The following is a 144,179-nucleotide window of genomic DNA, read 5'->3' on the forward strand; positions in this document are numbered from 1 at the left end:
ACAATATGGGATGTATTACATTGTCACTGGGGTCAGTACAGTGACAAGAGTTGATGCAGCCCTTTGAGTATAGCACCGAACAACAATTATTGTCTGAAGTGATGTACCATGACTATCCAGCCAGCCCTAGTATATAATCTTAATTTCTTGTGGATGTCACAGAGGATAAAGATTGTCACAGCTCGAGTCTCTTTGGGGCAGCACTGACAGGAGACTCAGCGAGCTGCTCCAAATACTTTAGTAGGTGTGGCGGTCTTTCTCTTTGCAGCCACGTGCACTGCCAGCTCCAGGGCGAAAACGGTCAATGACAGCAGCCAACCAGCGAGGAGTGCTGCGAACGCGCCTTGGGCGTGCACCAGTGACAGCGAGAAGGCGGCATCGCCTTCTGCGTTCTCATCGCCATCGGTGTCCTCGATGCCAGTCTCTGTCGTCCACCGGCGACGCGACAGGTCCGACCACCACCTGCCAAAGAGATGTGCGTGATCTTCTAACACTGGTGTACGTGTCGAGTGTACATGTGCATGTTCAGTATTATGCGAGGGCCGTGATGAAGCATTATGCACACCCGAACCGGAATTGGCGCGTAAGTCATTAAATATCATCTACACATGTTGGACAAAATAACATGAGCAGCGACCTGAGATAGTGTAGTGGCACACTTAGCTGCCTTTTAAGTAGACGTAATATACGTTTACGCCGTCTTTTGCGACTGCAATAAAAATCTTATTTAGACCAAGTGAGTTATGCTTTATTAAAAAAAAGTCATCAGTGGTCACCGTACCAAAGTGGTTTTCCCTACAAATCTCTTTGCAAAGAACGTAAAAAATTCTCTTATTCTAAATTACAGCTATTAAACAAATGAAAATTTTTGCTCACGATCTTTTGTTTCCTACTTCAATCCTAATTTTTCTCTTCTGAACATAGAAATTCGATATTAGTGCACCGCAGTTTTACCGCCAATGTGTTTTCGTTTCGATGTTGTGTAGATCCAGTTACACCATGTGTTATCTGTTTTGATGTTGTGGCATACCAGTGTCTTTTTGTTTTGTTTTTGTGGTTTTGGAAGTGTCTGCTCCTCAAAGCGGAGTGCTAATACAATAATATAATACAAAATGAAATACCTTCCCCATTATAATTAATCAGCTTTACAAAAGGAGGCAAAGATAAACATACCAAAACGACAAAGTGCTAACCTAAGACTGTACCACAAGGTATCAATAATATAACTCCAATGAAATAAAAAACTTTACTATACAGTCGCATGAGTTAATATACCGAAATAACTGCACATACAGCAATAGGAGAACACTAGGGCTGGATCTTAGACAAAGACCTTTTCACAAAGTGCACCCAACAAAGGCTGACACCTAAAGTTGACACTAGACAGACAATGTAGATAGACACAATCAACAGTAAGACATTAATGTGCAGGTGGCCCCGGCTCATAGAGGTAAGGAAACATGTTGTTGATAACTCCAAGTTGTGAAATTTTTCTTTCTCACGTGCTAGACGTTACCTGTCCACGGAACAGTTCTTGTGACTTGCACTGCGGAAATGGCCTATGTTGATGGCGAAGTGTTCTTCACACGGTTGGGGACTGCTAACAAGCTACACTTTGAGAACCTGCAGCCTGCAGCCAATGGTAATTGTACGAGGACGTCACACGTGTTTCCATAGGTTGCAGCAAGACGTGGATTTCAGTTTGGTCTCTCTGTGCCATTAGCCTCGGACCCAGCAACACACCATCTTCCTACATTCTCTCAATTCACTCCAAACTTCACAGTATTCAAATCATAATGACACTTCCAAGCAGCCAGTGCTCTGCTCATCCACCCTCGGCACATCCCATCTCACTGTGTCAATTATATCTTCACAGCTGGATTCAACAGTATCGTCACAGCTGGAGACACAGTAGGACCAGGAGTGATTTAGTCAAGGCTGGTTATGTTCGTCACTGGGAATAGGCGCACTGGCTGACACTGCACAATCCACTGCTGTGTCGGGCAAAGTCGAGCTCAGTGTGAGATTTGTCTGAGACACTGGGATTACAAAAGCTGTTGCCAATGCTGTCACGTTCACATAGCGTAAGAGTCGTGCCATGGATTCATAATGACACAGAGCAACAATGGGCGCCATCCACATGCCCAATGAGTGCAAGCAGTGCCTGCTGTGATGAACCAAGTGAATGGATTTGCTGTAAATGGTTCATGCGGCTTCCTGATAAGAGTGCCACCTCTGTTAGCTGCCTGTCGCCCATTGGCGTCGCCGCATCTGTTGAGGTCATGCTGGTTATGTTGGTACATTGCCTGCCGCTGGTCGAGCTGACCTTGCCACGGACCATGCTGTTTGCCACAGGTCATGCTGTAATCCACCTGTCGCCAACATCACGCCATTCCTGCTGGGACCACCCTGCTTCACCGCAATCTGTAGCAGTTCAGCCCATCTGTCGTCCATGTGTTGACGAAGCTGGGTACAGCTTGCTAGTCTGTACCTGCTTCATCTGAGGGTCATGGCTTCAACACTGCAGTGCCTCTTCCTTGTCGCTGATGGAGTCAGCCTGCAATTGTGGCCCACACACTGAACCTCGCCATCCTTGCAGCCAGCTATCACTCCTAGGTCCACATGGGTGCCATCTGCCTATGGACCCAGCAGCCCACATTCACCACCCATGCTGCTGATTTCACATGTCGCATCGTATCACGCTTAATGTATGTGTCGCCGCTTGCTAAAGTATTGCAGCCGACATGTCAGAAGTGAATGCTGCCCGAAGAGCAGACTATTTCTTTTACAGGAGCTTCTCAACCTGTTCTGTAAAATTTTCTGTTAGCAATTTTAACATCCATTTAAGGTTAAAAAAATGCCCACCACACAGTCAAAATTAGATAGCAGAACAGAGGGAGGAGGTAGTGAAAATCCTTTCGAGGCTTTACAGGAAAGGGTAACAAAATGGTACTCAGGAATTTCAATTTATAGTAGAGATTAAAGCAGACGTATAGGCTATTGAGGCTATTGCAGAGGAACCTACAGACTATGCTGCCGCCCCACAGCGTAACAAAGTGAACAGCTTTCCTGCTGTCACTTTTATCCCTTCCTTCTCAGGGAAGGCCACAGAGAATGCATCCACTTTCTTGCAAAATGTCCGTGATGTTGGTCTCATTTTCTAGTAGCCACAAGGTTTTCTGTCGAATGTGGCGTGCCTAAAGTTGTCGGGTGATGCATGCACTATGTGGAATCAGTAACAATATTAAGGGATACAGAAAGTCTCGGGGTATTGGCCGATGGGTTAGAAGACAGGTACTCAGATAGGAGAAGTCTGAGCTATTGCCAGGATAAATTGTGCACCCTTGGGCGAAGGCAAGGAAAAGATCTTGAAGCATTAGGTGATAGAATTCGTACAATCTTGTGTCACTCATATGCCTTGGCGAGAGACATGACACTGTACGATGTCTTGTTAGGAGCAGGCAAAGCACGAGCTGTTGATGCGTTTGTCTACAGTATAAAGTTGCAACTTGGAGCTGATGTTAAAGTGGTGTCACCTTTGCCTTTGCAAGAGCCATGTCACTCTATTGTTTGAGGAAGTTCTGCTGTTTGTTTCGATCGACTCATGCAATAAAGACGCCCCGCTGCATATTTATTAAGGAAACAAACGGTGAACAGCGCAAGTGACGCAGATACTCAGCTGACACATGTCGAGCGTCATACTGCTCCCATTGTAGGGTATTTGGCCACTTAGGTGTAGTTGCTCCCAGTTGCAACGTACATGAAACTGCAGTTGATATCAAATATACAGAGTGAACATTAATAAAACCGACTAACTGCAGGGACACATTCCTGATTGGAAATGGAGAACCTATGAAAATACGTCTAGAAATGGACAGTGTGTGTACAACGACAACAAATCGTCTGGGAACACTGTACGGAGCTGCACTGCTTCCAAGTCATGATAGAAGTTCAAAGTGGCCCCCATGGGATTCAGTGCATGCGTTCCCAAATCGCATCATGGATCGTCCCACTGACTGATCGTTCCAACCTCTCTCTGAATAGCGTCACAGGCATGGTGATCACGCTGTTGAAGAGTCTGCACATCAGGAACTGGTTCAGCATACTCAATACTTTCCAGATGCCCCCATATGTAAAAAACCAGAGGGTTTAAGTCCTGCGATCTAGCAGGCCATGCTACAAGGCCTCCATATGCCATCCAATGTTTCGGGAAGATGTTATTGAGGTGTCGGCGAAATTTAAAGCGGAAGTGGGGTCCACCATGCAGAAACCACATAACCTGTAGTATTGTCACAGGCACATTCTCAAGCAGCCCAGGCACAGTATTCCGCAGGAAGTCCAGCTACATGCCTCTGTCGAGGCGTTGTGGAATAATAACCAAAGTGTGTGGTTACCAAGAATACCACGCATTAATGCCGAACTGATGCTGATGAGAGGCCTCAACCATTTTCCAAGGATTGTCTGTATTTCAAGTTGTCTCAACACAAGGTATACAGATATATACATGCATCAAAAATTGTATCTCAACAGTAATTTGCAAAGTATTTGCAAAATTTGTAGAGAGTGGATTAGTAAACATGATCAGTTTGTAAACTCCAACTAAAACGTGATCTCTTAATTTATTACTGAAATGGAGAATACTGCCAACTATAATTGTCCGTATATTATGGTGTCCCAATACTTGATACATTGATACGTACCTGCGACAAATACTGTGTCTTGACATTAATTTGTTGAAGTATTTGGAGAATTTGCAGGGAGACGATACGATAGTACAAATGATCACTTACTCAACTTCGAGTGAAAAGTAATATTTAGTTACATTCTTATTGCAGTGGAGAGTGCTCCTAGTCGCTCCTATCCACTTTACTTATTTTGGGCATATGAAGTTGTTACTATTTTTGAGCTTCACGCAACATTCCTCAGACCACTTTGAATTTTTACGTAATTTCTTTTTTTATAAATGGATAACAACACTATTTAGATAAAATAAGCAGAGATAATAATTATTCTGTTAGTAGGTAAAGTAAGGTCTCATTTTTTATAAAACATAAACCATCACAGATTTTTTCAGAAAACTATTTTTACTTGATTCCTTAGATGTTTCTCTATTTTTCTACATAGTTTTCACACGTTGCTGTAACATTCTACAAGCTTTTGCATCCCTTAGTCAAAGACGTCGGCCACGTGTGTGGATAAACAGTCTTCAATTGCTTCCTCCACCTCATCATCTGTTGCGAAGTGCTTGCCGCCGAGAAATTTCTTTAGGTAACGGAACAAGTGAAAATCGCTCGACGCCAAGTCTGTGCTGTACGGTGGGTGGACAATCTGTTTCCATCCAAGAGATGGAATGGCAGAATGGGTCTTGGCATTGTCATGCAGCAACAAAACCCTAGACATCAGAAGGCCACGTCGCTTATTGTGTATTGTATGTCGAAATTTAGCCAGGGGAGCACAGTAAGTGGCTGCCATTGTTTTGCCCTTTGCTCCATAAACTCGACTAACAAGACTCCATCTCTGAGCCAAAACACAGTTGCCATAACCCTGTATATTGACATTGTCTGTTTGGCGTTGACTTTGATCAGTGATGTCGTGTGGCGCTATTCTGCTGACTGACGTTTAGACTGGAATCATGTGATAAACCCACGTATAGTCCCCTGTGACAATGTTTTCTAAAAACTGATCACCTTCCTTATGATATCGATACAAAAATTCAAGAGCACAAGCAGTTCTTTCCATTTTGTATTCCTCAGTAGGCAGCCTGGGAAACGAACATGGGCACAATTCGTGCAACTTTTCAGATACAATTTTGTGTAAAGTTGCTCTATCCACATTTGAAAGTTCCAATGCCGACGTTGAGATTGGGTACCACTGGGCTTCAAGAATCTTTTCGTCCATGACTTTGACCAAATATTTGAAGATTACTGATGGTCGGCCGGGTCGCGGTTCATCATGGACATTTTAACATCTGTCCTTGAAAGTTCTCATCCATTTAGGCACTTTACTGTCACTCATTGCATTGCGGCCATAAGCACACATATCTGCAGATGAATTTCCGCTGCTACAACGTTCCTCGTTGCCAAAGCAGAATCATTGTCCGTATTTCACAGTCGACGATCTAACCAGTTGTTTTAAACACTTTGAAATGATGATGTAAACAGCACACTCCGACAGCACCAATGAAACTGGCGTCGTCTGATGGACAAGGCATACCGGGAGTCGGTGCGGATGAGTGTTTCAATGTTGGAGTGAATTCGATTTGCTACGGCATTTCAGGTCTTAGTTACCGAATAACCTTCGTATTTTCCTATATATGGCATGCATAGAGAACGGTGCCTTTTTCTTTTATAATTTCCCGTATTGTGTCATTTCTGACGTGTTCAAATCTGGAGATGAGAAAACTTCTTCACTAAAACCCCCTCTCAAGGGACATCAATTTATTTTTCTCCTTTTTACTTAGCTCCGGTATTTCAACGTCATATGTGGTGATACTCTCTGTGATTGACTTGTACATTAAAAACCGCTCACTTTGTAATTTTATCAGTACATAGCAAGGAGTTGGGCAATTACTATTTTTCCTTGCCCAATTTTACTTATGATGTTTTGCGTGCTTCTTCCATTTGCTGTAAATAGACGGACATTTTTAATTTTCAAAACCCTACGTTCGAATCTTCTCAGCCATCTTCACCTACCCCGATGCACTCCGTCTTTTGTGTTTCTTGTCAGGTCCCATTTTGAGTATTCTTCTTGCAGTTCCCTAACATGTAACTGGAATCGTCTTTATCTCCCACTACCAGGACCTGGACATTAGGGAAGAGTAAGGTATACAGTATTTCAGTAATGTACTACCTATATTCCAGACAGTCTTTGTCTCATAATGTATTAATTAGCAGGACAAAAGGGATGATTGACATTATTCGAAGAAATATAAAGATGTGAGATTTTTAAACCCACCAGGAACTAAACAATCTGAAATTAGAATGCATTACTGATTAAAACTGTTGACGATGCACTACGGCATCCTGTACATTGGAACTGGAAATGACAGTGGGAGCTGTGTGCCTGACAGACCTGTCGAAGAAACCGGCGGCCATGAGCCTTCCGATGAGACTGTTGATGCGAGGCAGCAGTGGAGATCCCTTGGGCAGCAACATGACGACGTCGAACGAGCGCACCACGTCTTCCTGCAAGCAGAGGTCACCCACCACACGATCTGAAAGTCTGTTCATAGCACAGAGAGCGGACTGAGGGATGTTTATTCACAATTTTCGTCTGACCTGCTCCCAGAATTGGAGGTTCTCAGACATCACATAAGCTATGATACATATTATTAGCATAACCTATGGTAGCAGCATCATCGTCTCTCCAATTCAAAATGAATATAACGATTATAAATATATATTACTATTTAATACACAGCGTAACAAAGATAAGAATTACACTGAATGTAAAACTCTGTCTGAGGAGGCTTTGAAGGTCCAACATTACCGACCGACCACTGTGTCATCTTCAGGCCAGAGACGTCATTCGATGCGGGTATGGACAGGCCTGTGGACAGTACATTGCTCTCCCGGCTGTTGACAGATTTCGTGACTGGAGCCGCTACTTCTCCCTCAGGTAGCTCCTCATTTGGCATCACAAGGGTCTAACGTATCCCGCTTGCCAATAGCACTCGGCAGAACGGGATGATCACCCATCCAAGTACTAGCCAAGCCCAAAAGTACTCAACTTCCTTGATCTGATGGGAACCGATGTTACCACTGCAGCAAGGCCGTTGAGGTATGTATGGGATAATTTTGTAAAGGAGGCATACATATAATGTCTTGTATGTATCTCCATAAAAAGTGATCCATGGGAGTTAGGTCTGCAGATCTGGATGTCCAGGAGCAGAACACAGCGTCTTCGTGTCCAGTACGACTGATCCAACGGTTTTAAAAATGTTGATTTGTGAATAGGTGAAAATCTGTGCCCCAATGTGTTGGGTGCACAGTCAGTAAAGGAAGGCTTCACTCACGTCACCCGCCCCTGGAAACTGCAAGGATATTGGTTGGTGACGGCTTTAATGCTAATGACTGCTGGAGACACACATGACAGATTAACGCTAAGACGGAACAACTTAAGACACCATCCATATCAAACAAGCAACCTGACTCCGAACCGCCGCGAAAGATCTGTTCGGTTCTTAACGGAATTTGTACCAGCACTGGCAAGTGTGCCGGTTTTCAACAGAAGTGTAAGAAAATAGCTTCTCCAAGTTGTGACTGTGGCGCTGAAAAGCAGACTGTTCACCATGTTGCAGTAGCTACAGGTCCCCTCACTTTGACGTCAGGGCTTCTGTTCAAGCTAGAGAGAGTGTTTGGTTCACTTCATAGAAAGTACCAAAAATTAATTGTGTGTGGTGGCTTTAAATTTAATTTTATAGATGATGTGCAAAGAAAAGTATGTTGCAGATCTTCTAAATTCGTTTCATCTCATGCAGGCTGTATTCTTTCCAAATAGAGTCCAGGAGAACAGTAGCATAACTGTAGACAACAGTTTTGTTCATTCTTCGTTTGAAGAGGAGCATTCCATAAGTAAAAGTGTAAGTGGCATCCCAGACCATGATGCACGAATTTTTACAATAAGAGGAATTTGGGCATACATGCGTGCTCAATATAAATACAAACTATTTAGAAGTATTAATTAAGTGGCAATAGCGTCTTTTTTAAACCACATTATAGAAAAAGAGTCGCGGGATGTTTATTGTGGCCGGCCGTTGCGACCGAGCGGTTCTAGGCACTTCAGTCCGGAACCGCGCTGCTGCTACGGTCGCAGGTTCGATCCTGCCTCAGGCATGGATGTGTGTGATGTGCTTAGGTTAGTTAGCTTTTAGTTCTAAGTCTAGGGGACTGATGACCTCAGCTGTTAGGTCCCTAAGTGCTTAGCGCCATTTGAACATTTGTTTATTGTGCCAATAAGACAGACGATGAATACAGGGCGGTTATTGTGGTATCATGTATCGATACGACCATTTCACAATTGTTCGCAGCACTTTTCGACTGGTGGATCTAGAATGTTCAGCTGTTGTAACACAGATTGTGCACTGCTTGAAGAACGCTCATTGTATCCAGTTCACCTTGCCTTGTCTCAAGCTGACTGATTTCAGCTGTAATACATACTGATGCTTGTGTTTCAACCCTATGTCACCGTACCAATAACGGTACCTAACGGCGTGTCACGATGCTAATGCTACTGACAACGGAAATCATGCAGTGCACAGTCTGAACATAATTCATATAAATCTAGGTAATCATACAGTTAATAGTTTTTCATCAATGCTGGTTCAAGTAGCGAAAGTTTAATTATAACCACCATGTATAATAAGTTTTTGAACACATTTCTCATGCTCTTTAAAGTTGCTTTCCATTTTAATGTCTAAAACAGGACACTAACAGGCAGGCTGGGTGGCTGACTAATTGGATAGGATATCATATAGAACAAATTCGGACTTAAATCGAAACGTTAGTGATAGTAACAATCGAGTTACAATAGCTCATTACAAACACTGATGTAAACGCTGAAAAATGTCATTAGGAACGCAAAAAGCATGTAGTATCCAATCAGAATAGCTAATTCTCAGGACGAAATTAAATCCATAAGGTCAGTCGTGAAGGAAGCGTGCGGCCAACGGCGCAAGGGTAAGGATATAAAGTCAATACATGCTAAAAATGTTTTGTTACTGATAAGTCAAATATATGTGCAGTATTTAGCAATCACTTTCTCAACATAGCAGGTGAATTAAGTCTGAAATTAATTTCTGCAGAAAATCATGTAACTCTTTTAGAAAATGCGTTACCATGACTATTATCCAAAACATACCTCCGTCATAATGACAAAGGGGAGATTGAGCCAATAATTAAATCACTGAAGACTAAGGACTCTTGTAGATATAATAGGGTACCTAGCAGGATACTAAAGCACAGTGCTGCATGTGCTAGCCTGGTGCATAACCACATTTGTAATTTTTCCTTTAGAAATGGCAGGTTTACCGAACGATTAAAGTACTCAGTAATGAAACCGCTAGACAAAAAAGGAATAAGAGATAATGTAGGTAATTTTGGACCTATTTCTGGGTTATCAGTGTCTGCAAAAGTCGTTGTAAAGGCTGTCTGTATAAGAGTAATTGATCATTTCAGTTCATATAATTTGCTATGAAATGTACATTTTGGTTTCAAAAGAGGGTTAAGAACTGAAAAAGCTACTTTCTCTTTTCTCTGTGAGATAGTAGACGGATTAAAAATAAATTTACGAGTAGTAGACTTTTTTATTTGATTTAAATAAGGCTTTTGATTGTGTTGATAACAAAATATTACAACAGAAGTCAGACCATTATGGAATAAGAGACGTAGCTCACAATTGGTTCCTTTCATACTTTAAGAACAAACAGAAAAAGATCATTCTCCTCATTAATGAGAACAACTATGAGATAGTGTCTGACTGGGGCATGGTTAAATGGTGTGTGCCTCAGGGGTCATTACTGGGACCACTACTGTTTCTTACATATAGGGTGATTCTTATTATCGTTTAAAAACCCTCAAAGTGATGTAGATGACACTGAGACAATTAACATCTATCGCTACAGAATTTCACACATTTTCTAAGGATATAATAAGCTCATTTATCTTGTTTTTCAACTCTCTAATATTCTGATGAAACAAATTAATTTTATTTTCTTCAAACTGTTACGTGTATTATGGTCTGGTCCTGCTATAGTCTGTTCCACTAATCTCTCTCTGTAGCCTGGCTCTAACCCGCAAAAAATGGGCCCCTTTGATTCCAGTAATCACATGGACTTCGTTTTGTGTACTTGCCCCCACCCCCCCCCGCCCCCTCCCCACCCTTACAGATTCTGCAAGGTGCTCAGCTAATCTTTTTTTCCCCTCCTATTCAGGTTCAGGCCATGATTAGTGTATCCCACTCCCAGTCTCAGCAACAAGCTGTTTATGTTCTGTTCGTTGAGTCTGTGATGCTCGAGACGCCCCTTGATTTGGCTCGGTGTTTTGGAACTGATGAGGCCAGTAAAAGGTGCGAAAAAGCTGTATGCATACGGATTCTAAGTTACTCATGTTGGCAGCTGTTCTTGATTCGAATTCTTTAATATCTACTTCGTCTACTTTGGTAAAGGAATTTTAGTAACATTATCACTGCTATCGCACAGCGAAGGTATTGACTGTGTCTTACTGCTGGTATACTTCACATATAACAAGAATCTCTTTAGATTGTCTGCCAGATTTTGAGACAGAGTAGCACTGTTGAAACTATATTAAAAGTACCTCGCAGTGAAGTCCGCGCTAACTTTCGAGCTTCAGTAAAACGTTGTCAACCTTGGAGATTTTTCGTTTTTTAAACTTTGGCATACTTTTTTCCGTTGCGGCTACAACAGTGTTCTGGTTTGTTTTGTGTACCATGGGGTGTCAGTAACATTTCTTATTAACTTGTTTGGTATGTATCTCTCAGTTGCCGTCTGCATTGTTTCTTTGAATTCAAGCCACGTCTGGTGTACTCTTCCTTAGTTAGTTTGCTAGGAGTGGAGCCCATCTCTTACGGAGGCGTCAAGCGAATTTTATTTGATTTTTAAAATAATATTTTGCATATTCTTTTGGTAGATTTGAATATTCCATCTCGCTACGACGACCTTGTGGTCACTAATCCCTGCATCCACCATGCTACTCCCTCTTTGATCAAAATCATTTGTTGCTAAGAGGTCAAGTACGACTTCACAACCATTTACTCTTAGAGTGTGTTCCTGAACTAATTATTCAAAATAATTTTTCTGAGAAAGCATTCAGTACGAGTTTGGACTTTTTATGCCTACCACGGACTTCAGACACGTATTTTCGCCAACATATGGAGGGTGGATTGAAGTCACCGCCAACTATAATTGTATGACTATAATAGAAATGAGACTCAAGGTTTCTTTGAACTGTTCAGAAAATGTATTACCTGACTACTTCTGACAGCAATAAACAATCAACCATCAACGGTATTTAATCCATCCCTTTCGAACACGGTTATGTCCTTTGTAAAAATTTTGGCTGAACGGATGAGTAGCCCATTCTCCGCGAAGGCAGCCCATTCTCCACAGAGCACACTGTGGTACTCAGCTGTGACGGGAAAAGTGCAAGGCAAAGTTGATCATTGTCACTATTGAATAATTAATTTTTATACTGAATCTGCAATAAGGGCAGTAAGGAATTGTTTCGATGTACGCTTTGTTTGTCATAGACAGAAAATCAGCAGGAACGAATTCATTAATTACGTAACAGAGGTCGCTCAAAGTAAACAAGATTTAGGTAGGATGCTTAATGAAACTGAACGTATATTAGCCGATGGCTACACCGAACATAAACAGAAAGAAAACTAATGTGATAGTACGTGCAGCAGGTGGATGGATGATCGGTAAACTTGGGCAATACGCTTTTGAAGAGATGTTGTAAACCTGGTTTAGTGATGTATCACGTACGTGTGGGGAGGCCTCAGCAGCTGTACAGTACAGTCCCTTTCAAAGGAAGGGTATATTTTCAATTACGAGTTCATACTGAAGGCAAAACTACGAATTCAATGAAAATAATGATAGGCAGATTATGGTAGAAGACTCAATAGGAATATACCAGTAATAATACAAGTTTCTTCGACCTTCTGGACTCACAGTTGCTTTGACCAGATGCTGGACCGTTGAATGGTGAGGCAGAATCGGTTTTAACTCACTCAAAAAATTAATCTAAAATCCCCTCTCAATGCATTTTTTTGCCTTCCGTGTTCACTTAACGCGCAGAGTCCATGTATTCGCCGATCCACAGTAGCAGACGATGCGTGAGAAGTTGAAACACACTGTGGGAAACGTTCTGTGTGAATACGTCTTGCTGCAAGCGCATTGGGATTAGCAGCAGCATGACTGAGATTCACGTTTGCAAGGTCGTTAAAAGTAAATCGATTCATCGTAGTCTTGTATTACTACTACCGAGAGCACTACCTATCACATCAGATAAAGCAAGAACGAAAACAGAGTAACCTAGTGGAGCGATGTGTAGCACTGAGCCCTACGGGTGTGGGTAGGTTCAACAAGCCCAACCGCTAAACGTGCGGCGAGGTACGATATCGGGTGACGTCACGTGGGCAACATCTGTCACCCGCTTTTGGGGTATTTCCCGACATTTGAGGCCCAATACGTCTTGTATTAAATTACTTGTCTCAGAGTTGCTTTGAGGGTTTTCAAACGTTATTAAGGGTCACAATGTATATTGAAAATGAAAACACCTTTTATTCGCAGTGACTTTAATCATTTTGTAGTCGATAGAGTTCATTAGCTAACTCCACCAATCCTGATGTCAAAGCAAATCACGGCTTGTTTGTTTGAAGCGTTAAAAAATGTTATTTAGAAACAACTGAGCTGTCTTAATCGATGTAAGAGGTCAAGACACCTCGATTCAGCTAATTTCTGATGGAAGAGAAGGTTTGAATTAACCTGAATTAATTAAAACATCAATAAGAGTGCATAGATTACATTCAAAATTCACTGTCATGAAAAAATCTGACTCCAGATTTTTATTCATCGAATCAAATTATGTCGTTTAATATAAATAGCAATAAAATTCAGTTCAATTTTTATTTTACAGTTTTATGATAAATTTTTATTTAGATGTTTTTAATCCATCTTTCTTAAATGGTATGTATATAATGATTCGCCTTTGTCTGAAATTAGCCAAATTTCAGATATAAATTGAACTCTCTAAAAATGACGTCACAAAACACCACGTCAGAAATTTGAATAATGTCTTTTTATGGAAAATGCGCAGTCAAAGTTTATATTGCCTATGTTTTTAATGTTATGACCATTTTCAGAATAAGCCATAAATTTCCAGAAGCAATATGCGTACTGTGTCGTAGAATAATCGACATATTTAGATGTGAAGATGCTTCTGTGCAACCGTAATCGGTAACAACATTAGAACTGTGTGCAATCTAGATAAACAATAAAATTTGTTATCAAAAGACGCTGTCCAAGCTGAAGGGACAAGGTGCGGCAGTCAGTGTCTAGGAGAGTTTGACACACAATGGACATCACGCGTGTCTCGTCTTGTGAAAACTCTTGAAGGTTTTTAAATAAGACCAAAAGTTACTAACATTCTACATCTTTATTCTTCACATCTACGTATTTGTAGCCTTCAGGAGCTACAGGGATCCTAATCTTAGCGTGTAACGTGGCGGTGTGTAACGCAACTATGTCGGTGCGTGAGGAACAGCGCTCTGTAATCGAGTTTCGACTTCGAAGAACCGCGAGACCGCTACGGTCGCGGGTTCGAATCCTGCCTCGGGCATGGATGTGTGTGATGTCCTTAGGTTAGTTAGGTTTAAGTAGTTCTAAGTTCTAGGGGACTGATGACCTCAGCAGTTGAGTCCCATAGTGCTCAGAGCCATTTGAACCATTTTTGAACTTCGAAGAGTTCGTCTACACATCAAGCACCCTTCCTTCAGGATAACAATGCTGGATCACACACGAGTGCTGCGACATTGTAACAATCCGACGCCTGGGCATTATTGTCATGGTACGTACGCCCAATCCGGTTTTAATCGATGAATCCTACGACCGTTTCTTGATTTTTCTTCAGGCTGGCTTCCATTTTCATGCGCAACGTCAGAACTGCCTCTCTGTTGTCTTTACCTTTCCTAAAGCCAAAATGACAGTCATTTAATCGATCCTCAGTTTTCTTTTCTATTCTTCTGTATATTATTATCGTCTGCAGCTTGGATGCATGAGATGTTAAGCTGTTTGCGCGATAGTTACCGCATCAATCTTCCTTTGCTATGTTCGCAACTGTGTGGATAATATTTCTCCGAAAGTCCGATGTTACGTCACCAGTCTTATACATTCTACACACCAACCGTCGTCTCGTTGCTACTTCCCCAAATGACTTCAGAAATTCCGGTGGAATCTAATTTACTCCTTCTGTCTTACCTGACCTCATGTCTTCCGGAGCTTTTTTAAATGGTGACTCCAATACTGGATCCCTTACGTCATCTATGCCGCCTCCAATTTCTTTTTATATCACGTATAGTTGCGTACAGGATTGCAAATTTGGTAGGCAGAGGTGCCGCCTCTGACAACAAAATGGCTCTAATCACAGTGACTGGCTAGTAGTGGCGTGCTAGTCTTTCGGTAACTTATGCGACATATGTTTTTAATGGGTGAGAGATCTGCAGAACGTGGTGACCAGTCTAACGGGGACAGCATGTGGGACGTTGCGGTCTTGTGATATCTTCTTGAAATATTACGTCATAGAAAGCCCAAAGATACAGCTTAGCCACCGTCCTTAATACGTCGGAAATGTAGCACGCGCTGCCCAAATGATCGACTATGCTAGCCAGAAGAGATCATATTGTGTACCAGATGGCACCTCATATCATCACGCTTGGGGCCTGGGTCCACATGACGATGAAGGATGCAGTCTGACGGTGTTCGATCACGTCGGAGCTTCCCACAGACGGGTACATCCGTCGTGATGCTGTGCACAGAATCCGTATTCGCCTGGAAAGACGAAGAGGTGCCATTTTTGTTTCCATAGTTGCTGTGCTTCAAGGGAAGTTGCAGCAATAGTCAGTGCGTTGACAGTCGTTGGTGCTGCAGATTTCGTTACGCTGTCCGTGTAGGTACATATCTTGCTGAAAAACATGCCCATATTCCGAATCAAGATAAGTGATGAGGCTTTATGATTCTGCATGGCAGAGTGAACAATGTTGCTCCTTTCGGGCGCTAGTTGCCAGATCCGCTGAGATCCAGCATGGCGTTGAGCGTTGGCCTGTTGACCCCATTTATTCCATATTCGTAACACAGTCGTGGTATCCTGATCAGTGCGAGCATCACTACTGCAAAACGATGAACCACAGTCTCGGCAGGTCACGGTATAGTTGCTGTCGACTTTCTACACGTGTCACCTTCCTATATGAGGCATGACAGGATAGTTTCGCAAATGGCTAACATTCAAATGCGATTTGTGACTGACGAACGCGCCGCGTAATCTTTTCTTGTATACGTTACGTAGCTGGCGGGCAACGGCCCTGCGGCAGTGGATACACCGGTTCCCGTCAGATTACCGAAGTTAAGCGCTGTCGGGCGTGGCCGGTACTTGGATGTGTGACCATCCGGGCCACCATGCACTGTTGCCATTTTTCGGGGTGCACTGAGCCTCGTGATGCCAATTGAGGAGCTACTCGACCGAGTAGTAGCGGCTCCGGTCACAGAAAACCATCATAACGACCGGGAGAGCGGTGTGCTGACCACACGCCCCTCCTATCCGCATCGTCAACTGAGGATGACACGGCGGTCGGATGGTCCCGATGGGCCACTTGTGGCCTGAAGACGGAGTGCTTACGTAGCTGGCGTTACTCCTATCTACGTATTTTGAACACTTGTGCTGAAATGTTAATTATTTGTGCACTATCTGATTGAAAGTATCCGAGTACCTCTCTGTAATGCAGAATTGACTAGTAGATGTAATGAGAGGCAGACTCACGAGTGTAAAAGAAGTCGATGTATACCGTGTTGTCAGTAGAGAAGCTGTAACAGCAGAAAGGGTTGATCAGGAGGGATCTGTGACTTCGAACGTGGACTAGTCATTGGATGTCACCTGAGTAAAAGGTCCATCAGGGACATTTAAACCACCCTAAAACTGCTAAATTCGACTGCTGATAATGTGACTATGAAGTGGAAACGCGAGGGAACAACCACAACTAAACCAAGATCAGGCAGAGCCCATGTACTGATGGACAGTGCTCGTCAAGCGTTGTGGACGATGGTTGCAGTCCAGCAAGCACAAGCACTATGCGTAGAGAGTTAAATGTACAGATTCAGAGGGCTTGCTGAAAAGTAATGCCTCCGTACTTTTATATGCAAACTCTTGAAGTTTTTTAAATGACACAACATTTATTAACATCCTGTATCTTTATTTTTCATGTCTACATATTTATATCTCACCATAGTCACTCTGGCGATGAAAAGATTTCTTCCAACGAGGGATCAGGCTGTTGATACCATCACTTTCGAATATTTGACTTTGCTCATAGATCCACAACTTCACCTCCGCTCGCACAGCTTCATCGCTATCAAAGTGCAATCTTGTTTTCGGGTTTGAAATTGTGAACGCAGCTTCCACCACCTGTCGTAATGTTTCTATGGAACTCATCGCTCTAACTCTCAAAACGCAAAGGAAATCGTTGATGGTTGGTTGGTTGGTAGATTTGGAGTGAGGGAACCGAACAGCGAGGTCATCATTCACTTCGGATTAGGGAAGGATGGGGAAGGAAGTCGGCCGTGCCCTTTCAAAGGAAGCTACGCCGCATTTTCCTGAAGCGATTTAGGGGAATCAAGGAAAACCTAAATCAGGATGGTCGGAGGTGAGTTTTAACCGTCGTCTTCCCAAATGCGAGTCCAGTGTGCTAACCACTGCGGCACTTCGCTCAGTCGAAATTGTTGACAGATGTCCCATATCCTCTGTTTCATGCAAGGGGTGAGTATTCGAGGCATGCACCATTCACACAGTTTTGTGTTCTGCAGTGATGCTGCACTTTCCTGACACACCTCAGATTTAGTAGTAAAATGGCCATCAAAAACAGAATCCAGGTCAAGCATGACAATAGGAATTAGGTGTACTGAACTGTGGTAAAAGAAGCAAAATAGAAACACCGAACGGTCCAAGCTCAAGATGTGCAACATCGAGCGACGTGCAAGAATCACGGTGTCGTGGTTATGTGCTCGCGGTGTTGGGCTGCAAAGCATGAGATCCACGTTCAAATCTCCCTCCTGCCCCTTTTTTCCACAAAATCATGAGCTTTCCATCCGGTAATTGACATGTTGTTCTCCTTCTGTGGTCTTGGCCATTGCCACACTATACATTGGTTATACAATATGACTCATGTGGTAAGAACATGTTACCGTCGCAAGTAAACGTGATAAAATGTAAATGTCGTGTGATTAGGGCCTCCCGTCGGGTAGACCGTTCACTGGGTGTAAGTCTTTCGATTTGACGCCACTTCGGCGACTTGGGCCTCGATGGGGATGAAATGATGATGATCAGGACAACACAACACCCAGTCCCTGAGCAGAGAAAGCCTCCGACCCAGCCGAGAATCGAATCCGGGCCCTTAGGATTGACATTCTGTCCCGCTGACCACTCAGTTACCGGGGGCGGACGGTATACGTGATGAACAGTAAGAGCAAGCGGGACACTGCATAGATCTCTCACACAAATAAAAACAACAAATAAAAGGGTGTGAACTATGTTAGAAATGTCAAAACCTCTAAAACGGAATGCAAGAGTCATAATACTATATGTGGTACCTGTGTAGAACAAATACGAAGTACATACGTCTGGAGGTTCACATGGTTCAAATGGCTCTAAGCACTATGGGACTTAACATCTGAGGTCATCAGTCCCCTAGACTTAGAACTGCTTAAACCTAACTAACCTAAGGACATCACACACATTCATGCCCGAGGCAGAATTCGAACCTGCGACCGTAGCAGTAGCGCGGTTCCGGACTGATGCGCCTAGAACCGCTCGGCCACAGCGGCCGGCCGTCTGGAGATTCCTTCCTTACACCTCTCTGTTGCAGACGGACGTTACACCACGGCACAGACACAGATTTGAATATTGCGAGCAGACACGTCAGCGACAGGATGGTATGATCATAATTTTGTATATAAAAAAATTTGGGCATGAGAGAGATCTGAACTCGGATCTCCCTACTCGTAATCCAATGCCCACGACACCATGCATACTGAAATTCGCTCGATGTTGCACATATTCTGCTAGTTTTCTCACAGTTCAGCACTCCTTCTTCCTGTTTTCATGCTCGATTTTGTTTTCTTTTGGCAGACTATCCACTGGGCCATCTCACCACTAAATCTGAGCAGGGTGCGATGAGGCGTTTCCCTTGTGAGAACTGTGTCTATGTTTTCCGACGATTGTCTCTGATGATTTCGTCAACCCGAGCGCTAAGATTCTCCCTGTTTCCTTCATTACGAAGACGAACTATCCAGCGTCGCACGTTACTGACGTTGGGAGCGTACACAGCTTTCATTCTTGTATGGATTTTAATTGGAGGCTCTCCAGTGCTGTAATAAACTCGGTTACAGCAAGCTGTTTCTCACGCACCGACATAGTTAGTTTTCCACGATGTCACACCCTCTAGCGGCTGAGTGTTGCAGTCTGCGTCAGCGTAGCGAGAAAGTCGACCGAGTAATATGCATGACATGTAATACCTCAACCGATACTGAGATCAGAATAAAATGTTCGGGGACTCCTGAAGTGGTCAAGCAGCTCCTCATAAGCCACATATTTCTGTGGTCAATGCTAAGCGACGCATGGGGTGGTGTAAAGAGTGAAGCTACTTGACACTGAATGACTGGAAACGAGTGATTTGCACTGATGAGTCACGTTGTACCTTGTGTCAATCTGATGACAGCGTTTGGTTTTATGACGCCTGGAAAACATTACCTCCCACCATTTGTAGTGCCGGCATTGAACTAATGTTTCGCTGTGGAGCTGTTTATCGTGGTTAGGGTGTGGTTCCCTCATTGTGTTTAGAAACCGCTAAATACGGAAGGGCATGATCACATAATACAGCATTCTGTACAAAGCACAGTAGAGGATCAGTTTGGAGACCATTATTGTTCATATCAATATCGCACAGCACCTCGCCATTAAGTAGCATCTGTGAGGGAATGGTTTATGGACAATAACTAGTGGCGGCCGGTTATCATGTACTGATGGGCTACAGCACACTGTAAATATCGCACTAAAATTATCCCATATCTCTTTGAATGTGAGCCTTTTTTTCGAATGCAAGCTGTATACAAATAAAATGGAAGAAAACATCTTTTGTAGCACTCTCTCCATGATCACTGTAAACCAGCGTCGAGAGCTGGAATGATGGTTAGCTGCGCTACGATCGAATCAGAGACTGGGCGCAGCTGTCCATTTTCGGCTGTGCATGCTCTAATGTGACGTCATCCCTTCAGGCACTATGAGTACTACGCAGCTCACAGTACCAGGTCAGTATTTATCTTCGAAAATGCGTGGAACATGTTTGTGCAAGTGCAGAGTTTGAGAGACTTCGGAAGAGCAGTTGATGTAACGGTGCTTTGGCAGAGTAGTCATACACACTGACTGGCAATTCGATGGCTCGGTTTTGATTCCTGTTGTTATTATAGTTTTTTTTTCATTTTATTTCTCGCAGTATTCACGATTAATTATAAAATGTAAATATTTTCTAAGTCAAAAGGCTATAGGAAATCACATTGTAACACATTAGTAAAATTCCTTAAATGGACTAGCCTTCCCAGAGTACTGACCAATGATAGCATTTAGGATGAGTTAGAGCGTCACCTTCGTTCCAGATTCCAGCGTCCAACATCACTGCCTTCTCTGGTTTGGTTCTGGAAAAAGAATGGGCTGCAATTTTCCCACAGACGTTCATACACCTCACTTAATGCGTCTCAAGCAGAGTTCAGGTCGTCAAAAAAGACAAGGGGTGGATACATTCCTTGGTAATGTCCACTAACAGGTGTTCAATACCTTTGATTGCATAGTGTACGTCCAAGCATGTAGTACACGGGACTCCAATTTGACGATTATTCCATGGCGTTGAAATGTTCATGGGCAGAACGTGCCGTAAAGGAAGTTCGTGCATTTTTGAATGTGCGTGGGACGCTTTGTTCACTTGACTAGTAAACGCGATGTGGACCTCACAGTGATTAACACAGGGTGAATCCGCGGCCCACCTGGAGACGTCTGAGCTTTCGGTGTCCGGCGCCCATGGTGTAGTCGGCAAAGGCGTCGGCGGCGGCGACGGCGGCGTCGCGACGGGAGGCGGTCGCGAGCAGACTGCCCCTCACGTCGTCTGACAGGCGTGCTCGCCGCACCAGCCGCCGGTATCTCTCGTCCTCCATATTCTGCAGCACGCTTCCTACTTCAGCTCCTCCCTCTCGAGTAACACTGCGACAGCTTTATTGCAGACAGCTCCACATGAAATCATAAGAATAATGAAGTGGCCGAATCGTAGCAGGAGTGTGGAACACGTGATATGGCAGTATTAGTTCTACATCGGAACATGTGTGAGCCAAGCTTCCTTATGGACGTGACGGAGGCTACAGGGTGGTTTCGCTATTTGAGCCATTGCAGACGGAAAACTACACGATCCTGTCACATTAATATGACCATCGCCAATGTTTGTCAACGTGCAGTAACCGCTCTCAACGGCTTGTGTTAGCAGTAGCAGTGATGACGATGAGGTCCCTTACTCCGAGGAGCATAGGGAACTACGCACCGCTGACTAGGCAAGGTCCTGGCGGAGGTGGTTTGTCATTGCCTTCCTCCGACCGTAATGGGGATGAATGATGATCATGAAGACGACACAGCAACACCCAGTCATCTCGAGGCAGGGAAAATCCCTGACCCCGCCGGGAATCGAACCCGGGACCCCGTGCGCGGGAAGCGAGAACGCTACCGCAAGTACATGAGCTGCGGACAGCAATAGCAGTGCAGGGATATAAAGCGTGTCCGGGGACGCGGAAAACGGTGCTCTCTTTGTCGTAATAGGGAAACGGAGCAATTTATCTATGGCCCAAAAGGGCATGATCGTTGACTTTAGGGCCAAGAGTGGAAGCATTTCCGAAACGGCTAAGTTTGTAAACTGTTCGCGTGCCCCCATGGTTAAAGTACTCTGTGCATTGCAAACTGGCGCTATCCAAAACCGGCGCCGATGTAACAGGGGTGAACAACGGCTGCGGACATGTGTACGGGCGAACAGACGTGCAACTGTTGAGTAACTGACCGCCCAGATGCACGACTTGGCTACCAACAGTGTCTCCTCAATAACTGTTCAGCGAACGTTGCTGCACTGGGCTTCCTCAGCAGGTGCCTGGTTGATGCACCCATGCTGACTGCTGTTCACAGCCGACCTGTGTGGCCCAGCGGTTCTAGGCGCTTCAGTCTGGAACAGCGCGACCGCTAAGGTCGCAGGTTCGAATCCTGCCTCAGGCATGAATGTGTGTGATGTCCTTAGGTTAGTTAGGTTTAAGTAGTTTTAATTTCTAGGGGACTGATGACCTCAGATGTTAAGTCCCATAGTGCTGAGACCCATTTGAACCATTTTTGAACTGATGTTCACAGGCGACGAAGGCTGTAATGTGCACGCCAATAGCCGAACTGGACCTCCACTGAGTGGCGACAGGTGTTCTGTTCAGATATAGTCCATCGGACAGATGGCCGTTAGCGTATACGGCGTGAAACGTCCGAAAGCAAACATCCTTCAACAGTCGTAAGGATTCAGGCCGGAGGCGGGAGATTTATCGTCTGAGGAATGTTTTCACAGCGTTCCCTGTCTGATTTCGTCATTCTGGAAGGCACAACGGATCAACACAGGTATACATTTATCCTTGGGGACAATGTCCATTCCTTCATGGACTTCGTTTTTTCTCGACACAATGTCATCTACCCGCACGACAGTTCAACGTGTTATACAGCTCGCAGTGTACGTGTGGTTCTAAGAACACCACGACGAGTTTACTGTACTCCCCTGGCAACCAGACTCCCTAGTTTTAAAGCCAATGAGGATCTGTAGGACCCCCTCGATCGAGCTGTAAGGGCCATGGATCCACATCCGAGAAATGTAGAGCAGATGACCACGGGACTGGAGTCCGCACGGTTCCACATCCCTGTTGATACCTTCCAGAACCTAATTCACTCTCTAACTGCACGTCTCTCACTGGTCCGCACTGTAAAAGCTGGCCGTTTTTGGCTTTTGACAGGTGGTTACATTAATGTGACCGGACAGAGTAATTGTCGCATGAGTACACAAGTTTATAGACGTGATGTTCAGACTGTGAGCTGCAGGATTTGCGTTTTTCTACACCTACATCTACATGGATACTCTGAAAATCGCATTTAAGTGCCTGGCAGAGGGTTCATCGAACCACCTTCACAATTCTCTATTATTCCAATCTCGTATAGCGCGCGGGAGATGAATACACTAAGCAGATTCAGAAGGATGTAGGTTGCAGTAGGTACTGGGAGATGAAGAAGCTTGCACAGGATAGAGTAGCATGGAGAGCTGCATCAAACCAGTCTCAGGACTGAAGACCACAATAACAACAACAACATAGCGCGCGGAAAGAATGAACACCTATATCTTTCCGAACGATCTCCGACTTCCCTTATTTTATCGTTGTGATCGTTCCTCCATATGTAGGCTGGTGTCAACAAAATATTTTCGCATTCGGAGAAGATAGTTGGTGACTGGAATTTCGTGAGAAGATTCCGTCGCCTCGAAATACGCCTTTCCTTTAATGATGTCCAGCCCAAATCCTGTATCATTTCTGCGACACTCTCTCCCATCTTTTGCGATAATCCAAAACGTGCTGCCTTTCTTTGAACTTTTTCGATGTAGTCCGTCAGTGCTATCTGGTAAGGATCCCACACCGCGCAGCAGTATTCTAAGAGATGACGGACAAGCGTAGTGTAGGCAGTCTCCTTAACAGGTCTGTTGCATTTTCTAAGTGTCCTACCAATAAAACGCAGTCTTTGGTTTGCCTTCCCCAAAACATTTTCTATGTGTTCCTTCCAATTTAAGTTGTTCGTTATTGTAATACCTAGATATTTAGTGGAACTTACGGCCTTAATATTTGACTGATTTATCGTGTAACCGAAGTTTAACGGATTCCTTTTAGCACTCATGTGGATGACCTCACACTTTTCGTTATTTATGGTCAACTGCCAATTTTCGTACCATTCAGATATCTTTCCTAAATCGTTTTGGAGTTTGTTTTGGTCTTCTGATGACTTTATTAGTCGATAAACGACAGCGTCATCTGCAAACAACCGAAGACGGCTGCTCAGATTGTCTCCAAAATCGTTTATATAGAGAAGGAGCAGCAAAGGGCCTATAACACTACTTGAGGAACGCCAGAAATCACTTCTGCTTTACTCGATGACTTTCCGTCAGTTACTACGAGCTGTGACCTCTCTGACAGGAAATCACAAATCCAGTCACATAACTGAGACGATATTCCATAAGCACGCAATTTCACTACGAGCCGCTTGTGTGGTACAGTGTCAAAAGCCTTCCGGAAATCCAGAAATACGGAATCGATCTGAAATCCCTTGTCAATAGCACTCAACACTTCATGTGAATGAAGAGATAGTTGTGTTTCACAGGAACGATGTTTTCTGAACCTATGTTGAGTGTGTGTCAATAGACCGTTTTCTTCGAGGTAATTCATAATGATCGAACACAATATATGTTCTAAAATCTTACTGCATATCGACGTTAACGATATGGGCCTGTAATTTAGTGGGTTACTCCTACTACCTTTCTTGAATATTGGTGTGACCTGTGCAACTTTCCAGTCTTTGGGTACGGATCTTTCGTCGAGCGAACGGTTGTATACGATTGTTACGTATGGAGCTAATGCATCAGCATACTCCGAAAGGAACCTAATTGGTATACAGTCTGGACCAGAAGACTTGCGTTTATTAAGTGATTAATGTTGTTTCACTACTCCGAGGATATTTACTTCTACGTTACTCATGTTGGCAGCTGTTGTCGATTCAAATTGTGGGATATTTACTTCGTCTTCTTTTGTGAAGGCATTTCGGAAGGCTGTGTTTAGTAACTCTGCTTTGGCAGCACTGTCTTCGATAGTATGTCCACTGCTATCGCACAGAGAAGGCTTTGATTGTTTCTTGCCGCTAACGTACTTCACATACGACCAGAATCTCTTTGGGTTTTCTGCCGGGTTTCGAGACAAAGTTTCGTTGTGGAAACTGTTATAAGCATCTCGCATTGAAGTTTGTGCTAAATTTAGAGTATCTGTAAAAGATCGCCAGTCTAGGGGATTTTGCGTCTGTTTAAATTTGGCATGTTTGTTTCGTTGTTTCTGCAACAGTGTTCAGTCATGGACTGTGTGGCTGGTCTGGGCGGAGGTTCGAGTCCTCCCTCGGGCATGGGTGTGAGTATTTGTCCTTAGGATAATTCAGGTTAACTAGTGTGTAAGCTTAGTGTAAAGGATGAGCCAGACAATAAGGGATTTTACTTTATTATATGAGCCTCCAACCGGTAACTTCATTTCTCCATTACGGCCAAGCCACGGCCGGCAGTGTTAGCTGCCTGTAAATTCTTTCGTCCCACGGTCTAGTAACAGGAAGTCAGCACCGAGAAAGGGCACCTTGTTCACGCGCCTCTCTCGTGTGCTGACGAGGTAACGCCGTCCCAGGCGTCGCTTAGCAGGCAACGCTCTGGAAAGTTCCATGCCGCCCGCACGGTTTGCTCGGTCCTGACCAATCAGGGTGGAGGAAGCCGCGTGGTGCGTCGAATATACCCGGCCGCCCGTCGCCGGGCCCTCGCTCTTGGATTCTTGCTCACCCGCGAGTCGGATGCGCGCCCTGTAGCATTGATCATCTGCCGCTTCTCCCGGTGCTGCGGCACTGTGGACTTAGTTTTGGCAGACAACCACTTTCGGTAGCTTCGCGAACAATGTTCGCCAAATTGCAAGCTCTGGCTCACCCTCACCTCCCTAGGCCTATGTAGCCCCTTTCATCATGCTTTAGCCAATAAATGGCCTTTCTCTAAAAATTACACTATTATTCCATAACGCCCACCGCCTGCCCATACCCGCCATCCTGTACATTAGGCACTAATGACCTTAGCAGTTAAGTCCCATAAAAATTCACACACACACAATAAGATCAAAGATCAAAAACAACAAGAAGTTTTAGCTCTCTTGATGTTCGAGGTGGACACAGCTACCTAATGAAAGGCGTGCTAAAAAACATTTTTAAGAAGATGTTAAGACTCCGTGAAGTACTAAAGCTGAGTGAGCGGTAGCAGATGTCGAACTAGCCGTCCATCTGGCGGCTAAAATGTAGCAGTTGGCGACTCTTGTCCGCCGCCCGGCAACAACAGGGTCTTAACGATGAAGGCTTCAGAGAAGAGTACACAGTCCATTCTGAAGGATGAAATTCGCAACTTGATTTGCGGCCCTGACATAATCAGCAAGGTCTTCAGGGAGTAGGTCTGTTGCGCACCTTGCCGTGTTGCAGCGACGCTAGGGCACTCCAGCGGGATATGGTGGACCGTCAGGAGAGAGAGACAATTAAACAGGGTGCGCCACCTTGTCGCAGGATGTAGCCATGGACCAGATTACTGTAATCAATACGGAGGGGGCAGAAGATTGCGGGTTCACGGTGAGATTGTCGAAGAGAATACAGCTACACAGTTGTAGAGTGTTTTTATAACGTGCAACTTATTGGTTGTGAATGTCACACTCCATTCTCTGTTAGATACCACTAAAGACTAGATGATACATTATTATCCACATGTGGCATCTCTAATTCCTTGATACATATTGCACAAAAGCTTTATGAGGTGTGGTAGTCATATTCTACACTTCTAATAAAATTCTCGTCTTGACAACAAATATTTAATTTCCTTCATATGAAATAAGTAAAATAAATGTTTGTGATCAAGACGAGAGTTTTATTATCTTTATTTGCAGAACATTTTTCCAGATAGCATCATAGGCCAGCCGATCCACGAGTTAGTTCCCAGGAGTCTGAACATGACTGGGGGACTGGAGAAATACCACCGTGTTACTGTTGTCAATGAGATCTAAGAGCAGATATTTTATTTCCCAATTGATGCCGGGAAAAATAGTAGCCTACAACATATCAGCTGAGAAAGAAAATTTCAAATGAAACTTGGGAGGGAATCACAGAAACCTCGTCCAGGTAAGGTGGTGAGGATATGGTGGCACCATGTGGTACCATTGGATTTACGTGAGTCAAAGAATATTGAACAGTTGCTGAAAACACTTTCTGTTGGTATACTCCAGGGGAGAGTACATAGTCACGGGTAGAAGTAATAGACCGGATCTCCTGAAACTCACAATGCGTGGTAGAAAAGAGGCTTTTTCTCGAGGGTCCAAAACAGTTGTCAGCTTACCATGCAACCATTGTAAAAGATATTGGCAAGACAAGTTGGTCGGTAGCTGTTCGCTTCCTGCAGGGTCCTTCCTACTTTCAAAACCTAGATAATCTTAGTTTCCTTCCACTGCGGAAGGAACACTCCCTCAAGCAAAAAATGGTAAGGAAGTGTTGCATACATTTTATTCGCTACTTTGCTCTCACTTTCATATGGCTGAAGTATTGCACACATCTCCACTTCCCTCCCCCCCCCCTTCCTCCCACATTCACTATGTCCATCTCTCCCCATCCCTTCTCTCTGTCCACCTCCGCCTTCTCCCTCTCTCTGTCAAGCTCCTCTTCTCCATCTCTCTGTCTGTCTTCTCTTCACTCCTCTCACTATCTATCTACTCCTCACTCGTCCATGTCGCTCTTTCCCTTTCGCCATCCGTCTCATCCTCCCCCCTCTCACTCCATCTCCTCCTCTCGCCCTCTCTCTGTCAATCACATCCTCCACCTCTCTATCTCCCCCATCTTTTCCTCCCTTCTCTCTCTTTCTCTGTCAATCTCCTCTTCTCCCTCTCTGTATCCATCTCCTCCTCCCTGACTATCTCATTCACCCACTGCTCCCTGTCACCTCCTCCCTTATTTCTGCCTGTTTATTCCCCTTCCCCTTTCTCTTGATCCATCTCCTGCTCCCACCTCTATCTGTCCATCTCCTCCTCCTCCGTCTCACTACCCATCTTTCTGCCCCTGGTGGCTCGATCAGTGCATATAAATAATGTCCAGGCGACAGTTTGTTTCTCTATCTGGCCGTGAAGGCACGCATCACCGCAATGCTGGATTGACTGCAGTGATCTATAGTGTGTTCAAGTGTGGTTAACTAACAGAGTTTTGTTTTTGTTTATACAGGATGAACCTAAATACCATCAACATAATTTTTGAGGTTGTTGATAGTATTTCACGTGTCTTTTCATATTAGGCACCTGCAGTCTCTGGTGGCTCTTTGCAGAATAAAAATGTAATTGTAATTTAAAAGGTTTGTTATGCCAATTATCTGTGTTTCTGTGGAAACACATTAACAAAACTGAAAAAGCCCCTAATATGCAGTTGAGTCAGAGCACAGTACAGTACTTAATAAATGCAGAACTTGCAGATACTGAGGACTACCTTGCTCACTGCAGAGGATGCAGCGAGGCCCCAACAGCTGTCTTATTCACTAAGAATCCCAGGAGTTTGGTGATCTGGTTCCACTGCTGCGACAATCTTAGCAGTCAGGTCTATGTATTGACCGAAGTCTGGTAAACTATGCTCTTCATATGCTCATGAGAAGACGAAGTGAATTCGTGTTATTTCCGAAGATCAAGTTGGCCACAGGAAAGGACGACGGCGACCAATCCATCAGTCAATTTCCTAACATGGAGCGAAAACTGTGCCGACGCTCCGTCATATTGAGACCACATAATCTGACGAATTCTCAGCGGCGCAACTTCTAGAAACTGTGGGAAGACTTGGTGAAGCAACATTTTTGCATGCTACCCCTTTTAACTTATCGGGAGGTACGTAAGGTTCCCGCATGATTGTTGACAGTACCACTCCACACTTTCGCAGCGAACTCATATTGATAAGTTCGTCACACCAGTGCATATCGATTTTCGTCATCCCAAACGTGTCTGTTCATTCTGTTGAACAAGCTGTCTGTCGTAAAGACAGCTTCATCTGTAAAAATTACGAAAGCAGGAAAATTGTGTTTCTGCATATTTCTGTGGGAGTCAATTAAAAAACTCCGTTCGACACAGAAAGTCCGCTGGCGGCAATGACTGCACCTTCTGTGTTTGATACGGATGCAAATGGTGTTCTTGTAAAGAGTCTGAGAACAGTGTTTCGCTTCTATTCAGAGCACGTGCAAACAGTGGCGCGATTGTCACCAATGACGTGGAACATATCGTCTTCCGGATGGGGAGTTCTGATATATATCGCAGGTCTTCATATCTTCCATTCTAACACGGTATGATCCGGTTCCTCGTAGGCACTTATTCTGTATGCAGGCGCAAAGGTACTGTGCGGAAACAAATCCCGCACAATGTCATGGTGTTCTTCTTTGCATTCGGTGAACCCATACACGAGGTGAATGTCGTCAAATTCTTCATCAGTAAATCAGTCCGCATCCCAGTGTATAACTGTTATTATCATTAACATTGAAGAAACACAAACGTGACCAATACTGAATGTAAGCTTGAGGGCGAAGAGTGGTGTGGGAGTTATAGGTGTCAGCAGCAAATACAGTGACTGAATGTTTCCAAACAAGACGTAGAGGATACTGTGACATTTAGACTGTCGTGAATATGTTTTGAGATAGCTAATTAGTTAGTTTTATGTGCCATGTATCGTATGCACGATTAATTGTTATGATGTGGAGCGAATCATTTTACATTCACATTACTCGTTCATTTGTGACTACAGCTGCATGCTGACCATTTACAAGACCGTTTTTTTTTGTTTTTTTGTTTTAATGCAAGTGTGAGTTAGTAATTACTATCCACCGAACGTTTACAGATTATGAAATGGAAGGAGTGGCAACGAGTAAGTTTTTAATTTTTTTTTCAAATTCAACTTTGGCGCCTGTCAGACATTTTATATAACTGGATAAGTGGCCAAAGATTTTGCTTGTAGCGTTGTACACCTCTTTTTGTGCTAAAGACAAACTTAATGAAGAGTAATGAATTCACTTTTTCTTATGGAATTGTACCTGAGTACATCTTTGTTGCTTTTGAACTGCAGTGGATCATTTACAACAAACTTCATTAGAGAATAAATAAACTGGGAAGTTGTAGTCAAAAAGCAGAATTCCTTAAACTGACGTCTACAAGAAGATCGTGTGTGAGCACCACACATTATTCTTATGGCACAGTTTTCAGCAACGAAAACATTCTTTCTTAAAGATGAGCTATCCCAGAACACTATTATATTTGACACTATTGAATGAAAATACACGTTTTTGAAAGGAAACATTTCAGCTTACTTATTTTTCTTTCCCCAAGATCAGCAATGATTCGAAGTGCAAACGTAGCTGAACCAAGTTGTTTTACGAGTTCCAAAATGTTCACAGCCGGGAAAAACTTAGTACACACTTTTAGAGGCCTCCAATTCTCTCAAAGTTTATTGTTGTAACAGAGCATATGGAGCACATGCAATGATTACATTTACAGATGAATAGCACAAGTGGTTCTAAGGTACCAGGTATCAACCATCGCTAAAACACCCATATTAACATGTGGTGCAGCTCCACGGCGGCAATGCAAGCGCTGACTCTGGCATCCAGTAGATCATGCAGATGGCGAATACTGACATGGGATACGTTGTGCCACACCTGCTCGACCTGTTCACGTAGCTTTGAAGAGTTGTCGGTAGACGAGTCGCACGAGTCACTTCTCGTCCCACCATATTCCACACGTGCTTGATTGGAGATTGTGCTGGCCCGGGAAGTTGCTGCTTGTCTTCCAAAGCACATTGAGTGTCATGGTCAGTGTGTGGGCGAGCATTATCCTGCTGGACAACACATCACCTCCCTGTTGCAAGAACGGCAAAAGAATGGGTGTAACAATGTTCCATACGTACCGAGTTCTGATCAGCGTCTGCTCCAGAAACACCAAAGGTGAACAACAGTAGTAGGTTATCGGGTCCGAGACCATATGGCCTGGAATGTGGCCAGTGTACCCTGAACGAATACTCTCTACAAGACAGTGCTCACCAGGCATACGCCGTATGTGCAGACGACCATCACTTACTTGCAGATCGAATCTGCTTTCATAAATGAAGACCACAGCGCATCATTCCATTTTCCATGTGATCTTCTGACGGCTCCAGTCAAGACGGGCTAGAGGTGTGCATGCCCATAGTCCCACTGCTAATAACTGGTTCGCAACAATTCATGTTGAGACCCCCGGCTTACAAGCCCTTTTATCTGTACCGTGGTTACTGTACAATCTGCCACTGCTGCTCTTACAACACATCGATCCTGATAGGTGTCTACGCTGCGTGGACGTTCGGACCTTGTCTATGAGAACCTTGTCTACGTGTGTGAGAATGTTCAAGTGACCACTGATATGACTATCATTGCACAATGGACGTAGCACATGTAAATTGTGTGGCAGTTCTCTGAAAGGACCATCTCGCTATTGCGAAAGATCTCACTGAGCCTTCTGGCCGAGAGCATTCCCTATTAAAGGGTGGACACAGATGGCATGCTGGAGCTATGGCACTACGCTATCTGTTGGCGGACGACGTTGAAGCCATTATCAGCACATCTAGTACCTGGCAGGTGACATATGCCACCATCGGATCAAAATCGACATCGTCTTCCCAGGTGTACTAATATTTTTCGACAGTATACTTTTTCGTTTAAATTCACCTCAATATACAAAATCTAAAAATTTTGATGTTCCCTCTCTGATCATTGTTTCCTCATGATGTGTTACACTTATCATTGATGTAGTAGCTCTAGATGTGCAAAACTGAATGTGTTGTGTCTTTTAGAATTTGAGAGCGAGACCATTCGCAGGAAGCCACTCAAGAATAGTTTTAAGAACATTGTTTACCATTTCTTCTGTTGTAGTACATCTAGTTGGAGGGATTACGACACTAGAGACATTTGCAGAAAGAAGTAATTTTGCTCATTATATATTACAGAGAACACCATTTACTTACATGAAGAACAATAGTGGACTTGAGACTGAGCGTTATGAAACCCCATAACCCACTTATCCCCAGTCAAAAGAAGAACCCCTGCTTACAGGGCTCGAATTATGAAGCATAAATTTCTGCATTCTTTTGGTTAGATATGACATTACCGGTTTGTCGGCTATGCCATCAGTTCCATAAAACCTGAGTTTATCTGCTAGAATATTGCGATTTGTACAGTCCAATGCCGCAGAAAATATCAACCAGTGCTGTTTTGTTATTTACTGCTTATAAAATTTGATGAGTGCAGTACAGATACAAAGATCATTGGGCGTAAAGAATCGGGGTAAAAGCAGCTACTCTGTATCGAGCCACTCGAGATCACGGGCCATTTATACCAAAATAATGAGAAAATATCCCTGGAAAATTTACGAAATTTTGCTAGTGGAGTTCGGATTGACTCTGAATAGAGAACAAAGAGGCCCGTGGATAACTATGGGACTCGCGAGTAGATACAGAAACAGGAGCATGACCGGTGGCAGCAGTTACCTGGAAATAGACCTTCCAGAAGGCGGGGAAGACGAAGGAGAGCCCTCTGGACAAGGCCTGCTCCAGGCTGGCGACAGGCCGCTCCCAGCCCGGATGCGCAAGCCGGCTCACAAGGCCCGCCTGGTATGCTGTGTTCACCTGTGGGCAGTAATCATCGTTTAGGGATCCCATACACAGATCGAGCAGTTTGCCGACTCCTCTGCCGAGTGGGTCCGTCGCGACCAGTCTGCCTATGTGTGGGCAGTGGGCTCATGGTCGGGTCCATGGTCTAAGTCTGTTAGTTCCACTAGTGAACCTTAACCTGCTAGCCCTGGCCCCCACCTGTCAGCCCACACTCCGCCAGTGCAGGCAGGTAAGGTCTGTCAAGCAGCTGACAATGTCCACACACAGTATGACAGGTTGGCGGTTGAGTCAGAGAACCAGTCAGGTTGTGAATAGATGCCTTTATGCTGATGTCACGACTTGCTATCTTGGCTTTGTGGGCTGTATGTGATATCAGCAATGGAACCATTAAAATCATTTTACAGTCTGTCTGAAATTTTATCCATAACTTTTCCAGAAGAAGGGCATCTTCAACCTCTAGAGATTTACTGGCAAGGCAGTCAAACATCTCTGTGACAAATTAGTAATATGTTTGTGCCAATTATGGACCAAAGAGCATTTTGACTTAAAAATTCCAGGACTCACACCAAGAATCTAATGTTGCAGCTTTTTCCAACCAAAACATCACATTGGCCTATATCGAAAAAACCAAATTCTTATTTTCTCATTTGAATATTTTCAAATATAATAAATTTTCTTTATAAATAAGACCTATCAACTCATTTGCCTACATTTAAAGAATCAAATTCTCATTTTCACATTTAAAAATTTTCTTAAATAAGAACTATCAAATGTCATTTGCTTATATTGAAAAAAGAAACAAATTCTCATTTAAAAACTTACAAAGCTAATAAATTTCATTTCTTATAAATAATAACAATCAAATGTTGAATATATTTCATTGATTGAAATTGAAATACAAAAACTCAAAGGTATATTTTAACAAAAAACGTTTTAACAAATTAAAAATCAAATTTCATTCTATATAAAAACAATAAAAACAAAATGAGCAACAAAGCTGAGTTATTTAAAAACTTAGAAAATCATAGCAAACGAAAGTAGGGCTTGTGTTATAGAGACTTAGAAAATTATTGTAAAGGAAATGGTTATTCAAATGTAACTGGAGAAGATTTTATTGGTTATTTTAATAGGAAAAAAATGAATAAAGAAATGGAGAAGAGAGAACTAAAATATAAAAATATAAAGGAACTTACATCAAATGGTAAAGCATAAAATTTACAGAATTATACCAAACTTAACAAACAAAAATTAATCACCCTTATTGTAAATCCTGTTGACAATATTATTAATAAAAATGATAATGATAATGAATTTAATAAAAAATATTAAAAGAAGTTCATAAAATCTCTAAAACGAAAAAGTAAAAAATTATTCTAAACTTGGAAAAAGTAAATTAATTGATTTCATCAACAAATCTGAAGTTAAAATTAATAACAATAACGATTTGAGTAAAAATCGCAAAGTGATCTTCATAAAGCCTGTAAAACGTAAATTTAAAAAAAATATTCTATTCTTAATAAACGACAATTAACCGATCTTATCAGTAGAACTTAGAAAAATATTAATACTAATGATAATGAGAATTATTTTCAAAAACTTCTAGTAGATAAATATCAAGAAATTAAAGAAAAATGTATCAGAAAAATTTACCAGGTTTCCATTTTGTAGATGAAGATTTTTTCAAACCAGATGCTACAATGCAGATTTTCATGGTAAGTACTTACATCTTTGGCGATTCCTGATTTATAGTGATTAGACCATGGGCTAAGGCATGTTTCCATGCTTAACTTTTCGAGTTTATTATCCTCTGAACAAGGTGACTCAGGTTTAAATCAATTATAAATCTGGAAGGCGTCGTAAAAATTAGGCTGCGATCGAAAATAAATGAGAAAACTTACGACTACTAAATGTCACAAAAATCACATTTATTTTGATTTATTCTGAGAGAAAGACAGACAGTGGCAACATTAATATAATAAGGCCTGAGCGTATCTGACATGCAGTTGCCAGGGGGAGGGAGAGGGGGAAAGTGCTAATAATTGCAGAAGTGAATTAACTGTAATCGCAAAGTGTCCAGTGAATGTAGTGTTGTTGATTGAAAACAGATAATACTACAGAAGAGAATATGTCACACCTGTGGTTGTAGCTGAAAGTAGACTGTTCGTTGATTTAGAATACAAGTCTTGAAAGCTTGAAGTGATCAAAATATTGTAAAAGATTATATTTTCCCTACACATCATCTGGTCGTTGTGGCTTGATCTCATCACAGTGTTGCAGATGGCTGGACGCAGAACTGGTTGCAGTTCTTGGTAGAACCAATGAGTTTGTCAGTGGCAAAGTGCAAATCAGCCCGAGATTCCCCTAAGTCCCTCAGCACATCAGCCGTGGTGGTAACACTAGCAGCAAGCATGCCAAAGATAGAGGCTCAGATGAAATTGATCACGAAGGAGAAGGTGGAGCCAAAGATGACGTCCAGGAAGAAGTCGAAGTTCGGAATGGAGTAGACGCTGAAGTGATTTCTGTCAAATGTGTATTACAAGAAGACCATGCATTGCTGCATTTTGCGTTTCTTACTAAATTCAGATTGTCTGGGCTCCAGATCTTCTGAGTGCTGACCTGTAAAAATGTTCCTTAGAACATGCTAGTCCCCATCCTAGGGCTCTCCTCTATTTGGTTCACCAGTAACGTTTGTCCTACCATCTTACATAGAAAAAGTCAGTTCACTCTGTCTTTTTCTGTGTCTAAGGAGGTGTTTGTCGTAAACATAGCTGAACTTCTCTGTCAAACTTGTGAGCCAATCTCTGTATTCTTATGTCGCATATACATTTGTTTTTTGCTGAGTCAACACATCCACTGGTCCCACATCTTCGGAGGTCCAAAACTGTGTGCCTCATTCCATTTTCGAGCTGTTTATCTGTGGTATCCTGTGCTGTCTGGGGAACAACTCTGATCTCTGCTTTTCTCACAACAGTACTTTCTGTTACAATATTTCTTTCGTTTAGGGTTGTAAAATGTTAGTGGTGGGAGCTTTCATAACAGGAGCTGCCATCTAAGTGTTCACAAAGCTTTAGATGCCCCAGGGCAGAGTCACGAAGTTGTGCCTGCCTTGGGGAAGCCTTCTGCGAAATGGCTCTGAGGGTGGCGGCCGACTCTTACTGTCCTTGCACCATCCAGAATACTTTCAACGTTGTCTCACTTCTACAAGGCATGAAAATCCAAATCAAAATAAATGAAGGGTAAAATTAAATTAATTTGTTACCAAGATTCGCTATATAGCTTTTTCCTCAGCATCACTTAAATACTCTGATCAAATGGGTCTTTCTTCATGAATCTGCATATGTTATGTGACTGCTTCTGGAAAAACGGTCACATAAGATCTGATGATGTCCCACTGTTACGAGATGAGTCGTTAGGTACAGAAACACGCCTCTCACCATAACTGTATGCCTGTAAAGCAAAACTTCCACGAGATCTGCTCGATGAGACACCAAACTGCAAGAAGAAAACTGAAAAGCAGGGCAGTGAAAATCATTTGTGGCATCTCCTTCAGTACTTTTCCAAGAAATCTGTGTTCAACTACAGACACCTACCACTCATTTTATGGATTAAATGTATTTTTCTATTAAATCGAAGCTCTCTTCATACAAGTTAAACTGATATGAATGTCTATATGGTGATGTATATGTAAATTCGAATACGTGACAGTGCTGTTCAGTAAAGTAAATCAAATTGTGACTAGCTGCCGTTGGGCATTACAAAAACTCTGTACCACGTAACAGCCCAATTATCCAGCAATGACATTATTTGACAAAGTGATATACTAACTTTATGAAAGAGTCAGTGGCATATTACTAGAGTTGCAATGCTATGTGGTTTTATTTGCGGTTCAGGCACATTACTTAGCAACTGGACACCACAACTTTAAAGAAATGGCCAGTTCAGGATGACATATTACAGTGCTTGTATCCTACACAGAAATAATTAATTCACATCCTCAACACACAACTGAGATGATACAGGAAGTGTAACAGTGGACTTCATATTAATCTTTCTGGCATACTGTTAGTGATTTATTTCTTTCAATTACAAAGACAACAAATCATTATACACAATCTATGCCTTTATTACTGTGTCCATCCACATTTTGTCATGTAAAATTAAACTGGTTTACCCAAGGCATGCCTAATACAGTGACAGAAATTGATAATGTTACCAGTACAATATTTGTCAAACTTTATGGTTATGTCAATTTCATGATGTGTATTACACAGTTAAACTTTCATTCCATTCTGAACTGTCCATCATCAACATCAGTAAGAGGTCTTACTACAAGGAGTATGAATATACTCTTGTACTCATTGTGTCATGGAAGCAAACAGTCTTCGAATGTCATATTAAGAAATTGCTTGGCATGTCTCAAAAGCATGGTGTGTCACTTTATGAAGGTTGTTGGCTAATTGCTGATATGAAAATATATGTCTTCCCATCGCATCTCAACATGCTCTGTGGATAACAAATTAGGGGCTGGGCTCTTGGGTCAATGATCCACACATTTCTCAAGCCTTTTGTGGAGTAAACTGCAGTGAGGGATATTGCATTACCTTACTGGACTATGCCGTTTGGAGCACTGGTCACGAAGGGTATGGCAACAGGTTTTCAACTCTCCTGCCACATATTGGCGAAGTCAGTTTTTCTTCTACAATTACTGAGTCAGTTCTGCTGTTATTTGGAGTAGCTCTCCACTGCAAGATTGCAGGAGTTGCAGATCTAACTAATAAATCAGTTGGAAATTTTTATCTCTTTGAAGTAGCAGTTGCCTAATGAAATTATAAACCTTTATTAATCTGTTGTATAAATGAAACAGAGTGTACATGTATATGTCTGGGATTTCCTGCTAAACTTCTGGATCGATTTCAACCAAATTTGGCACAGAAACAGGAGGCCTCCCGAGTATCAGCACTGCAGGTTTATAATTTTCTTGCTCCAGTTGGAACAGAGATACGGGGTAATCATGTCTTTCCAGTCCCTACGTGACAGACTTGTTGATTTGTAGGCATGTTGATTTGCAAGTAGTCTATATATCAGGTGCAAGAAACAGTTTTCTGGGCTCCAATATGTAGGGTGCCCTGCAAGACACGCATGTTGTGTAGGAGTAGTATCAGCCTACTTTATCGAGCTCCTTTGCATTATGGCCTTCCTGTCAGAGGCAAATAAATGCCTGATGTGTAGCCTGTGCTGAATGACAAATGTGTTGTTGGAGTAACATTGGCCTGCTTTATTGAACTGTGGTGCAGGGGATATGTGTGTCAATAAGCTTGGCTGGGAACAGGTTGAGATGGATAGAGAGAGGATGGACTCAGTAAGCTAGAGGATGAGAGGGACAGAGACAGGTTGAGGAGTAGATGCATGAGGCAGGTGGAAGCTATGGAGGGGTAGTGGGCAGGAGGAAAATGAAGAGGGGAAGATGGACATGGAGAGAGAGAGAGAGAGATGGGCAGGAGGATATGGTCAGAGAGAGGGGGAGGAAGGTATGGTTAGAGAGAGGGGGTGGAGGGAACTGACAAAGAGAGGGGGAGGTGGAGACAGAGAGAGTGTGGAGACGAGATAGACAGATAGAACTCTGAAGATGACGTGGGCAGACAGAGGGAGGAAGAGGTGGAACAAAGAGGAGGAGGAGGAGTAGATGTATTCGATGTATGTGTCGAATGCTTACAAGGGCGAAGCCACGGGGAAAAGGCTAGTAGACAATAAAAAAGTACAGCCTGCTTTAATTCCTAGGTAGTAGACCCATGTGGCAAACAGCTACAAATAAATAGTGGTAAGGATTTTGAGTAACTTTACTTCCTGTGATCTTGTACCATCTTGTCCACGGACACCCTGGAGTCGATCTGTCCATCACAAAGAGAAGCCACACTCATCACTGAACTCCACGGAATGCAACTGAATGTCCCAGGTGTCTCTGGCTTTACTCCATGGAAGCCTCTATTGTCTGCATTTTGGTGTTAGCAGTAAACGATGCATGGCAATTCGAGATCTCAACTCAGCTTCAACTAATTTGTTCCAGAGGGCTAGTGGCGACACTTCGCCTGTAAACTCTGCCCAGATATCACATGTTGTCATTCATTCTATCTGTCAGAGTCAGGCGATCAATCCTACGATCTTCTCGTGGTGTAGTCCTTCTAGAGGCAACTGTACTTGCTCTCCTTGACACACCATAGTCTTCAGTCCAACTCGTCAGCCCCTGCTCTGTAGTCTTTGCTCAACTGTCTGTATAATGTGTCTCTGTAACGCCCCAAAGTCCTCCATACCAATGATTCGAACTTATGCAGAGTGCTAAAGGTGTCGATAGGCTACATGTGCACGACTTTTCGGCATGTCCTGTTGCTATCTCCAGGATGTCAGGAAAAATGTGGGAAAAATAATACATTCTTAAATCTGAAAAAAATATCCTTCTACAATTTGCATTTATGTAAAACTATGTGATACTTATAATACTCACTCGCATGTCACACTTTGCATTTATGCAAAACCGTGTGAAATTTAGACCGTTAATAAACGTTTCGTAGGTATAAAACCACAGTTTTAAACAATTGCGATTGAATTAATGGCTCTTTCGAAAAGGAATGGATGGCACGTGTCTTTAGAAACTATGTATTGCAAGAAAGCAGTTTTTATCTATATTTAAAAATAAGTTTACTTTCCGCTTCCCACGCATGACAAAGGTATAGTTTTTGCAGTTAGGGAGTTCGCACATTGCTTCCATTCCACACTGGCCGATGATTGTAGGGATATAATCTTATATGCTCTGGAGGTAACGATAATCCCTTATATTTAAGCCTGTGGATCTCTGTTGGATCTGGGCTAGCTCATACATCTCGCTTTTTTGTTCCATGTCCAATCCGACCTAGAGTTTGAACCAATGCTAATCTAAACTACTTCTGGTTCATCGAAATTTCTGTAGTTCTTTTTTCAGTGTGTGGCCTTCTGTAGAGAATCCATAAATTTTTTACAGTTAAATCAATCATATGCATCGTTTGGATGTAATTTTTATACGACATCTGACCATGCTGCTATCTAATAAATTTACATTTTCCATATGTGAGTTGTACAGCAGCACGACAGGGTACCATTGTGTGTTCTATCTTCTTTCTAAAAATTTTTTCGCTTCAGATTCTGGCACCTCGCCGACAAAATTAGACATAAAACATACAAACTATCTCGTGTCTCATTCCATGTAGGCTTTCACGGCCGGCGTCTTTATCAGTAAACTCTTCCGGGCTAAGTTGCCGTGGTCGATCTGTAGAACTTCTTCTCCCTGACGTTTCGTTCTCAACTGCGGAGAACATCTTCCGAGGTGTCTGTTGATCCGTCATGGACTGGGAACATAAGCTGGTCAAGTAATTATCAATGAAGTTTTTCCAACAGCTGTGTAGTTGAGATATTATTTTATTTTATTCTGACTACCAGTTTCGGCATTCCACTATGCCATCTTCAGGTCCATGCATAATAAAAGAGTATACTTGTAGTATATATCAGGGTGTACTATACAAGCTAAACAGAAAGTGACGGGCACTCATACACCTGAGCCTAAGAAACTGGTTCATCTGCCTAGTATAATGTAGGGCCCCCACGTGCACGCAGAAGTGCCGCAACACGACGTGGCTTGGACTCGACTAACGTCTGAAGTAGTGCAGGAGGTATCTGACAACATGAATCCTGCAGGGTTGTTTATAAATCCGTAAGGGCACGAGGTGGTGGAGAACACCTCTAAACACCACGTTGCAAGGCGTCCCACACATGCTTAATAATGCTTATGTCTGGGGAGTGTGGATGGCAGCGGAAGTGTTTAAACTCGAAGAGCGTTTCTGGAGGCGCTCTGTAGCAGTTCTGGACGTGTGGCGTGTCGCATTGTCCTGCTGGAATTGCCCAAGCCCGTCGGAATGCACAATGGACATGAATGGATGCATGTGATCCCATATCCATCCAACTGCACACACCCCACACCATTACAGAGCCTTCACCAGATTGACCAATCCCCTGTTGACATGAAGGTACGTGGATTCATGAGGTTCTCTCCAACGCTGTATACGTCCATCAGCTGGATACTCGTCCGAACAAAAAAACATGTTTCAAGTCATCAACAGTCCAATGTCGGTGTTTACAGTTCCAGGTGAGGCGTAAAGCCTTGCGTCGTGCAGTTATCAAGGTGCACGAGTGGGCCTCCGTCTCCGAAAGCCTATATCGATGATTTTCCATTGAATGGTTCGCATGGTGACACCTGTTGATGGTGCAGCATTGAAAAATGCAGCAATTTGCAGAAGGGTTGCACTTCTGTCACGCTGAACGATTCTCTTCAGTCGTCGTTGGTCCCGTTCTTCCAGGATCTTTTTCTGGCCGCAGCGATGTAAGAGATTTGATGTTCCTCCGGATTCCTGATGTTTACGGTACACTCGTGAAATGGTCATTCGGGAAAATCATCACTAACTCGGAGGTGCTGTGTCCCATCGCTCGTGCGCCGACTTAACACCACTTTCAAACTTACCATTGTAGCAGCAGTAACCTATCTAACAACTGCGCCAGACACTTTCTGCGTTACACGGGCGTTGCTGACCGCAGCGCCGTATTCTGCCTGTTTACATATCTCTGTTCAAAAATGTTCAAATGTGTGTGAAATCTTATGGGACTTAACTGCTAAGGTAATCAGTCCCTAAGCTTACACACTACGTAACCTAAATTATCCTAAGGACAAACACACACACCCATGCTTGGAGGAGGACTCGAACCTCCTCCGGGACCAGCCGCACAGTCCATGTCTGCAGCGCCTAAGACCGCTCGGCTAATCCCGCGCGGCCATATCTCTGAATACGAATGCCTACACCAGTTTCTTTGGCGCTTCAGTGTATAAGCACTTAAAGCTACAAAATGACAGTAGCGGAGTTAGAACAAACATCTGGGTACATCCAGCACAATAGAATAAAACATATGTACAAATTTGTTAGTCATGAAGCTACTAAACATCACAGATTTACAAGATAACACGCAAAAACATTAAAAGGGTCAGAACTAGACAGTATACAATCGGGAGGTCCGTCTAACAAAGGTTGTAAACTTTTTAAAAGTATAAAATTCTATATAATTCTTATAGCTGAGGAAACCTCTAATATAAATGAGGACCTATCATCATTTAAAAAATCAAATGTCACACTGTAATTTATGAAGTGCAATAATGTGGAGATTTACGGCTTTGGTATTATCACATCTGGTCATATAATTGGTTGTCACGGCATCAAAAATGCAACTTGACGCAGACGATATATTAAGAAAAAAACGGAATGCAAAGAGCTCGCTTAGGTTATTCACAAATACCTTGTGAACCTATATTACACAATAAATGGAAATAAAAAGATATGATTTGATGTCCTTTATATCGCTTAACAGGTAGGCGCTGAAAAAAACCAATAACGATCTCAAATCCAACTTAACTAAGGGGAGACCTACAAGTTCTCAGCCGATAATGTAATACTATTTCCGTGGGCGTATAAGGCATTACCCTAACGACCTATTAATAAAATGACGAAACCATCTAAATAGTAACAGTTAATTGATAGGTCGTTAGGGTAACGCCTTTCCCATTACCGTCATAAAGGAACATTTCCCATCTGCAAGGTTATTTCCAGTGATTAACTTAAAAAGGATGGTGTAAAAATATGCGAAAATTTGCTCTGCACATCTACAAAGCAGCGCAGTGAAGGGTTGAATACATGCAACGTGTACGCAGGCAGGACGAGGCGGTGCTGAGGCCTGACCTGCATGCAGAAGACCACGTAGGACAGGAGGAGCAGGCGCAGGGCGTGTCCGGCCGTGGGCAGCGGAGTGCTGCAACCCAACAGCACGGCCCACGACTTCAGCAGCGGCGCCGACATCAGCCGCCGGCCAGATCTGAAACCTGAGAAGAGGCTCAGGCCCATCAGTCCGTCTCTGTACATTGGGCCACCATGACTTGCAAAACACCTGTGTCCCAGCTGTGTGTGTGTGTGTGTGTGTGTGTGTGTGTGTTTGTGTGTGCGACTACTTCTGTTTCTACGTACACAGTCATGTACAAAGTTTTCGAATACCAGTTAGACACTAACCCTTTCGGAGACGAATATTCTCTGGAAGAAGGAAAATTTTTCTTTATGCGATAATTCTCTTAGGTGATTTTAGATTCAAGATTTATAGAAAAATATGTACCTGTTTTCAAACATACTTCTACCCTTGGTGTCATTTTATGGCGTAAAATAACTAATTACGAAATATTCTCCATTGTAATGAACAGTAAAATGATCATTGAATATTTACCTTGCAAAAAAAAACAAAAAAAAAAAAACAATATTGAATTGTACAGTGGAATGTAGCGAACCAGCCACATCCGTGTATTCTGGCGGTCACGATCTGCTGTGCACTGTTACACTGACTTGCTGATATTTTCATAGTGAATCCCGACAGTTGGCAGCACTTGCCCGTGATGAAAAGGTTGAATATTCACAAATGTGTACCTCAGACTTCCATTGGGAAAAAGATACTTCTGTTGTACCTAAGCCACAGTAAAACTTGATGTGCACAATAATAGCCAGAGGCCCACCCTTCGCCTTTATGACGTCTTGATCTCTGATGGGGATAATTCCTGAGATGTGTGAATGTCTGTGTAGGAATGTCAGCCCTTCCTTCCCCAGGAGCCGAAACCAGAGAAGGTAGTGATTTTGGACGCTAGGGTCTCGAGCGAAGTTGTAACTCATCTGAAAGGCCAAAGGCCTTCCGTTGGCTTCACGTCTTAGTTTTAGTTACTTCATGTTCTGTAGATCATTTTCCCGAGTATTTTATCGATATGATGTGGAATTTTTTTTACCATTTCTGAAACAGAAACTCGTCCATAGAGTAGAAGGAGTTGTTCAAAAGAAATGATTTTAAGCTAGATTAAAAACTTGATCTGATACCTGCCAGACACTTTATGTTGTTGGGCAAATGATCAAAGATTTTTGTTGCTGAATAATGCACTCCTTTTTGAGCAACTGACAGCTTCAATAACGGATAGGAAAGGTCATTTTTCCCTCTAGTGTTGTACGTATGAACATCACTGTTCTTCGCGAATTGAGATGGATTATTTGTAACGAATTTCATTAGCGAATATATGTACTCTGACGGAGCAGTTAAAATACTTAACCCCTTGAAAAGGTGCCTACATGACGCCCTTGGGTGAACACCACTAATTATTCTCACTGCTGTCTTGTGCAATCAATACTTTATGTCTAAGTGGTGAGTTACCGCAGAAAACTATTCCATAAGACATTACTGAGTGGAAATATGCAAAGTACGTTAGGAGGCTGATCTGTGTATTACCAAGACTACCGATTATACAAAGAGCGAAAGAAGCTGAACTTAGTTGTTTGAGAAGCTCAGTAATACGCTTCTTCCGGTTCAAGTTGTCGTCGATGTGAACACCCAGAAGTTTGGAGAAATTTACCCTGTTAACTGAGCCCTGTCCATATGCTACATCAATTGTCAGTATGACTCTATTCGATGCACAGAACTGGAAATAATGAGTTTTTTCAAAATTAAGGGAGAGTCCATTTTCTGAGACCCACTTAATAATTCTTTGAAAGACATCCTTAATAATATCTTGAGCTGCTTTTTCTGGAATGCGATTTATTATAAAACTCGCGTAATCTGCAAAAAGTATTAGTTCCGCTTGCTGAACGTTAAGTGGGAGGCCATTCACATGAATAAGGAACAGGAGAGAACTTAAAATTGAACCCTATGAGACTCCCTTTGTGATAACTCCCCATTCACTAGAATTTACCACCCTCCCAACATTATTTGTGCTATTCGGCACAGCTTTTTGCTTTCTGTTCATTAAGTATGATTCAAACCAGCTGTGTGTACAGCCTTCAATTCCGGGACTCTTGGTAGGCCAGATCATTGCAGGAATGTTATTGTTGTTGTGTCTAGGCAAGACAGCCTAGACACAATGAGAGGAAGCCGAAAGGCACGCGCTTAAACTCACGCAGGCTGGCGTGAGGTCTGAAACAGGACACGTAATGAATGCTATAAAGAAAAGTACGTAGCTTCTGGAATACTTAACTTTAATCCATAATTGTAGAACATCGCTCTTGATGATACATGCTTCATAATATTAATTAGCAATTGAATACGGCGCCTTGCTAGGTCGTAGCAAATGTAGCTAAAGGCTAGGCTAACTATCGTCTCGGCAATTGAGAGCGTAATTGTCAGTGATCCCCTTCTGGCAAAGTCGTCTGTACAACTGGGGCGAGTGCTAGTACGTCTCTCTAGACCTGCCGTGTGGTGGCGCTCGGTCTGCTATCAGTGACAGTGGCGACACGCGGGTCCGACGTATACTAATGGACCGCGGCCGATTTAAAAGCTACCACCTAGCAAGTGTGGTGTCTGGCGGTGACACCACATTCCTCCCCCGCAAATCGGCGAACGGTTGTGTTATAAGGCTTCCGCCCGCCGTGGGGAGGACCCCATGTTGACGTATGCGACGAGGTGGGGAGCCTAACAACAGGCGAGGCTGTGCCACCCGCACCCGGCCATTCGGTCCGAGGGGAGCTAGGAAACGCCTAAAAACCTAGTCCAGGGTGCACGCCAACATGCGGTGTATGCGCCCGGAAAGAGACAGGAGGGGCCGAATATTCGACCTCCATCTCGTCGGGGTACCCGACGGGCGAAGACGACATCTGGTCCGGAGCGGGCAAGAGTTCCATGTCGGAGGACAGCTGGTCACGGGAAGCGATCGGCTGCGCGTGACCCAGGGAGGCGCCTGGCGGGTGCAGCGAAGCGTCCACTGCGGGCGGCGCCGGCTGGAGAACAGGCGGCGGCGGCGGCGGCGGCGGCGGCGGCGGCGGCGGCGCGTCGCCATGGGGCAAAATAGAAGGCAGCGTCGGTAACACCTGGGTATGAGGCGAGCCAGTAGATGGGTCCCCAGGGCGCTGACCGGACGGCACCGTCGCTGAAAGCAGACGGGGAGCGGCAGAACCCGTGCGATGACAGAGGCACAGCTGATTGAGATGCCGACGCACCTCACCAGAGGCCCCCAAAACCAGATACATAGCGCGGCCGAGGCAGCGAAGAATGCGCCCTGCGAGCCAACGCCGTGAACCTCGATAGTTGCGATAGTATACAACGTCGCCTGGAGCAAAAGCAGGTGGCTGCCGCTGCACAGGAACCTGATGCGGCGGATGCAGCAAAGACATCAAGGTTTGATGAGGACGACCGTGGAGCAACTCAGCCGGCGAGCGACCATCTCGGGGCTGAGAGCGATACGATGACAAAAAGAGCAACAACGCGTCCTCCCGAGAATGCGACTGTTTCAACTTCAACATCTGTGACTTGAAAGTCCGGACAAAACGTTCAGCGGCACCGTTTGACTGAGGCGAAAACGGCGCGGATGGCAGATGTTGAATACCATTGGCCTTGCAGAGTGACTGAAATTCTGCGGACATGAATTGTGGGCCATTGTCGGAAACAATAGTCTGTGGAAGACCTTCAATGCAAAATATAGCCGATAACGCTTGGATGGTGGCAGATGACGTCGTGGAAGACATCCGTACAACAAAAGGAAAATTACTGAATGAATCGACCAGAACCAACCATCGAGCATTCCAGAATGGACCAGCAAAATCGACGTGTAAACGTTGCCAAGGGGAAGTGGCTTTCGGCCATGCAAAGAATTTCCGCGGCGGTGCGGATTGTTGTTCGGCACACGCCATGCAAGAAGAGCACATATTCGTAATCGCAGCATCGATTCCGAACCAAGTACAGTGCTGACGAGCAAGTTGTTTCGTTCGCACTATACCCCAATGTCCTTGGCGGAGAAGCTGTAAGACAGAGGACTGTAACGAACGTGGAACCACGACTCTGGACTGATCATTATCAGAACGCAACAACAAAACACCACGTCGTACAAAAAGTCTCTCCTTGTGTGCAAAAAATCGGCGAACCAACGGATCCTCGATCCGTGACTTTGACAAGGGCCATTGAGTAGCAACAAAACGCAAAACGGTAACAAGGACAGGGTCAGCAGCTGTGGCTGTAGCTACACGACGAAAATCAATCGGAAACGATTCGACCACGTCATCGGTTTCCGCATCAATGAACATGCAAGCAAGTTCGGAAGAATCGAATGCTCTATCCTCAGCAACAGGCAAACGGGACAACGCATCGGCGTTTCCGTGCTTAGCAGTGGACCGATACAAGATGTCGTAGCGGTACTGCGAGAGGAAAATAGACCAGCGAATGAATTTCTGCGCTGTACGTGGAGGTACAGGCTTGTTTGTATGAAAAAACGATGTCAAAGGTTTGTGGTCCGTGATGATGGTAAAGTGACGACCATACAAGAAATCATGAAACTTAGTAACACCAAATACGAGAGCCAAAGCTTCTTTCTCTATCTGGGAATAATTTCTTTGCGCAGACGAGAGCAATTTGGACGCAAAGGCAATAGGGCGACCATGCGATCCATCTTTGTGCGCAAGCACAGCACCGATCCCGAAATCCGATGCATCTACCATCAACAAAAGGGGTTTCTGGGGATCGAATGGCGTAAGGCAAGTATTGGAAAGCAACGCCGATTTCAACTGGCGAAAGGCGCGTTCGCAGTCCGTCGTCCAGACGAACGAAACACCTTTACGGCGTAAGCGATGAAGCGGAGCTGAAATGGAAGAGGCATGCGGGATATATCTGTTATAGTAATTTATTTTTCCCAGCACACTCTGTAGCTGCTTTAAATTCTGCGGCGAAGGCAAGTCTTGTATGGCACGGAGGTGCTCTGGACTAAGATGTATGCCTTGGGCATTGATTACATGTCCCAGATATGGTAAATCACGAGCAAAAAACACACATTTGTCCTTCCGCAAGCGAAGACCATTTTGTCGCAAGACCTGAAATAATGTCCTGAGATTGGCTAAATGTTTTTCTTCCGTCTTTCCGGAGATCACAATATCGTCCAGATAGTTTGCTGCAGTAGGGACCGACGCACAAATAGTTTGCAGATATTGCTGAAACAATGCAGGGGCGGATGCACACCCGAATGGTAGTCTTTTGAATCGATACAAACCAAGATGCGTGTTAACCACCAAAACGCGATGAGATTCGTCGTCCACCGGTATTTGCAAGTACGCAACTGCCAGGTCCAACTTCGAAAAATATTTACCCGGGCACAGTTTGTCAAAAAGATCTTCCGGGCGGGGTAAAGGAAAAGTTGCAATCACTAGTTGTGGATTCACTGTAGCTTTGAAGTCCACACAAAGTCTCAATTTTCCGGAAGGTTTTGGCAAAATTACTAAGGGTGACGCCCAGAGAGAAGCCTGCAAACGTTCTATCACACCTTGTGATTCCAAATCGTGTAATGTTCTTGCTACCTCATCACGCAATGCGTGGGGAACATTGCGCGCTCTGAAAAATTTTGGTTGCGCGTTTACTTTCAGTTCCAAATGTCCTTTATAGTTCTTAGCGCAACCAAGGCCCGGTGCAAAAATGTCTGCAAATTCTTCACATAGACTAGAAACATTGGCTGAAGGCACAGTCTGGTTCACTGATAGGACGTGATGGACTATAGACAAGTTAAACAACTGAAATAAATCTAAACCAAACAAGTTCACAGCAGAAGAAGAACGAAGGACGTAAAAAGACACAAGTTTTGTTTGTTCCTTGTATGTTGCAAGAAGGCTGCACTGTCCTAACACTGGGATATGCTGTCCTGAATAACTAGTTAGCTTAACATTTGCGGCACGCAAGGGAGGTGTGCCCAGTTCTTTGTATGTGTCTTTATTGATCAATGAAACTGCAGCTCCGGTATCGAGCTGGAATGGTATCACGTGGACAAGAATGTCCAAGTCTACAAAAAGTTTATTGTCCTGCTGACGACAAGAGCGACTGTCTCGTGCAATTTGAACAGACACTGGTACAGAATCACTTGCTAATTGACATGATTTCCGGCGACGTCGACGCACACTTTTTGTGGGACGCACACAGTCACGTTTAGAGAGAGTAGCACTGGGCGGAGTGGAATTAACTACATGAATGTCCATGGGCGAAGGTTCACGAGCCTGAGTATTCTTGGTTCGATTCCGATTCCGGCGTGAAGCAAAGGGCCTGGAATGGTTGTGAATGTCCGATCTGAGCTTTTTCTGGCAAACACACTGAACATGTCCTTTTTTATTACAGAAAATGCAAATAGCTTGGCGTGACGGGCAATTCTCACGCGAATGTCTGGTTGCACACCGCGGGCATGATTTTAGCACCGCATTTGCTTGCTGCCGCGGGACACGTGGTTGAGAGCTTGGCGGCAGCTGCGCGGACGAGCGCGAGGGCTGTTTACAGTTCCGTGCAGCTCGCCCGGCGGGCAGGTTAATGTGACACACAGCTGGCGAAGTTTCAAATGATTCCTGAGCAAAGTCAAGTGTGTCTTGCCTATCCAATATGTCTATCACTTGTTGAAGGGAGGGATTGACTAGTTTCAAAATCTGTTCCCTTATACGAACATCAGAAACGTTCTGTGCAATTGCATCACGTACCATAGTATCTGAATAAGGGAGTCCACATTCACACTCAAAAGCACAATCCCTAGTAAGGCCTTGCAAAGTTGCAACCCACTCCTGATTAGTTTGACCGGCCGTACGTTTTGTATGAAACAACGTATACCGGTTTGCAACTACATTGACTGATTCCTTGAAATATGCATCCAATGCCGACAAAATTTCTTCGTAGGACAGAGTTGCTACGTCGCGTCGGGGAAACAATTTCACTATCACACGGTACGTCTGGACGCCGACACATGACAATAAGTGAGGCTGCCGCTCATTACCTTGAATTCTGTAGGCGTCGAGATGGAATCCAAATTGGCGTGACCACTCCGTCCAGCTTTCCAAGGCCGCTTCAAATTGACGAAAAGGTGGTGCAACTGCGAGTTGTGGCTGCGGTAGCGGTGGAGCGGCGGCGGCCGCATCATTTTGCATTGCACGTTGACCCTGGACGAGCTGTCCAAGGGCATCCAATAACGCCTGCGTCTGCTGATTCTGCAAGCGATAAAATTCGGACAGTACATATGGAGATTGTGGCGAAGCCATGACACAAGTAAATTAGAGCAATACGACCGTTTGTATCCGAGTCGCCAAAAATGTTGTGTCTAGGCAAGACAGCCTAGACACAATGAGAGGAAGCCGAAAGGCACGCGCTTAAACTCACGCAGGCTGGCGTGAGGTCTGAAACAGGACACGTAATGAATGCTATAAAGAAAAGTACGTAGCTTCTGGAATACTTAACTTTAATCCATAATTGTAGAACATCGCTCTTGATGATACATGCTTCATAATATTAATTAGCAATTGAATAAGGCGCCTTGCTAGGTCGTAGCAAATGTAGCTGAAGGCTAGGCTAACTATCGTCTCGGCAATTGAGAGCGTAATTGTCAGTGATCCCCTTCTGGAAAAGTCGTCTGTACAACTGGGGCGAGTGCTAGTACGTCTCTCTAGACCTGCCGTGTGGTGGCGCTCGGTCTGCTATCACTGACAGTGGCGACACGCGGGTCCGACGTATACTAATGGACCGCGGCCGATTTAAAAGCTACCACCTAGCAAGTGTGGTGTCTGGCGGTGACACCACAATTGTTCACAAACCATTACCTCAGAGATGCTGTTTTACGATTGACTGCATTATCACGCAGATACAGTCATCGTGTCCATGTAATTCTCCTACTATAAGCAGTACACAATGCTGCAAAGTGAATTCATACCCTTCACCATACAGCCCAATAACGGGAGCAAACCCTAATCTCCTCCATACTGTAACACCAACTCCTCCATACTTCACTGCCACGGAAGCAACGTGATTCATCACTCCAAATCGCTCGTTTCCAATCATCCACTGTCCAGTGACGTTGCTCTTGGCACCACCTGAACCCTTGCTTAGCATTCATTGACTGCAGAAATGTAAGGCCCATAAAGAGCTGTTCGACCATTGTACCCCATTGCTTTAGATTTCCTAAGCACAGATGTTATGCTAAATCGACTGCTAGTAGGACTTGAGAACTCGAGACTGTTTCCTTCCGCTGAATTCATGCTACTTTTTCTCTCATCCAAATTCCATAATTCTCGACGGTCCGTTTCTGCCAATATGAGGCCTGCCATCGTTAGGTTAGCTGCGGTCGTTCCTTCGCATTTCCACGTCAAAGTCACCAATGGTCGACTCGAGCATCTTTAGAAATATTCAAATGTTCTTGATGTATCTGTTACCCAGGTGATTTCCAATGGGTATTATAGGTTTGAAGACACTGAGGTCCCCTGACCGAGCCATTCTGCTGTTACTGCTTCTGTACTGGCAACACTCTCCACCTCCTTTTATACTGGCGAGTCCGCCTGTCGAGACATGTAGTGCTCAAAACTGCATTACGCAGAGGTGTCTCGACACTTCTCATCAGACAGTGAAGTATCTGCGCTAGCAGAATAGAAATGCGGAAAACACAAGTCCGAAAACAGTTTATTGGACTCACCAAAACGAAACAATAATACAATCTCCAAAAGAACAAAGGACTCGATCCCAGCTGAGAATCGTCACAAATAGAAAATAGAAAATAATACTAGAAAAGCCCCGTCTCTTCACGGGGAGAGAACACAATGAAACAATTCTACAATGTCAAGAGGTTTGTCGACTATACCAAGTCCATCTGCAAGAGATCGGTCAGCTAGAAGAGGCGTCTGGCCGTGGCTGCCGGGGTGGGAGTTCTGTAGACGTCCAAGTGGTGCGTCGAACTGCACTTTGCCAGCAGTGCGCCGCCCTATAAGGCCTATTTGGTAGAAGTATCTGCCGGATCTATTTGCGATCACGTGCCTGGCGTATCAAAGTAGATCCTGGGCTAGCTGTGGCCTCTGGTGAAGGTGTTCGGCAGGCTCCGCGAACGGATAGCAATCCCTGGCGGCCTTTGGTGGAGACCTGGTGTTGTGGCTGCCGGTAAATACACTCCTGGAAATGGAAAAAAGAACACATTGACACCGGTGTGTCAGACCCACCATACTTGCTCCGGACACTGCGAGAGGGCTGTACAAGCAATGATCACACGCACGGCACAGCGGACACACCAGGAACCGCGGTGTTGGCCGTCGAATGGCGCTAGCTGCGCAGCATTTGTGCACCGCCGCCGTCAGTGTCAGCCAGTTTGCCGTGGCATACGGAGCTCCATCGCAGTCTTGAACACTGGTAGCATGCCGCGACAGCGTGGACGTGAACCGTATGTGCAGTTGACGGACTTTGAGCGAGGGCGTATAGTGGGCATGCGGGAGGCCGGGTGGACGTACCGCCGAATTGCTCAACACGTGGGGCGTGAGGTCTCCACAGTACATCGATGTTGTCGCCAGTGGTCGGCGGAAGGTGCACGTGCCCGTCGACCTGGGACCGGACCGCAGCGACGCACGGATGCAAGCCAAGACCGTAGGATCATACGCAGTGCCGTAGGGGACCGCACCGCCACATCCCAGCAAATTAGGGACACTGTTGCTCCTGGGGTATCGGCGAGGACCATTCGCAACCGTCTCCATGAAGCTGGGCTACGGTCCCGCACACCTTTAGGCCGTCTTCCGCTCACGCCCCAACATCGTGCAGCCTGCCTCCAGTGGTGTCGCGACAGGCGTGAATGGAGGGACGAATGGAGACGTGTCGTCTTCAGCGATGAGAGTCGCTTCTGCCTTGGTGCCAATGATGGTCGTATGCGTGTTTGGCGCCGTGCAGGTGAGCGCCACAATCAGGACTGCATACGACCGAGGCACACAGGGCCAACACCCGGCGTCATGGTGTGGGGAGCGATCTCCTACACTGGCCGTACACCACTGGTGATCATCGAGGGGACACTGAATAGTGCACGGTACATCCAAACCGTCATCGAACCCATCGTTCTACCATTCCTAGACCGGCAAGGGAACTTGCTGTTCCAACAGGATAATGCACGTCCGCATGTATCCCGTGCCACCCAACGTGCTCTAGAAGGTGTAAGTCAACTACCCTGGCCAGCAAGATCTCCGGATCTGTCCCCATTGAGCATGTTTGGGACTGGATGTAGCGTCGTCTCACGCGGTCTGCACGTCCAGCACGAACGCTGGTCCAACTGAGGCGCCAGGTGGAAATGGCATGGCAAGCCGTTCCACAGGACTACATCCAGCATCTCTACGATCGTCTCCATGGGAGAATAGCAGCCTGCATTGCTGCGAAAGGTGGATATACACTGTACTAATGCCGACATTGTGCATGCTCTGTAGCCTGTGTCTATGTGCCTGTGGTTCTGTCAGTGTGATCATGTGATGTATCTGACCCCAGGAATGTGTCAATAAAGTTTCCCCTTCCTGGGACAATGAATTCACGGTGTTCTTATTTCAATTTCCAGGAGTCTATTTGTGTTGACAACACAGAGAACGTAGGTTTTCCTGGTCAATATACGCCCTGTGATGCAGGTATCCCGTGTTGGTTGGACGTGAAGTGGGATGCCGGCGCGGTAGGCGCTACGCTGTCCGAAGTGGGCGGCCACAGCAGACAGTTTATGTATTCTGTAAGCTAATGTACAGTGCAGTGCAGTGGATACATAGTACCGTTATTATCAGTTGTATGCGCCACATACTCTTGTCAAACATGTAAATGTTGCAGGAAAAGAACACCCTACAACCGAAAGCAGTCGCTGTTATTAGGTGACTTGCCTGCACGCAACAGCCATACAGGGCCAAATATGGCTAGGCAACAGCTACAGCAAAATGATTACAACAAAAATTAGCTTCAATTTACAATAATTTGTTAATATAAGTGGCTATCAGAATGTTTCCATTCAAAAGCCGTATGGTCCAGAATCGGTACGCTAATCAAGCAAACTCGCCGTGAGCACTAAGGCTATCGTCCCACCGACGCACCAGGTTGAGTATACCCGTTTAGTAAAACGTCGTGTCCTGCTGCGTGAAGAAGTTCATAGTTACGTCCCACAGGAACCGTCGACTCTTCAAGGCGTTTTTTAAGAGACGGAAGGCGTGATAATCGCATGGGGAGAGATCAGAACTGTGCTCCAGTGTCTCCCACTTATTCGTAATTGATGAGGCGAACTTTCCAAGTCGACGAGCGCGTTGTATCGAACCACGACCGGCACGGAACTTGGTGTCCGGTTCCACAACAGTGGTTTTCGACCGACGTGTTTCTCATATACATTATTCATTCCCCGATGGATGTCTACTGGTGTTTGTCATACGGTAGCCAAGGAAAGTCTTGAATGGAGAATTTGGTAATGACGTCGCCGTAGTTTACGTTTCCGCCTTTGCCGTACGCACGTCAGAAAGACACAAATGCCACACTAATCTATTGCCTAGCTGTCTGTGCTTATATATCCCCATCGGAGTCGCGCTGTCTTGCATGATACACTGCAGTAACGTCGTCAAACAGAAACTTTCTGATCGCCCCTTTATAGAGAATTGATAAGAAATTCATGACAAAATATAGGAGCGGGAGACCGTCAATTTCTGAGGAGACAGTGTTGAAGGTTGAGCAAAGCATGCGTGAAGATCGGCGGATCACCCTGGATGATCTCTGCCCTTGGTTCCTGAGGTTTCTCGAAGCACCGCTCACAGAATTTTAACGGAAACACTGAACTACCGGAAGGTGAGCGCAGTATGGGTACCACGCATGCTGACTGAGGACCACATGCGGCAACGAATCGATGCTTCCCGCGCATTTCTTCAACGCCTTGCAGCCGAACAGGACAACTTTCTGGGCTCGATTGTCACGAGTGACGAAACCTGGGCATACCACTTTACGCCTGAAATCAAGCAACAATCACGCCAGTGGCGACATCCTTCTTCGCAAAAGCCACGGAAATTCAAACAAACACAGTCTGCCGTAAAGCCATGACAACCGTTTTTTGGAATCAGAAAGGGGCATTGTTGGTCGACTTTATGCCCACTGTGACCACAATTAACGCTGACAGGTACTGTGAGACTCTGAAAAAACTCAAACGGGCAATTCAGAACCGGAGAAATGGAACGTTGAGCAAGGGCGTACACAGTCTCCATGACAACGCTCACCCACACATCGCTCGGCAAACCGTTGCTCTCCTGCAACAGTTTCAATGTAACACAATCACCCACCCACCCTATAGTCATGACTTGGCACCCAGTAACTATCACCTGTTCCCTAGGTTAAAAGAACATTTGGCCGGAAAGCGATTCAGCTCTGACGACGAGGTGAAAGAAGAAGTTAATAACTTCCTGAAGAGGATGGCGGCGAGCTGGTATGACATGGGCATACAAAAACTGCCACAGCCTCTACAAAAATGCATCGACAGAAATGGTGATTATGTCGAAAAATAGCTAAATGTTCGAGCTGTAAACTGATGTAAACCACTGTAGAAATAAGCAGGTCTATGTACTTATAAAAAATAGGAGGCCTTACTTTTGGGATTACCCTCGTATTATTTAAGTGCCGTATGAAGACAGGGCGTGGCAGTCATTCAGTGTTCGCTTGTACTGATCTGTCTTTAACCCTGGTCTACCCTGAATACAGTGAATGATAACAACCATCACTTGTAGAATGTCAGCTCGGAGCGCTTCTACGTATAGCTACGTTTCGCGTATCTACTGGAGAACACAGAAACTATCAGTATTTTTTTAATTCCATCTGCGTATTGTCTGCTTATATGCATCTGTATATGCCCTAATCTCTCTTGTTCTGTTCTCTTGCTCTCTGAGTGAAATGTACATGATGGTCGCACAGTCTTTTACGAATAGTTTCTCTAAATCAAACCAACACGTTTTCGCGAGAACAACGTCGTATTTCTACCAAAGATTTCCCTGGGCAGTTCTATTACAGTTCAGTGTTGGCCATGCGAACGTGTTGTGATCTAATAGCGGGTTTCTGAATTCGTTTGATGTCTATTGTCTTGCCTGCTTGATTAGCACGCCATGTTGTTGTTGTTGTTGTGGTCTTCAGTCCTGAGACTGGTTTGATGCAGCTCTCCATGCTACTCTATCCTGTGCAAACGTCTTCATATCCCAGTACTTACTGCAACCTACATCCTTGTGAATCTGCTTAGTGAATTCATCTCTTGGTCTCCCTCTACGATTTTTACCCTCCACGCTGCCCTCCAATGCTTATTGTGTGATCCCCTGATGCCTCAGATCATGTCCTACCAACCGCTCCCTTCTTCTTATCAAGTTGTGCCACAAACTGCTCTTCTTCCCAGTTCTATTCAATACCTCCTCATTAGTTATGTGATCTACCCATCTAATCTTTAGAATTCTTCTGTAGCACCACATTTCGAAAGCTTCTATTCGCTTCTTATCCAAACTATTTACCGTCCATGTTTCACATCCATACATGGCTACACTCCATACAAATACTTTCAGAAACGACTTCCTAACACTTAAATCTATACTCGATGTTAACAAATTTCTCTTCCTCAGAAACGGTTTCCTTGCCATTGCCAGTCTACATTTTATATCCTCTCTACTTCGACCACCATCAGTTATTTTGCTCCCCAAATAGCAAAACTCCTTTACTACTTTAAGTGTCTCATTTCCTAATCTAATTCCCTCAGCATCACCCGACTTAATTCGACTACATTCCATTATCCTCGTTTTGCTTTTGTTGATGTTCATCTTATATCCGCCTTTCAAGACACTGTCCATTCCGTTCAACTGCTCTTCCAAGTCCTTTGCTGCCTCTGACAGAATTACAACGTCATCGGCGAACCTCAAAGTTTTTATTACTTCTCCATGGATTTTAATACCTACCCCGTATTGTTCTTTTGTTTCATTTACTGATTGATCAATACACAGATTGAATAGCATCGGGGAGAGGCTACAACCCTGTCTCACTCCCTTCCCAACCACTGCGTTCCTTTCATGTCCCTCGACTCTTATAACTGCCAACTGGTTTCTGTACAAATTGTAAATAGCCTTTTGCTCCCTGTATTTTACCCCTGCCACCTTTAGAATTTGAAAGAAAGTATTCCAGTTAACATTTGTCAAAAGCTTTCTCTATGTCTACAAATGCTAGAAACGTAGGTTTGCCTTTCCTTAATCTTTCTTCTAAGATAAGTCATAAGGTCAGTATTGCCTCACGTGTTCCAGTACTTCTATGGAATCCAAACTGATCTTCCCCGAGGTCGGCTTCTACCAGTTTTTCCATTCATCTGTAAAGAATTCGCGTTAGTGTTTTGCAGTCGTGACCTATTAAACTGATAGTTCGGTAATTTTCACATCTGTCAACACCTGCTTTCTTTGGGATTGGAATTATTATATTCTTCTTGAAGTCTGAGGGTATTTCGCCTGTCTCATACATCTTGCTCACAAGATGGCAGAGTTTTGTCAGGACTGGCTCTCTCAAGGCCGTCAGTAGTTCTAATGGGATGTTGTCTACTCCTGGGGCCTTGTTTCGATTCAGGTCTTTCAGTGCACTGTCAAACTCTTCACGCAGTATCGTATCTTCATCTACATCCTCTTCCATTTCCATAATATTGTCCTCAAGTACATCGCCCTTATATAGACCCTCCATAAATTATCTGGGAGTACGCATTAGGAGTGATTTAAAATGGAATGATCGTACAAAGTTGATCGTCGGTAAAGCAGATGCCAGACAGAAATTCATTGGAAGAATCCTAAGGAAATGCAATCCGAAAACAAAGGAAGTAGGTTACAGTACACTTGTTCGCCCACTGCTTGAATACTGCTCACCAGTGTGGGCTCCGTACCAGATAGGGTTGATAGAAGAGATAGGGAAGATCCAACGGAGAGCAGCGCGCTTCGTTACAGGATCATTTAGTAATCGCGAAAGCGTTACGGAGATGATAGATAAACTCCATTGGGAGGCTCTGCAGGAGAGACGCTCAGTAGCTCGGCACGGGCTTTTGTTGAAGTTTCGAGAACATACCTTCACCGAGGAGTCAAGCAGTACATTGCTCCCTCCTACGTATATCTCGCGAAGAGACCATGAGGATAAAATCAGAGAGATTAGAGCCCACACAGAGGCATACCGCCAATCCTTCTTTCCACGAACAATACGAGACTGAAATAGAAGGGAGAACCGATAGAGGTACTCAAGGTACCCTCCGTCACACACCGTCAGGTGGCTTGCGGAGTATGGATGTAGATATAGATGTAGTTTGATGGTAGACTTGTTTCTGGAAACTGATTGTTGCCAATAGGGCAATGGTTATTTTTGTGATAGTTTTGAGTGCTGGTTCCACATTATGATTCACAGTTCTTTGTGAGCCATCGTTAATTCAGGGACAAAATTAATTTCATAACAGTTCCTGTAGTATACTATAAATTACAAGTGCGATTTGTTTTGTGTGAATGTGATTTGTACGTGCGTCTTTTGTAGGGTGTTTTGACAGTTTCGTTGTTCGTCATGTTTCGACGTCGTTTATATATTAGAAGCTGTTGCATCCTACCGAAACCACGTGCATGAGATTGCAACATCGGAGTTGAAAAGAAAGCTTCAGAATTGATGTAAACGAGTGCCGGAATGTATAAATTTAGATGGTGAATATCTTGACTAGCAATAAATTTATTCGCACCAAAAAAGTTTTATTGTATTATTTTTGATAACAGCTGAAAAGGCGATCCCCATATGGAGCAAGTGGTGTGGTTGGTTGGTGCTTGGAGTAACGGAAGCAGCGTTATGCTCTGACCATTATACGTACGCCTCTTGGAGAGCAGGGCGATGAAGCAGGCGCAGCCGAAGAAGGCGGCGGCCAGGGCTGCCCAGAAGGGCGCGGCGAACGCCCTCCACAGGGCCTGCCAGCGCGCCAGCGGCCGCTCCGCCGCCACATACCTGCCACACAGCATCTCTAAGTCTAGTGTCACTAATTACGGCTAACTGGGGCGAGTCCCAGTTCGAAATATAGCAACCCCGAATTATCGAAATGTTGTCTGATACTATAACTAGAAATGTAGCAAAGGTACAGTGAATATAGGAGCTTCTAAATACTAGATGAACCTTAATATTATGTGAAATACTATATACTCTGCTTAATGCAAAAGTAGCTGATCTAATGTTACCACAATAATGACAACAGGATTAGAACAGTTAAAGTTCGATACATATTCAAAGAGCATATTAAACAAGCTTCACATGTACACTACTGCACGTGTATATTATTGCGTGTATACATAAATGGAAGACTGTGCAGTACTGTACACTTAACTGCTACTGTAGAATGATACATCAGTCGGTGTAGTGCCACCATAGACAACAAAAATGATAAGAAATTACTGTTTAGCAGACGCCAATGTTCTGGAACTTCTACAGAATGTATATATGATTTCCCATATAAATGCATCTGTCAGAGTCATAGAGGCTCGCTTCCCTCTCTCTTCCTAAAAGTTAAGCTGCTTTTCTTCCAGTCAGGGAGTTTGAGTTAAACGGGATTAACAAATTTATGCTCAACCCCCAGTCCTCTAAAATATTACAAGGCCTACCAATGATAATGTACTGTTGTGAACGAATAAAACCAGTAAATACAGCTTATCTCCAGGTGGTTTACATGAAATTACATGTTTCCATACTCACTGTTGGAGACCACTGTTTAAACTATGCTCTCCAACACTGTGTATGGAAACATGTTACTGAATGTGAACCACATGAAGATAGTCACAAGTCCAAACCTATCATGTGTTAATAAAAGCTCTTCTTGTGTCTGGTAGCGTTTATTATCCTACACCCTATACAGGAGCAGTCACAGAGTTCAACTACTTCCATAACGAATAAAATTCACTCTAAATTCTGGGTGACTGTGTTTAAAAAATGAAAAATTGTGGTAATGTTACAGTTTTTAAACACAAATAATTTTTCATTGTACATGTGGTATTTTCTACATTTAAACTAAGCATGCTCACACGCCTTCTACAAACATAAATATTCCAGTTTTAAATATGATGCACGTATACGCACGGAAATTGATTAAAAGTGACCACAATGAGTGCTCGATGGCGAATTGACATGTGGATTCGGAGAGGTAAATTCAGGGAAAGAAGTGGCTTAGTAATAATGGGGGTGGGGAGGGGGTGAGGGAAGGGAGCGGGAAGAGCAGGAGGGGGCTAGGGGAAATGGTCAGGGGAGAGAGTGAGGGAGGGAAGGGGAAGATGGAGGTCAGTACCAAGATCAAAGGTCGAAGTCATATTACATTCATGGTTTATGCTGTCTAATTGGCCTATTTCGAAGAAAGGGATGTGGCTTAGGAATGAGGAGGGGAGTGAAAGGGGAGTAGCTCAGGAATGGGGGCTGGGAAGGGAAGAGAGAGGGGATGGAGTGTAATTGGAAGGGCAAGGAGAGGCCACTATCAAGGCCAAAGGTCCCAAGACGCTATTGCATTCTGTGTTGTCACCGCAAGGCACCACTCTTGCTATGTTGTAGGGTTCAAATCAGCCGCGGTCCGTCAGTACACACTGGACCCGCGAGTCGCCACTGTCGACGCTAGCAGAAAGAGCGCCGCCACTCGGCTGGTCTTACGAGACAAGCTAGCGCACTGGCCAGTTCTACAGCCGACTTAAATAGGAATGGTTCACTTCTTATAGCTTCAGAGATCTCACGTGCAGAGACGCTAGTTAGCATAGCCTTCAGCTAAGTCAGTAGCTACGTCCCAGCCAGGCGCCACATACAGTTTATGCATTGACAATTGATCTATATGTGTGAAGCAATCAGAATTGTAAAGAAGTATTCGCAGTTCAGTTTATAACTGCACTTGTAAAATTATTGTACAAAGTCAAGATCGACGTTCACTGCTGATGCTGAATTAAAGCCAAGTATTTAATCGCATTCCTGTCTACTAATTTTCAAATCACCTAAGATGTTCCGGATACATTCCATCAAGTATAGTTCATTGATGCTCACGTCAGCCTACGTGATCAACGCATGCAATTAATGGCCACCCCTCGTGTCCAGACTAAGAGTCATATTGCGTGACTCAGCCGGGTCACGCTTTTTCCATGAGGCCCATAGTTCCGCCTCATACACAACACAGTAATGAGTAAAGCTATTGCTACACTTGTGGCGTTTCCAGTCGCAACACACGAGACATTTTGTGCATTTTAATCACATTATTACAAAGAACATTAAATTTGGACGTGGGTTACAAAATCGTAGTAATTTAGGGCGGGAACAGGGCTACAGTTGGGAGGCAGTAAATGGCCACTCCCACATGCGTCCCCTGTTGCAATACACATTACAAGTGGGGATGAAAAATGGAAGCGTGAGAATGTTGAAATGTCTAGTATGTGGCCTGTAGAGTGCTGCACTCTAGCAGTATTAGCAGGAAATTATTGCAGTATTACCCGTTTGTCACGGTAGACGGCTAGCAATCAGTTGAGCAATATACGACTAACGTCGTGGCAGTGATACAGTTTACGTTCGCTGATTTTCTAAACTTCTTAGAGTTAAGGTTTTGATATTAAATTTGCTTACCTATCTTGTAACTGTTTTTATTTACGTATGATAGCTTATAAATGGAGGTACACAGAATATTCTGACAATCTTCAATCGAACTAAAATGAACAGTTTCTTAACAGTTTGTGAGTAAAATTTAAGCATACACAAGTTGGTAGTGTAGAAACGTTTCCGCACTAACCACAACAAATAAATTACGTCTAATTCGTTTTTTACCTGTTTTTGGATGCCACTGACGCAAACTGATGGGAGTCAAGCGCTAGTTTGAAGAAATGGGATCCTGAAAATGCGATTAAGGCTATAACAGACGTAACGGGAAGCCAGATACGGTTAAGAAGAGCAGTAAAAGTGTTCGGCGTACCTCAGACCGTACTTTAACGATTTGTGCCTAGTCATGTGTTTCCTTAAAATTCACGTGTTTCTTTAAAAGTTGAGCTTAAGCCCGTACTTCCTGACACTACTGTAAAATAACTGGTAGAGTATCTTGTTGAAATGGATAACTGCTTCTATAGTTTACCAGTTCAGATACCAACAGAAGGGCCTATCAACTAGTAGAAAAAATACCCATCATCCTTTTACTTCAAATGCGGCAGGTAGAGCTTGATTTGACGTTTTTCTTATATGACACTAAAATAAACTTACAATCCACAATCCTACACAGATCTCATTTTCGAAGCAAAGGGGTTAAAGAAGCTGTAGACATGTTTTTTTGACATTTTGGGCTCACTGTCGTCCAGAGCAAGATAAGAGATGTAACCGGACTGAAAATGGAACGTAAAATAGGTGCCTTCACAGCAGCAGAGCGAGGATTCCTTGCGAGTGCTAGGGGTGCTTTCATACCACCAGGCATGATCTTCCCAAGGAAGAACTGGACTAATGGTCCACTGAAAGGAGCACCACGTGGAACAATCGGGAAACGCCGTCCTTCAGCCTGGATTCAAACGGAGCCCTTCACGGAGCGGCTAGATCATTTCATTTCCAAGGCACGCCCTTCAAAAGAGTCTCCTGTGTCACCAGTTCTCGATGGGTACATCAGTAACGCCAGAAATCTTCAAGGTGTAGAAAGTGCAAGGAAGAATCTCGTTACAGTCGTGAGCTTCCCGTCTCACATATCTCATAAAACTAAACCTGTTGTTAAGACTTTCAGGGAATCTGCCAAAATCTACAATGGTGAATGGGTTCGCCAGTGGTTGCGGTATAGCAACTGGCCCTTACCCCATATGACATATATGATCTGTTTATGAAATCCTACCTGCAGTGTCAGACTGGCTTTATTGCTGCGAAAGAATTTTTGGAGATGAGAATTTTCTCGTGTGACAGGACTGTGTTTTCATAAATCGACTTTATAGCTGCCATACCAGGTTTAGCTACCCAGTCTCTGCAAACACCGCTGTCATTAGGTGTGGCCAGATGTTTGATAGGAAATGAACAAAGCCCAGGAACTGATGGGAATCCAACCTCTCCATGTGTAAATAATGAGCCGAGACAAGAAGAAATTCCGAGCTGCTTTGGACCTATACCAACAGGCAGCCCAAATGAAACTGACCTAAGAAAAATTACATGTTCAACATTATTGGCTAATACGCCATGAAGCATATGTGTATCTCCACAAGATATGCAGATGCCGTCCTATAAATGGGAAAGTTTCCAACAGAGGTCGTAAGCCAGGCTTATCACTTGTTTTCATCTCTTCGTCTTATAAAACACGTCACGAAGACCCCTTTTTAAAGGATGAACAGAAGCTGTCAAAGGCCCCAGTCAAAAGAAGGAAAAATCTTGAAACTGCTCCAAGAAAACCGTGTGAGAAACCTCTTACGTTAACTGAAGAGTCGGATGAAGAGTCCAATGCACCGATCTCCTCTTCAGCCGAGTTCTATTTGAATCTTCCCATTGGGGAAGAAAAACTACTAAAGAAGATACGGTTTGTATTTTTTGCAGATGCGCATTTTCCAAAGACGTTTGAGGAGGATTGTAATTAAGTGTGCAGTGTGTGAGGAGAAGAGTCATCGTTTGTGCGCTAGGAGTGAAGGTGACATTTATATACGCGATTTTTATAAGTGAACTTTTTATTACAATTATGTTTAAAATGTTTTATGCAATATAAATTTAATTAGAAATGAAATAGTTTCTAGTTGTTTTGTTTCTTTTCATTTGAAATACTAGGTACCCATAATTTATTTTAAGGCGTTTCCAAAAACCTACACTTTTTGAAAAATTAAACAAATGTTGTTGAAGTAGAAAATATTTTTTAAATTTTTTACACATTTAGCTTTTATAATTAATAATAAAATATTATTAATTAACTTTGGGTAATTTTTGAAGCTAAGAGAGTTGTAAACATTTCTTTCACACAGCAAAAGCAAAACAGGTTTCCACGTTATGTCCCCTCCTCTACCGTATGGGAGCACAGTGAACTGAGGCCTGGCGAGTCTCGTGGGGAGGTCTGTTGGGTTTTACTGTCACAATGGAATAATTTGATAATAATTATTGAACAAGTGGGCAACAGGCACAAATATGAACTAAAGCATAAATTTCCGTATTGAATGTGCGCTGAGATACTTTAAAGGGTAAAGGTTATACTACACGGTTGTTAGCCTGTTTTCGAACTGAAAACAGCCGAAGGTAGCACTAATGTTGCCGAAAATCTGGCGCTGACATGTAGTTCACTAGGAAGGCAGTCTTGGCTAAGTTTCGGTCTGGAACACATTAGTGTCATTTACAATAAACTTGTGATTATCCATTCATCTCGTGTGGCACTAAGCTGATCGGTACTTCAGAGAGAGAATACACACATCGAAATTATGCCAGATCACGAGTGGTTTTTGTGTAATATACGCAGCTGGAGTGCTGGTAGACGTGGGCGAACTGTGAAGACTTTTGTACCAGTTTTGCGGTTTAGGAAGACAGTACATTTCACTGTTTCAAGTAAGTTTTAATTGAAGGTATCCTTTTTTATTGCCAAGAAGATTGCACCAAAAACCGCCGATGACATAATCAACCACATTTAAAGAGCTTTGTTTACAGCCAATAAAAGCATGATACATATGTCGCTGAGTCCAGACTGATGCAAACTCGGGGTTCAGTAAGAGTAGGTATATACACACATCAAAAAAGGTTTTATATCACCCAAGTTCCCAGAACTGAGGACGGACGTTGGCTGAGGATACTGTATCACAGACACTGTCCCTTTGACTGTTCAGAAGTGTCACTGAACCGGCCCAAAGATGTAACCAACAATGCATGAGCAGCGCCTATTAGACGGAGGGTGTCCGACAGCCGATCAGTTCCAGTCATTCCACCAGGAAGGAGGTACACGACTCGTGTTGTCTGTAGTTCAACCACGCCTAGACGGTCAATACCGCGGTTCGATCACGTCCACATTGTTACTTTGTGCCAGGAAGGGCTCTCAACAAAGGAAGTGTCCAGCAGTTTCGGAGTGAACCAATGCGATGTTGTTCTGATATGGAGGAGATACAGAGAGACAGGAACTGTCGATGACATGCATCGCTCAGGCCCCCCAAGAGCTACTACTACAGTGGATGACCGCTATCTGCGAATTATGGCTCGGAGGAACCCTGACAGTAACGCCACCATGTTGAATAATGCTTTTCGTGCAGCAACAGGACGTCGTGTTACGACTCAAACTGTGGGCAACAGACTGCATGATGTGCAACTTCACTCCCGGCGTCCAAGGCGAGGTCCATCTTTGCAACTACAACACCATGCAGCGCGGTACAGATGGGCCCAACAACATGCCGAATGGACTGCTCAGGATTGGCATCACGTTCTCTTCACCCATGAGTGTCGCTCAACCAGACAATCGTCGAAGACGTGTTTGGAGGCAATCAGGTCAGACACACTGTCCAGCGACTGCAACAAAGTGGAGATTCCCTGCTGTTTTGGGGTGACATTGTGTGGGGCCGACGTACGCCACTGTTGGTCATGGAAGGCGCCGTAGCGACTGTACGATACGTGAATGCCATCCTCCGACCAATAGTGCAACCATATCGGCAGCATATTGGTGAGGCATTCGTCTTCATGGACAGCAATTCGCGTCCCCATCGTGCAAATCTTGTGAATGTCTTCCTTCAGGATAACGACAGTGCTCGACTAGAGTGGCCAGCATGTTCTCCAGACATGAACCCTATCGAACATGCCTGAGATAGACTGGAAAGGGATGTTTATGGACGACGTGACCCACCAACCACTCTGACGGACCTATGCCTAATCGCCTTTAAGGAGTGGGACAATCTGGACCTACAGTGCCTTGATGAACTTGTGGATAGTATGCCACGACTAACAGAGGCATGCATCAATGCAAGTGGACGTGCTACTGGGTATTAGAGGTACCGGTGTGTACAGCAATCTGAACCACCACCTCTCAAGGTCTCGCTGTGTGGTGGTACAACGTGCAATGTATTGTTTTTATGAGCAATATAAAGGGCGGAAATGATGTTTATCTCTACTCCAATTTTCTGTACGGGTTCTGGAGCTCTCGGTACTGAGGCGATGCAAAATTTTTTTTGATGTGTGTGCAAACAGTATCTCGCTATGCGACGTTAGAAGCAAAAGACTGCATCGCTGTCTTACACCCGTTTTAATCCGAGCACTTCGTTCTTGGTCTTCCAGCCTTATTGTTCCTTCTCGGTTCTTATACATGTTGTATACCACCCACTTTTCCATGTAGCCTACTTCTGTTTTTCTCAGATTGTCGAAGTTTTCTCTAGATCGATGAATCCTATGGGCGTATCTTGATTTTTCTTCAGTCGTGCTTCGATTATCAGTTGCAACTTGAGAACTGCCGTTTTGGTGCCTTTACCTTTCCTAAAGCGAAACTGATCGTCATCTAACAGATCCTCAATATTATTTTTTATTTTCCTCTGTATTATTCTTGTCGTCAATTTAGATGCATGAGATGTTAAGCTGATTGTGCGATAGTTTTAGAATCTATCTGCTCTCACTATGTTCCGAATTCTTATGAAAGTCTGATGGTACGTATCCAGTCTCACAGTTTCTACACAACATTTCCCCCAGTGATATGAGAAATTCCGATGGAATGTTTTTTAGCCCTTCTGGTTTATTTGATCTCAAGTCTTACAGTGCTCTTATAAATTATGATTCTAATACTGATTCTCCTATGTCTTCCTTACGAGTCCATTTTCTTCTGCTATCAAGTAATTTGTAAGACAATGTTTCCCTCTCACAGAGATCTCAGTGCACTGTTTCCAACTATCTGCTATTTCCTCTTCGTTTAACTGTGGAATTCCCATTGCACTCGTAATGCGGTCACTCTTGTTTTTTAATTTTGTCGAAGGTTGTTTTGACTTTTCTATATCCTAAATCGGTTCTTCCGACGATAGTTTCTTTTTCGTTTACTTCGCGTTTTTCCTGCAGTAATTTGGCCTTGGTTGCCCTGCACTTTCTATTTATTTCATTCCTAAGTGATGTATATTGCTGAATTACCGTCTTTCCCTGAACATTCTTGTACTTCCTCCTCTAACCCATCAGGTGAAGTATTTTTTCCGTCACCCAAGGTGTTTTGGGAGTTATCTTCCGTGTACCTCTGTCTGATTGTCCAGCATTTATGACTACCCTTTTTAGACATGCCCAGTCCTCTTCAAACGCGTTTCATCATGCCTCAGCACTTCAGTATCCTACTTCTTTCCTCAATGATTCTTCCATATGATTTATTTTATCTTAAGTTTTCTGTCCATCGTTACTAAATTATGATATGAGTCTATGTCTGCTGCTGGATACGCCTTACAATCCCTTTTCTGATTTCGGAATCTCTGTCTGACCATGACGTAATGTAACTAATAATTAGAATCTCGATAGTTGATGACACATTCGGAGTAGAAGGTCAGCGGCGCCACCTCGCCGCGTCTCTGTGTCAAGCAGCTGCTCCGCTCCACACTGTTCAAGCTAGTACAGAGCTGGCCACGGCGTGCCAGACTTCACGTGTGTAGGGTGTGGGGACAAGGCTTAGCCTGTCGTTCGGCTTTGCTCGGTCCTTCTCGGAAACACACGGAACAGCGCCACATCTCATTTAGCATTGCGGTGCGGCACTTTTCGGTCGGCACAACTCTCCTCAGTTCGGCAGAATCGTGCTGTCAGCACTGTTTAACCCTTGCTGTTTGTTCGTGGTATGAAGGACGACCCCAAGTCCACTGGCTGCTTGCACAAAGAATGTCAATCTACCAATCTATTGTCACATTCGTTTAAAATGAATGCGGAAGATAGAAGAGAGGGATGAGAATTCTCAAATCGCATAAGTATATTTGCTATGAAACGATATTACAAAACCATACAGAAAGAATTTAAAGATTTGGTTAACAATGAAAGGGCAAAAAATTACAACGATCGACAGATGAGATGCGTTGTTCCGTACAGCAAGTGAAGAAACTGGTGGCACGAATAACAGAATTTTTGAAGTCGCTCGCATTATTCCATCGTCAGTTTAACAGTATTTGATGGAACTGAACTAAGGGTAGGAAGACTTTAAAGATCACTGCAAAGTACGTTGGTTATGTTAAGGGGCATACCTTGACGGTTTTTCAGTTTAAAACTCGCTATTGTTCAATTAGTGACGGAAAAAGGAGTGCAGGAACAAAAGTTAGAACATCCGAAATGGATTGCAGACTCCGCACTTTTAGTGGACTTGACTGCACAGTGCGTCGCCCACAGGAATACACTGCAAGATAACTTCCTTCTAATTTGATGGGGATGGAATTAAAAAGAAAATCGAGTTGTAGGAGGGACACATTCTGACGAAGACAGTCCAGTTCGCTAAGCTCACCGGCATTAATGAAAACGTGAGATTTGAAGAATTCATTGGGCCTTGAAATAATTACAAGTATAGTTTTATATAGATTCTGAGGACTCAGTCAACCTTATATCTGAAACTTCCTGGCAGATTAAAACTGTGTGCCCGACCGAGACTCGAACTCGGGACCTTTGCCTTTCGCGGGCAAGTGCTCTACCAACTGAGCTACCGAAGCACGACTCACGCCCGGTATCCACAGCTTTACTTCTGCCAGTATCTCGTCTCCTACCTTCCAAGTTCTGCAAGGTTTGCAGGAGAACTTCTGTAAAGTTTGGAAGGTAGGAGACGAGATACTGGCAGAAGTAAAGCTGTGGGTACCGGACGTGAGTCGTGCTTCGGTAGCTCAGTTGGTAGAGCGCTTGCCCGCGAAAGGCAAAGGTCCCGAGTTCGAGTCTCGGTCGGGCACACAGTTTTAATCTGCCAGGAAGTTTCATATCAGCGCACACTCCGCTGCAGAGTGAAAATCTCATTCTGGAACCTTATATCTGTTTTCGAGACCGTTTTCCGTTTCAGTTGAAAGTGTCCCTGTGAATGTGCATATGTAACTGACTGACCTGCAAGGTAATTCCAGTTTTAATGACAAATGTTTTTACGTTAGCACTGCCGAGGACGTCTAAAAGTATATTGCTTTCCTGAGATAGAGTTTCCAAATCTCCATAACAAGCTTGCAATAGTGCTACAATATTTTGATTGACATATTTGCGTGAAAGATCTTCTTCCGATTATGAATCTAAATAAGTCACGATTACATGGCAACTTGAGAGTCAAGCTCTGTGAACTGAAACTGTCTGCATCTGTCTCGAAGCCGAAGTTTGCACTAGAAAAATACTATATTTTATCTCCAGCGCCCCAAAAATAACGAAATAATACTGAAAATTATTATTTGTAACCTGTGTTGTTGATAAATGTGAAATATAACACCAAGTAGTACGCTGTGCGACAGCACTGCCATTTAAATGCGGCGCGTTCGCAGTTTTCCCTTTTTCGCCCTTCTCGCGCTCAGACAGCGTGGCCCTGGCGGTGGGGGAAATGTGATGCAATGCTGAGCATATCGGCATTCGTGCCAAAATCTTGGCTGCCCCTGAGTTACCAGGGTTGACTGAAAAGTAATGTCTCCACCTTGGTAATTCAACAGTTGGCAGCCTCTTCTCTACAGCTTCAGCTGGCGAGAAGTCTTAGCATTCAACGGTTGTGTTGTTACAGTGTAAAGTATGGAAGCCCGCGCAGACGGTAGGTCTACGCGATTTAATCAACGTACAGTCATTGAATTCTTGACAGTAGAAGGTGACACCCCAAAGGAGATTCATCAGAGAATAAAGCAGTTTGTGGTGATCGTGTTGATGTGAGTACTGTGCGTCGTTGGGCTAGTAAGTTTAAAGATGCATGACAAAGATTTGGACGCCCTGTGACAGCAACCACCGAGTTTCACAGGGAAAATGTTGACAGATTGATTCAGGACGATCGTCGTCCCACTCAGAGAGATATTGCAAGCACAATCGGGATTTCACATGAACGTGTGGGTCACATTAACGCTTTGCTTGGCTATCGGAAGATCTGTGCACGATGGGTACCCCAGATGTGGCTCGTGAAATGAAAGGGCAAGGACTTGAAATTTGCCAGTAACTCCTCTCGCGTTACGAGAATGAAGGTGAAGCCTTTCTCCTTTCTGATCCGCGGGGACATCATTATGCGTCTGAGGAAGACGTTGAGAGAACTGTGAGACTGTGGTTGCAGAAACAGAGTCGACTTCTTCTGTGACAGCCTCAGAAAAGTTGTTCATCGTTGGCAGAAATGTATCCAATTGACTGGTGATTATGTGGAAGAGTGAATATTGGTAATTAAAGACCACATTCTAAGGATTATTTCTGCATTTGATTTATTAAAATATTCCCATCCAAACCCAATTAATGAAGGCGGAGGCATTGTTTTTCATTCAACCCTCGTAATAGGTTCGTGCATACATCAAAATAAACATTCACATTATACTCATTTTGTTCATTAGTAATAATCCCAGTTCAAATGGTTCAAATGGCTCTGAGCACTATGGGACTTAACTTCTGTGGTCATCAGTCCCCTATAACTTAGAACTACTTAAACCTAACTAACCTAAGGACATCGCACACATCCATGCCCGAGGCAGGATTCGAACCTGCTACCGTAGCAGTCACGCGGTTCCGGACTGAGCGCCTCAACCGCGAGACCACCGCGGCCGGCAATAATCCCAGTTGCCGTTTTCTGTGCAATTACTGTGATGTAATGAAACTTTATAACAGACTACAGTCAAAAATGTGTGACAGGAAGGAGACAATATATACAGAGAGGAGGAAGTTTGATGCAATGTCATACAATGGTGTATACTCCGACAAAATTGCACTAGCCTTTAGGAAAACGAAAGTAAAAACTGAATTACAAACAAAACGTGGCACTAGTTCTAGGCTACGCCACAAAGTTGGCAACAACAGCAATAATTGTTTAGCATCTGCTGTCTACATCAGCTGCCAAGACTGTGGTCAGACATGAAGGACTTTCAAGACTCGTTTTAGAGAGCAAACTCGGTACACACTTTGATAAAGAAAAACATGTGGCAGGAAATATAAACGATAATATGGAAGTGTTGCTTAAGGCACCAAAAGGACAATTACTGAACGTGCTGGAAGAAATGGAAATTTACGTACAGAAACCGAGATTACTGCTAAATGTACGGAATGAGTTTAACTTGAATGCTTATTTTGCTGTGTTCAGGAACCTCCAAGAGGTGAGCAGCATCGAGCGTCACAGCAGCTTGGCGTGCTGTACATTACATTACATTTGTCGTTTTCTATGGATCCCTTGGAGAGGGGTCTCTGCGATGTGGAAAGAGTCAAAGGTTTTTTTTCTTTTTTCTTTTTTCTTTTTACTCAGATACATGGATATCGTACAATTCTAATGCAGACAGAGTTATGAGCTATAATCCTTGTGAAGATATTCACCGATAGAGTAGGAGGAGTTGGTCAACAGGAAGTTCTTTAATGCACTCTGAAACCGATCTTTATCACTTACAAGACCTTTGATAGGCTCTGGTGAGATACTGAATATATGAATACCCATGTAATGGACTCCTTTTTGTACTAATGTTAAGCTTTTATAGTCCTCATACAGACTGCTTTTTGTTCTGGTATTATAATCATTATATTATTATCAGGAGAAAGAATACTGGCGCTCTACGGATCGGAGCGTGGAATGTCAGATCCTTAATCGGGCAGGTAGGTTAGAAAATTTAAAAAGGGAAATGGATAAGTTAAAGTTGGATATAGTGGGAATTAGTGAAGTTCGGTGGCAGGAGGAACAAGACTTTTGGTCAGGTGAATACAGGGTTATAAATACAAAATCAAATAGGGGTAATGCAGGAGTAGGTTTAATAATGAATAAAGCAATAGGAATGCGGGTAAGCTATTACAAACAGCACAGCGAACGCATTGTTGTGGCCAAGATAGATACGAAGCCCACGTCTACGACTATATGCCAACTAGCTCTGCAGATGACGAAGAAATTGAAGAAATGTATGATGAGATAAAAGAAATTATTCAGGTAGTCAAGGCAGACGAAAATTTAATAGTCATGGTTGACTGGAATTCGAGAGTAGGAAAAGGAAGAAAAGGAAACGTAGTATGTGAGTATGGATTGGGGGTAAGAAATGAAAGAGGAAGCCGCCTGGTAGAATTTTGCACAGAGCACAACTTAATCATAGCTAACACTTGGTACAAGAATTATAAATGAAGGTTGTATACATGGAAGAAGCCTGGAGATACTGACAGGATTCAGATAGATTATATAATGGTAAGACAGAGATTTAGGAACCAGGTTTTAAATTGTAAGACATTTCCAGGGGCAGATGTGGACTCTGGCCACAATCTATTGGTTATGAACTGTAGATTCAAACTGAAGAAACTGCAAAAAGGTGGGAATTTAAGAAGATGGGACCTGGATAAACTGACTAAACCAGAGGTTGCACAGAGTTTCTGGGAGAGCATAAGGGAACAATTGACAAGAATGGGGAAAGAAATACAGTAGAGGAAGAATGGGTAGCTCTGAGGGATGAAGTAGTGAAGGCAGCAGAGGATCAAGTAGGTAAAAAGACGAGGGTTAGTAGAAATCCTTGGGTGACAGAAGAAATATTGAATTTAATTGACGAAAGGAGAAAATATAAAAATGCAGTAAATGAATTAGACAAAAAGGAATAAAAACGTGTAAAAATTGAGATCGACAGGAAGTGCAAAATGGCTAAGCAGGCATGGCTAGAGGACAAATGTAAGGATGTAGAGGCTTATCTCACTAGAGGTAAGATAGATACTGCCTACAGGAAAATTAAAGAGACCTTTGGAGAAAAGAGAACTACTTCTATGATGGAAACCCAGTTCTAAGCAAAGAAGGGAAAGCAGAAAGGTGGAAGGAGTATATAGAGGGTCTAGTCAAGGGCAATGTACTTGAAGGCAATGTTATAGAAATGGAAGAGGATGTAGATGGAGATGAAATGGGAGATATAATACTGCTTGAAGAGTTTTATAGAGCACTGAAAGACCTAAGTCGAAACAAGGCCCCGGGAGTAGGCAACATTCCATTGGAACTACTGACAGCCTTGGGAGAGCCAGTCCTGACAAAACTCTACCATCTGGTGAGCAAAATGTATGAGACAGGCGAAATACCCACAGACTTCAAGAAGAATATAATAATTGCAATCCCAAAGAAAGCAGGCGTTGACAGATGTGAAAATTACCGAACTATCAGTTTAATAAGTCACAGCTGCAAAATACTAACGCGAATTCTTTACAGACGAATGGAAAAACTGGTACAAGCCGACCTCGGGGAAGATCAGTTTGGATTCCGTAGAAATATGGGAACACGTGAGGCAATACTGACCCTACGACTTATTTTAGAAGCTACATTAAGAAAAGGCAAACCTACGTTTCTAGCATTTGTAGACTTAGAGAAAGCTTTTGACAATGTTGACTGGAATACCCTCTTTCAAATTCTGAAGGTGGCAGGGGTTAATTACAGGGAGCGAAAGGCTATTTACAATTTGTACAGAAACCAGATGGCAGTTATAAGAGTCGAGGGGCATGAAAGGGAAGCAGTGGTTGGGAAGGGAGTGAGACAGGGTTGTAGCCTCTCCCCAATGTTGTTCAATCTGTATATTGAGCAAGCAGTAAAGGAAAAAAAAGAAAAATTCGGGGTAGGTATTAAAATCCATGGAGAAGAAATAAAAACTCTGAGGTTCGCCGTTGACATTGTAATTCTGTCAGAGACAGCAAAGGAATTGGAAGAGCAGTTGAACGGAATTTACAGTGTCTTGAAAGGAAGATATAAGATGAACATCAACAAAAGCAAAACGAGGACAATGGAATGTAGTCGAATTAAGGCGGGTGATGCTGAGGGAATTAGATTAGGAAATGAGACACTTAAAGTAGTAAAGGAGTTTTGCTATTTGGGGAGCAAAATAACTGATGATGGTCGAAGTAGAGAAGTTATAAAATATAGACTGGCAATGGCAAGGAAAGCGTTTCTGAAGAAGAGAAATATATTAACATCGTGTATAGATTTAAGTGTCAGGAAGTCGTTTCTGAAAGTATTTGTATGGAGTGTAGCCATGTATGGAAGTGAAACATGGACGATAAATAGTTTGGACAAGAAGAGAATAGAAGTTTTCGAAATGTGGTGCTACAGAAGAATGCTGAAGATTAGTTGGGTAGATCACATAACTAATGAGGAGGTACTGAATAGGATTGAGGAGAAGAGGAGTTTGTGGCACAACTTGACCAGAAGAAGGGATCGGTTGGTAGGACATGTTCTGAGGCATCAAGGGATCACCAATTTAGTATTGGAGGGCAGCGTGGAGGGTAAAAATCGTAGAGGGAGACCAAGAGATGAATACACTACGCAGATTCAGAAGGATGAAGGCTGCATTACATACTGGGAGATGAAGAAACTTGCACAGGATAGAGTAACATGGAGAGCTGCATCAAACCAGTCTCAGGACTGAAGACCACAACAACAACAATCATGTATCGCACTATTTCGTGTAAGAATGTTGGAAATGACAAAGGACATCAATGGGAATATGTACTATCAAGTAGTAGTTAGAATACCAAGTTTCTTAAAGAGGCCTCTGCATGACGATCAAGGACTGACACCAGATATAATTCTAATGATTTGTTTCTGAATTTTGAAAATGTTCTCTTTGTGAGAGGAGTTTCCCCAAAATATGATTCCATAACTCATTAGTGAATGGAAGTAGGCCGAATAAACTAACTTCTTCATTTTTAAATCTCCTATTTCTGCTATCATGCGTACTTCAAATGTAGCTGAACTAAGGCGTTCCGTTAAGTCTAGAGCGTGAGTTTTCCAATTTAGGTTGTGGTCCATTTGTAGCCCTAAAAATTTGACACTGTCTACGGCTATAATTTAATTGTTTGAATAAATTATACTTATAAGGTCAGGTATTCTTTGTGAGGTACTAAACTGTACGTACTGGGTCATGTCAAAATTCAGTGAGATCCATTTTCTGTGAACCACCCAATGACAATTGTCAATATTTCATTAGCTGATTGCTCTGTGAGATCACGGGTACTGTTTCTTGTACCAATACTTGTATCATCTGCAAATAAGACAAAATTTGCATTTTGTGACACTGCATATGGAAGGTCATTAATATATAATAGGAACAACAAGGGACCCAAAATAGAGCTCTGGGGCACCCCTCGTCTGATGGTTTCATATTCCGAATTGTGTGCGCCGGTCACCAACGGCGAGCAGCAGCAGTAACGATCCTTTGTCAAATGCCGTTGATCGTCAGTAAGGCAAATGTAGCACTTTCTGAGTTATCGAGACAAAAACAGGGTGTACGATTATAACATTCCGTAACGAAAATGAGCCACTTTCAGTGAACATCACCCCAATTTTGGCTATCGTTGCTGGAGTTAACTTTCAGCAAAATATTGCTGAGTGCGTCACTACATCATAATGTGATAAAGCTAATAAAGCTTGTCTATAATGCAGGCAGCCTTAATTAGGATGCCTGCTTGTGATTTGTAGTTAAGGTTTTGTATTTTTTAGGGGGCTTGGAAATAATGTCGTTTCTGCACATGTAGATAATCGTTTGTCCTTTGTCAGCTCATTATGTACGGGAGAATAGGGCGAAAGACATTTTAACTTTCATATTTGAAAATAATTAAATATTGTATATTTTTTGCAATTTATGGTGAAATGGCCAGCCAAATACCAGAAGAGGACATATCTGGTATCCTATTTTTTTTGGAGCTTCGCAAGGGTAATAACACAACACTTGGAACCAAAAACATTTACGATGTTTATCCAAGTGCATTAGACGTTTGCAAGCGACAAAGTGGTTTTCTAAAGTCAAATTCTGTAATTTTGATCTTTCCGACTGGTATCGATCAAGACGACCAACTTTAGACAATGAAATGGTAGGGGCGGAAATGGAAGCAAACCGGTGTCAAACAATCGAGGAACTGTGAAGCACTCTTAATCAATATTGGCCGACCATCCAAGAAACTAAGCGATTCACTACACGCAACTTATTGCTTCAGCGACACAATACGGAAGTGTCTTTTGATCGCTCGATCACTGGAGATGAACAATGGGTCCTCTATGGTATTCCAAAACCCAAGTGGCAGTGGCTCTCTCAGAATGAATCACCACGATTTATACCACAAAAAGGCTCTTTTGTGCGTTTCGTGGAGTGTTCGAGGGATTGTTCATTTTGAAGTGCTGAAACCTGGACGAACAGTGAATGCAGACATTTACTGGGAACAACTGGATTGAGTAACTCAATCTTTGAATTGACAAGTACCCAGAGATTGACAACAGAGAAGGCTTTATTTGCAACACGATTATGCAAGACCGCACCCTGGAAAAAATTAATGTATTGTGGTGGGAGGCATTGCCTCACCCACCATACTCACCCGCTAATGCACCATCGGATTTCCATTTATTCCGATCGCTACAATATTTTCCAAGTAGGAAAAAATGTGAAAACATGGATGCTGTCTAAAATGCCATTTCGAGGCATTTTACTCAAAAACCAATTGATTTTCATCGATCCGCCATTGAAAATTTGCACCCTGGATGGCAAAAGTTTGTTGATAGCAAGGGTGATTAGACCATTGATTAAAAATAAAAGCTTTTAAGAATTTATCTGAATTTAGCGTAAAGAGAACCAGTACTTTCCGGCCCCCCTAGTGCTACTGTGTCGCTAAACTTGCAGTGGAAAATGTTTCAGCGTCCTAGCACATTGTGTCTTCAGATGTACGATGATGAGCGAGAGATGTCGAATGCTTAATGCTAGGATTATTTCGTGTAAATGTTTAGTGGTTCTCATCGGCTTTACACAAGAAACAGTTCTGGCTCATCCGAGTGATAATGAATACTGGCTACTGTTCCGTTACCCTGAATGCAATGAAGTACTGACGAAGCCGTTAGTGGTTACCATCGAGATGCCAGCCTCGTCACCAAACATTTTAGATGCATCTTGTGTAAGACTCATCAAGAGATTTCTTTTTTGCAGGTCTATGTGTTGAAACTAAAATACTACCCTAGTTAACATAAGGCCTCTGAAAAATGTATCAACTGCATAGAAAGGAAATTTGCAGTGGAGGTCCTCACCAGTAGAAGCTGCCGCGATGGTAGGGCACGGTGCAGGTGATGTTGAGATGGGGATGCATCACAACGAACCACTTGCCGGCGAAGCCGATGTGCGCGGAGCGTCTGCTGACGTCATCGACAACGCCGCGCCACATGTCGCGCATGCGTACGCGGTATCTCAGCTTTGCGTTCAGCTGGACTGCCAGAGTTTCTGCGAGGCGCACCTCCAGGCCTCCTTCGAAGAAGGACCCATCCGTCAGCAAGAAGTGGGCCGTCTGGTCGCTCTCTGGATCTGTAGCGTTACCTGGAGTCGTCCACACAGAAGGAGGAGTGAGCTGGAGCTGCGCCAGTGTCAGGGAGGATAATTTATAGCCACACTGACTGTTAATAGACCGTGGCTGTTTAAAAAATATGAAAAGATTTTTCAGTGACCGCAGCCAGTCACAGAATATTATTGTTTTGCTTAAATTATTTAATGAAGCAACATGTTTCAACGTACAAGCCTCTTCAGCCTACAGTGGTAATACAAAAGAACATTTAACAGGAGTTACACACAAATATTAAAGTTGAAGTTGAAATATTTATCTGTGGCCACAAGTGAAAAAACGACATCCTGAACAAAATTAGAGCTTTAGAGAACTCACATTTCTTCAACTTCGATAGTTCTGAAATAGTAAATAGTAACGAGTTAGGAATATGTGTGCGTTCCAGAAACAATATCTTTGTAGTTCTTTAAAATAATTTTTACACTGTTGCTATTAACCTCACGTTGTCATTGTCTGTCTTGTTGTAATATTTCTTGTTGAGCAACATACAAATACGCAACAGCAAGATTTGGAGAAGTCACTGAAAGTGATATAACACCAGGATCGAAACATCGATTGAGAAATCTAAACAAGCGTTGTCTTGACTGGCATCAACTGCACAGTAGAGTAGTTGCGACGACTTGTTTTAAGTGTGCTTTGCAAGCTTATGAAGAGTGGTTAATGAGGTCCAAGGAGCAATAGCAAGAGAGGTAAATGAACACACCATAAGAAGACATCCATTCCATATGAACAAAGTGACTGACTATTTTAAATCTGAAGAGCAGACCAATGAACGAAGTGAATATTTCCTCACATTAGGTCACGATGACCACAGCTCACAAAACTATATACAATAACTTTAATATACATGTGTACTTTTGTTAAATGTTGCCATTGTAGCGTAAAGATGAAGTTTGTACTTTGAAACATGTAGCGTCATTAAATTATTCAAGAAGTCAACAAATTTTGTGACCGGTAGCGGTCTCTGAAAAGCCTTTGCAATTAGGATAGTTCAATAAAAGACGTAGAAAAGCAAAAATAATCTTTTAATATCACTTACTTCCTCAATAGTCCCCCTTTTACATCTAGGAGTCTCATTTGTGAAGTAGGATTTGTCAAATCCTTATAGTATGAAATATGTTTAATAAAAATGCGTCCCATGTAACTGAGCGTGTACTTTGGAAAAACTGTTGTAAAGGTTGTATCAAAAACTACAGAACATTTACAATTTCGTCTCTGACATGCCAGAGACGAAATCGTAAAACAAGAGCAGGAGTTCTTTTAGATTGGAACCGCAGCACAGACGAGGTCGAAGAACGCCATATTTTATTTTTGGTACAGACTTCTGCTGCACTATTCAGTTATTTACTCGTAGTGGTTATAAAGCTAGACGACGAATCCCTTTCGGCGTTTTGCCGTTATCAAGCGTAGGTCTTGGTACGATGTGGTTCATATTGCATCTTGGAGTGTAAGTATCGGTTGTCTTTTCTTTCGCGTATAGTCACGTTATTTACAAATACTTTTACTTTTTGTGATATCGGTAGAATTCTTTTTCACAGAGCAAAAGTACACAGAAATAACGTGATTATAATATAAAAAAGACAACCGATACTTACGCTGCTAGCTGCAACACTGACCACGTCGTACTTGCTAAGTAATAAGCTTGATACTGGCAAAACGTCAAAACGAGCTCGCCGGGAAACTTTGTAACCATTCCGAGTAAATAACTAAATAGTGAAGCAGAAATCTATATCAGAAATAAAACATGTTGCTCTTCGAAAACTAAAAGTGATCATTTTGTTTTATCAAATGTTGTCATTATTCCAGAACTTTCGTTGTTTTCTGATAGAGCAGCAAACAGCCACAATTTGATTTTCATTTACTTTACTGTAAAGCGAACTTTATCGGTCATGAACTCATTCATCGTCAGCTTTTATGAAAACACACAGTGCGTTGGTTAACTACATGAGTGTTATTCGTTAGGGAGAGACGATAAAAAGAAATGTTTCAGGCGGTCGTTTGACGTAAGTTAAGTTCCGAGACGAGTCTGTTGTCATACCTTTGAAACCGAATTTTTCTTTATCTTAGGAACTGTAGACATCTGACGATAACTGGTAACATTTTTTTTCAGTAAAGTAAAACTAAAACCAAATTGTGGATTACATTTGTTGGAACGGGGAAAAGGCAACGGGAAAAGCCAATGGTCTAGCTGCAGTGGTAATATTGGTTCCCGCAAGGTGACTGAAGTTAAGCCAGCACTTGGATTCGTCACCGTCTGGGCCTGCCGAGTGCTCTTGGCAATCAGGGTGCACTCAGACCTTGTGGGGCCAACTGAGGGGCTACTTGATTGAGAAGTGGCGGCTCCGGCCACGAAAACTGACAACGGCCAGGAGAGCAGCATGCTCGCTACATGCCCCCTGTATCTGCATCCGGTGATGTCTGTGGGCTCAGAATGATATAGTGGCTCATCAGTACGAGTGAACCTTCATGGCCTGTTCGGACGATGTTTGTTTTTAGAGGGGGTACAAATGATGCGTTACAAAGAGTATTAATATGCAAGTAATATGACAGCATTTTGTTTATACGAGGGTTGTCCACCAGAGTGAAAGCCCAATGAAGCTTTGCACGGATGTGTTGGGTAGTGTCTATAGTATGACCGTCGATTGCATCAAGACGACCTTTTCAGTTGGGAACGCACTGTGAGCGAGTAAGGAGCCTAGAACAACGATGTCTCCCGCCAAGTCGGAGGACCCGCTGAGAGGCTTCGCCTTAATGAATGCAGCCCACCTAACACAACTGCCACGCGCTCCTTGTCAGCCGCACTCTGCAGGGGCAGTGAAGACGCTCCTGCAGCCTTTTCGATGGGAAGTGTTCGATCATCCACAACACAGTCCTAATTGTGTCGTCCTGAGTATCATCTCTGTTCGCATGAAGCGCTGGATACGAAGACAACACTTGGGTGCAGGCTACGCCCTATAGACCAGCGTATAGAATTATGGGAAAGCACAGGCGGCTGCCTTCTATGACGATGGTGTTGGAAATTTGGTGTAACGCTCCGACAAATGTCTAAGTCGGAGCGGCGACTATGTGGAGAAGTATCTGGAAAGTATAGCTAACTCTTACAAATAAAATGTTTCTGATTTTCACTGTGGTTTCCATTTAGCGACCAATCGGAACTTACTTTCTGGACAACCCTTGTATTCACTGATATAAAAGTGAGCGCGGACTGTGAAGCAGATGCTCAAATGGCAGATGCTGTAAGAGACGCAGCGTGGCTTCACGGAGAGATTTAGTGTTGGAACACCGAGAACGTACATTCCAATAACATGCTGGCACTGTGTCAGTATCTTCTGTATACATATCACGAAATGACGACGTAGAAATGGGAGAAACTGAAGATGATACAGGCACTTACTGATAGTCATTTTTCCCACACGTCTTTTATGAGTGGACTTCAAACTTAAATGACACAGTACTATGGCATGCTAAGTAAATTTTACTGAATGCTACACTAGACCTCAAAGTTATGTATGTTCACGACACTGTTTTTCAACATAGTCACCAAGTTTCTGTAAACAAATGTCGGAACGTCCTCCCAATCGTTCCGTACTTCGATGATAGAAGTAAGTTCCTCGGTCACAAACCATTCGACAGTAGAAGAAAGGAAGATTAGAGTTTAATAATCGTGCTGTCAGTGGGACATTAGAGACGGGCAGCCATTTGAGGACCGCTGTCTGACCGTCCTAATCGTTGGAAGATTTGCTCTTGATGCGAATCAGTTTCTCGATTGCAGGACACGGTCGTCTTTGATTGACATTGGTGGCCTTCCTCTCCTACCATCCATGTCTGTGCGGATTTGGTCAAATTGTTGACACCGTTCCACTATGGATGGACGCGACATTGCATTTGGTCCACACACATGATGAATCCGTGTGAAGTTTGGACGTTTCACCTACGAAATCCACTGTCCTGCGTGCTTCAACTCTGGAGTACGTGTCCAGTTGCCACGCCACTTCACTCACGCACTGTGATGCACCCGCTGTCGGTACAGCAGCAGAACTGTCTCTGCAGGGAAACTGGAACATGTTCTCTTATCTGACAATGCGACTCTTATTGTACAATGTGCTTAATGTGTAACTTCCTGCTTTAAGGCCCCTTGTACGAATGGAATGGGAAGCCGGTAGAGGGATGAGGTGGTGATAGTACACTACTGGCCATTAAAATTGCTACACCACGAAGATGTGTTACAGACGCGAAATTTAACCGACAGGAAGAAGATGCTGTGATATGCAAATGATTAGCTTTTCAGAGCATTCACACAAGGTTGGCGCCGGTGGCGACACCTACAACGTGCTGACATGAGGAAAGTTTCCAACCGATTACTCATACACTAACAGCAGTTGATCGGCGTTGCCTGGTGAAACGTTGTTGTGATGCCTCGTGTGAGGAGGAGAAATGCGTACCATCATGTTTCCGACTTTGATAAAGGTCGGATTGTAACCTACCGCGATTGCGGTTTATCGTATCGCGACATTGCTGCTCGCGTTGGTCGAGATCCAATGACTGTTGGCAGAATATGGAATCGGTGGGTTCAGGAGGGTAATACGGAACGCCGTGCTAGATCCCAACGGCGCAGTCGAGATGAAAGGCATCTTATCCGCATGGCTGTAATGGATCGTGCAGCCACGTCTCGATCCCTGAGTCAACAGATTGGGACGTTTGCAAGACAATAACCATTTGCACGAACAGTTCGACGACATTTGCAGCAGCATGGACTATCAGCTCGGAGACCATGGCTGCGGTTACCCTTGACGCTGCATCACAGACAGGAGCGCCTGCGATGGTGTACTCAACGACTAACCTGGGTGCACGAATGGCAAAACGTCATTTTTCCCATGAATCCAGGTTCTTTTTAGAGCATCATGATGGTCGCATCCGTGTTTGCCGGTGAACGCACATTGGAAGCGTGTATTCGTCATCGCCATACTGACGTATCACCCAGCGTTATGGTATGGGGTGCCATTGGTTACACGCCTCGGTCACCTCTTGTTCGCATTGACTGTACTTTGAACAGTGGACGTTACATTTCAGATATGTTACGACCAGTGGATCTACGCTTCATTCGATCCCTGCGAAACCGTACATTTCAGCAGGATAATGCACGACCGCATGTTGCAGGTCCTGTAGGGGCCTTTCTGGATACAGAAAATGTTCGACTGCTGCCCTGGCCAGCACATTCTCCAGATCTCTCATCAACTGAGAACGTCTCGTCAATGGTGGCCGAGCAACTGGCTCGTCACAATACGCCAGTCACTACTCTTGATGAACTGTGGTATCGTGTTGAAGCTGTATGGGCAGCTGTACCTGTACACGCCATCCAAGCTCTGTTTGACTCAATGCTCAAGCGTATCAAGGCCGTTATTACGGCGAGAGGTGATTGTTCTGGGTACTGATTTCTCAGGATCTATGCACCCAAATTACGTGAAAATGTAATCACATGTCAGTTCTAGTATAATATATTTGTTCAATGAACACCCGTTTATTATCTGCATTTCTTCTTGGTGTAGCAATTTAAATGGCCAGTAATGTACATACGGTATCCAGTCACATTAATGTGACCAGCTGTCGAAAGCCTGAATAATCACCGCCTGCAGCGAAACGTACTGGAGGAGAGTCATTGGTACAGACAGGGATGCGGAGCCATGGTGACTCCCCTGAGCCGTGGCCAGCTGCGTTATGTTTGTCGCATGAGGATCCGTCCGACCTAGGTGGTCCCACAGATTCTCGATTGGTTTAAATCTGGGGTGGTCAGGGAAGTGTGGAAAACTCACCATGGTGCTCTTCGAACCATGTTACATGTTGCATTGTCCTGATGGTGCTGAGGAGGAACAAATTGCATGCAGGTTTGGACATGGACCCCAAGGATAGATGCATTCTTCGTTGATCCATTGTGCCTCCGAAAGTGACGAGATCACCCACGGAATGCCTTTAAAACAGACCATGAAGTTCTCTCCTCCGGTCTGGACCATCTTGACGATTGTTGCAGAGTGTTTGCTTTTAGACGCTTCACGCCGTACACGCCAACGGCCATGTGTGTGATGGAGCATAAGACGCCATTCATCTGAAAAGGCCACCTGTCGCGTCTCAGTATTGGAGTGCAAATTCCAGCCTTCGTCGCCGATGTACAGCAGTCAGCATGGCTGCGTGAACCTGGCTCCGACTGCGGAGACCCATACACAGCAACGTTCGCTGAACGGTCGTTGAGAAGACACTATTTACAGCCCCTTGATCAGGGTAGTGAGTTGCTCAACAGTTGCATATCTGTATACTCGTAAATATCTCCTCAGCCGTCGTTCACCCTGTCACCTATCGCCCTTGATGCACCACAATTGCCTCGGCTCCTGTTTTCGATGGGGTCCTTTTGCCATGTACGGTATAGTTTAGCTACCGCGCCATGCGAACAGGTTACAAAAATAGCCTTTTCGGAAATGCTTGCAGCCTTGGCCCGAAAGCCACTCCCTTTTGGACGTCAGATAAAACGCTCCGTTTCCGCATTAGAGCCATTTCCGAACAGACTGATGGGTTCATTTAGTCGAAAGTATGTCTTTATACTGTGGAGACCCTGTTTATTTATTAATTTTTGAGATTTGGCCTCTTATTTTATTATTAATACATTTTATCTCTTTGTCTGGTACGGCGCGCCACGGAATTTGAATCCGCGCCAGACGTCATGGACGTCGAAGACCCATAGAGGTCTCTGCACCATCGCGCCGTAAGCCGTGGCGGCGCGCTCCTCCTGGCCCACGTTTAGTGTGAAGGCGCGACAGTGGAACACGTGGTTCCAGCGGCCAATACCGGCCCCTCCGATCGTGTATTCAAGCACCTGTCTCTCGCTCAGCCAGTGAGTCTTATTGTTGGGTGCGTATTGACGCATCGCCTCGACAACAAAAAAATGGTTCAAATGGCTCTGAGCACTGTGGGACTTAACATCTTAGGTCATCAGTTCCCTAGAACTTAGAACTACTTAAGCCTAACTAACCTAAGGACATCACACACATCCATGCCCGAGGCAGGATTCGAACCTGCGACCGTAGCAGCCCCGCGGTTCCGGACTGCAGCGCTAGAACCGCACGGCCACCGCGGCCGGCGCCTCGACGACAGACAGTGCCTTTACCGTTCTTTGTTTTCATTACTAGCGGACGTCTTCGATTCGTTTGGTTCTCTCTGTCACCCTATTGCTTCTTGCGTGTTATCGTCGGAAGGTCTCCCTCGATCGTCCGTTGTTGTTTCGTGTCCGTCCTTTGCGTTCGTTCGCGGGCCGCTCTCCGTTTGGTCCGGTCGCGCTGTCTCGGTCACTCCGCGACCGTTCCGGTTGCGGTTACAGCACTTTGGTTGGACGAAGGAGGAACTTACAAACCCTAAGTCGTCCTAAGTGCCGAGGAAACACCTCCCTAAATAAATTCTCTGTAAGGGTTCGCGTAAGTCAAATCACTCTTCTTCTTGATTGTGTTTTTTAGGATGCAGTAAAACATCATTTTCTTGTACATTGGCGCGTATATTACTTTCCTGTTGGTTGAATGTTTGTAAGGTTTCAGCAACTATACTTGGACGATGTGGGTCTTTACATTGTGGAAAGTTACATTTAAATGGTGTCTGCTTTAGAAATTCTGTTGTTTTGGTTTCTGTTGTCAAACTTGATAGCCCAGTAATAATTTAATGAAACGTTATTCGAGTGGCTGTACATTGGTACTATTATAAAGTCGTCCCGTTATGGTGCTAGGATTCGATCTTGATGCTTTTCTTAAAATCCTTCTCTCAGTGTTGAAAAGTTTTGGCGTCTGTACTGAAGCTGCCGTTCGTGTTGACGCTACATATTCTGTTATCGGTCTTATAAATGAACAATACGCATATAAGAGCGTAGGTGAAGATGTTTCATGGAATTTTCTTTTTATTAATGTTAGTAAATTTAGTCTTTTATTTGCTCGCATGATTAATTCATTGATTGCTTGCCTTTATGCCATTGTCGCATTGTAGGTGATTCCAAGATATTTCACAGATTTCCTGGGTATGATCCGTTTCCCCATAATGTTAATGTGAAATATTCTACCTTTCGCAGATTGTAATTTGTCAAATATTTATGATGAAATATTATGAGTTGGCTTTTCTGAGCATTCGGGCGTATCTTCTATTTGGCAAGCCACGATTTCAGTAAAATGATATGTGTTGCCAATCTATGTAAGCTTTGAGTTGTGGATGCATGACGCCAGTAAGCCGCATCATCTGTGTAAAGGCCTAAGTCTTCATTCCACTTGATTAGCAGAGACATACTTGATATGTATAACGTATAAAGAATAGGCGACTATATTGCTCCAGAGATTGGATAAAATGGTGTTGATTTGCTGTCGTTTATGGCAACCGAACTTGTATAATATCAACTGAACTTGCTATCAGTTTTACCAATTTAGCCGTTAAGTCAAGTTCTGTTTTGTAATCGTTCCGAATGCCAAACTTTATGAAACGCGCGTTCGATATCCAACATTAGAGCTAAGGCTCAATTTTCAACTTTTAGTGCTTGTGTCATGTTCCTTGCTAACCAAAATCTACTTGTATAGGTGGGGCGGGTTGTTTATGAACCACGAACTTTTGTATCCTGTTACCTAATATAGCAGCAAAAGTCTTACTGATCACAGGTAGTAATGTTATCGGTCTGGATGACGAGGGATCATTTGGAAGTCTTTATGGTTTTACATCATTATCATCATGGTCAGCTTCCATTGGTGCAGTATCTTTTGTTGCTTACGAACCATTCTCAACAAATTTTGTAATGACATAAATAGAGGCTCTGGCGCTAGTTTTGGTATCTTTCTCGGGCCTGGCGAATTATTTTTTCCTTGGTTAATAGCGTGTTTTACTTTTTATTCATCCAAGTGCTGGTCGGCATTCAGTAGATCTTGGAGTTCTTCGCTTACTCGTCCTTCACGATCTAGGTTGAAAGTATCATCAGTTCGAAATTAATGAACGTTATCCAGAATCTCTCTGAAGATTTTAGTTTTATTTTTTGTTACATTTCTCCCCTGATGGATCAAAGGGAATATATTTTTGAAGATGCTGCATTTTTATGATCCAGTTTTCTGATTATGTGGACCCATTTTGGGCTCTAAATTGTTTTAATTGATTTATTACCAAATTATTCAATCTGTACGATTCTGTTTTGCATACTGGGTTTGTAGTTTGTTTGAAAAGTTTATACATTTTTCTCTTGATTTTTATATTATTCAGTATATGGTGAGGAGTCGTTTGGCGTTCTGGTATGATTTGGATTTTAGGAGTGCACCCAATTACGGCTTTATTTATGATGTCAACAATTTTCCATTAAAATCATTTGTATGTTCTCTGTTGATTGTACCTTGAAGTTCCTGTATGGATGCCTTAATCATTTGGCTGAATTTTTATGTATGCAAATTGCATATGCCTTGGATAATTTTCTGAGGTTGTAGCTGTCGTAAATTTTGGCCATTGACTTTTATTAGAGATGTACGGAAAAAAGTGGTAGATTATCACTCCCGACACCATCACCCACCCATCTTTCACTACATTGATTTTTAATGCAATGTAAACTTATCATATGATCAGGTATTGATGTAGCCGGTAGGTCCTATTTAGGTTGGTCGATCGTTATCAGATCTTGTTAAATTATTATTATGAATAAGTTATTCGAGTATACGACCATTACGGTTAGTAGCTGTGTCACCAAATAAAACAGAATAGGCATTGGAGTCACCCATTATAATCAAGGGTCCTAAGGATACTGAACAATTGACAGATTCTGTATTTGTTGTATCTATTGTAGGATTGTATATCATGGCCTGATATACACTCCTGGAAATGGAAAATAGAAAACATTGACACCGGTGTGTCAGACCCACCATACTTGCTCCGGACACTGCGAGAGGGCTGTACAAGCAATGATCACACACACGGCACAGCGGACACGCCAGGAACCGCGGTGTTGGCCGTCGAATGGCGCTAGCTGCGCAGCATTTGTGCACCGCCGCCGTCAGTGTCAGCCAGTTTGCCGTGGCATACGGAGCTCCATCGCAGTCTTTAACACTGGTAGCATGCCGCGACAGCGTGGACGTGAACCGTATGTGCAGTTGACGGGCTTTGAGCGAGGGCGTATAGTGGGCATGCGGGAGGCCGGGTGGACGTACCGCCGAATTGCTCAACACTTGGGGCGTTAGGTCTCCACAGTACATCGATGTTGTCGCCAGTGGTCGGCGGAAGGTGCCCGTGCCCGTCGACCTGGGACCGGACCGCAGCGACGCACGGATGCACGCCAAGACCGTAGGATCCTACGCAGTGCCGTAGGGGACCGCACCGCCACTTCCCAGCAAATTAGGGACACTGTTTCTCCTGGGGTATCGGCGAGGACCATTCGCAACCGTCTCCATGAAGCTGGGCTACGGTCCCGCACGCCGTTAGGCCGTCTTCCGCTCACGCCCCAACATCGTGCAGCCCGCCTCCAGTGGTGTCGCGACAGGCGTGAATGGAGGGACGAATGGAGACGTGTCGTCTTCAGCGATGAGAGTCGCTTCTGCCTTGGTGCCAATGATGGTCGTATGCGTGTTTGGCGCCGTGCAGGTGAGCGCCACAATCAGGACTGCATACGACCGAGGCACACAGGGCCAACACCCGGCATCATGGGGTGGGGAGCGATCTCCTACACTGGCCGTACACCACTGGTGATCGTCGAGAGGACACTGAATAGTGCACGGTACATCCAAACCGTCATCGAACCCATCGTTCTACCATTCCTAGACCGGCAAGGGAACTTGCTGTTCCAACAGGACAATGCACGTCCGCATGTATCCCGTGCCACCCAACGTGCTCTAGAAGGTGTAAGTCAACTACCCTGGCCAGCAAGATCTCCGGATCTGTCCCCCATTGAGCATGTTTTGGACTGGATGAAGCGTCGTCTCACGCGGTCTGCACGTCCAGCACGAACGCTGGTCCAACTGAGGCGCCAGGTGGAAATGGCATGGCAAGCCGTTCCACAGGACTACATCCAGCATCTCTACGATCGTCTCCATGGGAGAATAGCAGCCTGCATTGCTGCGAAAGGTGGATATACACTGTACTAGTGCTGACATTGTGCATGCTCTGTTGCCTGTGTCTATGTGCCTGTGGTTCTGTCAGTGTGATCATGTGATGTATCTGACCCCAGGAATGTGTCAATAAAGTTTCCCCTTCCTGGGACAATGAATTCACGGTGTTCTTATTTCAATTTCCAGGAGTGTATATGTGACTGGTCTTCAGTATATTTTTGCAGTATTGTTATTTGAACATCTTCATGTCGTTAGAGAGGTATAATTCTTGTAGCAGATATAGCTCTATCATGATTTATGGCCACTCCTCCTGTGTAATTTTGTGCATTATATCGATAACATATATAATCCTTTAATTCAACTGGAAATTCACCAGCTCTTGTTTCTCTAACTCCGAAGATTTCGATATTTTCTTTGTCAATTACGTACTTGAGTACAGGTTGTTTTGTACGGTGACCATTTGCTTTAACAGATGCAATTATTAGACACTTCTTCTTCAATGTTGTGCAGGCCATAATGTAGAAAGGAATATTGGTTATTTTCTGATTTTGCATTACTAATAAAGAAGGGGTTTGCAGTTCCTGCTTGAACAATGATAACTTTTCGCTTGAAGAATGGTGTGGCCACTTGATCCACTGCATTAACCCCTTTTTTCTTCTTTTCTGGAAATATGTTAATGAAGACTGTTGTTTGGAAGAACTGCTTCTGGTTTTGATTCAAGATCAGGCATTGTCGGAAGATCCACACAATTAATGGTATCCGCTGTTTCGGCACTTGCCGGCTCCTTTGGATATTTGGGACATTTAATATTAGCAGAATGATGATTTTCTTCACAATTTGCACTTATTAAGGTTTTAACTTCGGAATTACGTTTCCTGGCGAAGTGCCCACCGGTACAGTTGATGCATTTTACTTTGTTCCTGCTTACCGCACTGTTCCGCGCCCTCCCCCGCCGCGCTCTTTACACGTTCCACTACTTGTGCTTGCACCTGCCGCCTGTGAGTGGTGATTGGTCGTTGATGTCGAACATAGGCGCTGGTCACATTAATGTGACCGGACCCTGTAAATAAGCTCCGTCACACAGCATAAATTGGATTGCATAGATAGATGATCTAATCTTTCGGCTGGAAAATACTACTAGGCGATGAATTGCTTTTATTAGAGAATGGATATGAAGAGTGTAGTTTAGTGTGTGTGTGTGTGTGTGTGTGTGTGTGTGTGTATTTGTGTGTGTGCGTGTGTGTGTGTGTGTGTGTGTGTGTGTGTGTGTGTGTGTACTGACGCGGTTGTTGTGTGTGTGTGTGTACTGACGCGGATGGTGTGCCGGCAGCGTGTAGGGCGGCCAGACGAACGTAGAGGCGACCAGAGGGCAGCCCCTCATGTCCAGCTGGGCACTGTGGGTCGGCGCCGGCTCCAGCCGTCCGTGGCAGGGGTGCGGTGCCCACCGCGACAGGCGACCTGTAGAGGTCTCCACCAGCAGCAGCCGCGACACCCCGCGAGGTGCGGCCAGGGTCTCGCTACGACTGTGGCAAACAACGACACAACGGTCAGCGTCCGTACACTGCTGTACAGATAGTCTGAAGGCTGACAAACAAATAAGCACAGTGGACGAAAGATCTTCACGCAAACATTGTGTAACACTGCCACTAGCATTGGCAGCTGCCTCGAGAGCAGAGTCCATAAGTTTCTCCAGCTAAGTAGTACCAGTTCAAGTCAGTCATTTATTATGTACAGCTATCAAAATTGCGGGCACGTTAATCGCATCTTATCACCCATCGTTCTAAATAACGAACAGATACAAAAGCCGTAAACGAGATGCAAAAGAAATTATTAGAAGCTAAAGAGCAATGTAATCGGAAAAGAAATGAAGCAAAAGCGATTGTAAGATCAGCACACACTACATCGTGGGACGCGTTTATGACCAGAGGTGAATATGACATCTGTGGTATATGAGAAATAGCATGTAAATTAATGAAACGCCTCAGCAATGAGGAGGAGACACCGTAAATCTAAAGGAAATACAAACATCTGACTGGATTACAATTTATAAAGAACTATTGTGCAATCCAGAAATCAAAGAATCAGATAAAAAAGAACAATAAGAACACCTAAGGGATAGACTGTACTGAACTGACGGAATTGAAGACAGTTTTAAAAAAAATGGAAAACCGAAAATCATAAGGACTAGAAGGAATAAATACCGAACTGAAAGTCCATGGCAAATTGAAGCCGTGTGCCGGACTGAGACACAGGACGTTTGTCTATCGCAGGCAAGTGTGGTACAGCACTTGCCCATGAAAGACAAAGATTCCGAGTTCGAGTCTCAGCCCGATTGGTTGGTTTGTGGGGGTTGAAGGGACCAGACAGACTCGGTCCGACACAAGTTTTAATTTGCAAGGAAGTTTCGTATCAAGCTCACAATCCGTTGTAGAGTGGAATATAACTCTTGAATCATCCCCCAGGCTATAGCTGAGCCATGTCTCTGCAGTATCCTTTCTTCCAGGAATGCTAGTTTTGCAAGTTCCGTAGGAGAGTTTTTGTGAAGTTTGGAATGTAGGAGATGAGGTCCTGACTGAAGTACAGCTGTGAGGAGTTTAGAGTCGTGCTTGGGTAGCTCAGTCGGTAGACCAATTACCTATGAAAGGTAAATGTCCCGAGTTCGAGTCTGTTCTAGTACACAGTTTTAATTGGCCAGAAGTGTTCTATCAGCGCAAACTCCGTTGTGGACTGAAAATCTCATTCTGGAAATAGGGAACTGATTAAACACGGAGGAATTCTCTTAGAGGTGGGGATGCTACATGTGCTTTAACATGTGCTGGATAAAATATGATACACCGGGGGAAAGGAACATAGCGAAGGTAATTTCAGTGCGTAGGAAAGGCCACAGAAGTAATGCATCTAACTACAGGGGCATAAGTATCCTGAACATTGTTTACAAAATGTACAGCAATATAATAAACAACAGACAGTGAAATACCTCGGATGTAATTTTGATGGAGGAACAATCATGCATAGACGGTGTTTCCACAGTAAAAGAAATAAATCAAGAGACGCAGGAATTTAATCTGAAAACTTACCTAGCATTTGTGGTGAATTTGAAAAACATTAGATAGAACTCACAGGGACAAGCTAAGGGCAGTACTCGAACAAAGAGAAATCCCTAAATATCTGGTCCAAGTCGCAAAAAGCCTGTAAGTGAACACTAGAACTAGAACTGACACGAGTAAAGCGATAACACTTGAAATACACTCCTGGAAATTGAAATAAGAACACCGTGAATTCATTGTCCCAGGAAGGGGAAACTTTATTGACACATTCCTGGGGTCAGATACATCACATGATCACACTGACAGAACCACAGGCACATAGACACAGGCAACAGAGCATGCACAATGTCGGCACTAGTACAGTGTATATCCACCTTTCGCAGCAATGCAGGCTGCTATTCTCCCATGGAGACGATCGTAGAGATGCTGGATGTAGTCCTGTGGAACGGCTTGCCATGCCATTTCCACCTGGCGCCTCAGTTGGACCAGCGTTCGTGCTGGACGTGCAGACCGCGTGAGACGACGCTTCATCCAGTCCCAAACATGCTCAATGGGGACAGATCCGGAGATCTTGCTGGCCAGGGTAGTTGACTTACACCTTCTAGAGCACGTTGGGTGGCACGGGATACATGCGGACGTGCATTGTCCTGTTGGAACAGCAAGTTCCCTTGCCGGTCTAGGAATGGTAGAACGATGGGTTCGATGACGGTTTGGATGTACCGTGCACTATTCAGTGTCCCCTCGACGATCATCTTTGGTGTACGGCCAGTGTAGGAGATCGCTCCCCACACCATGATGCCGGGTGTTGGCCCTGTGTGCCTCGGTCGTGTGCAGTCCTGATTGTGGCGCTCACCTGCACGGCGCCAAACACGCATACGACCATCATTGGCACCAAGGCAGAAGCGACTCTCATCGCTGAAGACGACACGTCTCCATTCGTCCCTCCATTCACGCCTGTCGCGACACCACTGGAGGCGGGCTGCACGATGTTGGGGCGTGAGCGGAAGACGGCCTAACGGTGTGCGGGACCGTAGCCCAGCTTCATGGAGACGGTTGCGAATGGTCCTCGCCGATACCCCAGGAGCAACAGTGTCCCTAATTTGCTGGGAAGTGGCGGTGCGGTCCCCTACGGCACTGCGTAGGATCCTACGGTCTTGGCGTGCATCCGTGCGTCGCTGCGGTCCGGTCCCAGGTCGACGGGCACGTGCACCTTCCGCCGACCACTGGCGACAACATCGATGTACTGTGGAGACCTCACGCCCCAAGTGTTGAGCAATTCGGCGGTACGTCCACCCGGCCTCCCGCATGCCCACTATACGCCCTCGCTCAAAGTCCGTCAACTGCACATACGGTTCACGTCCACGCTGTCGCGGCATGCTACCAGTGTTAAAGACTGCGATGGAGCTCCGTATGCCACGGCAAACTGGCTGACACTGACGGCGGCGGTGCACAAATGCTGCGCAGCTAGCGACATTCGACGGCCAACACCGCGGTTCCTGGCGTGTCCGCTGTGCCGTGCGTGTGATCATTGCTTGTACAGCCCTCTCGCAGTGTCCGGAGCAAGTATGGTGGGTCTGACACACCGGTGTCAATGTGTTCTTTTTTCCATTTCCAGGAGTGTAGAAACAGATCAAGAAGTAAAATAAGAATGTAGCTTGTCACCAACATGATTAATTATCTTGTAGATGATATTATCAGCGATTGGAAGAGAGATAGAATATCAGGCATTACTATTGGGAGGAATGAACATATTTACGCTATGTTATTCGCGAATGATCAAGTTATCATAGAAGACAGTGAAGATTCGTTACAATTGGCACTACATAAACTAAATGAGATAAGTACAAGCTGCAGTCTGACTATATCTGTAAATAAAAGTAGAGCCATGGTCTATTTAGGAAGTAATCCAGTACGAAGAGAAATAGCCCTTAACAATAATCCGATAGAACAGGTAGCCCATTTCATGCATTTAGGATGTTACATGCCATTTGATCAACATAAGGAAAACAGGAAAAATACTAATACTTACCAGCGTATTGAGACAAGCATTGAGACACAAGTGAAATTTTATGTAGTCATAGCAATCCGTACTTTATTATATGTCGCAGAAAGTTGGACGCTGAGAAAGAAAGATTTTCGGTAACTATAAGCAGCAGAAATGAAATTTTTAAGATCTGTGGAAGGCTGCTTTAGAAAAGAAAAAAATATAGACTAATAATAAAGGAAGAATTAAGACTTCAATAATCCAAAAGGCAATCCAGTACAAGAAGAAAAAACGGCAAAAACACATACTTCATATGTCACCACGAAAACTTCCTAAACTAGCAACGGATTGTTGGATGTAAGTACCGCTTTTACGCAAAACACCATTTTTCTCAGTACTCAAACATGTTTTGGCACCACTGTGCCATCATCAGTGGGTTTTCGTTTTTATTTATTCTGCAATGTGAACATTTTTGTTAAATGGTTATAAAATTATGTGCATTTTTAGTTCAAACAACAGATCGTTTCTTTTTGTAAATACCTTTACATTTGGTATGCATGAATTTTCTGGATCACTTGTGTGTTAATTACTACAGGTAGCTTGTCATCTACAACCAAAAGATGTAGATGAGAATTCTCATCAACATCTTTTGCAGAATAAATAAAAACGAAACGAAAACCCACTGATAATGGCACAGTGGTGCCGAAACATCTTTGGTTACTGAGAGAAACGGTGTTTTACATAACTGGCGGACCTCACATCCAACAATTTTAACTGAAAACACGGCCAATACGAGGAGCTGCAAATCAAACCGATGGCTATAGCAACGGATTGTAAATCATGGGCCAAGAGAAGTGTGGGAAGATCGAGGATGTGATGGCGATACCGAAATAGGTCCTACGCCTAGCCGTAGAGTGGCTGAAGAAGAAGAAGTTCTAAATAATCCCAGACATTCCATATGAGATTGAGATCGGGTGATTTAGGGGCCAGCCGAAGTGTGATGTGGTGAATACGGTTATTACAACCTTGGAAGACGAGTGTGTCTACAACATCCCCGTCATGAAGTTGTTGAAGAATGCTCAACAACCAGGAACATATGTGTGCATCTCTGTGAATACGTTGTTACCACCTTGGAAGACGAGTGTGTCTACAGCATCCTCATCATGAAGACGCAAAAGAATGCCCAACACTTGGTCACCGAGGATGTTGAAATAGACATCCTAGTTCATGTTCACGGTAACCTGAATAAGGGAGCCCGTCTCATGACACGAAAAACACTGCAAAAACATACACACTATCATTTTCTCCCAGAATCACACCATTCACACACTGCGAAGCACACACCTCATTGAGCCGTCGATGCACCTCTTTTCAAGAGGAGAAGAGGCGAAACCGTGACTCGTCGGATCTTTCTACATGCTTTCAGTCAGTTACTGTCCAGTTTCTGTGTTGTTTCGCCTATAAAAGACGTACCGCTTTGTGAGGTACATAAATCCGTTGCATGCAGCTGCCTTCGTAATTTTCTCTCGGAAATTGGTTGACATAGACCGTCAATACAAGTAGCAATTACTGCTGTGTTTGAAACCGATTGCCACCGACAAGGTGTTATTCTCGTTCCTCGTCCCTTTCCTGGAACCTTTCTACGATCATTGAAGAAGCGTTAGTTGGCAGTGAATGATATACCGTTTCTTGTTGATACACTGGGCTATCTATGGTAATAAACCAACAAACCAGGCAGCTTCGTTCACTGTCGGATCATGAGCTCGTCGAAACACGTTAGCTCCTTTCTGCCATTCTTCATATCTCGACATCAACCCATGTTACACGCCAACTACATACAATTGACTAGCACATATACACCACTTCACCACCATGAGCTACGTTTGTGGTCGAGGATCACATGACAGCATGGTACCGATCCTACACCATCTACTGCGCTCTTTTAAAGGGACGACTAATGTTTTTCCAGTGAGCTTAGTTACTGTAGTACACCCTAAGACAAAAAAAATAAAAATCAGCAGGAGTCATGTACACGTATAGACAAACAAATGACTACAATTTCAGGAAAATTGGGGAAAGACCCGGTGACCGCGCTGGCCCAACTAGGGTGGGATACCAACCTGACTGTTGTCCGCCATACGGCCTAACAACCAGGAGTGGTCGCCTGGGCGCTATTTCTTTTCATAGCAGGATCCCTTTGGTTGTCATCTGCAGCGGCCTTGCAGCACAGCAGTACATTGACGATCGACGATATTGTATGAGCCGTTCTCTTGCCCTTAGTAGCAAGTGGTCCTGGATTTATATTTCAGCAAGATAATGCCCGGCCTTATACGGCGAGAGTTTCTACTACTTGTCTCCGTGGTTGCCAAATCCTACCTTGACCAGCCAGCTCGCCAGATCTCTCGCCAACTGAGAACTTTTTTTTTTTTGGAGCATTTTGGACTGGACCCTTCAACCATGTCGGGATATTGACAGTCTAAGTAAGGCCCGTTTCACACTGGGACACTGGTGACGGTCACTAGCGACGGTCACCGACAGAGATACATTCGTTTGAACTGGAGCGTTCACACCGGGACACTACACTGCCTCACCGAACCACTGTGAAAAAATGGCTCAAATGGCTCTGAGCACTATGGGACTTAACTTATGACGTCATCAGTCCTCTAGAACTTAGAACTACTTAAACCTAACTATCCTAAGGATATCACACACATCCATGTCCGAGGCAGGATTCGAACCTGCGACCATAGCGGTTCTCGCGGTTCCAGACTGTCGGGCCTAGACCGCTCGGTCACTCCATCTGGCAACCACTGTGACCCAGCAGTGACTTACCATCGCCACATGTGACGGACAAGGTCACTGAGTTTACAGCAGTCACTGTCAGACATGGATTAGTTTGAACTGGAGTATTCTCACTGGAACACAGACACAGCGCTGCAGTTTAGCCAACCGACAGGCAGTCATTTCCGAGACAGTGACACGGAACTTTCATTGTACATTATACTCTACACATTGTAGCCATGGCTTTAGATTTGATTAACACTGAAGATTTTGCAAGTGAACTAGAAAGTCGTCCTGATATTTGGGATGTGAAAAGCGATGGCTATAGAAACAAAGCGATGAAACGAATGCGTGGCAAGAAATTATAACGAAGTTTGTGCCTGATTTCAATGAGCAGAGCATGGATGAGAAAAACAAAATTGGTAAATTGTATGTTATTTTTCAAATTTAGTACCTTATTCTTCAGAACGTAAAAGGCTAGCGAAATTTAGTTGCTACCCCTGTACGAGTCCATTTCACTAACTTATCAGTTGGCAATACCTATGGTGTCGGACACCATTGCTCCAGCAGTGTTCACCACAGTCACCGGTGACCATCACTGGCGGCCGTCACCAGTGTCCCGGTGTGAAACGGGCCTAATGCACCAGTTGGATACAATTTGGCTCGATATACCGCAGGAGGGTACCCAACAACTATCAATCTACGCCAAGCCCAATAACTACTTACATAATGGCCACAGGCAGACCAACGCGTTGTCGACTTCCTCAATTTGCGAAGTTCTTTCTCCTCAATAAATGAGGCATTTTTTCTGAAATTGTTATCATTTGTTTGTCAGAACATGTATATCACATTTACTGGTTTACGCCCCATTCGCATAATGCCTTCGAGGTACCTCGGTTTACTTATTTTTTAAATTAGAGTGTATGTTAAGAAAGCTGCACCAAGCTTCTTTCTGCACATTGGAGACATGATTTTTGAAGTAAAGGTATACTGGCTGAAATTTTGCAAATTTGAAATCAAGGTTGTGACACTCAGTTTAAAGAGGCTGTAAGACAATGTTGTATTTCGTCACTGCTACTGTTAAACACAGAGATCAGCAATACGCAACCCAGAGAGCTCATACGGAACCACCAGAGAGTTTATGCGTTTTCTGTACAAGAAAATACACTTAAAAACTACCAGCTGGAAACAGATAATGGCAGCTCCTGTGCGCTCATTGTTTTTTAGTGTTGACAGTTAATTCGCGTTTACATCGTCGATCACAGCACAGCTTGGGGACTTCAGCTTTATCCAAAATTTTCACCGCACGACTCACCTTCAGCATTTCCTACAACTAGAAGCGCGAGCGCGAACAGGTCAACAAATGAGCGGGTGGTGGGCCTGTGAGTGACATGGTAAGCGTACGAAAACATCTGTGACGCTTTGCCAACCTTGCAGACATTTTGTTAACAGTTTGTCCATTTGGATAATAATGAAATTAGGTGCAACCTCTGTTTGAAAAACTTAAAGTCTTCGGGAAATGTAGAGTGGCGCACATAAAACCACCCCCTGCGCTGAAAGGAATATGAATGAAGAAAATCAACGTACATCATCGCTTTCTTACATTTTTATTGTACAGTTTCATTATTAACTACGTAATTAACAGTTTAAGTAACAGATTTGCTTTTATTAGTTTAATAATCATGTTTTAGAAAGGAATTTAAAGTCTGTGTTCAAAATGTTCTCCGCCAACATCCAAGCAAAGTTGTGCACATCGAAGCATGTCAAGGAAAACACTTTTCAGTACTCTTTGAGGAATGTTCGAAATTTCTTCACATATGTTGTTTTTTAATGTGTCAAGTGTTCTGGGATTGTTACGGTTGATTCTAGCACTTAGAAGTCCCAAGAGGTAAAAGTCATATGGTGCAAGTCGGGAGAGCGAGGTGGCCATAAGCCCTTACTAATGGTTCACTCTTCTGTAAAATCAGTATGTGTGTGAACTAAGGACAAATCCGACGTATGAGAAGTTGCCCCATCTTGCTGGAAATATGCAAAAGATTTTTAGTTTGGAGTTAACAGAGCCGAAAATTCATTGTAGAGTTGCAAGTAAACATGTGTGTTGACAGTTTCGTTGAAGAACAATGGCCCAATAATCCTGTTTCCAGATACAGCACACCATACACCAATTTTTAAATCGTGTAACGGCTTTTGCAGTATGCCATGGGGATCCTCTGTAGCCCAGTGTCTTGTGTTTTGTGAATTGACGTAATTCGACAGATGAAACCAAGCTTCACCCGTCGAAAAAAGGAGGAACGGATCAAGATGTCCCCCCAGCGACATTTTCCAGCAACCAATTGCAGAAATGTGTATGCTTACCCTTGTCTGCTTCTTTTATTTGATGAACGCTAAGGTATCATTTTTAAGTCATAAAGGATGCGTTGACGTGACCTGCGAGATATTCCACATTGCTGTGATAATCGTCGTTTTGACTTGTACGGACGTCTTTCTACGTGTGGCGTCACGTTTGCCACAACTTCAGGTCTATGTACAGCTGGTGCACTATTTGTCTCTAAATTAACAACACTGCCTGTCGAACGCCACTTTCTCACTGGATCCTGAATCTTTGATTTTGCAGGAATATTACTCTCAGGAAACTTTTCATGAAACGTGTCACGAACAGCTTTAATGGATTCAGACCGCACATATTATTCAACAATAAACACACGTTCTTCAATGGAGTAAGTCATGATAATGAAGTACACGGTTTATAACGACCACTTTCCGTATGGAGTACTCACACGCTACTGCTGTTGGAACGTTGGCAAATAAACTCGCATGCTAGTAACGCTACTCACGCGCAGTCGCATTCCGGTTCGGGCCGGTTTCATATGCGTCACTCTGTATTGCAACATGTAGAAAATATCGTTTCACAACGGCAAGGTCAAATTATTTATTTAACGAGATAATAAGAGCTTAAATAGAGTGTTACATACACTCCTGGAAATGGAAAAAAGAACACATTGACACCGGTGTGTCAGACCCACCATACTTGCTCCGGACACTGCGAGAGGGCTGTACAAGCAATGATCACACGCACGGCACAGCGGACACGCCAGGAACCGCGGTGTTGGCCGTCGAATGGCGCTAGCTGCGCAGCATTTGTGCACCGCCGCCGTCAGTGTCAGCCAGTTTGCCGTGGCATACGGAGCTCCATCGCAGTCTTTAACACTGGTAGCATGCCGCGACAGCGTGGACGTGAACCGTATGTGCAGTTGACAGACTTTGAGCGAGGGCGTATAGTGGGCATGCGGGAGGCCGGGTGGACGTTCCGCCGAATTGCTCAACACGTGGGGCGTGAGGTCTCCACAGTACATCGATGTTGTCGCCAGTGGTCGGCGGAAGGTGCACGTGCCCGTCGACCTGGGACCGGACCGCAGCGACGCACGGATGCACGCCAAGACCGTAGGATCCTACGCAGTGCCGTAGGGGACCGCACCGCCACTTCCCAGCAAATTAGGGACACTGTTGCTCCTGGGGTATCGGCGAGGACCATTCGCAACCGTCTCCATGAAGCTGGGCTACGGTCCCGCACACCGTTAGGCCGTCTTCCGCTCACGCCCCAACATCGTGCAGCCCGCCTCCAGTGGTGTCGCGACAGGCGTGAATGGAGGGACGAATGGAGACGTCTCGTCTTCAGCGATGAGAGTCGCTTCTGCCTTGGTGCCAATGATGGTCGTATGCGTGTTTGGCGCCGTGCAGGTAAGCGCCACAATCAGGACTGCATACGACCGAGGCACACAGGGCCAACACTGGCCGTACACCACTGGTGATCGTCGAGGGGACACTGAATAGTGCACGGTACATCCAAACCGTCATCGAACCCATCGTTCTACCATTCCTAGACCGGCAAGGGAACTTGCTGTTCCAACAGGACAATGCACGTCCGCATGTATCCCGTGCCACCCAACGTGCTCTAGAAGGTGTAAGTCAACTACCCTGGCCAGCAAGATCTCCGGATCTGTCCCCCATTGAGCATGTTTGGGACTGGATGAAGCGTCGTCTCACGCGGTCTGCACGTCCAGCACGAACGCTGGTCCAACTGAGGCGCCAGGTGGAAATGGCATGGCAAGCCGTTCCACAGGACTACATCCAGCATCTCTACGATCGTCTCCATGGGAGAATAGCAGCCTGCATTGCTGCGAAAGGTGGATATACACTGTACTAGTGCCGACATTGTGCATGCTCTGTTGCCTGTGTCTATGTGCCTGTGGTTCTGTCAGTGTGATCATGTGATGTATCTGACCCCAGGAATGTGTCAATAAAGTTTCCCCTTCCTGGGACAATGAATTCACGGTGTTCTTATTTCAATTTCCAGGAGTGTATTTGTTAGTTTAAATACGTAACGATGTGATGGAAGAAGGTATAAATCAACAAATAGAGTTTTGAGATAATCGAGTTTCAGAAAAGTTTCAAAGAAAATCATATATCTGCAATAAGGAGTTTATCAGCAACTAATACAGCAGCTATCAATGCTATTAACAGCAGCGAACCATATAGTGATTCTTATCTGGAAATGGTAAATGACTTTTGGATTTGTCAGAAGACGTTTACACACAGCAAACAAAAGAAAAAAGACGGAGGAGTTGCCTCTTTCGAACTTGCTGTTGCTGATCAAGAAGCCGCAATGAGTCTTTATTTGGACACAACTCAGAGGTAATCCCTTAGAGTAGGCTGTTTCAGCTTGCATGTCTGCCAGCGGTCAACCGTGCATCCATGAGCAGTTGTGCTTTAAAGTCCTGTGTTACAGGGGTTTAGTGTGCGTGAGGTGACACTAGAACATCTTACTTTAGAGATTAGAGCAATGGCAGAACATGGACGATTTATTCTCGCAGTCGTATAAGCTACTCAACGACCGCATGACAAATCACCTCTCAAAGTCATGTAACAGCGAAACAGATAAAATGAGGTTTCTGAGTGATTATAAGGAGGACGAATGGTAGACCAAGAAAGAAGTGCTCGGATTAAAAAGGGTGTAAGACAGGGATGTAGTCTTTCGCTCCTACTTTTCAGTATATACATCAAAGAATCAATGACGGAAATAAAAGAAAGGTTCAAGAATGGAATTAAAATTTGAGGTGGAACGATTTCAATGTTAAGGTTCGCTGAAGATATGGATATTCTCAGAGAAAGTGTGAGAGTTGGCAATACTCTCTTAGGATTTAAAGGTTGGCTACAGCGCGCATGCACAAGCTCTGGAATCTAAGATGTTGTTGTCACACTTCGCAGCACACGGATTAACTAGTGCCAGTTTGGAAGACAGTGTAGGAGCCCGCCTGCTGTGGTGCGCACGTGTGTTGGGCGAGGGGTAGTCGCCGAGCTGCCATACTGCTGTGTCCGCCAGCAGCGACACAGGATTTGGTATTTAGTTGATAGTTTTTATAATTTGCAGCGTGCTTATTAATTTAAAGAAAAGGGTTTGTGTATGTGTGTAGCAGCAGATGGTAATGTTGATAATGATAGGAGTTGAATTCTTAAGGGAAACCACTGTTAGGTGAATAGATTAAGTATTGATTTTTGTCATTGATTTCTTTTGTAATTGTCAGGGAATTGTTTCACTATGCATTTAACTGAGAAGTATTTCAGTCTGTCTCAAGAGTTTGATTAATTTGTAATATTGCTTTAATGCCACTGGAGGCAGATTTACATACAAAGCGATTGTTCAAAGAGCTTCTAGCGTTTTGTTAATTGAATGAGAAAGAATCGCTTTTAGAATATAGTTTAATTGTTTTTTTAAAAAAGGAATTAGATTTGACCAAACCCTTTCTCTTGAATTATATGTAGTTGTAGTAAGCAGCAGCAGCCACAGCAACAGCAGGAGCCACCATACGCATTGCACTCAGCATGAATAATAGGTTTTTTATTTTTTTTGTTAAATAATGGAATGCAGCAGATAAAGCAGTGGCAGCAGAAAGACCAAGTAAGTTATTTGTTGTGCACAGGACCAATTAAAAAAATCTCTGTAATAGTAAAGTTAACAAGAGTACAAGCACGAGATTTTCAGTAGAGAACACGAGATAAGAAGATAGATCTCGAGACTTTCACCTGGCGACCTTGCCAGGATACTTTTTTTTTTTTTTGGATGAGTCGTAGTTAGACATGCTTCGTCTTTATACTGCCTACTGCAAGCTTACGCAACAGTAATCATTAGTGGAGGCACAGCATCTTGAGCGCTTGCACACTGCTTTGTATTAACACAAAATTTTTATTTCAGCAGTTTGATCTTTGAATTTGTTGGTGCATTGTGTAATAGTTAATTGAACAGTGGAATTTTTAGGATATCGGTGTATTTTAGTGACTGTTTTCGTTTGTATTGCGACAATGAGGACGTGAGCACAAAAGAAAATGGAAAATAATGCAGATGCTACCGCAAACGCGAATGTAGATACGGTTGTGAACATGAATATAGGAGCGGTTTCAAACGCAGTTTCCGAAAATTTGGAACAGAGAGTAGTAAATTCTTTTGAGAATATTGAGATCCGGGAATTTTCGAACAATACTGCGGAGAATCGGAATGTAGGCGATAATTTGCCAACAATGTGTGATGAACAACTGTGTGCTACATGCAACTTAGGACATGACAATACAGTGATGCAAACCGAACTCATTATGAGAGATTCCAGCGTTGCTTCCGCCGCAAAAGTGCAGAGTAATTTTGTTTTCCCCATTTTCGGTGGAAATTCAGGTCTGGTTGCCACTCCGATAGAGCGGAGTAATTTTGCCTTTCCTTCTGTTAGTGGAAATGCAGATACTGCTTCTGCCTAAACATAGAAGAGTAACGTTGTACTCCCTGCCCCCAGTAATGATGTTTTACAATTGTTACTGATTAATCTCACTGAATTTAATGACAGACAGGAGAGTAAACTCACTGAATTTAAGAGTAAACTCACTGAATTTAAAGACATACAGGAGGTTAAACTCACTGAATTTAACAACAATAATGCGAAGAATTTCAAATCGCTTCAGAACGAAATTAACGAGAATCTCACATTGTTTTGGGGTGAGGTGAATGACAATTTAAATAGTAAATTTGAAGAAATGACCAGTCAGTTGAGAAGTCAGCTACGTGAAGAATTTAAATCAGATATTAATAATCTAGTATCCCAACTTGATCACGTACAAAATGTTGATATTGTTGAAGTGAAACGACAGACGTCACAACAAGAACTGCAAGTAGAGGAATCAGCGAAAAATGTTGAGTCATTGTAATTACAGACCACCAATGAAGTTTCAAAGATAGAAACTCAATTAACGACAGTAGCTAAACAGGTAGATAAATTATCCATGAAAGTGACAGAACTGAGTATTGGGTTAGAGACGAGGTCAGATGACGCTCAGCTGGCACCGACCGCGGATACCGAAGAATTTCAGTCTCTGCAACGTTTTAAACAAGGGCAGATGACGATTAATCAGCAAAACAAACGTGACGTGAAAACATACAGGAACAGTTTGCCAGCATCGAAGAAAAGATCGATCGCAGCAATGATACTGGTAGATCCGATAATTAATTACCAAATTGGTAACGACAACGAGCGCGTTAATCATGGAAATGCCGACCACTTTTCTCGTGGATATGACACGTTTGCGGGACGTAATGAAGGAAACGTGAGACATGCTAAAAAAAAATCATCCGCTAAGAAAAATTACGAGATTGACTATAAGCATTTTCTCACAGTTAGGAAACTTAAAATTTTTCGCAATGCTAGTCACGAAATCCACCCTCGAGAGTGGTTACAACAACAACAATTTGACTATTCTTTACCACCAACATGGCCGATTGGCCACAAATTCATTTGCAGTTATCTTGAAGGAGAGCCTGCAACAAGAATGTGCTCAATAGTACGTGAATGTCACACATATGGTGATTTTTATCTAGCGTTCTTATCTGTTTACTGGTCAGAGACTACACAAGATCGTGTAAAAGTTGTGAGCAGTCGAAATTTTCAACTCCAGTACAATATTTTGAAAACATGATGCGCATGAACAGATATTTAACGAATCCGTACAGTCAGTCGGAATTAATTCGTATCTTTTTGACAAAACTGCCGATCAGATTACGCCACATAATTTTGGCAGGTAGGTGCAAAGATGACTTGGAGGCATTCCAAGCTCTTTTGCAAGAATTAGAGTTTGACAACTATGAAAACACACAAAGAGATAATAGTAATCAGTATTGGGAAAATAATAATCCGCGGCGTGACCGTAAACGCGTATGGAACTCGGACGAACCTCACGCGTACAGGGCGGAAGAAGATAGGCGCGATACGCGGCATCAACTGTATAACACAGATTATAGACGCCAGAGAAATGATTTTTATGATCATAGGAACTCTCAGTATCGAGCCCACGTGATAATTATCGTCATAACAGTTATGATGATGAGGGAACAAATCAAAATTGGCAGGATCACAGAAATTCCAATTTAGAGCGTGGTGACAATGTAGAAATCAGACCACCCAACCCAAGCAATAATTCGCGGCAATACGAGCCGGCACAACAATGACTAGCAACAAGGACTACAAACGAACTGTTTGTAGCGGTGGAAAGCCGACACACAAATTATGTTAACTTTGTTGGACTGGAGGACATTAGAGACGCATTATTACAAGAAAATGATAACAGCAAAATTATGTATGCTCATCCAATTATAAAAAACTTGGTAGGAAATATTCTACTTTCAGCTGTACTTGATTCTGGCAGCCCTGTGAATGTAATTAGCGAGACAATGTTTAAGAAGTGTGAACAGGCATCTGTTTGTCCTACCTTGCCATTAGTAAAGACCAAATTAAAGGGAGCCATTCAAGGAAAGAGTGTAGACGTACGCAATCAGACTTCTTTAGTTTTCAGGTGTCAAGGACACGAGTTTTCTGCAAATTTCTTAGTAGTCCCTCTTTTATCAACAGAAATTATTTTGGGTGTGGAATTCCTACGTGAATATAAAGCAATGTTAAACTTTTGTAATGCTGACGTCATGTTACGCGTAAATCAAATGCTAGTCACACTTAAATTTCAAGGATGGCTAACTAAGGAGGATGAGGAAGTGAATTATCTGCGTTTTCTATTTCCGCTTGAGGCACAACAATCACTGAATTTGTCTAATAGTTGCACAGATAACATCACTAAGTTTTACTATGAAACAGAACAACCCATTAGTACAGAACAATTAATTAAAAGGAAAGTTTACCGAGACGAAATAGATCCTAACGCAGGCACTAATGAGTTATTTGAAATATTACAAACAAATTGTGAAGTTTTTTCTCACAAGACAGGAACAATACGTAACTTTCTTTATGAATTCAAGGTCAAGGCACATAATAAATTTTTTGTACCACCATACGTCATGCCATTGACATACAAAGTCAAACAAGAAATACAATCCATGTTAGAGCAGGGATTCACCGAACCTGCTGTGAGTTCATATAACAGCCCATTACACGTGGTTAAGAAAAGGGATAATTCCATTAGACTGGTTCTTGATTCCGGACAAATTAACACAGTAATCCAACCTGAAACCGATAGACCACAGACTCTAGATGAACTGTTGCAAAAACACCATGAAGTAGTAAGTATAGCATTACAGAACATAATGAAAGCTGCAGACAGAAGAAAGAAGCTGCATAATCCACGAGTCAACGTCAAGAATTTACAGGTAGGTCAAAAAGTATTGCTTAGATCACATCGACTATCTCATAAGGGAAAATATTTGAGTAGGAAGCTTTTCTTGGTGTATGAAGGACCCTTCCGTATACGATGCATTGCACACACAACTCTGTGGAACTTGAGACAATTCGAACACATAAATCGCGAGGTCTTCATTACTTATCACACATTAAAGTTTTCAGGGAATAAGGCGTTAGGGGGTTTACTGATCTTCAGTAAATATATGTTTGGCGAGCATAGGTGCCCCAGCCGTTACAGTATATTCTTCCGATTTTAGTTTTCAGTACTGTTTCATAATCTTTGACTAACCTGTTTATCTATTAAGCTTTTACTATCAATCTATCCTGTATGAAAGACCAAGAATGAATGATTATGAATGATTTGTATTGTTTGAGAGAATGAGAACTTTGCAAAGGGACATTTCTGACGAGAGGATTATACCAGCTGTTGACATCTTACGATTGTTCACTGAAACAATGAAATTTTCGTGACTTATTTGAAGGAAAATGCAAGAAATAACTATGTACGTTTTTTAGGGAGAAATAACATGAAATAATAGAAACTGTTGACATTATCTTCAGGTAAAATATAGTGTATAAATGGCTCTGAATTGAGAAGGTATAATTGATGGGCAATAGTATAATTAAGAAACCTTCCAACTGACACTTGTTCTGATTTATGAGGTAGTTTGAAGAGTGATGATTTATGTGGATTTTTCGTGTTTATTAGTTTGCCAGGTAAGGCGTATTAGGATTTATGGACCACTCATGAGGAAGCACTTTGCAGACATTTATAGAACAAGAGAAGGTAAGAAAGATACACTTCTAAATGAAGAAACTCACAACGTTATTCTATGAAGGAAGATACAGCTTATACTCATTTGCGTAAAATTTAAGTCAGAGTAATGTTATGGTAGAGCACACTCTTAAAATCTAAGTCACAGTAAAGTTAAGACATAGTTATGAGTCACGGAAGGAGTTCTGATACAAATACACAGCAAAGTGTTGAATTATGTGATGAATGAGTGCCAAGAATATTTTTTGCTCTGTGAAATTGTGGAATGGTAAGAGTGATATTGATGTTTCTCTTCTTACTGTTGTTAAGGTTAACTTTATTGCAATTCTTACAGGAAACATGATCGCAACGGAAGTTTTCTCCATTGCAGAAACGAAAGCACTTAACGTGACGTAATTTTGTGTAGCTATGACCTAGATAATTATGTCGTGCATTAAACGATTTCTTTTCTCTTTCCAGAGTGAAATGACTCTTACGCCAAGAGGCGAGAGTATCTGCCATATTTTATGAATGTGTAAATAGTAGTGTAAAATAAGTCAATTTAATATTTATCTTGTGTTTTTCTATTTCATGATTGTCATTTAGTGATGCAGTGCCGATTCCAGCACGAGGTTAATTGGAAGGTGATGATTTTTCTCTTGTCATGTTGTAAATTTATTTCTTGTCACCTTGATGAAGAAACCATTTCTTTCAGTTTCTACTGGACAGATGGAGGGGTTTTGTGTGTGTATTTTGTAAATAATTTATTTTTTTATTATATACTTTGTAGGTTGTTCCTTTTTCTTGTTCTTTGTGACTGTCCAAGGTATGGCCATACACATTCATACAAAGACTAGGGAGGCCTCCAAACAGAGACAATAAGGACTGCATATAAAAACGATTGAGACGCTATACCACAGACATTGACGTTTGACATCAGAAATATTGACAGTCATTACAGACTGATAATTATAAATTTGGTATAACTTAGTAATTGGAGTGTAAAAATACTCTGACGCAAAGTCACGTAATTATTCACTAAATTTTGTACATATTCATGAATTGATTTGACAAGCCGTTGGCTAGACTTTTTCTAAATGATTCTGTAGCTTTTATTATATATAATAGCATCACTATGGAACTACTTTTCTAATTGTAGGATTATTTAAATATTTTATAACCAAAATGTACATAACAATTATTGTAACAAATATTGTAACATTCTTTTTCAGCATCACTAGTAATGTAAAAATAGTAGGTAATTAGAGTTCGATGGCACAGGATTTATGCCTTGAAATTAAAATGATATTTTTGTGTGGTGCCGCATTTGTAATGATTCGTGGTCACAATCAAAACTTTCCCACTGTTATTTGCCAAACTCATCATAAGAAAATTAACTTGCCACCGTGTGGTGAGCCTCATATTATGACTGAATTGAAAAATACATGCCACAAATCTGTGATTGCTGTGGCGAGAAATTTAAAGAAAATTGACTTCACCACCGTGTGGTGAGCCTCACATTATTATGACTTGAGATATATGCCACAAATCTGTAATTGCTACGGCAATAGCGTTAAAGAAAACATTTAAATGAGCTCAGAGCTCACATGCCTGTTTACATATAATTGCTTAATTTCTGTAATTTGGTTAGAGATATCGTATTTTAAAGGGAGAATCTATTTTCTATAAAATATGACGTTTCCAGTTTACAGAAATACTCGACCGAGGCTTGTACTACATACGTTTGAGGAGGTACTTATGCAATAACGCAGTGACGTGTGGTTGTCAGTGGACACGAGGTCCCTGAGTCTGCCAACACTGTCAAACTGTGTCATCCTGGGAGAGTGGACGTTACGTATTGTTGTCAGTGGACACAAGGTCCCTGAGTCTGCCTACGTTGACAAACTGTCTCACCAGAGGAAAATTTGACTTCAGGTGTGGTTGTCAGTGGATATCAAGTCCCTGAGTCTGCTGCACTTAAAACATGTAGACCTGGTTTCTTTTGACCAGAGGGAACTGCGAGCATAAAAACATAAAATATCACGTAGTCAGACCACTACTGATTAATGTCATGGAAACGTAAGTGACCAAATGCAAAAAATAAAATATTTTTTTACTGGTTATTAGGTTATGTTAGCTTATTGAAGACTATTCAACGCTTAAGTAGTTATTGTTACACATCTGTTAAAACTTATATGATCTTTTCATCTACTTATGTAAGAAACTTGTTATATTAACTTTGACATTTTCTTATTACATATGTACTAGGCTAGCAACATTATCATATTATTTTTGTAAAAGGAGCCATGTTTCCTTCTTTCCAATCAATTAGGCAAGCAACATTTCTGCCATTTTGTATAAAATTTTAACATTTTTCTCTTGCCTATATGCCATGCAAGACAGTTTTGGTCGTTTTGTAAAAAAAAAAAAATTACTTAGATGCTAAGCAAGAAATACTGTTAGTCACTGGATATAAATTGTTACATTTTTTCTCTTCGCATAATTTTTCGTCGTTTTGTAAAAAAAAAATTTCGCTGTTTGTTCCTTGCCAATATGTTAGGCAAGAAAAACCCCGCAAAACTTTCAAAAATGAGGTTGGGGGTTATGAGAGTTGGCAATACTCTCTTAGGATTTAAAGGTTGGCTATAGCGCGCATACACAAGCTCTGGAATCTAAGATATTGTTGTCGCGCTTCGCAGCGCACGGATTAACTAGTGGCAGTTTGGAAGTCAGTGTAGCAGCCTGCCTGTTGTGGTGCGCACGTGTGTTGGGCGAGGGGTCGTCGCCGAGCTGCCGTACTGCTATGTCCGCCAGCAGCAACACAGGATTTGGTAATTAGTTGATATTTTTTATAATTTGCAGTGCGCTTATTAATTTAAAGAAAAGGGCTTGTGTATGTGAGTAGCAGCAGATAGTAATGTTGATAATGATAGGAGTTCTTAAGGGAAACCATTGTTTGGTGAATAGATTAAGTATTGATTTTTGTCATTGATTTCTTTTGTAATTGTCAGGGAATTGTTTCACTACCATTTAACTCAGAAGTATTTCAGTCTGTCTCAAGAATTTGATTAATTTGTAATATTGCTTTAATGCCACTGGAGGCAGATTTACATACGAAGCGATTGTTCAAAGAGCTTCTAGCGTTTTGTTAATTGAATGAGAAAGAATCGCTTTCAGAATATAGTTTTTTTTAATTGAATTAGGTTTGACCAAACCCTTTCTCTTGAATTATATGTAGTTGTAGTAAGCACCAGCAGCCGCAGCAACAGCAGGTGCCGCCATATAGAACATGCATTGCACTCAGCATGAATAATAGGTTTTTTATGTTTTTTTGTTAAACAATGGAATGCAGCAGATCAAGCAGTGGCAGCAAAAAGACCAAGTAAGTTATTTGTTGCGCACAGGACCAATTAAAAAAAAAGTTTAGGCGATCTCTGTAATAGTAACGTTAACAAGATTACGAGCACGAGATTTTCATTAGAAAACACGAGATAAGAAGATAGAGCTCGTGACTTTCAAGTGAAGAAGAACTCTACGACCTGTTGCATGGAATGAACGGTCTAATGAGGACAGAATATGGATAGAGAGTAAATCGAAGAAAGACGAAAGTAATGAGAAGTAGCAGGAATGAGAACAGCGAGAAACTTAACATCGGGAGTGAGGTGACAATGAGCTAGATGATAAGGAATTCTGGTACTTACGCAGCAAAATAACCCATAGAGGATGGAGCGAGAAGAACTTAAGAAGCAGGCTACCAATGGCAAAAATGGCATTCCTGGTCAAGAGAAGTCTACTAATTTCAAACATGGGCCTTAATACGAGGAAGAAATTCCTGAGAATGTACATTTGGAGGACAGCATTCTGTGATGCTGAAAAATAAACTGTGGGAAAACCGTAACAGAAAAGGATCGAAGAATTTGAGATGGTATGCTACAGAAGCATGTTGAAATTCAGGTGAACTGATAAGATAAGGAATGTGGAGGTTCTCTGTAGAATCGGCGTGGAAAGGAACAGGATGGTGGGACATGTGTTAAGACATCAGGGAATAACTTCCATGGTACTAGAGGGAGCTGCAGAGGGTACAAACTATAGAGGAAGATAGAGATTGGAATGCATCCAGCAAATAATTGTAGATGTAGGTTGCAAGTGCTACTCTGAGATGCAGAGGTTAGCACGGGACTGATATTTATGGCAGGTCGCATCAAACCAGTTAGAAGACCGATGATTCAAAAGAAGAAGAATGGGAAGTTTACTTAAGATTTAACTTACTTATTTTTGGATCCTATTCAGCTCCTTTTCTGGTAATCTGTTCTGTAATTGCAAGTTTCAAAATTTTAATAATTGTAACGTGTGATGAAAATTAAAGAAATACTGGTCTAACGCTTGTGTTATTTTATTTAAAAGTTGTGAAAATCGATTCTCTCCTCTCACCCCCTCCCCCTCTCTCTCTCCCTCCCTCCAATATATATTTTAAAAACAAAAAGTGAGAGACTGGAGACGATAGAGTGCTTTAATGTTATTATCGAAGATAAGTATCAGTACTTCAAAGTACTGATACCTTTGTTTCGATACTTTTATCAGTACGATATTATCCATAAGAAAAGTGTCGATACTTTTCCTACGATACAGTATCCATACATAAGAATGGTACGAAACTTTTTTTGAGCACTGTAGCTTTTTGGAAAATGTTAGACTGGCTCGACGGTTCCAGCAGAGCAGATAAGCACGTTGTCTTACTCACGCGTCGACACGGAAGTGGCGAGTCAACAGGACGAGCGGCTGCGGTTCGTCTACTGGACGGTCCAGCTTCTCCAAAGTGGCAGCCACGTCGGCACCGAGTACCACCAGCACCGCACCCTCTGCAGACCTGCGCATACGAGAATTACTTCACCAGTTCCCCAGCAAAGTATGTCACAAATTTACGATATCTAGTTCCGATCTTCGTTCTTCTTTTGGCTGAACAAACCAGCGTGCCAACAAAATATACTGGCTTATACACAAAAATTAGACAAATAACTATTTTAGCGTCCTGGTAAGTGACAGAAATTGCAGTCAACAGTCCACAGCGCAAACAGAACTCACATTCATGTCAGCCGATTTCCTCACTGTTGACGTTCAATCGAACACCGAAGTCATGCGATAAAATATCATAAAGCATGTGGCACGATATAGGAGGGCAGAGGAGCATATAAGCTGATTCGGTAGATGACCCACGTAGTTTGTCATCCTGTAAGGAGCTTCCATGATACCACCCCCCCCCCCCCCCCCCCCCCGTCTCTAATATCATCAACATCTCCACAGCCTGGTGAGGCATCCGATTTTGTTGATCTTAATTGCAGTTATCACTATGTTGACAATCTTCTTTTATTTTCTTGTGACAACGATCACAAAACCATTTCCAAATGCAGTAACCAGTTTCGACCAACCACAGGTTATCATCACACTGCCTATGGATAAAAGAGAGGAGACAACAAGAATAATTATGCAGTCGTTTAAATTCGACAAGTAACAGCACATAAACGAAACTTAAAATGTTTTATCATTACATACATAGATATTTGGCAGGTTTTGTAGATTATATAGCGATCCTTGTTCTCTTTATCTATAGAAAGTCTGATAATGACTATTGGCTGGTGGAAACCGGTTAATCCATTTGTTAACGCGTTCGCAAGAAAATAAAAGAACATAATTAGTCACAGAATGTGCATAGAGAAGGTGATTTATCCCAAAGCTAAATTATCTGTTTCTACTAATAAAGTGTCTGTGGAAAATATTCTATAATTATTTGTTGAATGTTACGTAACTTTATCTAAATGTTGAACATGAACTGTAGAAAATCATAAAAAGCTCGAAAATACAGACTAATGGGTAAAGTGTGAATATACAATACGTTCGAAATGTGGCAGAGAGATCTGTCACATTAGTGGCCGAGGATGCTAATTCGATGTTCCTCCTCACATTCTTTCTAAGTCATCATGAATCTCCTTACAAACTCCTCGTTATTCAGATGAAAAGGAGAAACACACGCCTTTGAAGGCTTCGCTGATAATTTTTCTTGTCGTACTTTGGCTGCTCACAATACATCTTCTAATTATTCAAATTTTGCACAATGCATTGTCACACTATTTGATCAATAGCACCTGGACACTCCCATCTAACGCGTAATTGATCAGTAGATGGCACGAGAAGCAGACCCGCCAGTATAAAAGGGTGCGGGGAACATAGTGTTGTCAATAGAGAAACAGTGACAGCAGAGTGGGTCGGCCAGGAGACTTCAGTGACTTCAAACGCTGACTGATCATTGGATGTTACATGAGTAACAAATCCATCAGGAACATTTGAAGCCGTGGTGATGTGACTATGAAGTGGAAACGCGAAGGAACAGCCAGAGTTAAACTAAGACCACACTGACCTCTTGTACCGACGGACAGGAACCGTCAAACTTTGCGGAGAGTGGTTTTAAGAAATCGTATGAAATCGGCGGAAGAAATCATTCGTCAGTTCCAAAAAGGTACCAACAGTCCAGCTAGCAGAGGACTGCGCGTAGGGAGATAAAAAGAGTATGGTACAAAGTTCGAGCAGGTACTCATAAGCTACACACTTCTGTAGTGAACGGTAAGCGACACTTTAGGTGGCGCGAAGAGTTATTCACTGGATAGTTGATGATTGGAAGCGAGGGGTTTTGTCCGATGAATCACACTACACTCTGTGTTCATCCGATGAAAATGTTGTTTGGCGAATGCCTGGAGGACGCTGCCTGCCATCATGTGTAGTGAAGTACAGAGGAGGTGCTGTTGCTGTATGGGGGTATTTTTCGTGGTTAGGGTGTGCTAAATGAACAGTTTTTACAGAATTGTGTACTGAGTGCAGAAGAGGATATTTCGGAGACGATGACTGTATCAGCATGACAATGCATCCTGTGATAAAACACAATCTGTGAGACAATGGTTTTTGAACAATAACATTTCTGAAACGGACTGGTCTTCCAGAAGTCCTGATTAGAACTCAATGGAGCCCTTTGAGGTGATAACAAAGTTGACTTTGCTCCAGACAGCAGCATTCAACATCACAACCTTGTCTGATTTTGGCTCCTCCACAGACATACAGACATTTCATGGACAGTGTCCCCAGCAGAGTTCAAGCTGTCATAAAGGAGAAGCGAAGACACACTCCATGTTAATATCTAAAGATAGATGTCCAGATACTTTTGATGAGATACTTTATAAGTCATCAGTCCGTACATATGTCTCTGTATAGGTGAGTGAAGACTGGTTGTTACTAGAAATACTCGGAAAGGTGTGGATTACAGGAAGCTTTTCTAGACGATGTAAAGCTAGCAACACATTACTATACCAGATGAGCACACTTACCATTCGCCGCCGCAGTCGGCATGCACCGTGAGGGTCCAGCGCGCCTCGACATTCAGAGCTGACGCCAGAGCCCACCTCATGAAGTGCATCCACTCCGCCTCTCCTGGCTGCGAACCTACAGCAATGTCGATTCTAACCAAATCGCAACTGTGTGACCTGCATCATTTATGGGTCGTTAGTTTAGTTGCCAGTATTATTATTACTGTTATTATACGATATATTAACTTCGTATTTCGCAGACTTGCCATCAGCCAGACAATTTAACCAAAGGGTCACAAGTGTCTAATTTAGGGCATGTGATGCGACACTTGCGGTTCAACCCGTAGACGAGTTTGAGACAAGACATTTCGACGAAGAGGAACCGCAGGTGAGCAAGAACATCTTTGAGATGTTAGTTCGCAAACAGGGCAAGGTGGTCGTGCCATATACTGCCGAGCCTTCAACAATTGCCAAATCAGTTCTGTTGTATAAAATATTTCCCACACCGTGGTTCCAGGAATTGGACATGCATATGTCTCGAAAATCGCTACCTCCTGTGGCCTTTCACCAGGACGTCTATCGACACATTGGAGCCGATATGAAGAACAGAAAATCGAGACTCATCGTTGAACACCACAGAATGCCATCCTTGTCCCAGTTGTCTCGCACTCTACATCACGCAAGTCTCTGTTATCTGTGGGACGGAGTCAATGGTAAACGAAACATAACTGGAGAACCCAACCTACCTCCAGTAATATGTTCCCTGCGGTTCGTGGGGACACTCGGCCTGTAAACCTCTGTCCGTAGTACAGCTGTTATCCTCCTGTCGGATGTTCAGGGTCTCATCATTCGTAGTCGTCTATTCGCCACAGTCAGTAGAAAAAACTTATTGTAATGTAGTGTGGTTTTCTGATTGAATGCGTGCCTACTCTCCTTGCCACACTGTTATCCTGAGTCTATGTCGTCGCCACTCAATCTGCAGCCATTGTACTACAGTCAGTTCTTCTTGCAGTCTGTCGACAGGGTGCTTTCCTTGTGTCAGTGATTTTTTCTCCGAAATATGGCTATAAACTAGACTTGCACGTCCCCTGGACATCCTGAGTTGAGATCTTCACTAGAGAAGCTTGAGTAATGTTAAACTCACCCAACAGCCAACATGAACTTCATCTGTAGGAATGGCTTTTCTCTGTACTGAAAATATTGAAAAGAAGCTCGCAAATGGATATAATTGTGATCATTCTTCCAACAGGAATGCAAATACACGGTCCAGTTACGTCAAAGTGCAATAACGACTCACAGACTGAAAGTGGCCAGACTAGCAGTGAAGGGCATATAAAACGTGTCGGGGCTATGCAGTTGTTGTGATGCAGAATAGGAGCGATTTATCTGACTTCCAAAAGGGCATGATCATTGGCTCTCGGGCCAATGGTTGAAACATTTCCGAAACAGCCAAGTTTGTAAACTGTTCGTGTGCCGCCGAGGTTAACGTATGCATGGAAAAATGGGGCTATCCAAAACTGGCACTGAGGCAACTGCGGCACTCCACAGGCCATAGGTGACAAAGGTGAACAGCGGCAGCGGACATATGTACGGGCGAATAGACATGCAATTGTTGATCAACTGACCACCCAGATGAACCGAGGAGCTACCAACAGTGTCTCCTCAATGACTGTTAGCGAACGTTCCTGCCAATGGGTCTCTGCAACAGGCACTTGGTCCGTCCACCCATGATGGCTGCTGTTCATCAGTGATGAAGGCTGGAATTTGCACGCCAATACCGCAGCTGGACCCCTTTTCAGATGAATCAAGTTTATGCTCTACTGGACAAATGGCTGTAATTGTGTGCGGTGTGAAACGTCTGACAGCAAATACCAAGGCAGGAGGAAAGATTTTTATGGTCTGTGGAATGCTTTCGTGGAATTCCCTGGCTTATCCTGTTATTCTGGAAGATACGATGGATCAACAAAGTTGTGCATTTATTCTTGGGGAACATACCTAGATGCAGTTTGTTTTTCGTTGGTATGATGGCATCTACCAGGAAGCCATCACTACGTTTCACACAGCTCGCAGTATATATGCATGGTTCGAAGAGTACCAGCATGAGTTTGCTATACCGCCCTGGCCACCAGACTCTTCGGATTTAATCCCAATCGAGAATCTGTGGGACCACCTCAATCGGGCTGTTTGCGCCATAGGTCCTCAACAGAGAAACCTAGTTCAGCTGGCCTTGGCAATGGAGTCAGCATGACTCCACAAACCTATCGGTACCTTTCAGAACCTTACTGCCAGGCACTTAAATGTGATTTGCAGAGTATCCATGTAGATGTAAATGTAGACACTCTACCTGCACGTCTCACAGCAGTCCGCACTGCATAAGGTTGGTATTGAGGCTTGTGACAGGTGGTCGCATTAATATGACTGTATAGTGCGTTTGGGTATTCGTGACTTAACACTTTTCATTTCCGTTAGTGAGTGTACATGCTTCTAATATTATTAAATAGGGGAAGAAGGAAAGGTTGTACATTTAAGATTGTAAATATTATCGTGTTTTAAGTACAGGAAACTGACAGTCTTCTAAAAAACGCGGCATTTCAGTTCACTGGACTGTTAAAGAGAGGAATGTGGGGATAAAGTTTGTTGAAGATGGATTATTTTGGAAAGGCTGTGGAAGGAAGGAGGAAGCACCTGAAGGAAGCTTATGGAAAGGGAAGGAGGAAACTCAGTGGAAGATGAGTCCTGGTATAGAGAGAATGAGGCGTATTCCGTCAAAAGCTTTCAGAAGTGGGTAGATCTCTGAGCGGATTTCGGGCCAGATTAGGGGTGGTGGTTGAAGTTTCTATTGGTCAGAATGTGGGAAGTGTAAGGTTGGGGGATGTGCTTGTGCAAGTGCAACAGAAAGCGAGTGTTGATAAGCATGTATTAAGATGGTTGTGTAGAAAAAGCATTTATGCCGCTTTGTCAGAGATAGAACAATTACGTTTGAAAGAGAATTAATTGCTATGTAGTGACTTAATATCTCTTTTGCATTTCAGGTTGTATCCTTTTTTTAAGAGGAAGCGGAGTATGATATGTCTTCTTCTTCTTCTTCTTCTTGCTAAACCTTGCTGTTCAGACCACAGCGCAATAAGGTCACGTATCTTTTGCTTTATGTAATCTTCCTTGAATAATAATAGATACGAGCTCAAATATATTTTTATCCTATGGTTATGTGATTGATCATCTTTATTAATTATATATAAAGGTAGTATAAATATTTCGGCCTGTTAAATTCGTTGGAATTAGCTGGTTTGGTGACGCTACGATCGCGCGTCTTCAGAAGACCATCGTTTACGCATTTTTATTCCTAAAAGTCGAACCTGCAATTAAAATGTTGTTTACGAAGTCCAATTTTTACTGTTGTTGTTGTTGTGGTCTTCAGTTGAGAGACTGGTTTGATGCAGCTCTCCATGCTACTCTATCCTGTGCAAGCTTCTTCATCTCCCAGTACCTACTGCAGTCTAAATCCTTCTGAATCTGCTTAGTGTATTCATCTCTAGGTCTCCTTCTACGATTTTTCCTCTCGACGCTGCCCTCCAGTACTAAATTGGTGATCCCTTGATGCCTCAGAACGTGTTCTACCAATCGATTCTTCTAGTAACGTTGTGCCACAAATTCCTCTTCTCCCCAATTCTGTTCAGTACCTCTTCATTAGTTGCATGATCTACCCATCTAATCTTCAGCATTATTCTGTAGCACCACGTTTCGAAAACTTCTATTCTTTTCTTGTCTAAACTATTTGTCGCCCTTGTTTTACTTCCGTACATGGCTACACTCCATACAAATACTTTTAGAAAAGGCTTACTGACACTTAAATCTATACTCGATATTAACGAATTTCTCTTCGTCAGAAACGCTTTCCTTGCCAGCGCCAGTCTACATTTTACATTCTCTCTACACCGACCATCATCAGTTATTGTGCTTCCCAAATAGCGAAACTCATTTACTACTTTAAGTGTCTCATTTCCTAATCTAATTCCCTTAGCATCACCTGATTTAATTCGACTGCATTACAATATCCTCGTTTTGCTTTTGTTGATGCTCATCTTACATCCTTCTTTCCAATTGCTTAACTTCAACCAGCAGTATTTTTCCTGCCTGGTGGCCGCTAACGCCCCAGTTACCTGCCCTAGGCGTTAGCGTATGTAACGGCAGTGTACTTTTCCTCGCCTTGCCGCTGCTGTCCCGTAAGGCGTGTAGTTTTGACAGCTTTCTTGATTTTAGGCTGTTTGTGATTCTTCTACTGTGGTGGTAGTGATTCCTTTCTCGTTCCGGGCGCTCTGAGCACAGTATTCTGGGGGCGTAGTGCAGTCAGACGGTTCCGGCTTTGGTGTGTTGTTCCATGCTTGCGTTTGGTTTATTGGATGTTAGGTAGCTTCAGCAAGATTATCATTAGTCACTCGTTAGACTGCCACTAGTCTGAGCTACCATCTTGTTAAGTGAATGCAACTCTTGGTTGGCTGCCTGTCTCATCGCTCGCGAAAGTGTTTGTTGCCGGACCTTCTCAGAGGTCGATTCCCGGAGCAACGTCTGTGACTGGTCCGTGTGTTTTATTATTGTGTTATTTATTACCATACCCTGTAATGCCAAATTAAAGGTTTAGTTAATAGTTCTGGTCGCCATCTGGAATAAGGGTTGTGTTACAAGGTTAAATGGCTCAAATGGCTCTGAGCACTATGGGACTCAACTGCAGTGGTCATCAGTCCCCTAGGACTTAGAACTACTTAAACCTAACTAACCTAAGGACATCACACACATCCATGCCCGAGGCAGGATTCGAACCTGCGACCGTAGCGGTCGTGCGGTTCCAGACTGTAGTACCCAGAACCGCTCGGCCACCCCGGCCGGCGTTACAAGGTTACCATCAACTTATTTCACCTGTTTGGTGGTCAGTTGCTTGTTTCTTTTAATTAACTTTGTATTTGCTGTTTTACAGTAGGTTTCTAAATTTTTATATAATTGCCGTTCCTGGTGTGTAAGGCCTTCAGCCGTTATTGTGGTCATTTGCTTTTAAAAAAATAATTCGATACTTGTATTTTAGCCGTAAGCCTTAAAACCTTATTTACTGCCATTCCTGGTGTCTTATACCTTCTCCTGTATTTGTGGCCACTTACTTTTTAATATTTCAATACCTATAAGTTGCAATTACAGCGAGTTCGTAAACATTCTTAATTTATTGCCATTCTTGGCGTGTAAGGCCTTCAGCTGTGATCACAGAGACTTGTTTTTTTTAAACATTATCTGTATCTGTATTTTATGGTGATTTGCTAAATTGTAACGCACTGACGACACTTTATTTGCACAGTTGTTTATTCCTTCATTAATAACGTGTGGTATATTTTATTTATTGTTGAGTCTAGAACTACTGTTTTAAAAATAAATTATGTGTAACTGTAGAAGGCAACCAATAGTAACTGATTACGGCCCCGTCCACAACCGTAACCGAACCCTGCCTTCTCTTGACTACCAGGTTTCAACCTGGAGGTCCAGATGTCTGGGCGGTGGGGTGTAGGTAGGTGTCTGCATGTGTACATTTAAGTGCTTTGCGGTTAAAAAGCCTGTGTCGATACAGATACGTGCAGGTACATCCACAATAACATTTAGTTTGTGTTTAAAATTCAATGGACAATGACAGTATTACCATTTTTGTCCGTTTTCATTACATTCAATAGATAATAATAATCATTATTGTTTTATGTTACTGTTATTACCTGTTCACGAAAGAGTGCCACTTCATTGGCATGAATGCAGTGTCTTGGAAAGGGCAGATGATTATTTGACTCTTGAAAAGGCTGAAGACGGTGACATGACCTTCTCCTTACTTTTCCGTACAGTTACACGTCCGTCCAAGTCCTGTCATTCCAGCCTTTATGTCTGAGTTCATTATGTTTCATCTGAAGTAAAACAAGTCAATGATGGAGTTACCTAAAGATGATGTGGCAGTACTCCCAGAGGATTCTAATGAGACCAGCTGCGTCACTTTGACATGATACTATACCTTGTGAGTCGTAGCTGCTCTGGCGTAACTACTAATGTCGGAACAAAGACGACGAACGCGAGACCGGAGAAGGAGGTGAGGAAACGTCAGCCAATAGCACTGTGACAAGAACCGCGCCGCGCCAGGAACGCCCTCTGCAAGAAGTGAACATAAGCGCCGCTCCTGCCAGCCTCGGCCGCTCAGATCGGCTCCGTATGTGGACATTAGTGAACGGTTGTAGACAGGCACTCGCAGAACAGATTGTAGTGACCCGTATCAGGTGCTTACTTGGACTTTGTCTATAGCGACGAACATTACTTGCGACACCGATGTAACTCCAAAGTTAAGTACAGTCAATTGCTTTATTGAAATAAAACTACTAATGTTATTTGCTTGAATTGTTGTATAGTATTGCGAGAACGCAGCACCCTTTAGGCACCCTATAAGCGACGAGTGTGCTAGGTCCAAATATAACTGCATAGGCTTCTGCAGCAGGTCACATTAGGATCCTTCTGAAAGTTCTGCCGTGTCATCTTATACAAGAAACAGCAAACTGGGACACAAAGCCTACCGGAAACCTACCCACACCAACCGGTACCTTCACTCCGATCTTCGTTCGGCTAAGAAATGTTCCATCCTACTCATGCTGACCAGTTTAGCACATCGCATCACATATCACAACGATGTCAAACACTAATGCTGACTAACAATTTCCTATACAATGGATCCTCCCCCTCCCCCCCCCCCCCCCCTCCATGAACCATGGACCTTACCGTTGGTGGGGAGGCTTGCGTGCCTCAGCGATACAGATAGGCGTACCGTAGGTGCAACCACAACGGAGGGGTATCTGTTGAGAGGCCAGACAAACGTGTGGTTCCTGAAGAGGGGCAGCAGGCTTTTCAGTAGTTACAGTGGCAACAGTCTGGATGATTGACTGATCTGAAACTAACCAAAACGGTCTTGCTGTGCTGAAACTGCGTATCGGACAGACTATATAATGGTAAGACAGAGATTTAGGAACCAGGTTTTAAATTGTAAGACATTTCTAGGGGTAGGTGTGGACTCCGACCACAATCTATTGGTTGTGAACTGTAGATTAAAACTGAAGAAACTGAAAAAAGGTGGGAATTTAAAGAGATGGGACCTGGATAAACTGACCAAACCAGAGGTTGTACAGAGTTTCAGGGAGAGCATAAGGGATCAATTGACAGGAATGGGGGAAAGATATACAGTAGAAGAAGGATGGGTAACCTTGAGGGATGAAATAGTGAAGGCAGCAGGGAATCAAGTAGGTAAAAAGACGATGGCTAGTAGAAATCCTTGGGTAACAGAAGAAATATTGAATTTAACTGATGAAAGGAGAAAATATAAAAATGCAGTAAATGAAGTAGGCAAAAAGGAATATAAACGTCTCAAAAATGAGATCGACAGGAAGTGTAAAATGACTAAGCAGGGATGGCTAGAGGACAAATGTAAGGATGTAGATGCTTACCTCACTAGGGGTAAGATAGATACTGTCTACAGAAAAATTAAAGAGACCTCTGTAGAAAAGAGAACCACTTATATGAATATTAAGAGCTCAGATGGAAACACAGTTCTAAGCAAAGAAGGGAAGGCAGGAAGGTGGAAGGAGTATATAGAGGGTCTATACACGGGCGATGTAGTTGAGGACAATATTATCGAAATGGATGAGGATGTAGATGAAGATAAAATGTGAGATGTTATTCTGCGTGAAGAGTTCGACGGAGCACTGAAAGACCTAAGTCGAAACAAGGCCCCGGGAGTAGACAACATTCCATTAGAACTACTGACAGCCTCGGGAGAGCCAGTCCTAACAGAACTCTACCATCTGGTGAGCAAGATGTATGAGACAGGCGAAATACCCTCAGACTTCAAGAAGAACATAATTCCAATCCCAAAGAAAGCAGGTGTTGACAGATGTGAAAATTACCCAACTATCATTTTAATAAGTCACGGCTGCAAAATACTTACACGAATTTTGTACAGAAGAATGGAAAAACTGGTAGAAGCCGAACTCGGGGAAGATCAGTTTGGATTCCGTAGAAATGTTGGAACACATGAGGCAATACTGACCCTACGACTCATCTTAGAAAATAGATTGAGAAAAGGCAAACCTATGTTTCTAGCATTTGTAGACTTAGAGAAAGCTTTTGACGATGTTGTCTGGAATACGCTCTTTCAAATTCTGAAGGTGGCAGGGGTAAAATACAGGGAGTGAAAGGCTATTTACAATTTGTACAGAATGCAGATGGCAGTTGTAAGAGCCGAGGGACATGAAAGGGAAACAGTAGTTGGAAAGGGAGTGAGACAGGGTTGTAGCCTCTCCCCGATGTTATTCAACCTGTATATTGAGCAAGCAGTAAAGGAAAGAAAAGAAAAATTCGGAGCAGGTATTAAAATCCATGGAGAAGAAATAAAAACTTTGGCGTTTGCCGATGACATTGTAATTCTGTCAGAGACAGCAAAGGACTTGGAAGAGCAGTTGAATGGAATGAAAAGTCTCTTGAAAGGAGGATATAAGATGAACATCAACAAAAGGAAAAGAGGGCAATGGAATGTAGTGGAATTAAGTCGGGTGATGCTGAGGGAATTAGATAAGGAAATGAGACACTTAAAGTAGTAAAAGGAGTTTTGCTATTTGGGGAGCAAAATAACTGATGACGGTCGAAGTAGAGAGGATATAAAATGTAGACTGGCAATGGCAAGGAAAGCGTTTCTGAAGAAGAGAAATTTGTTAACATCGAATATAGATTTAAGTGTCAGGAAGTCGTTTCTGAAAGTATTTGTATCGAGTGTAGCCATGTATGGAAGTGAAACATGGACAATAAATAGTTTGGACAAGAAGAGAATAGAAGCTTTCGAAATGTGGTGCTTCAGAAGAATGCTGAAGATTAGATGGGTAGATCACATAACTAATGAGGAGGTACTGAATGGAATTGGGGAGAAGAGGAGTTTGTGGCACAGCTGGACTAGAAGAAGGGATCGGTTGGTAGGACATGTTCTGAGGCATCAAGGTATCACCAATTTAGTATTGGAGGGCAGCATGGAGGGTAAAAATCGTAGAGGGAGACCAAGAGATGAAAACACTAAGCAGATTCAGAAAGTAGGTACTGTTAGATGAAGAAGCTTGCACAGGATAGAGTAGCATGGAGAGCTGCGTCAAACCAGTCTCAGGACTGAAGACCACAACAACAACAACAACAACAACAACATACAATGGATACGACAATAAAACAATAAGAACTGCTAAGTTCAGGAGGTTCCAGATGCAGAAAAATGAAATAAAAAGAACCGCTCCCAGTGGTGCGCTTACCTTTAGTCAAAGGCGTCAGTGACCGAACAGGCAAGATACTTTGCCGAGGAGGAACCAAACCATGCAGCAGGTAAAAGTAAGGAGTTAAACTACTCAAGCATCAAATGGGTACTGCATGCATCCCACGTTTACGTTTTAAATTCTACAAGGATTTTCATAGCTAGTAAAAATTTACAAGCACAGGTTTTCAGGACTATCTGAAGGGGTTAGGAATCTGTATGGGGCTAGGAGAAATTATTTTGTACTTTTTAGTCCTTTTCAAAAACGTTTTATATTAAAAAGCATTTATCTAAATAGTTTATAAGTTGACGCTGCAGTACACCTGGAATGCTTTTAATGAGACATAAGCAACGTCCGGTAGACAATAGGCAAACCTTTCAACGTTTCTATGAATCATATTTGCAGCTATAATATGCAATGCTTAATACATAAAGAGAAATGTAGCGAACAGACATATTTTAACACTGGTAGTGAATTAAGGACATTTGTTAAACGAAGTATAAAATTAAGGCTTACCAGTATGCAATACGTGAAGCCAGTTCGGAAAACGACTTAAATTTATTTCCTGTCGTTGCTGAAATTTCCCCCAGAAAATTTTACAAAAACTATTTCAGTAATTATGAAAAATGTAGCTTACACAACATATTAAAATATATATAGTGTTAAAATATTCTCATTATCGATATTTATGTTAGTTAATGGAATGTAAATAACGACACAAATGACTTCAGTAGATGAAAACTTGGACCAGAAGCAATCCCGCTGTCATCTCCAACTATCGACGGTGTTAAAATGAACTTTTGTCGCTCACAACAGTCGTTGATCGCAAATATTTGTTTGCTCAGGTAGCGGTTTCGACCGTTTGATAGTCTTCAGATTGCTTGAACTGCAGAAATGTGCATATGTTATAAATTTTCTTGACATTACAATAAAAAAGGAAAATGGCAAACACACATTTAACATCCTTAGAAAACCAGCCACAGACACAATAATACATTTCACGTCTAACCGTCCCCACAACCAGAAACTTGAACCAGTAAGACATACGTTACATAGGTTAAACAGAATCCCACTCAACAAGAGAAACTATGAAAATGAAATGAGTACAATCATACAAATAGCTAAGAATAATGGGTATGTCACACATGTAGTACACAGGCTCAATCAGAAAATACAAACACAAATACAAAACAACTACAATATTTCCAGAATATAAGAGAACTCACAAGCTGAAAACTTACAAACACACTCAACAAACACACAGAATGACAACACCATACAGAAAAGAACAAGATGGTACACCATGACTTACACACATAAACTAACACAGAATTGCAAACATCCTAAAGAGACAGGGCTCCCAAATAGCATATAAGACTGGGCAAACCCTCCAGTCACACCTAAGCTGACCAGCTGCCAAGAGGGACGAATTCCAACAATCAGGAATATATAAACTTGAATATCAAAGTTGTGATGCAGTATATACAGGCACGGCTTGCCGGAATTTTAAAACACGATACAAAGAACATATCAGGTGTTGGAAGTACGAAACAAACCATTCCACATTTGCATAACATTTAAAACACAATAACCACCATCCTACAAACAAGGAACAAGAAATGAAAATGAGGATAAGCAACCATGACAAACATCTTATACAAATGCAAGAAACCCCCCCCCCCCTCCTTCGCCTCTTTGACACACACACACACACACACACACACACACACACACACACACACACACACACACACCACAGATACTTCAATAATTACACTCGAAAGTTGGCAATAACATTTCATCTTCGGCAATAACATCTGACAGTTGGTAACACCGAACAAAACATTGCACCAAAAGAAGTATTCAGTTCATAGTGCTGTGAATTGCGGGAAAATCGCAAATTGGCATTTATAAGAAGAACAGTAGAAATGCACCAGGAGCGTAATATGTAGAAAATCGTCCATGCAACCTGTAGGTACAGTTCAAAATATTACTTCATAATAGCAAAAATCAACCACCAGAACTGTTTATAATCTATAGGTAGGTGACCAAAATGTAAACTAAATAGCAAACATACGTACATATTCAAGGTCACTGAAGATCCCTTGCAGAAAATAAAGGCGAAACGCGTGTGGCATGAAATTGTATCGTTCAGTTGCTGTCAGACGATCTATAAAGTAAAATTATCAATATAACGTAAAGTTATAAAATGTGCCTAACGGTAAGCTAACAACAGTAACAAGCAGGTCTAATTTACGTACACTGGAAAGTTAGCAAATATACCTCTCTTCGTGACGTTAAAGAGAAAGCAATTAAAATATGTAGTCATAAGTGGTATTATCACTTACAGTAAAATAACGATAATAACTATGTCCCGCAATAACATCTGAGGTCATCAGTCCCCTAGACTTAGAACTACTTAAACCTAACTAACCTAAGGACATCACACACATTCATGCCCGAGGCAGGATTCGAACCTGCGACCATAGCAGCAGCTCGATTCCGGACTAAAGCGCCTAGAACCGCTCGGTCACACGGCCGGCTGGTGTGGGTATGGCGAATGCCTGGTTAACGTCATCCGCCAGCGTGTGTAGTGCCAACAGTAAAATTCGGAGGCAGTGGTGTTATGGTGTGGTTGTGATTTTCATGGAAGGGGCTTGCACACCTTGCTGTTTTGCGTGGCACTATCACAGCACAGGCCTACATTGACATTTTAAGCACCTTCTTGCTTCCCACTGTCGAAGATCGAGTCGCGGATGACGGTTGCATCTTTCAACACGATCGAGCACCTGTTCATAATACATGACAATAACATCCCTGTAATGGACTGGCCTGCACAGAGTCCTGACCTGAATCCTACAGAACACCTTTGGGATGTTTTGGAACACTGACTTCGTGCCAGGCCTCACCGACCGACATCGATACTTCCCCTCAGCGCAGCACTCCGTGAAGAATGGGCTGTCATTCCCCAAGAAACCTCCCAGCACCTGATTGAACGAATGCCTGCGAGAGTTGCAGCTGTCATCAAGGCTAAGGGTGGGCCAACACCATAATGTATTCCAGCTTTAGCGGTGGAGGGCGCCACGAACTTGTAAGTCATTTTCAGCCAGGTGTCCGTATACTTTTGATTACATAGTGTAACACCAGTGCATACAGCTGAGGGGGGGCTTGGCCACTAGATTAAGTTTGCCGCATACAGTTTGCAACGGTGTAAAACAAAGTTAGAAATGTAATCTGGGACTATGTCTCCCTACAACTAAATGGAATGCATAATATGCAATTAAGAGGTAGCTACAGTTATAACATGAGTCAGAAGGGAAATATCAGTTTAAGTGTATATGCTATATGCAGTACAATGAAGTTAGTTTCACAACGTTGGATCGCTTCCACCTTCACAGTGACTGTGTTACCCCTCGTAGATTGGTTGAAATCGTTTACAAAAGTTTTTCGCAGATATTGATAAAAAGCCTGCAGGCGCGGACAAGGAACGTGAAGTTGAGGATTTCATTTCTCTTATTCGCGCATCCCTTGTGACGCAACAGCCAGCGGTAGCAGGTAATGTGACAAACGTGAGCTGTCGTTAACACTGGTCGAGGAACACGTAGTGTCAGGGGTCGCAGCATATTGAAAGGGCGGCGCAGTAGAGGCAAAGCTGGTAGCTGGTTATCTGATTTTTGACATTTGTGTGCCTAGGAGGAGGCCTTGTTGAAGAAACCGGAAGACCCCTCGAGTAACTTCTTCGATCATTGGCGGATGCAACTTATTAAGGGGTTGGCCATTGCATCCGGCCAGAATCGAGTTATATGTGAACCATTAACGATATGAAACGTCTAAACATATATTTTTATTTTTATCAATGAGGCTCATCAACACTTCACAACAATTGGTGCGATGAAAATTGGCTCTGTTTCACCATATAAAGTGGAATAACTTGATACAAATCAATGAAACTTATTAATATTACTTCTGTATACCTACAGGGGACGGAATTTCTGAGAATGTAGGTTTGTGACACAGGATTGTATGGTAGTGAACCAGTGAGAGTGGGAAACCCGGAACAAAAGAGAATCAAAGCGTTTTAGATGTGATGCTACAGAAAAATGTTGAAAATTAGGTGCATTGATAAGATAAGAAATGAGGAGGTTCTTCGCAGAATCGGTGAAGAGAGGAAAATATGGAAAACACTGAGGAGAAGGGACAGGATGATAGAACGTGTGCTAAGATATCAGAGAATAACCTCTGTGCCGTTAGACGGGAGGTTTAGAGGGTAAACACTGTGGAGGGAAACAGAGATTTGAATATACCCAACAAGTAACTGAGGACATGAGTTACAAGTGCTATCCTGAAATGAGGTTAGTGGAGGACGGGAATTCGTGGCGGGCCGCTGGAACGCAATGTCCACGTCAGGCTATCTGTGGTAGGAAGGACAGGGCAAAGAGTGGCTGAACATCATTCATATTGTGAAACTTTCCCTTTAATTTATCAGAACACAATAAGATTTATTAAACAGCTATTGGAATAGCACCTCCTGTGGTACTGACAACTAAGAAACAGACTAATTTACAATCGTACAACTGTACCAGACTGATTAATAGCAAACTGATTAAATACAATAATAAAAACTGTAGCAGTACAATAAAAGAGCTAAAAATTCTTTCTCGATAGAAACTAAGATATGAAATAAAAAACAGAAGTATACTCCGCAAAGAAGCGTCATATAAAAGATCACTAGATCGCCGAATAGCGCAGGTGCGCAAGGCACGCAAGAGAAATAACCAGATAAAATTAATGTTAATATTGTGTCGTGAATGGTAGAAACAGTCAGTGAAAACTTGCATAAAATTAATAGATCATAACTCTCCTAGTGTTTGGCTAGTTCAGAAACCACCAATGTGTACAAGCGGCAACATTAATAATCATTCAGTTGGCCAAGCCACACTTGCTTAAATGGATTTAAGAAAATAAATCTAGTAATTACTCGACTGGCAAGCTAGTCGATTAACATTTCAGCAGTTTACATGAGCCAGAAGTAACAAAAATTAAAACGAGGGCTGCAGTAGGTGCGCAGTGATTAAGATACAAATAAACACGCCGACGTGCTATACAACCCTGTCTTGGCACAGCGTAATGGGCTCAGAAAGATTGCCGCCCGGAGTGGCCGTGCGGTTCTAGGCGCTACAGTCTGGAACCGCGCGACTGCTACGATCGCAGGTTCGAATCCTGCCTCGGGCATGGATATGTGTGATGTCCTTAGGTTAGATAGATTTAAGTAGTTCTAAGTTCTAGGGGACTGATGACCTCAGAGGTTAAGCCCCATAGTGCTCAGAGCCATTCAGAAAGATTAAGCAGTGCAGGAGCACCTGCACCCGTCTGGCCGTTCGGTCGAGCGCGAACTTGGCTCTGCTTTCGGACGCTGCACCTTTTCTGTCAACCAGGCAGATTTCACACAAGTCCCACCAAAAGAAACACAAACGGCAGCCTAATTAACAGAAGAGTACAAAATTTAGTAAAGAAATTGGGCCAGGCCACCACTGCAGACCGAACACTGCCACACGACAGACAAAATGACAGCAAAAAAAAAAAAAAAAAAAAAAAAAAAAAAAAAAAAAAAAAAAAAACAGTTAATCATTTTTCAACGAGTTAATGGAATCAAACCAATGAAGCTTGTAAGGCGACCAGAATCTAGGTTACCGATCAGGAAGTTCGACTGCCATCCACAAACTGTACCAATCCCGTGCTAAGTGGGCGAGGGGTAAACAAGAACCCCCGACGCATAGCGGAGCACTAAACCCCAACCTAACACGTCTGGTTGGCTAACGGGCCCCTGACTAACAGCAGACAGAACATAACATTTTTAATAAGATAGTAGCAACAAACGCATAATAATGTCCTCTTTGAGAGAGACTTAATAATTAACATTAAGAGATCCCACCCACACAAACAATAGAGAAGCGCAGTCAAATTTGGTAGTATAAACACCTAATAAGACAGCAGATGAAATTGTGCGCTCCAGTAATAGTACATGCAGGACGTGGCACATGAAATCAATGCACTTAATGTACAAATGCTCTCTGCCACAAATCCGACGCCTTACAGCAGCCAACTAGGAAGCTGAGACCGAACTTGGCAAATAACACTCAGATTGTAGCATTTAGTAATGAAACAAATTGAGTAGTTTTATAGCAGTGCTGCCTGGAGACAGGGATCAATAACCAGAAGTCTGATATGGAAACGGAAGTGAACTCGAACAGACAACCAGAAAACTACCGAACTAAACACAGTACTAGTACAGAAAATGGCAATTATAGCTATGAGAGAGAGAAGAGAGAGAGAAGTTTGTGGCACAACTTGACTAGAAGAAGGGATCGGTTGGTAGGACATGTTCTGAGGTATCAAGGGATCACCAATTTAGTAATGGAGGGCAGTGTGGAGGGTAAAAATCGTAGAGGGAGACCAAGAGATGAATACACTAAGCAGATTCAGAAGGATGTAGGTTGCAGTAGGTACTGGGAGATGAAGAAGCTTGCACAAGATAGAGTAGCATGGAGAGCTGTATCAAACCAGTCTCAGGACTGAAGACCACAACAACAACAGCTATGATTACTGGCGATGCTCGGCTCATTCGCATCCGATAAACCAAATCGGAAGCTCACCAGACACATCCGTGCAACGATTCAGGAAGGACGGAGTGGAGCCGACGCACAATTTTATAAGACAGCGGTGGACCGCCGTTCGCCTTCAGATCCGGTCGGTCGCTGAAGTACACAACACGCTCCTTTCCTCGGACCGCGCCCCACACTTTTGAAGGTTTGCAGCGGGCCCCAACCGAGCTGACAATGGTTTGCAATCCAGGAAATCGTCTGAGTGTGTCTTCATGGTATCGCTGCTACGCTCAGACTAGATGTCTGTTAACAGCCGTACTTGTACTAACCGTCAACTGCCGGCAAACCACCCGGCTCGCCGCCAGGTTCCAACTCAGCCGCGTCACCCCGAGTGGTCTGTTTCACCTTCCCCGTCGCCCTGTCACTGCTCTCGCGCCTCCGATCTCCGAGCGCAGCACACTCTCCTATGCCAAAGAAAATCTACTTGACGGTTCAGCCGCATCAAATGAGAAGACTCATGACCAAAAAAAGAAAAAAAATGCTATAGAGACATACTTTATTTACATTTTATGGCCTACATTGGACCACTAACCAACTTTATAAAAAGAATTTTTCAGTCAGCCCAGTACTTCTTCATTCTCTCGGATCTCATCCTTCTTTCTTCATCGGAAATCACCCTTCCTATTGTCGGTTCGTTGATTCTCGTTTGCAGTCTGGTTTGTTTGTCTGTGAGTTTCCGGAATTTGTCAGTTTTGTCTCTTTAGTCTTCCAATGTAATCTGTAGCTCATCAATATCTTTCTTGATTTCTGTAATCCACTTAATGTTGCACTTACTGTTTCACAATTTTTCTATTATTCTCCTGATGATCCTGTTCTCTGATGTTCTGATAAGATGTCCGAAAAATGAAATGCGTTTCCCCCTGATGGTACTCATTACCGGTTCTATTTCATTGTTGACTGTTTCATTTGTAGCTCTCCAGTGGCCATCTTTCTGGTACGATTTGTTGTTGCACGCTCTGATGATTCTTCTCTCTATTTTGAGTATTTTGTCTATTTGTGCAGCGTTAGTTGTTTTGAAGATGGTTTCACTTGCGTATACTATTTCTGGTTGAGTGTCTGTTTTGTAGTGTTTTAATTTTGTTGCTATTGACAGGCTCTTTTTATTGTAGCTGTTCTTGGTGATATATTGTGCTCTAGTAAATTTGTTTATTCTGTTATGCCATATTGGCTTTTAATTGTGGTTATCTACATCTACATCTACATCTACATCCATACTCCGCAAGCCACCTGACGGTGTGTGGCGGAGGGTACCTTGAGTATCTCTATCGGTTCTCCCTTCTACTCCAGTCTCGTATTGTTCGTGGAAAGAAGGATTGTCGGTATGCTTCTGTGTGGGCTCTAATCTCTCTGATTTTATCCTCATGGTCTCTTCGCGAGATATACGTAGGAGGGAGCAATACACTGCTTGACTCCTCGGTGAAGGTATGTTCTCGAAACTTTAACAAAAGCCCGTACCGAGCTACTGAGCGTCTCTCCTGCAGAGTCTTCCACTGGAGTTTATCTATCATCTCCGTAACGCTTTCGCGATTACTATATGATCCTGTAACGAAGCACGCTGCTCTGCGTTGGATCTTCTCTATCTCTTCTATCAACCCTATCTGGTACGGATCCCACACTGCTGAGCAATATTCAAGCAGTGGGCGAACAAGTGTACTGTAACCTACTTCCTTTGTTTTCGGATTGCATTTCCTTAGGATTCTTCCAATGAATCTCAGTCTGGCATCTGCTTTACCGACGATCAATTTTATGTGATCATTCCATTTTAAATCACTCCTAATGCGTACTCCCAGATAATTTATGGAATTAACTGCTTCCAGTTGCTGACCTGCTATTTTGTAGTTAAATGACAAGGGATCTATCTTTCTATGTATTCGCAGCACATTACACTTGTCTACATTGAGATTCAATTGCCATTCCCTGCACCATGCGTCAATTCGCTGCAGATCCTCCTGCATTTCGGTACAATTTTCCCTTGTTCCAACCTCTCGATACACCACAGCATCATCTGCAAAAAGACCAGTGCACTTCCGATGTCATCCACAAGGTCATTTATGTATATTGTGAATAGCAACGGTCCTATGACACTCCCCTGCGGCACACCTGAAATCACTCTTACTTCGGAAGACTTCTCTACATTGAGAATGACATGCTGCGTCCTGTTATCTAGGAACTCCTCAATCCAATCACAAAATTGGTCTGATAGTCCATAAGCTCTTACTTTGTTCATTAAACGACTGTGGGGAACTGTATCGAACGCCTTGCGGAAGTCAAGAAACACGGCATCTACCTGTGAACCCGTGTCTATGACCCTCTGAGTCTCGTGGACGAATAGCGCGAGCTGTGTTTCACACGACCGTCTTTTTCGAAACCCATGCTGATTCCTACAGAGTAGATTTCTAGTCTCCAGAAAAGTCATTATACTCGAACATAATACGTGTTCCAAAATTCTACAACTGATCAACGTTAGAGATATAGGTCTATAGTTCTGCACATCTGTTCGACGTCCCTTCTTGAAAACGGGGATGACCTGTGCCCTTTTCCAATCCTTTGGAACGCTACGGTCTTCTAGAGACCTACGGTACACCGCTGCAAGAAGGGGGGCAAGTTCCTTCGCGTACTCTGTGTAAAATCGAACTGGTATCCCATCAGGTCCAGCGGCCTTTCCTCTTTTGAACGATTTTAATTAATTCTCTATCCCTCTATCGTCTATTTCGATATCTACGATTTTGTCATCTGTGCGACAATCTAGAGAAGAAACTACAGTGCAGTCTTCCTCTGTGAAACAGCTTTGGAAAAAGACATTTAGTATTTCGGCCTTTAGTCTGTCATCCTCTGTTTCAGCACCATTTTGGTCACAGAGTGTCTGGACCGCTTTGACATAAGACCAAAATTTCTTAGGATTTTCTGCCAAGTCAGTACATAGAACTTTACTTTCGAATTCATTGAACGCCTCTCGCATAGCCCTCCTCACACTACATTTCGCTTCGCGTAATTTTTGTTTGTCTGCAACGCTTTGGCTATGTTTATGTTTGCTGTGAAGTTCCCTTTGCTTCCGCAGCAGTTTTCTAACTCGGTTGTTGTACCACGGTGGTTCTTTTCCATCTCTTACGATCTTGCTTGGCACATACTCATTTAACGCATATTGTACGATGGTTTTGAACTTTGTCCACTGATCCTCAACACTATCTGTACTTGAGACAAAACTTTTGTGTTGAGCCGTCAGGTACTCTGTAATCTGCTTTTTGTCACTTTTGCTAAACAGAAAAATCTTCCTACCTTTTTTAATATTTCTATTTACGGCTGAAATCATCGATGCCGTAACCGCTTTATGATCGCTGATTCCCTGTTCTGCGTTAACTGTTTCAAATAGTTCGGGTCTGTTTGTCACCAGAAGGTCTAATATGTTATCGCCACGAGTCGGTTCCCTGTTTAACTGCTCAAGGTAGTTCTCACATAAAGCACTTAAAAAAATTTCACTGGATTCTTTGTCCCTGCCACCCGTTATGAACGTTTGAGTCTCCCAGTCTATATCCGGCAAATTAAAATCTCCACCCAGAACTATAACATGGTGGGGAAATCTACTCGAAATATTTTCCAAATTATCCTTCAGGTGCTCAGCCATAACAGCTGCTGAGCCAGGGGGCCCATAGAGACATACAATTACCATGTCTGAGCCTGCTTTAACCGTGACCTTCACCCAAATCAGATATTTAAATTTATCTTCAATTTTCATTTCTTGGTTTCCTATGACAATTTTGTTTGTGATTGGTGGGTCAGTTAACATGATGAATATTTTTTCAAAGGCTATTCCAAGACCAATTTTCTGTGCTATTTCCTGTAGTGAAATAAATTTTTGTTTGGTTTCCTGAACACTGTTGCACAAGAGAGCAAGGTATCAGGAAATCCTAGACAATTTAAACTTATGTTGTCTTTGGGTCTTCCAATTTGGATGTTGTTTGGGTTAATCTTGTACCATTCCCTAGAGACATACTTTATAACAACCGATAGTTGCTATTCAGAGTTGCGCGTGTCCAACATATCTCGGTGACCCGTTTAACGGTTCAGGTGCTACGACACGAATTATAAGTAAGCAATATGGAACTTCAGACATGTACAGGTAATAAGACGACAGTCCAAGGCAGATGTACACATTGACTATCTTATACATGAAAGTGCTGTAGACATGAGATTGATTACGTGATAAGCCTTTAATTGAAACCACAGTTAGTAAAATCAACTATAGTTCAAAAGTGTTGCTAAATGTTTAAACTTTCCTAGCAACATTAAAAAGTACATAAAAAACCGCTTCAAATCGATACGGCATGTTAATTAGCAGCTCCTTGCAGCTGCCTGTGCCCTATGGCGACTCCTTGGTAGCCACGCCAACACAGACAAGTACGATTAGTGCATGGCCAAGTCCCCGGCGCCGTCCCACGACTTGTCTGCCACTGTGGCACTGGCCCAAGTCGATGCCGTCTCTTTGGTTAGGTAGAGCTGACTGCTCTTCTGAGACCGGCACTTGTTTGACCCAACCCGCCAATACAAACAACCTTGGTCACCGTGGCAATGCCTGGCTCCCAGCTATGTACCACAGTCCTTTTTAACAAGGCCAGTGCAAAACGAGAGTGACTCCTTAGACTGGGAGTCTTCAGCCACGTTTGCTGATGATTTTGTTATTCAGCAATTAAGCAGTGGCCTGGTTCGAACCTAGGACAGAAAACATTTTGATTATTAGTCAAAGACGCTACCTTGTATTTACATAGTGTTCCGAATATACACTACTGGACATTAAAATTGCTACACCACGAAGATGACGTGCTACAGACGCGAAATTTAACCGACAGGAAGAAGATGCTGTCATATGCAAATGATTAGCTTTTCAGAGCATTCACGCAAAGTTGGCGCCGGTGGCGACACCGACAACGTACTGACATGAGAAAAGTTTCCAACCGATTTTTCATACACAAACAGCAGTTGTCCGGCGTTGCCTGGTGAAACGTTGTTGTGATGCCTCGTGTAAGGAGGAGAAATGCGTACCATCACGTTTCCGACTTTGATAAAGGTCGGATTGCAGCCTATCGCGATTGCGGTTTATCGTATCGCGACATTGCTGCTCGCGTTGGTCGAGATCCAATGACTGTTAGCAGAATATGGACTCGGTAGGTTCAGGAGGGTAATACGGAACGCCGTACTGGATCCCAATTGCCTCGTAATCACTAGCACTTGAGATGACAGGCATCTTATCCGCATGGCTTTAGCGGAACATGCAACCACGTCTAGATCCCTGAGTCAGCAGATGGGGACGTTTGCAAGACAACAACCATCTGCACGAACACTTCGACGATTTTTGCAGCAGCATGGACTATCAGCTCGGAGACCATGGCTGCAGTTACCCTTGACGCTGCATCACAGACAGGAGCGTCTGCGATGGTGTACTCAACGACCAACGAATGGCAAAACGTCATATTTTCAGATGAATCCAGGTTCTGTTTCAGCATCATGATGGTCGCATCCGTGTTTGGCGACATCGCGGTGAACACACATTGGAAGCGTGTATTCGTCATCGCCATACTGGTTTATCACCCGGCGTGATGGTATGGGTGCCATTGGTTACACGTCTCGGTCACCTCTTGTTCGCATTGATGGCACTTTGAACAGTGGACGTTACATTTCAGATGTGTTACGACCTGTGGCTCTACCCTTCATTCGATCCCTGCGAAACCCTACATTTCAGCAGGATAATGCACGACCGCATGTTGCAGGTCCCGTATGGGCCTTTCTAGATACAGAAAACGTTCGGCTGCTGCCCTGGCCAGCACGTTCTCCAGATCTCTCACCAAATGAAAACGTCTGGTCAATGGTAGCCGAGCAACTGGCTCGTCACAGTACGCCAGTCACTACACTTGATGAACTGTGGTATCGTGTTGTAGCTGCATGGACAGCTGTACCTCTACATGCCATCGAAGCTCTGTTTTACTCAATACCCAGGCGTATCAAGACCGTTATTACGGCCAGAGGTGGTTGTTCTAGGTACTGATTTCTCAGGATCTATGCACCCAAATTGCGTGAAAATATAATCACATGTCAGTTCTAGTATAATATATCTGTGCAACGAATACCCGTTTATCATCTGCATTTCTTCTTGGTGTAGCAATTTTAATGGCCAGTAGTGTATTACGAGGAGAGTGGGGACTTCAAAGGTGGCGTCTCCAGTTTTCCGAAGGGAAGATCTGTCTCGCTGTACATCCACGTCGGCTACGGTACCTGTGAGGCAGGTGAGCAGCGTCAGTCGGTGTCGGGTGCCGACGGCTTCGCGGACAGCTGTGTCCACCAGAGGTTGAAGTGATACGTCGCCTGGAGCAGTGAGACTGCCAGGGGCCGCCAGGCGCGAGTCGCAGCCGTCCAGGGCGGCAGCGAGCAGCAGCAGCACACCACTCAACAGCATCCTCAACCAGACGCTCTCCCTCGTGAGAACCTGTCAGAGAAATGGTTCAAATGGCTCTGAGCACTATGGGACTCAACTGCTGAGGTCATTAGTCCCCTAGAACTTAGAACTACTTAAACCTAACTAACCTAAGGACATCACAAACATCCATGCCCGAGGCAGGATTCGAACCTGCGACCGTAGCGGTCCTGTCAGAGAAACCTGCGAAGAAACTGCCTGATTTAACGGTACCACTAACAATGAAAATCGCCTCCAATTGCTGTTTTAAGAATTTTGTTAAGTTCACACGACTGCCTTTATAATAGGTCGTTATCAAGTCTATACAAAACTTTCCAATTTTAATACATACTACACGGAAAAAGTGCATCTGGAAAGACGACGTCGATTTTGATGCGATGACGACAAATTCAAACTGGGGGTTAGTAAATGTGCTGATAATGGTCAGAGCATCATCCACATTAAGAGTGCAACTGGAATTCCGCTGTTAAATGCAGAGGAGACTGCACTGAAGGCCTCTATGAGGCGGGAAGATTCGCCTGATGTGATGTCGATTTAGAAGAGAGAGGGGATCCAGTATTAGAATCAGAATTTTAGAGAGCTTTGAAGGACTTGAGATCAAATAAGGCAGAAGGGACAGATAACATTCCATCAGAACGTCTAAAATCATTAAGGAAAGTGGCAACAAAACGACTATTCACGTTGGTGTGTAGAATATATGAGTCTGGCGACAAATCATCTGACTTTCGGAAAAGCATCATCCACACAATTCAGAAGATTGCAAGAGGTGACAAGTGCGAGAATCACTCACTATCAACTTAACAGGTCATGCATTCAAGTTCCTAACTAGAATAATGTAGAAGACTGGAAAAGAAAATTAGGGATGTATTAGATGACGATCAATTTGGCTTTAGGAACGGTAAAGGCACCAAAGTGGCAGTTCTGGCGTTGCGGTTGATAATGAAAGCAAGACCAGAGAAAAATCAAGACACGTCCACAGGATTTGTCGACCTGGAAGAAGCGTTCGACAATGTAAAATGGTACAAGATGTTCGAAATTCTGAGGCAAAAGGGAGGTATAGGGAGAGACGGGTGATACACAACATGTACAAGCGCCAAGAGGGAATAATAAGAGTGGACGAACAAGAACGAAGTGCTCGATTTAGAAAGGGTGTAAGACAGGCATGTTGTCTTTCGCAACAACTGTTCAATCTCTACATCGAAGAAACAATGATGGAAATGAAAGAAAGTTTCCGGAGAGTAATTGAAATTCAAGGTGAAATGATATCAATGATACGATTCGCTGATGACATTGCTATCTTGAGTGAGAGTGAAGAAGAATTACATAGTCTTCTGAAAGGAATGAACAATCTGATGAGTACAGAATACGGATTGAAAGTAAATCGAATAAAGACGAAAGTAATGAGAAGTAGCAGAAATGAGAACCGCGAGAAACTTAACATCAGGATGGTCACGAATTAGATGAAGTTACTGCTGCCTAGGTTGCAAAATAAACAGTGACAGACGGAGAAAGGAGGACATAAGAAACAGACTAGCACTGGCAAAACGGGCATTCCTGACCAAGAGAAGTCTACCAGTATGTAAAATAGGCCTTAATTTGAGGAAGACATTTCTGAGAGTGTGCACTTGAAGCACAGCGTTGTACGCTAGTAAAACATGGAAACCGAAACAGAAGAGAATCGAAGCATTTGAGATGTGATGCTACGGACAAATGTTGAAAATTAGGTGTAGTGATATGGTAAGGATTGAGGAGGTTCGTCGTAGTGGAAAAGAATATGTGTAAAACACTGAGAAGGAAAGGGACAGGATGATAAGATATCTGTTTAGACATCAGGGAATGACTTCGCACTGCCGCACGTGGAGGATATACCACGTACTAATGTTGGTGTTAACGGCATGGGTGGATATATGGTACACCAGAACCGCTTGTGAAGTTGATCTATAAATGTAGTCGTTTCATGTACTCCATATGCAATGTGCAACAATAAACCTTGAGTGAACTGGAAACCTCTAAAATAGTGTACTAATTCTTTTGCGGTGGTGTATGATGGGCATATAGATATTTTCGCTTTTTATAACGGGAAATGAGAGACAGTGCATACATATGTACACCACAAGTTGGGAAATAATAAAAACTTAACGTTATGCTGTAGACAATCAACGTCAAATAACAGAAACAGTAGAATCCAAGTGGGTTTAAAAGTGTTTCGCCCCCAGTGACGTCATGAGAAAAATGACCTTGACGTAATTATAAAAAATCCGATATTTTAAAGCTTTTTTCATGGTTTAGCTTAAAAAGAGTTATCCGATGTGTTTCAGAAATACACTGAATATTTTTCAGATAAAATGCCGGTAGTAAACGATAAAACAGTAAAACTGAAGTAGATTTAAAAAAGTTTTGCACCAAGTGATGTCATGAGAAATGGGTGTGTCGTGTTTATAAAGAGGTACAATCCGAAAAATGCTTTAGCTTAAAAGAGCTATATCTGACGTGTTTCAGAATTACGGCTGCATTTAAAAAATAATAAAAGCTGGAAGTAATTATTTGGAATTAATAAAAGTGTAAAATATTTGCAAGTCGAGCGTAAAGCTGCACAGCCTGTAACGAGTAAATTTGAACTACTAAGAACTGTTGACGGCTCTAACACAGCTTGGACGGATCAGCGACTGTTCATTTGGTGACCACAGTATTATTGCACGTGGGAGGGGGACACTTCAGTCGGTTTACCGTCATCTAGTGCTTAATCGGGGTTGATAGTATATAAACAGCTGACCTCATCTCCGCTTGTTTCCGGTAACGATCATGTGCAGTAATATAGTGGCTGACTAATGGAAACCAAGTGGGGTAACACAGTGGTTACCAAATTGGACTCGCATTCGGGAGGACGATTGTTCAAAGCCGCGGGCGCTCATTGTGATTTATATTTTGGGCTATTTCCCTAAATCGCTTGAGGTAAATGCCAGGATGATTTCTTCAAAAGACCACGAGCTGCTTTCCATCTCCATGCTTCCCTAATCCGAGCTTGTGCTCCGTCTCTAATGATCTCGTTGTCGACGGGACGTAAAACACTACAATATCCTCCTCCTCCTCCCCTTGGGCGAAACGATAAAATACCTGACGGCTTACCAGAGAGGACATTATCATCGTCGATAAAGAACGTCCGTCCTCAGAGACCAAAAACAGGAAAAGTTAACGCAATATTGGTAAACTGCAGGAGTATCCAGGGCAAGGTTCCTGAATTAGTATCTCTTATTGAAGGAAATAGTGCGCATATAGTATTAGGAACGGAAAGTTGGTTAAAACCGGAAGTGAACAGTAACGAAATCCTAGACACAGAATGGAATATATACCGCAAGGATAGGATAAACGCCAATGGTGGAGGAGTATTTATAGCAGTAAAGAATTCAATAATATCCAGTGAAGTTATTAGCGAATGCGAATGTGAAATAATCTGGGTTAAGTTAAGTATCAAAGGTGGGTCAGATATGATAGTCGGATGCTTCTATAGACCACCTGCATCAGCAACCGTAGTAGTTGAGTGCCTCAGAGAGAACCTGCAGAACGTCGTGAAGAAGTTTCGTGATCATACTATTGTAATAGGGGGAGACTTCAATCTACCAGGTATAGAATGGGATAGTCACACAATCAGAACTGGAGCCAGGGACAGAGACTCTTGTGACATTATCCTGACTGCCTTGTCCGAGAATTACTTCGAGCAGATAGTTAGAGAACCAACTCGTGAAGCTAACGTTTTAGACCTCATAGCAACAAATAGACCGGAACTTTTCGACTCCGTGAATGTAGAAGAGGGTATCAGTGATCATAAGTCAGTGGTTGCATCAATGACTACAAGCGTAATAAGAAATGCCAAGAAAGGAAGGAAAATATATTTGCTTAACAAGAGTGATAGGGCACAAATCGCAGAATATCTGAGTGACCACCATCAAACGTTCATTTCTGAGGAAGAGGATGTGGAACAAAAATGGAAAAAATTCAGAAACATCGTCCAGTACGCCTTAGATAAGTTCGTACCGACTAAGGTCCAAAGCGAGGGGAAAGATCCACCGTGGTATAACAATCATGTACGAAAGGTACTACGGAAACAAAGAAAGCTTCATCATAGGTTTAAGAGTAGTCGAATCATAGCTGATAAGGAAAAGCTGAACGAAGCGAAAAAGAGCGTAAAGAGAGCAATGAGAGAAGCATTCAACGAATTCGAACATAAAACATTGGCAAACAATCTAAACAAGAACCCTTAAAAGTTTTGGTCATATGTAAAATCGGTAAGCGGATCTAAATCCCCTATTCAGTCACTCGTTGACCACGATGGCACCGAAACAGAGGACGACCGAAGAAAGGCAGAAATACTGAATTCAGTGTTCCGAAACTGTTTCACTGCGGAAAATCGTAACACGGTCCCTGACTTCAGCCGTCGCACGGACGCCAAAATGGAAAATATTGAAATAAACGATATCGGAATTGAAAAACAACTGCTATCACTTAGTAGCGGAAAAGCATCCGGACCAGACGAGATACCCTTAAGATTCTACAGTGATTATGCTAAAGAACTTGCCCCCTTTCTATCAGCAATTTATCGTAGATCGCTGGAAGAACGTAAAGTACCTAGCGACTGGAAGAAAGCGCAGGTCGTTCCCATTTTCAAGAAGGGTCATAAATCAGATGCGAATAATTATAGGCCTATTTCGCTTACGTCAATCTGTTGTAGAATAATGGAACATGTTTTGTGTTCTCGTATTATGACGTTCTTAGATAATACAAATCTCCTTCATCATAACCAACATGGATTCCGCAAACAGAGATCATGTGAAACTCAGCTCGCCCTATTTGCCCAAGAAATTCACAGTGCCGTAGACACTGGCGAGCAGATTGATGCCGTATTCCTGGACTTCAGGAAGGCATTTGATACGGTTCCGCACTTACGTTTAGTGAAAAAAATACGAGCTTACGGAATATCGGACCAGGTTTGTGATTGGATTCAGGATTTCCTAGAAGAAAGAACACAACATGTCATTCTTAACGGTTCAAAATCTGCAGATGTAGAGGTAATTTCGGGAGTACCGCAGGGAAGCGTGATAGGACCTTTATTGTTTACAATATACATAAATGACTTAGTTGACAACATCGGTAGCTCCGTGAGGCTATTTGCAGATGACACGGTTGTCTACAAGAAAGTAGCAACATCAGAAGACTCGTACGTACTCCAGGAGGACCTGCAGAGGATTAATGCATGGTGCGACAGCTGGCAGCTTTCCCTAAACGTAGATAAATGTAATATAATGCGCATACATAGGGGCAGAAATCCATTCCAGTACGATTATGCCATAGGTGGTAAATCATTGGAAGCGGTAACGACCGTAAAATACTTAGGAGTTACTATCCGGAGCGATCTGAAGTGGAATGATCACATAAAACAAATAGTGGGAAAAGCAGGCGCCAGGTTGAGATTCATAGGAAGAATTCTAAGAAAATGTGACTCATCGACGAAAGAAGTAGCTTACAAAACGCTTGTTCGTCCGATTCTTGAGTATTGCTCATCAGTATGGGACCCTTACCAGGTTGGATTAATAGAAGAGATAGACATGATCCAGCGAAAAGCAGCGCGATTCGTCATGGGGACATTTAGTCAGCGCGAGAGCGTTACGGAGATGCTGAACAAGCTCCAGTGGCGGACACTTCAAGAAAGGCGTTACGCAATACGGAGAGGTTTATTATCGAAATTACGAGAGAGCACATTCCGGGAAGAGATGGGCAACATATTACTACCGCCCACATATATCTCGCGTAATGATCACAACGAAAAGATCCGAGAAATTAGAGCAAATACGGAGACTTACAAGCAGTCGTTCTTCCCACGCACAATTCGTGAATGGAACAGGGAAGGGGGGATCAGATAGTGGTACAATAAGTACCCTCCGCCACACACCGTAAGGTGGCTCGCGGAGAATAGATGTAGATGTAATAAAACAGTGTATTTACAAACAATTAGCTACAGCTGCGAATTTAAGGAAAATCTGTACAGGAAGTTGTCAATAACTGGATGGAGATATCCAAGAAATTGGTGCTCGTTAATATGCATTTCTCATTAACCGTCCTTTGTTTTTTTATTCAGGTGAACGTAAAATTAAATATCATCATAAATGTCCGTAAATTAGCCCTTCTTCATTGTTTTGGCAGTTTCAGATACACTTGATAATGATTTAATATAAAGACCGAAACCTTTCGCGTGAACTAAATGAAGTTCTAAAAAAGCAACTGGAGTGGCTTTTCATTGACTGAACAACTGTTGCGGAAGCAGCCTCATTCGGACATAGAGAAACTAATAAAAGCACCACTACATCACCATTAATTTTTTTATTATGGTAATTACGGTAAAATTAGGTCCGCCATGACAGCCGCGTTGTAAGAGGTCTTAAATTTCACATGCAATGCAACACTGAGAGAACATTAACGTAAATAGTGGAAACAGTAGTAGCTACAGTAGAAAAAGAACACAGTTTATCAAATAGAACTAACATGGATATTGCAAGTGCACAAGGGAGGGCAGTACGAATCATCACAGGTTAGTTGGACCGACGGGAACATGTCACTGTGATGCTCTATAAACTGAGCTCTCATACGCTGGAAGCTAGACGTTTTTAGCGACAAAAGACCTAAAAGTGTAAAGTGTATAGACTCTTATACGATCACATAGCAGAAGGACACAAAAATATAGGAAACTTTTTTTAACATTGTAAAAGTCAGTGCACAACGTAGGGGAGTCGATAATGACCTGAAGAACCTGGAGTGAAGAAAACCATCTAAGAAGATCACACCAGAAGATAACAGCATTAGTAAAAATTGCATCAATGCAACTGGCCATTTTCGTTCCTGTACCTTCCAAGATTATAGTTTACGACCTGGGTCGCTCTCGATTCAGCTTTTAACTACATACTGTCCTAGACTTGATGACCCAAAATTGCATGATTATAGCTAATGATGATGTTTTACAATGTACATTCAATTCGTTTTTACAATTTGAACGATCTGAAGATGGTTGTAGAAAGCATCCGAAACTAGTCATCATGCTTTAATTGTATAACGAAAATGGCGGTTTTGGCATTAAAAGTCATTTACATCGAAAATTTTTTATTTAACAACAACTGTGCTGTGCCGGTATCCTATGACTTGGGAATTATAACGTTACTCACAAAAATCAAACAGAAAGAAGGAATGGACTTTGGATAACGATCGAAGCGACAAAAAACGCGAGGAGTGTCATGGACACATGGAATATTAGAGGAATGAACACTAAAGAAGAACGCCTAACAAAATACGAGGGTTGCTCAATAACTAATGCCACGATTTTTTTCAGAACATATTCATTGTTAAGAGGCAGAATTTGGTGTCAATATACATCAACATGTCTTGTCCATGTCCTATTTTTTTACGTCGTCTCAAACGTGTTCTATGGCCGTACGCCAACATTGTGGAAGAGCGTGTATTCGCTGCTGGTAAAAGATTTTGTCCTCTAGACGTAGCCATGTTTTCACTGCATCACTGACACTCCCGTCATCTTCAAGGTAGATAATCCTTAAGCGGCCCAAAGAGATGGAAGTCCGAGGTTGCCAGGTCTGGGCTGTAGGTTGGATGAGTCAATTATGTCCAACCCAATTTGGCAATGTGTTCCCGGGTTCTCAGACGTGTGTGGGAGTGCATTATCGTGTTGGAGGAAGATTTCTGTTGGATTCTTGCCCGATCGAACACGTCGGAAACGGTTCTTGAGTTTATTCAGAGTCTTCGCGTATGCCTCTGAATTTGTGGTTGATCCTCTTGGCATCACATCCACAAGAATGACGCCATCACATTCCCAGAAGACTGTCGCCATGACTTTTCCTGCAGACGGGGGTTGTCTTAAATTTCTTCTTTCGTGGTGAATAAGGATGATGCCACTACGTGGACTGCCTTTTTGTTTCCGGTGCAAAGTGGTGCACCCAGCTTTCGTACCCCTTAACGATCCGTGACAGAAAGGCCTCTCCGTCGGTCTCAAAACGCTCCAACAATTCAGATGAAATGGCCTTTCTTTGAATCTTGTGGGCTGATGTGAGCATTCGTGGAACCCATCGTGAGCACCTCTTTGAATATAAGAGAGTCTCGATGACTGCAGACACACATCCAATGCTGGCCGATAACTGTAGGGCCTATCGTCGAATTGTGATGCTCCGGTCGGCACGAATAATGGCACGATTCAGCATGTCTGGAGCAGTGGCTGTGACAGGGCGTCCCGAGCGTGGCTGATCGTGGAGTTCTGTTTCTGCATTTCCTGAGGCTGTAACTTTCTTTACCCATCGCCCAACTGTACTCCTATCAACTGTAGCATCGCCATGTACTGTACACAAACGT

General features: G+C 43.2%; 1 protein-coding gene and 1 non-coding gene across 2 annotated transcripts; one reads left to right on the top strand and one right to left on the bottom strand.

Moving 5' to 3' along the window:
* Positions 1–215: 215 nt before the first annotated feature.
* LOC126413044 (uncharacterized) lies at positions 216–113,408 on the bottom strand. Its single transcript, XM_050082940.1, has 10 exons — positions 113,329–113,408; positions 110,700–110,825; positions 88,988–89,199; positions 76,288–76,570; positions 58,066–58,196; positions 42,155–42,294; positions 32,226–32,363; positions 20,819–21,019; positions 7,072–7,184; positions 216–462 (listed from the first exon to the last, which is right to left on the bottom strand). Exons 1-10 carry the CDS (start codon positions 113,406–113,408, stop codon positions 216–218), a joined length of 1,671 nt encoding a protein of 556 aa, XP_049938897.1.
* Positions 67,961–68,035, top strand: Trnas-cga (transfer RNA serine (anticodon CGA)). The gene has a single exon. It is a non-coding gene; the product is annotated as a tRNA-Ser (tRNA).
* Positions 113,409–144,179: the final 30,771 nt, after the last annotated feature.

This window comes from Schistocerca serialis, chromosome 7 (genome assembly GCF_023864345.2).
Source record: "Schistocerca serialis cubense isolate TAMUIC-IGC-003099 chromosome 7, iqSchSeri2.2, whole genome shotgun sequence".
NCBI classification, from domain to species: Eukaryota; Metazoa; Arthropoda; class Insecta; order Orthoptera; family Acrididae; genus Schistocerca; species Schistocerca serialis.

Excerpts from the sequence above, each read along its gene's own strand:
- LOC126413044 (XM_050082940.1), bottom strand. The coding sequence starts at position 113,408 with ATGAGGTGGGCTCTGGCGTCAGCTCTGAATGTCGAGGCGCGCTGGACC. Across the intron at positions 89,200-110,699 it reads CGCCACTTCCGTGTCGACGC|TCGTAGCGAGACCCTGGCCG; the intron begins GTGAGTAAGACA and ends TGTTTGCCACAG. Across the intron at positions 21,020-32,225 it reads TCTGGAAGGTCTATTTCCAG|GGAGGAGCTGAAGTAGGAAG; the intron begins GTAACTGCTGCC and ends GTTACTCGAGAG.